The 137,976-nt window shown below is 48.3% G+C and overlaps 2 protein-coding genes across 3 annotated transcripts in view; both read left to right on the plus strand.

Moving 5' to 3' along the window:
* The window catches only part of NPM1 (nucleophosmin 1), a 12,696-nt gene extending 7,982 nt beyond the window's left edge, over positions 1-4,714 (plus strand). For both annotated transcript variants that reach the window (XM_062629239.1, XM_062629240.1), the window contains 3 exons: positions 724-825; positions 3,321-3,395; positions 4,356-4,714. In XM_062629239.1, the coding sequence (XP_062485223.1) occupies positions 724-825; positions 3,321-3,395; positions 4,356-4,394 (216 nt within the window). In that variant the 3' untranslated portion in view covers positions 4,395-4,714. The remainder of the gene's footprint in view (positions 1-723; positions 826-3,320; positions 3,396-4,355) is intronic.
* Positions 4,715-18,358: 13,644 nt separating this feature from the next.
* On the plus strand, positions 18,359-89,259 carry FGF18 (fibroblast growth factor 18). The gene is made up of 5 exons (XM_062629244.1): positions 18,359-18,835; positions 19,102-19,138; positions 45,890-46,070; positions 70,952-71,058; positions 88,189-89,259. Exons 1-5 carry the CDS (start codon positions 18,804-18,806, stop codon positions 88,453-88,455), a joined length of 624 nt encoding a protein of 207 aa, XP_062485228.1. The 5' UTR covers positions 18,359-18,803; the 3' UTR covers positions 88,456-89,259.
* Positions 89,260-137,976: the final 48,717 nt, after the last annotated feature.

Below are 137,976 nucleotides of genomic sequence, written 5' to 3' on the forward strand. Positions count from 1 at the left end.
GTGTTCCTCTGTGAAACTCTTCAGTGATCAATATAGAACTACAACAGCCAAGATTAAAAATCAGGCATGCTGTCTCTTGTTGAGTATTGGAGATCCCATAATATAAAATATTGTACCTCCTGCTTGTACAAGAGGATCACTGCCAACTGTGTTGCTGCTGCGGTGCAACACAAGCAGGCTACTGCTAATAAGGGACTTAATTGATACATTTTAGAACTAATCTTTGTAGTTGTTGAGCTTCCTTGCGCGGCTTTGTCCTGCTGCGTGTACACCGGTATGCATGCCAGGAAAGTAGATGCAGAAACTTGTGTGGGATGGATGACAGGACAGCATCTGGAAAACAGTGCAGATTTCTGCCTTTTTTTAAAGCATGACCTAGTCCAGCTGCAGTTATGGAGGAAACTCAAAGTGACTGAATGCTTGGGCTATTTTTTGTTTCATTTCTGTTGGGAGGAGCTGTGTAGGTATCAGCCCAGAAGCATAAGATGCTAGCTGTGCTAACTGTATTAACTTCACAATGAATGTTCTTGTCTCCGAGAAGTGTGATGGGAAACACAAATTTAACTTCTGTGACTTCTTGAAGCTCTCTGAAGTATCTGTGGTGGCTGGTTGTCCTATTCCATATAATTTCTACAGTAGCTTTTAACACTCTTATTGGTAAACTTGATCTTGTATACTAAGTAGCTTTACTTGCAAGTTCCTAACAAAATGAATAATTTTCAGACTCCAGATTCCAAGAAGGATAAATCTCTAACTCCAAAAACACCAAAAGTCCCTCTGTCGTTAGAGGAGATTAAAGCAAAAATGCAAGCGTCTGTAGACAAGGTGAGTTTTTGGAAACTTCAGGCTTCCCAGCCTTACTTTTGCACTCCACAGATGAGAAAAATTGGATGTTTTTAAGAAATTGTTACATGTCACTGATTGCTGTGCTTTTATATAGAGTGTTTTGATGTTGATCTCAGAGAAATGAAAACTCATGAAGGACAGAAGTCTCTGCACTCAAAACAAAACCATGTTGTTTTTGCATTCCTCCAGTAGTGGTGATGGGTAATTCGGTATTTTTTAGGGAACTGTCTTGGTTAAACTTTGGAGGGGGGGCGGGAAAGCCCAAACAATGCAAAAATCAAAGCAATAAGTCTTAGGGGGTGACATTTGTTCTAACGGTGACTTAACTAGTGTATGCATTTTATTTTAGGCAACTAGAGTAAAGCAGTTGTTCATGTGCCTGCAATAATAGCATGATGTTGAAGTAATACCCAGCTTGCCTATCCAGATGTCCAGATGCTTGTAAGGCTGTATAACTTCCAGAAGGGGGAGATAGGTGCTCATGATATGCATTAATGAATCAATGAAGAACTGAAAGCATTTGCTCTCTGATCTGGAGTTCTAGGGCTAATTGAGCCTCCTTTCAATGGCTGTTTCACCTTTTGAAGGTCACAAAGGCAGTTGCTTGGCTTCTTCTGGTTATCAGCTTGAACTAGCACTTCTTGGTTATACATACGAGTTCTCTTCTTACAAAAGTTACTGAAATATAAAATGAAAGTTGTGTTTTAGTTGCAGGCTGGTTTGGTAAAATGTGTGGCAGGCAATAGCAATTCTTTCCCCTTTAGCCAAGTCTGGAAACCTTTGTGCTAGGAGCACAGTGGAATACACATCTACTGCAGAATAGGTGGTAGTGAGGACCTGACATCCAGACTACCAGTTCTGGTTTTACTTCACCTAGCTCAGGAATGTGCTTATAGATCATAATTTCATTTGTGACTGAACCAGATTCTTTACTGGAGACTTTTGTAGCTCATGTCAGTGCTGTGAAGAATTCTGGCTTGCTGTTTGGTCTGAGATCAGCTTTTCTCCCCTACAGTGGCAATTAAGTAATCTAAAAAACTAGATTTATTTTAGATTATACTTAGATTCTTAATGTTTTGTGGCATTTTTGACCTAGGAATGCAAAATAACACAGGAAGTGTTTCAGTACAGAGTGGATGTAGAGTGAGCTATGACAGATTGTGATCTGGATCGAAATGCATATCCCTGAATTACAAACCTGACAGTGATGGATAGTACTGTTCTGTTAGGTCAGGCTAACCTCTTGGATCTAGTGGATGCTAGGGTGGATTTTTGTGACTTGGAGGAGCCACAATTAGTGTTTCTGCAGTATAAGCAGAAGTGGCTGAGCTGCTCACAGTAGACAGATGTCCCTATGGAGGGAATTGCAGTCCAGATAACTGGCAAGTAGCTTTAGATATACTTCGTGTTGTTGAAGAGTGTTTTTACAGGAAAGTGTTTTGTAAGCACAAATGTGTAGAAGCAATAGCAAGCATCTTAATTCAGTGTTTACCAAGATGGTTCTGTGGCATACCTTAGTAAGGCGAAAGGTTTGTGTGTTGCCATATACAGTAGCACTGCTAGCTGCCAGCCAGCAAGTTAGCAGCAGTAGAGTGAAACTGCTGTATTATGTACTAAGCAGATATCAACAAGCTAATATAAAAGCATAAGTACATAAGATTCCAGAGGTAAGACATTGTCCAAATCCAAGCTTTTTGGTTGCAGCTTCAAGTATTTCCAGTATAGCTTTGTTTACATTTGAATATAAAAAAGCTGTTTTCTTCAACGTGCCAAGTAGTAGCTAAGTGTTGTATCATAGTTGGCTAGGTGTATTTCAACTGATGCACCTGGAAAATGGGAAAAAATACTTCTCATGGGCCATGTGAAAACAAAACAGTGCCTCTTAAAAGAGAGTGCTGTCATTTTGCCTCGGTACATGAGATCTGAAGGTAAGCTTAGTAGGTCCATGAATCATTACTGAACCATACTTCTTGAGTATGTACAAAGACAGTTTCAGAGGTGGAGGCAAATGTCTCTAGAACAGTTCTTTTAATTCATAGGACTTATTATTAGTCTTAAAAGGTAGGTGGGAAATTGCTTCATGTTCTACTTTAAAGAGCTGAAGTCAAAAACCAACCTGTGAAGGGTAGTGGTGTCTTAAGTTGCTGTGGTAGGAATCCATAAATATGGAATTTGTTCTAGTTTATCTGAATAGCATATGCATGTTGACTATACAAACAAGGTTAATTTAAGTGGTGAATGCTGGAGCATAAGCAAAGAGGCTTGTTACAGCCATTTTAGTGTGTAGGCACTCACTACATCTTACTCTGAGAGGTAACGGTACTGTAAAGAATCAAATTTCTTAAAGTGTATTACAGGCAGGTTGATTGGAAACGTTGCAAGGTGAATTCAGTAAAATCCCATGTGCATTGCAGTGGGTTTAAGCTTCAGGGTGACCTGCATATGCTAAAGCTTCTGTGTATTTTTCAAAATAGGGTACTACCCTTCCCAAGCTGGAACCCAAATTTGCCAACTATGTGAAGAATTGCTTCAGGACAGAGGACCAGAAGGTAACTGCATTTATTGGAACTTGATAAAGTCCAAAAACTTTATAACCTTAGGGATTCTTTTCCACTTCTTAATCTTTACAAGCTTTGGACTGCTTCAAAGGGTTACAAACCACGAACAATACTTCAGATTAAATAAATGGGAATGGTTTTAAGGGTTTAGTTGGCCAAGATGGGAAAGCTAATATTTTATTACATTTTTCCAGCTTTTATATGGTTGGTAAATTATCTCTTGCTTACTAAACCCACAGAATTTTCCTTCTGGCACCCAATTGGCTAAGGAAATGAGCTGTGGTTTTCCTTGCTGCTGAATTTGGCCACCTAGGCCAGTCTGCTGTTCAGTCTTTTGTTAGGCAGGGTGTCTGGGAGGGGGAACTGTTTTGCGATTGAGATTATGGCTTTCTTGCTTCTTTTCCTCCCAAAGTCAACTCTTGTAAGAGGGCAAGCCAAAAGGTGGTATCAGGAAGCAAGTTTCTGAATTAGTTATTACTCAACATATACTAGGCTAAAATGTGTCTTGGATTTCCCCTATCAAAATTCCTGTAAGTTAAAACTTTCTTCCAGTGACAGAATTCCTTATGCTTTCCTGCTTCCCTCAGTGGTTCAGAGTAAACTTGTCTGTTAGACAAATTGATAGGTTCTTGAAAGAATGTTTCAAAGCATTTTGCCTCAGCTACTGGAGCTGCTCTGACATTCACCAGGGTAGGCAGAGTTCAGCCAATATTTGCCTAGGTGGTCCACACCCATCCTCTCGCTTACCTTTGCTGAATTCAGACTAAGGTGACTTGCAGTGAATAACGGTCTTGTAGCAGAAGGACCTAACATCTTGCTTTCAACTTGATTTTTCTCTGAAAGGAGTGCATTTTGTTGTAATTTAATGCCAGTGTTTTGTGGAGTAAGTGGAGATAGTAAACTGAAAATAATAAGAAAAATGGATTTAAATTTCTTTCTGTGCACTTCCAGGTCATTCAAGCTCTCTGGCAGTGGAGACAGACTCTGTAAGAAAAGAAAACAGTTTTAACAGTTCATTAAAATCTGCAGTCTTACTCCTGTAACCGTTATTTGGCTGTTCTTTTTACAAATGCTCAAAGAGCTTTCCCTACTGTGTCTGATAAATGTCATCCAGATTACCTTGCCAAGAATGTGTTGTCCAAAATGCCTGTTTAGTTTTTCAAGATGGGACTCCACCCTCAGCTTCATGTTAAGTATGTATGGAATGTTTTGATAAGGCATGGTGGTGGTGGTGGTGGTCAGACAAATGGAAGTGGTGGGGAGACTAAATGTATGTGGAAAATTAAATAAAATTTTAGTATTTTAATAAAGTACTATCGTTTCTTTTTTTATGGGCTGGGGGCAGGCTGCACACTGAACCCAGAAGATAACAGGGCTTTAAAGTTCTCATAGGAACCACTGCTAAGTAGCTGAGCTACTGCTTTTTACCAGGTACACATCAGATATTCTAATTTATGTTGTCAACTTCGAAAACAGCTCCAGTTCCATGAGCTTTACAACTACAGAGCAGATGATTGGTGAGAAGACTTAAGTGGTGAGTTGGGCTTTATTCTTGTCTGGAAGTGACCACTAATTGTATAATTGCCTAAACCAGCCTTTCCTGCATCTCAGTTTCTGACCAGCATCATTGCTCTTTAGTTTATGGTTTCTCTTTTAACAAGTGAGTTTGTGGGGCTTGTGAGTCCGCTTGTAAAATGTAATACTGCTGATTTGTGAGTTGTTGGCTGTGCTGTTCCTCTGAGGGGCTGCAGTCTGAGGTTCTCGCTTAATGGCTCCTGTGAGTGTTTTGTGAAGGAGAGAATCAGCTTGAGTGGTGTAGGGTGTGCCTGAAGAGCTTGCTGAGGAAGACCTGTGCCAAGGGATAAATTCCTGGGAATGAGGAGGAACTAAACAGCAAATCCCAAAAGCATAGATGGGTAGGTAGTCCTGTCTCAGTTCCTTTGGTCTTTATTGCCTACCAGTGATAAAAAGAGTTGAAACAAGTGTTTGGATCATTTTGGTTGTTATACATAGTTTAGATCGTTTGGTTGTCATACAAAGTAGATGACTAAGGTATTAAGGGCTCATCCAGAGGAGGAGGAAGGGTGCATGTCATGCCTGGTAGTGAACCAGCCTCAAGGCTCTTTTCTAAATGCCATATCATTTCAAGTGCTTGAATGCCATGTCTGCTTAGTGACTGCAGTAATGGGCTGACAAAGAATACTTAACATGAAAAAATTTAAGCGGTTGTATGGTAAAACTACCTGTTTCTATAGTTGAGATTCTGGGCATGATGGAATCACATGCAGGTCTCCAGAAATAAATACATTTTGGAAAAATAAAGCCAAAGTGCATGGTGAAGTGAAACACAGTGCAAGTAGTCTAGTGTCAAAGATTAATTTAAGCTTGAGTATAATTGCAGCATGTGGAATGGCTGAATATCAGGGTTTGAAACGCCTATTTCTGTGGGGTTATGTCAATACATGATGTCATATGTACAAGTGAGAGCAAATTTCCCTGGTGAAATAGAGCTAACAGCACAGACAGACTTATTTAAGCAAAATTGCCCTCAATTTTGGCTGAAACAAGTGAAAATTGTACAGTAATTTCAGTAAGAGGCTCTCCAGCCAATAAAGTATTCTGAGCATTAGACTTTTAGGAAAAGCAGGGCTGTTGTCTGTCTGTGGGTCACTGACCAAAGTGGGCCTCTGGGGCACAGCTGCCCTTGGCATAAGCCTTGCAGAGGGAAGGTGGACCCTGTAAGGGGCAGTTCTAAAGAAAAAGGTTCCTGTGCTGTAGCCAAGGCATAATCATAGAATCCCAGATTGGTTTGGGTTGAAGGGACCTTAAAGCTCATCCAGCTCCAACCCCTGCCACGGGCAGGGACACCTTCCGCTGGAGCAGCTTGCTCCAACCCCTGTGTCCAACCTGGCCTTGAACACTGCCAGGGATGGGGCAGCCACAGCTTCTCTGGGCACCCTGTGCCAGCGCCTCAGCACCCTCACAGGGAAGAGCTTCTGCCTAAGAGCTCATCTCAGTCTCCCCTCTGGCAGGTTAAAGCCATTCCCCTTGTCCTGTCCCTACAGGCCCTTGTCCAAAGCTCCTCTCCAGGTTTCCTGTAGCCCTTTTAGGCACTGGAGCTGCTCTAAGGTCTCCCTGGAGCCTTGTTCAGGCTAAACAACCCTAGCTCTCAGCCTGTCAAGTGCAAGTCAAAATTGTCAGGGTGCTGTAAAGCATGAGGCATCTTTGAGGTGTCTGCATCATGGCATTAGAATAACTCTTGGTCCTGGCTAGCTTGCTGTGTTTTCTGGTTTTCATTCGTGGAGCTGTGAGAAGCGATCTGTGTGTTGATCCGCTGCCCTGCTCTCAGCACTGTGGTGGTCTGCCCGTCCCTCCTGGAGTCAACCTCGCTGCCTCTGCCAGTCATGTCACCAAACACTTTGCTCCTGTTGGTACTGATGACTTCATGGGGCTGCTGGGCTATGCAGCCACATCCTTAGGCTACATCTGCCAATTCTTCTGCTTCTTTGAATAGAGTGTAAAAGGTTGAATTAAAAAAGTTCTGTTAAAGCTCAGATGTGAAAATACCTGTTGAGGATCCCAAATACTGGTATTCATCGTTGAAGGACTGTTCTTGACATTCTAGAGAGCTGAAATATGTTTCTATGCCAGTAATGGCATGATTGCAATAAAGCTGTAATGTTTGATAGGTATATTAGGGGTTAGAAGCCTCTGTTGTCCTGGTCTTTGAGGATGGCTTAGAGATCATGGAGGTACGTAATCACATGCATTGATGCAAATACAGGCTTTCTCAATCTACCTTCACTTTGCAGGAGGGTAAAACCTCTCCATGTTTCTGTCCATTGACTTGCCATTTCCCCATGAATTTCCCCTGCTGCCTGTCTTGTTGCAGGACCCTTCTGTTCCTTCCTTTTCCATGCTTTGTTTCCTCCATGCTTTGTTTCCTTCAGTGTTTTGTGGTGCCCACAACAGAGAGAAGGCTGCAGCTGAGCAGGGCTGCACAGGGTGTGCAGCAGCACTGTCCTCTGCTGCGCTGCACTGACTGCTTCCATATGGATCTACTTAGTTTCCAGGTTTTTGGGTTCAGAGGAGGTGATAAACAGGAGGATACTGTCCTGCAGGAAAAGAAGCTTTTCCAGCTTCAGGTCTTGGTGTGGGGCTTATTCCTTGAGTGTTAAAGAAAAGTGCTTCTGGTCACCTTGGGCCTGTCTCAGGGTTCTGTTCGCTCCTGCGAATCAAACCAGCTTGCTAAAATGGTGCCTCTGAGCCCAAGCAAGCACTATGATGAGTATGGCGCTGCGTTGTTTTGCCTGTGCTCAGCAATTGTTGCAGCCTTTGGAGGGGAACCACTGGAGCACAGCTGGCAGGAGAGCGAAAGGGAGTGTGTGTGGGCTGAGGTAATGGAAAACAGGGCCAGGATGGGTGGTGGTTCTGGGCTTCTTGCCACCCAGACAGTCCCTCAGGGTCTAAGTTCATGCTGGAACATGCTCTCTGTCCTCTCCTTCTCTAGTAACCTTGCCCAGATACCCAAAGCTATGTCCTGTCTCCTTCCCGTGTGCCGTTACTAATGGCCAAACTCTTCCAACCTTTCCTTCCCTCTTTCTATGTGGAGCAAGCACATAGATCCTTATTCCTCTTGCCATTTACCCAAAGGGGAATTAAAGACTGGATCCTACTTACAAAATGTCATAGAAAAGGCTGCAAATGAATTGGGTAGTTTGGAGGAAAGTGTTGGATGGGGCACCTTTATTCCCTGGCCTTGTCTCATGGGCAGTAGGTCCCGGCAAGCAGCAGCAAGTGCAATGGGTTGTGTTGGGTGAGGCTTGGAGGTTTTGTGATTTGGCATTTGTTAAGGGTTGCTTTCTCTGCGTCCTGGCTCTCGTAAACTGGATGAGGAGAGCAGAGCTTGGGCCCAGGAGAAGCAGTGCAGGACTTTGAGCTGTGTCCTTCCCTTTGCAGACAGTGGAGGAGATCCCCCTGCTCTTGGCTTCCTGGTGGTTTCTTTTGTATACGTTCACAAGTCCGGGAGCAATTCCGTGTTGTGTCGGATCAGCTCTTCAGTGACTGTTGGGTTGTCTATGCAAGTGGAATTTAAGTCACGCCTAATTGAGACCAAATAAATTGATGGAGTATATCAAATGTTAAGATGATAGAAGTGCAGTGGAGATCACTGGGCTATTCTAATTATATGGCTGCATGGCCTGTGGTCAGTTGTATGGAGATGACTTTTGCTCTGCTCTTCAATTTCTACAGAAACCTTTTCTTCTTCCCTCCCACCACTTCTGTCAGCTCTCCCTAACCAAGCTACAAGAGCCTTTATAGGAAAAGGATCTTGGGAGAAAACAACACGAATGAATAAAAGGAAGATATAAAGGTGTTTGAGGGTCAAAAGTGAGAATGAGAAAAATGGTGATGCTCAGCAGGGGACCTCTAAGAGTACCCAGCACTTCCAGAGGAGCCCATGAGGGCAGTGATGTGCTGCTGCCCGGAGGCTTGGCCAGCCAAGGGGATGGAGACGGGCATACTTAGAACAGCAAATGGCAAAAGGAGGGGACATAATTAGGCCACTCAGAGTTGATGTGCCTTGTTCATCTTAGACTGTTTGGTTCGTGCTGGTAGTAGAAACAGTCTTTTTCTTAAGGCAATTTAGTTAAAAGGCCCTGCAGTTGTACTCACCTAATTGCTGGGGCCCGAAGCCTGCCGAGCCCCATCCAGTTCTATTGAATTCTCTGGTATTTAAGAGAAAATACGTTCCTCTTGGATGAGGATAGACATTTTCAAATGGAGCCCTAGGGCTTTTAACTGATGTTTTTTTTTTAATGAGAAATAACTGCAGAGAGCTGAAGGTGTATTGTAACTTGTCGAGGTACTTGGCATTACACTGCTGTAGCCACCTTTATCCCTGCCTGGTTTGTGTAACTTCTCCCATTACTCCTTACATTTGTCCCGAAGCTTGTAATTGTGGTATTTTCCCAAGAACATCCTTGATGAGATGTTTCTGGTGACACAGATCGTGCTATACTGAGGCAGTACATATTATCCCAGCATTGCTTTGAGTGTTGCTTTCCAAAGTACCTGCTGCTTTAGCTGTTCCCTGTGTGTTAATCCGTGTGTGGATGCTGAGAACAGTAGACAGCTACAGCTAGTAGGTGAAGCTCTTAATGCAGTTGTAAGGCCTCCTCTGCCTTTTAGGCCATTCTTCCCTGTCCCTTAACTCTTTTTCCCATAGTTCTAAGCATTTCCTTCAAATTTTCCACATGGAAATAGGTTTTAACTAAATGACCTCCCCATAGCTGAGGGCAATAGTGTGTTATGGGATCACCATACTGAAGGGCCATGGCCCTGGTGATCTCCAGAGACCAAAGGACAGGGAGATTTGGGATCTTGGTTTCTTTTTCAGGGTCTCAAACTAGGAAAGATGCTTCTGCTTGTTCCCATGAGCTTTATAGTTCTGGATGGTCCCTTCCAATCCCTTCCTAGTTTTGTATCTTGCCACAGCCTTCTCCTTGTTAATTTGGTCCTTTACTACTTCTCTGTGTTCTGACCCTTAGTTCCTCTTCCAGGCTTTTCTCCCCAGTGCTGTGGTGAGCAGTCTGTACTCTTGGTCTCTAGAAAAGGTTTGGATACCATGGTGCTCCTGCATGAATCCTTTTGTGTTGCTTGGCAAAGTGTCCCTGGGAGCCCATCAGAGGCTGGTGCCCTCACTTGGATCACAGTGGAGAATGCTGCTGATAAAAAACCCAGCCCTGCTGCTGTACAACCCTGCTGCCAGAGTACCCAGAGCAAGGCAGGAGCCCACAGCAGTGCTGTGGGAAGGGATCAGACATCTCAGAGAGGAGGAGGCTCCACAGACAGGGGTTGAGAATGGTGGCTTACAGGAGACCTCAGTCAAAGAGGTTTATGTTTAAGAGCTGTTGAGCTGAAAAGCCCCAAGTTAAGGAAATACTGACTTCTGAAGATTAACAGCTCGGATTTTTATTTTATTTTATTTTTTTTAGGTAAAGATGAAACCATGGAGGAATGCAAATCCAAGAAGCCAAGCCCTAGGATTTAATGCAGTGCAAAGGCTGGAAAGTGGAATGTCCCACTGGTCTGTGTAGGGTTGACTGCAGAGGTCTGCCTCTTGCCTTGATTGAGGAGCATTCAAGCAGCTGCCATGTGATTTCCGAGGGGAGCTGCTGGGTGGTAGGACCAAGGAAAGCCTGTGGGCATCCTCCCTGTGCAGGACACCAGGGCAGGGGTGGCCAGGCCAGGGGACGTGGGGTGGCAGCATACGCTGGCTGAGGGGCCTTGGGCTACCCAGCAGAACGGCATGTTGAACTAGGCCCATCGATTTCTTCTTTAGCTTAAGATGTCCATCATTTTCAGGGATTTCATTTTCCTTGTTCCTCTGCTGATAAAGTGCTGAGATTTGTTCAGTGAGCATGCTGTCAGAGGAATCAGAGGTTTCAGTTCCTGAACCCCACTGAAATTCAGGCAGTGTTTCAGTGGAGAAAAACCTTTGCAAACCCTGAAATCCTGGCTGCTGGATAGGAGGCTTTGTTAGCTGTTGGGGTTTTCCCCTTACAAGTAATGATTCACATCAGAGTATGGGCTGTGTGCTGAGTTCTCCCTTTGTATGGGGCTGTGAGATGTTCCTCTGCTCTGGAGCTGGAAGAGACACTGCTCTTGCCTCTGTTCCTGGGAGCTGGGGAAGGGCTGTTGGCTGCAGAAGCTCTTGGGAGCATCCCTGCTCTCTGGAGCTGGGACAGTCTCTTGCAGTGCTGTGCTGGCTGGAGGGGGTTTTGGGGTTTCCCAGCTCCCTCTGTCTTCCCAAGGCATGGTGCTCTTCCTTGCCCCAGCTCCCTCCCAGTCAGCAGAAGGCTGTCCCAGTTTGTTACCCCTGTAAATGCTACAGCATGCAAGCTGCAGTGCTTGATAGCCTATTATCTGTATTTCTTACTTTATAGCATTCCATTATTCTGACAGTTTATGTTTGGTTGTATTTGACATGCATTATGTGGTGCTTTGCTCTTCATTCTCCAAGGCAGGAGTTCCTGGTGGCCAAAAGAAGCCTCCCCTGGGTCATGGCAGGGAAAACTCCAGCAGAGCTGGACTGATAATGCATCCAGATGTATGCTGTCACCATTGAGGGGCTTCAGTTTATTCCTCACAGCTATCCTCTCCTTAATGCTGACAGCAGATGTATTGTCTTTATCCAGGCTCCAGAGACCTTCACCTCTTTCCACTTTGGGTTTCTTAGCAGATATTAAATAGCAAATACTTCTTGCTGAAAAGAAGTCACCGCAGGAACTGGTGCTTCTCTATTTGCAGGATTAACATCTCTAATTCTTTGTGCCATCCCCACTGGCTGGCATGACGTGGTGTGCCAGTCATGTTCCAGGTTGGCATCTGATTTGTAGGGCTTATAAAGCCAGCTCAACAGTCACAAGTGAAAAACTCGGTGAGCATAGGGCACCTAGCAGCAAAAGCACTGGTTTGGGTTTTCCTTTTGGTTTGTTGGAGGAAGGCTGTTATGCATGTTCTGATTCAATGTTCCAAATGCTTGGTGTGGGAATTTGGCATTTCAGCTTTCACTGTATTTTTGCCTTTGTTAAGGATTTCAGTTCATTTCTTCTGCCTCCATGTGTTGTCAAAGTCCAGGCAACCAGCAGGGCAATTGCAGACACATCTTGGGGCTCTGCTGATCTCCCTGGCTTTTCATCTGTCTCAGGCTTGGTGAAATCCCCGTGTAAAAGCTTACAATGTATGGTTTGGGTTGCTTTTGTTCCTCCTCATATGGTTTGGTTATGTCCAGGGGGAAATTTCAGCCAGCTAAAACCTGAATTCCATCTGAAGGTAACCGATAAGTGAGCCTTCCCTGTGCTTTTGGTATGCAGTGACATCTGTGAGCTTCAGGGGCTGAGCACCAGCACCCAGCACCTTTCCAGCCTTGCAGCTGCTGTGTGATGCCCTGTAGTGAAGCAGTGTGCTGGGGACCAACCATGGCTGCAAAGCACCAAATGGCTAAAGACTAAGTCATTGCATGCTGCTCTTGCTTTCAGACCACGCTGATGGAGGAGGATGGAGCTGCTGCCTTCTGCTGCTGCCTGGGCAAGGCAGGGCGAGCACTGCAGGGTGGTTTGCACTGTGGGGGGCTGCAGAGGGCTTGCAAAGTGCTTGCAGGATTTTAATTCGATTTAAATATACAAATATCTAAATATGTATGCTTTGTGATTCCAGCACTTCAAACCAGGCCTTTAGCCTGGAGTTTTGTGGCTGGCTGATTCCGAATCCTGATTGTGCTCCTCATGTTCCTTCTGCAAGGTTGTGGCTGAATGTCATAGTGCTAAGGCTTAACTGCTCTCCTCCCAGGTATCAGTTCAGGGTGGTTTTAAGGTGGCTCTTCGGGCAAACAGCAGTAACTGCAAAGCATCCCCTCCCTCCCTGCTGGTCCAGGCTAATGGCAAAGTCTTTCTAAAATCCCTTCTGACCTTGGGATGGAGTTGCCTTTTTGTGTGTAATCTGGATAAGGTCAAAATACATCACAGCCCTTCTGAAAGCTGAAATGTAGAAATCTTCTTACATTAATTTTCAGTAAGAGCTGCCTATTAAAACAACCCAAGGATGGAGATTCAGAAGATGACAAGAGCAAACAGCACACCGGTTTGGCTGAGATGTAGAGCTGAACTTTGTAAAATGTCAGCCCAGGTTTTTTCTTGTTCTTTAAATCTGAGTTCCAAAGCAGAAGGGGCCCTGGTGGCATGGTGTGCTAGATGCAGTGGGGTTGGATGCTGTGCTGGCCTTTGCTGCCAGCTTCTCATTCACATCCCAAAGCGACATCCACTGGGTGGAAAGGTTTCCTGCTTAAGCATGCTGCTAAGTCCTTGGGCCCTGTGAATGTGTTTCATGCTCTGTGAAATAGCCTTTCATTGAGTGCTATGGACTGCTGGAGAAGGGCAAGGGAAACCCATTGCACCACGGCCACCTTCACAGCCCCACAAGTGAAATCTGGTGCTGCTCAGGCTTTGATTTGAGCTGCTGAAGAGCAGTCACTAATCCAACAAGCCACCAAGGCACTGTCTTAATAACATGATCTTAATTCAGGCATTTGCATGGGTGAGTGAATGGTAGTAGTAACCTTGGGACAGCCCAAGGAGCACCCAGCACTGCAGAGACATTACCTGTCCTGTGTATTGCTTAATAAAATGTCATGAACATCAGGCTTTGGGGCCCACGCTGTCCTGGTCTTTGTGCCCAGAGCATGCTGTGTGAAAAATAAACAGCTTAAAATCAGGTGCTCATTTTCCAGTGGGAGTTAGCTGTGCTGGCTGGGTTTATGTACCTGCTGCCCAGTTTCTATACTGGCCATGATGTGCTGTGGTATGGAATACCCCTTTGGCTAGTTTGGGTCAGGTGTCGTGGCTCTGCTTCCTCCTGGCTTCTTGTGCCCCTCCTCACTGGCAGAGCATGAGATGGGAAAGTCCTTGATCAGAGTAAGCATTACTTAGCAATAACTAAAAACATGAGTGTGTTATCAGGGCATACTGTGTATCAGTATCCACTATAGCCTTATACTCCTGTGGGACTGATGGGCCAGGCCATCTGATCCACACAGTCCAGTAAACCCGATTGTCCCTCTCCTCCATCTGGCTGGAGGCAGGGCCCCTCTAGTAGTGGTCATAAGATCACTGGGAATCTGGTCAAATAGCAGAGTTCAGCAGAGAAGCAATAGGCATGGATGAACAGTTGTTAATGCTATGTATACACATATATTCATAACACTATGCAGCTAAGTGTTATTTCTATTTTCCCACAGGCATGTGTGAGCTGCTGCACCTATTTTCTGTGCTCAGCTGTGTTCTTCAAGGCTGATAGCCTGAGAGTCACTTAATATTGGTATTATTCTCTGGGTAACTCTTGTGTCTTTAAAGATCAAAGGGCTTTGTCAGGCTATCGAGGCACAAACCGTGGATCTAGTTTAACAAAAGAGCTCGTGTGCGATTGCAAGTGAAATGTTTTCAGCACTGGGAAAAGGAAAACCCAACCTGCCCTCTTTAAGCCCCTCCCTGGCAATTCTCCCCATCTGGGTGCCTTTTCCTGAGTGCAGATCCAGTCCCTTTGGAGCTGGAGGACGTGCTGCCGGCACATGGCACAGCCAGGGCCAGCATTGCCTGTGGGGAGTTTGTCCATGTGTAGCTCACAGCTCTGCTGTAGCTGCTGTAATTGTCCCTGCTGTTGGGGAACTGAAGTGACAAGTGTTCGCAGCAGCTTCACAAATCACTTCTCTCCCAGGCCCTGCAGTCCTGGGCCAGCTCAGGTGTTGGACGATGCCATCAGTTGCTATCTAGGAGCCTTTACTTGGAGGTGGGTGACGGGGCTTCCATGATGCAAAGACCTGAAGTGGTGGGACAGGTGCTTGTGGACACTGAAGGGTTTCCATCCCTTCCCCAGTGCATCGCCAAGGGCACTTTTTATAAGAGCAAGTAATGACAGGCCAAGGGGAATGGCTTTAACCTGCCAAGGGGAGACTGAGATGAGCTCTTAGGCAGAAGCTCTTCCCTGTGAGGGTGCTGAGGCGCTGGCACAGGGTGCCCAGAGAAGCAGTGTTCAAGGCCAGGTTGGACCCTGGGGCTTGGAGCAAGCTGCTCTAGTGGAAGGTGTCCCTGCCCGTGGCAGGGGTTGAAACTAGATCAGCTTTGAGGTCCCTTCCAGCCCAAACTGTTCTAGAGTTCTGTGATGATTCTATGATTCCTACATCAGACTGGTCCTATGAAGGACCACAGTAGAAAAGCATGAACTCCCCTTCAGATATTGTTTGCATCACTGGGGTGCATGGGTATAAAACATGGTCATACTTAAAGACTCTAAGGTCCCTGGGGCCAGACCAAATGTTGGTAACATAAGGCAGCTGGTGAGCTCAGGGTGTTGAAGGCTCTGCTCATGTGGAAGAGAGGGGCACGTTGTCTGTGGGATGCTTTGGATTTGAAAACTTCACCAGAACATCCTGACTTCCGTATTATGGTTGCTGAGTGTTGTCTGTTCTTGTGGAAAGGGAAAAATTGATGCTTTAAACTGGCAGTGTCACGGGTATGAGAGGCTGAGCTTCGTGGCTTGGCAGGATGAACCTAACGGTAACAGAGCAGCAGGTTGGCATCATCGCAGCCAGTTCCAGGTACCCGCTTTTTGCATGGATCCTGCTTCCTCAAGGAGCAGGGATGGGGATGGGAAGAGAGAAAGGTGACATGGGCTGTTGGTGGAGCAGGAGAAATCTGCTTTCAGCTGAGGACATTCTTGGTCTGGTGTGGTCCAGCATGCACTGCCTGCCTGTGGGAGGCTTGATGGCCTTTTCAGGAGCTCACGCGACCTTCCCACAGCCAACCTCTGCCACCCCAGTCAGCACATGGCTTACGGCAGTTTGATTTTACAGCCCTGCATCTGCATCTAAAGAAGAGGTAAAGTGAGAAAAAAAAGTACCTGAGGAAGGCCAGAAAAACCCATCAGGGCCCTGCTCCTGCGCTGGGGACGTTCCTGAGGCAGCTCAGGTGAATTGTCTGATTGCTCTGAGTTTCAGTGGTCAGGAGAGGTGAGAAGGAGCAATCAAAGCCCATGCTTGCAGATGGCTTCGAGCAGCCGTGAGTGTTAGGGAGGAATTATTGCATTCTGGCTTTGCAGAGGTTCTGTGTGCATTGTGCAGGGTCTCCTCAGCTGGCAGACACTGGGCTATATTGGACTACTGGTGCTTTTCCTGTGGGTGACTGAGCAGCGTGCAACAGCATGAGCTGTTCCTGGCGTAGGCTGGGTTCCTCCCCACCCACCCTGCTTTGAGGAAGAGAGCCATTGGTGGTGAGTAGGAATATATTGAATGTTTTCACATCTAAGCTAAACGCTCTCATCCTCCAAGTTCCCAAATTCTGTTGGTACTGATTTTATGCAGGTGTCTGGGTGAGCTCAACTTGTAGGGCTCAGGGTGGTGGCTCTTGGCCATCCTTGGAAGCCACTTTCAGCTGTGGCATGGTGCCATGGGACCGCTGTGACAACAGAGATATGTGGTGCCAGTGGTGGCAGTGGCCTCGGCAATGGACAGCGGCTTAGAGTTCTTTTTTCACAGAATCATAGAATCAGCTAGGTTGGAAAAGACCTTTAAGGTCATCAAATCCAATCTTTACCAAGGCTTTTGATTTGTGGATCCATAAGCCCTGAATAGAATCATAGAATAGTTAGGGTTGGAAAGGACCTTAAGATCATCAAGTTCCAACCTCCCCCCCATGGGCAGGGACACCTCACACTAAACCATCTCACCCAAGGCCTCATCCAACCTGGTCTTGAACACTGCCAGGGATGGAGCATTCACAACCTCCCTGGGCAACCCATTCCAGTGCCTCACCACCCTCACAGTAAAGAACTTCTTCCTTATATCCAATCTAAACTTCCCCTGTTTAAGTTTGAACCCATTACCCCTTGTCCTGTCACTACAGTCCCTGGCGAAGAGTCCCTCCCCAGCATCCCTGTAGGCCCCCTTCAGATACTGGAAGGCCGCTATGAGGTCTCCACACAGCCTTCTCTTCTCCAGGCTGAACAGCCCCAACTTTTTCAGTGTGTCTTCATACAGGAGGTGCTCCAGTCCCTGATCATCCTCGTGGCCTCCTCTGGACTTGTTCCAGCAGTTCCATGTCCTTTTTATGTTGAGGACACCAGAACTGCACACAATGCTCCAGGTGAGATCTCACAAGAGCAGAGTAGAGGGGCAGGATCACCTCCTTCGACCTGCTGGTCACGCTCCTTTTGATGCAGCCCAGGATACGGTTGGTTTCTGGGCTGCAAGCGCACACTGAAGCCAGCTCATGTTCATTTTCTCATCGACCAACACCCCCAAGTCCTTCTCTGCAGGGCTGCTCTGAATCTCTTCTGTTGTATATCAGTATCTTTTTTGTGTATATCAGTATATTGAGGTTTTATGAGAACTTGCCTTGGTCACTTGTTTTTCAAACTTCTTAATGTTTCTGTGCCTCTTGGGCCTGAAACTGAGGCCTGAAACCCACTGTGATTTGGTGCCTGAAGGGTCCCCAGTGCTGAACTCGAGGGATTAAAGATTGCTGTGCGATTTGTGCCTGGGAGCGAGTGTGGAGCAGCAGGGCCCAAACCCTCCATTATTCGAGTGGAGAATTGGGAAAGCTTGGAGTTATGAGCTGTGGTTATGCTCTCACTTAATAAGGTGTTAACTGACGTTAGGCTCTCTTCGGAGTTAGGCTATGCGTGGAGGTTAGCAGTGCCTGGCGTTTTGTCTGCTCTAGACCAGCTCTCGGAGACGGGGCAGGAGTTACGGCGCGCTCCCAGCGTGTGAATGTTTGCCTTTGCCTGAAAAATGAACCGAGACCTGGGCAGGGGAACCCGCTCGGCTTCCGCGGGCTGCCCGAGCGCCCGGCCCCGCAGAGCCCAGCCCAGCCCAGCCCAGCCGGGGTGCGCGGCGGCGGCGCGGCCGCTGGAGGGCAGGCGAGCAGTGCCGGAGCGGGCAGCGCCGCCGGGGAAGCAGCGGGTACCTGACCCCGGTGTCAATATCCCGCCGTGGGAGCGCTCATGGACCCGGACGGGCGCGGCCCGGCCCTGCCCGAGGGTGCCCCGACCCGGAGGGGGGCACAGCCGGGGCTGGCGGGACCCCGCTGCCGCCCGCCTGGAACGCGCTGGGGACTGGACGTGCTCCTGCCCCTCGGAGGTAAGAGAGCAGCGGAGCGGTGGCTGTCACGGAGCGGGCAGGGGCAGAGCGGCAGCGGCCGGTGTGTTGTGTGGGGGCTATGTGTGTGTGTGTGTGTGTTTCCCTTGGCGCTTCGGGCGGCAGCGGCACTGCCCGCTCCGTCGCGGCTCCCCCCCCCCGCGCCCCCCTCCTTATTCTTTATTCTCTCGCTGTTTCACAAGCCCCGCTGCCGCTCGCCCTGCGCTCCCGCCCATCCCTCCGCGCAGCCGGTGCCCGCCCCGTCCCGCCTCCCGCTCCGCGCCCCGCGCATCGCCATGCCGCCCGCGCCGAGCGGCGGGGCGCGGAGCGGGCGCGGGGCCGCCGAGACGCTTCATCCGCCTCGCAGGGCCGGGCCGGGGGGGCGGCGGGGTGGGGGGGGGCACTTGCTGATGGTCGGAAGTTACTGACAATAAGCACCTTCATCCCCCCCAAAGGCGGAGAGAGAGAGAGAGGGAGAGGAGGAGGAGGAGGAGAGACAGGGGGAGAGGAGAGCTGATGCCTAAGCGAGTCACTCGGAGGAGGCAAAGCGGGCGGTACCACAACTTCTCGGCGGCGCGGAGCTGCGCGGAACGGCGAGGAGCAGCGCGGAGCGGAGCTCGCCGGCCGGATCGCTCCCATGTCAGGGCGGCGGTGGGGGACTGCACTCCGCTAGCGTGAAGCCACTGACCTCCCCCTCTCCTCGCCCAGCGATGTATTCACTGCTCTCCGCCTGCACTTGCCTGTAAGGATTATGGCATATTTTGAAATATTTTTTTATTATTTTTTATTGCTTTTATTTTTTATTAAACTCTCATTTTGGAGGCTCCGGTTGCGTTTTCCTTGCAATCAGGTGGTAATGGGGACTCGAGCCTTTCTATAAGCAGAGCATCGCTTTGCACCCTTTAAAACATTACAAACAAAAACAAAGCTTAAAAAAAAAATCAACTTTAACCATTTTACCGCATCATTTGATCTTTTGTTGCCTTTTTTGTTTTTTCTCCTCTCCAGATGTTTACATTTCCTGCTGCTGTGCTTTCAGGTACAGGTACGTGTCCTTTCTGTCCTCTTTCGCTTTTGGTTATAAAATAGAAACAAAGGCGGCGTGCTGACCTCGGAGTGCCAGCCAGGTTTTTGCGAGGGCTTTCACTTGTTTCCCTCTCTAGTTTTTATAGCCGTATTAAACCGATCCCCGCGGCAGATGCTGGAGCGTCGAGCGGGGCTGCCCGTCTCGCCTTGCTGCCGCTGGGTGCCCGCTTGTGCCGAGGCACCGCTGCGGGCCGCGGGCTGGGGCGCAGCCGGGTGCGACCGGTAGTGGGATCCTCTGGAGTGCATTAGCCTGGCTAATGATGTGAGAGGGAGTGCTGGACTCTCCTCCTTGCACAATGTTGATTGATGCACTTGCCTTGGAAGAGCAGGCGCTCTCCTGCTTGCCCTCTTTTTTTCCCCTTTGCTTTCTTTTTCTCATTTTTTCCCCCCTTTCCTAGGGAACTTACTCCCAAAAACTGATACTTTGAAAAACACGAGTTTCCTAAGCCAGGAGAAGCAGGCTGCATGCTTCCCTCCCTATTATTCAGTAGAAAGCCGTCCAAGTCAGCTCCTGCCTTTGATCCTGCCTCGGCAGGAATGAAGCCGTTGGAGGAACACCCTGAGCGGTGAGGCTCTGCAGCCCCGGCGCCTGCCGGACGGGGACGGTGTCTGGTGGTGCAGGGTGGACGCTGTCTCCTGACACCTCCTGCGATGCGGGTTTTAGCCGGGTCTCCTGGAGCAGACCCACCTGCAGGGCCGGGCAGAGCAGGTGCTGCTGCTCCAGGGGCTCCTGCCCATCATCCATCCCATGGGGCTGGGGACCTCTCATGCACCCCTCAGCCCCATGCTGTGCTTTGGCTGCGATTGCACCTGCTCGTCCCTGCAGAAACCCAACAGAAGTGAGGGATGGTGCTGGGTGAGCATCAGCAGCACAGCCTGGGCAAGTGCAGCCGCAGCCTCCAAGGGGGCTCCCGTTGCTCTGGCCAGGGTAAATCCCAAACCAGCCCCATCCCCAGCTCTTCCACCCCTTAAAAAGAATAAATCCCTGGTCACAGCCTTTTTTTCATCCCCTCTGAAAACTGTAGCTGGAACCTAGCACCAGCAGAGCCTCCTCACGAGGAGAGGATCCACAGCTGTAAATTACCCTGCGGTTGGAAGGTGTTTGCTCTGTTTCTCCGGTGCGTTTTCAGTTGGGTGTTTTGGGGTTTTCTGTGGGTTTTTTCCAAGCCCAAGGAATCCCAGGCTGCGCCGGGCTCGCAGCGACGGCACCTTTGCAGCAGGGAGACATTTTTGTGCGCTTGTGCGGTAACTGAAGTTAATCAGCCTCCAGCCCCCTCCCTCTCCCCCTCCCTTTGGTGCTTTTAGTGAATCAGAAAAAGTTTGGCTGGCTGCCTGGAAAGCACTTGCTAAAATCTGATCTCTTACTTCAGCAGCCTTAAAACAAAGTTATTGGCATTTATACAGTTGGAGCTTGCAGGCTTCCAAAGCAATAAAATAATAAGAAAGGGGGGGAAGAAAAGCTCTGCTCTCTGGTGCTATTAGAACCATACTTGCTCCATTCCGTGCTGATCTTGCAGCGTTTGGCGGAGTGTGAGGCAGGGATTCACTGCAGGATTGTGTCCTGGGCCGTGGTGGATCTCGCTGGGTGTCACACCGAGAGGCGAGCTCTGTCGGCGATTAGAGTTGGGAGCCAAAACATAAGATTAGTCATACTCAAGGGCCTTCGAGTGAGTGTTTACAGTATTAATGGTAGATGAAAAGATGTGAATGCTGTAAGTTTTTATTGCCCGTTTTGTTACACTTTCTTTCTGGATTTATTCACAGGATTACATGTTTTGAGCCTGAATGGGAGCGAGGGATTATAGGATTTCTTTTATAATGATCAGTTTGGGTAGGAGTTAGCCTTTGGTGAACTGGAGTAAATTAATGCATCACTTAGGTTTAATATTTATTTAGGCTAAAGGAAGTTGTTTAGTTTTGCTTAAAGGGCTCTGTGTTGTATTGGGGAGATTTAAGAGTGCCTGTAATGGATTATATTCTAAGGCTGCCTTTCGCCCTCCCGTGCAAGCCATGATCAGCGGTCGTCCCACATGTAGCCTTAGAATTGCACTCCTCTGCAGCTGACTGTTACCCTGTGGCTCTGCATGCAAAGGTAGAAACCCCTCCAGCCTGCACTGGGCTGGAGATATTCTGGGGCAAAATACCATAGCTTGGGCGTTTTGGGTAACTTCTGTGAGTTACTCATGGTTGAAGGCTGCGCTGCGTTGATGTGGAGCTGCCTGCAGTTAGGTGGTGCAGAGGCTCTGCTGCTGGCTAGAAGCTTTCTTGTAGACCCTGAGCCCCCCTCTGCAGGTGACCCAGTTGGGTGCAGCATCACCTGTAGAGAAGGCTGTGGATGAGGTGATCTCCTCCAGGGACTTGCCATGGGGTGAGATTTCCACTGAGGGATACCAGCAGGAACAGCGTGTGGCAGGTCGGAGGGGAGCGCTGCTGGAGCACTGGCAGCTGCGTGCTGGCATGGCCATGAGAGCAGCCCTGAGGAGGACAGCTCCTTCTCTGGTCCCTTCCCCTGTGTCCCCAAATCGTTTTCTTCTCTTGTATCTTGGGAAGTTCTGCTGCTGCCTGGGGCTGCTGCAGTCCCGAAGGCAGCAGGGGCGCTGGATATCTTTGGGGACACTAGAGGGATTGTTTGCACAGGTTGTTCTTAGCAATGCTTTTTGCTGGCTAGTAATCTCTCCTCTATCGCTGATCTTGAACATCCTTCAGTTTAATTCTCCCGCTGCCTTTTCACACTTCTGGAAGGAATCTGCCCTCTTGCTTTTTCCCTCTTGGTGTCCCAGAGCGGTTTCAGGTTTGGCTTTGGAGTCAGTCTTCACATGGGCAAGAAACCCCATGGGCAAGCACCTTTTGTGGATTTCCAGCCCTGTGCCATCTCTGGCAGCCCCCATGGCCCTTAGGACATTGGGGTCAGGGGCATGGGACCTCAGGAGCTCAGAGGTCCCTCTTTGCTGGGGCTGGAGGCAGCTTTGGTGTAGGCTGAGCAGTAGGATGCACGGGTTGGGGTGCTGCCATGGTTGGCAGGAGCTTCCAGCTCTTCTGCCGAGGGCTACCTCCAGCGCATCATGAGCTGGGCTATGGGGTGATGCTGACATGGGCTGCCCCAGCCACACTGTAGAGTGGAGGTTGATGCTGCCTCAGCCTCTTCTCTGCCCTGATAAACTTCAACGTTTTCTTCTACATGAAGTGCATCTGTCTTAGATTATGAGGAGGTCCCTGACAGGGCCAAATCCTTTGCTTTTATGGCTCTTGTAGGTTAAGATCCAGCTTTGGAATCTGATCTAGAAGCAAACAGGAGGTCAGAAGAGCGCACAAAGCAGCACGGGGCTATTTTCACATCTGCCGGTGTTGTGTAAGAGGCAGGCTGCTGCGCGCCGTGCCAATAGCAACTTGTGTTTCTCCTAAGCTCCTGTGCAGCGACAGACAGTTATTGTTTGGGGCTTTGTAAAGTGAGACACAGAGCAGCGTTGCTTCCACGCGCTCAGTGAGCCAGAGCCCACGGTCTGGCGAGGCAGCGCGCAGCACACGTCGGAGGCGTGAGCCTGCTGAGCGCTCCCTCCCACTCCCCATCTGCTCCTCTGCAGCCTCCCCGGGGCCACTGGACGGGGGCACCGTGGTGGAGAAGCCGGAGCATGGCCCTCACCACAGCTGGCTCCTGGCTGCCTGTAGTGTGGGTGCGAGGCGGTGCTGGAGCCCAGGGCTCCCTGCTCGCCCTGCCCTCGCCCTCCTGGCAGTGGTGCTGGTGGCTGGTACCCAAGGCAGGGTGGGTCGCATGGCCCCAGCAGGGTTATTCTCATGCTTACCCTCCCTGCAGATGGGCATCCTCCTGCCTTCGCCCTCCTTGGGTGTCACATCTGACCTGAGGTGGTGGCCAAAGCTGCGTCTGCTGCCAGGGATGGAGGTTCTGAGGCTTAAGCATTGCTGCATCACTTCTAAAGCCTGTGCTGTGGGATGTGGCAGGGCTACTTCGATGTGATGTGCTGCTCCTCATGGCAAAGCCCTGCATGCTGAGGCTCAGTGGGGTCCCTGTGACCTGCAGCTCCCAGGCTGGGAGATCCTATGTTTGGCATCTCCACTCAGCCTGGACTGGGACCACCCTCTGGCTCCACGAAGGTGTCTGAGCCCCATCCTCCATGACAACATCCCAAGTGAGTTCCACTTTCCAGCCTTGTCTCGCTGTGGTTCCTGCAGTGCTGCCATGCCTACCTGAGCTTACCCACCCTGCGCTTGTGTGGGGCTGTGAGTGCACAAGGTGTGGGAGTGATGCTGTGAAGGACAAAATGTGGCAAAGGTGACCTGGGAAAGGCTTGAGGAGTTTTCTGCTGATTTTTCCCATCACAGCCAACTCTTTACTATTAGGCAGTGAGAAGATAAGAGAACCTGCATAAGCAAAGCCTGATTTAATTAGAGGAGGAGGAGCTCAGTGGTGTTGATGAAGTGCATAACCCTATCACGGGCTGGAGTTGATGAGCTGGTCCCTGGCTCTGGGTCTGTGCTGCTGCCGGATTTGCTGTGGTGGAGGCAGTGCCTGCTTGCATGGCTCCACAGGGGCTTGGTTGAGCTTAAAGTCACTTGTTCCTGTTTCAACCCCTCTTGCTCTCCAGAGCAATCATGCTGCTTGCCATGAGGGAGTTTTATTCCCCCCCCGATAACTCACTGCTCCAGTGTGTGAAGTGTTGTGTCCTGAATCTGCCTTGCTCCCTGCTTCTGTCTCCTGGTCTTTGGAGAGCTCAGGCTCATGGAGGAAGAGGAGGCACGTTGGAGCGGTTGTCTGGATGGGGAAGTGGCACCGGCCTGGCGCTCGTGCTGATGCACAGTCTGGTTCTCCTATGGGAGAAGTGAGACTGAGGTTAGCACAGGGTGAGTGCAGGTGTGGGTCTGCCTGCCAGGGATGGGGTGCACAGCCCGTGCCCCCCGCAGCGTCTGTCCCTGCCTGTCCTGGGCACATGCTGCCTGTGCTTCCCACGGTCCCCAGCTCTTGAACACGCCGTGCCAGGCCCGCTGCCAGGAAACCCCTCCAACACGTGTTTAGCAGGAAGATTTGCAGGGACAAAGCTGGTTTCCAGATTCCCATCCCAGCGAGGCAGAAACAAACATGAACACCTTTGGCATTTGGGGGCTTGGCGTTTTCGGGGTGTGCTGTGGCAATGGGCAGCAGAGCAGAGCTGCTGCTTGGAGGCTTCGATCCACATGTATTGCAGTTTGCCTTTTCAAAGCTCCGGAGATGTGCAAGATGCTTCAGAGAAGCAGAGAAGGACTTGGGTGTTGTTGAGGAGAGCATGCAGAAGGGCACAGTAGGTGCAGGGCTCAGATTTTCCCTGTTTTAGATAGCTGGATGCATCGTGGGGTTTACATGTAATTACTGTTTTGCTTTCCTTCTTGCCCATGGCACGTCCAAGCCTGGATGGAGGCGGGTGATGCTGGGTTTGGAGCAATGCTGCCAGCTCAAACCCTATTTGTTTTTGCTTGTGGAGCAGCTTGGCTGTAGCACACTGAGGTGGGAAAGAGAAGAGCAGAAAGCATGAAGGGTTGATGCTTCCATAGCCCTGCGGGTGCGTTTAGGACATGGTGATGCAGCTGATGGTGGGCCCTTTGTTGAGGGGCCACTTGGGGCTCAGGGAAGAGGAACGGTGTTGGGGGGATTTGAGTGGCCACTCAGAGAATCTGATTTTGCTGTAAGCTGATAGCGCGGAGCTGGGCAGCCTCCAGTGGATCCCTCCCTCTGCTGCGGGGGCCTGAGCTCGAGAGAAAGACTCCCCTGGGGCTGCAAATCATGTTTTTGGATCTGTGAGGCTGCTTCCTGGATCCTTGGGAGGACTTTTAGGGGTCTCTTCCTTTCCTTAAGCGCTGGGAAAACCCCTGTCACGCTTTCCCTCCCTCCTTGCTGAGATTTCACTTTGTTTTTTCCCGGATGTGGACACTTTAGGTACCAGTTGTGATAAGAGCAGGTGAAAAATGGGTTCAGTGTGATATAAACAGGGAAAAAAATAAAGGAGTGGCTGCTGCTGGTGCCCGGCAGAGCTGTGTGAGGATGGATACCTGCTGCCAGGGCCTTTGCTTAGAGCAAACTGCTCCTGTCCTTGAAGGCTGGGGTTGGTCACAACATGGGTGCTGGGGGGGGTGGAAGCCTTGGGCACAGGGAAACACCTAAATACCTTCCTGCCTGTGGGCGGGTGGGCATGAGCCCCAAATGCTTTTGAGAGAGATGCTCTGCTGCAAAGCGTGATCTTCCTGTGCTCTGCTACTGCGACCAGGGGGGGCTTCCACGTGGGGATCCATGGCCAGAGAAGGTCTGAACCCATTTTTTGTGTTTCCTTCCCTGAGGTTTTTTGTTTTGTTCCCTGCGGTGCCATAGTAGCAGGTACAAGCAGAATTATGCAGAGCTGTGCATTACGCTGCCTACCTGGTATGTCTCTTCTGTGTGCTGGTACCTCTCCAGATGTCCATGGAGGATTAAGCATCCAGCGAAGCAGCTGGAGGGAGAGGAAGAAAAAAAAGAAACCTCGAAATAGAAAAGACTGTCTGGCTCTGCCAAAGTATTTTCCTATTGGCATTCAGCAGCCTCGCCATAGCATGAAGAGAAAGAAAGGGGAACAGAGAGAGGAAGGAGGAGGCTTAGCCTGTCATGGTCTGCGTGTTTCCCTTTGTGCTTGCTCCTCGCCGCGCTGGGGGCTGCGGTGGGTGGGAGCCGATGTGCCAATCTTCCCAGCTTGGCCAGGGCAGGCAGGGGGCTTGTGCCCCTGCGCTGGGCTCTCCCGCTTGCTGGGACACGGGGCCGGGCTCCTCGGGCAGTGCTTCCGCACCTCCCTGCCTCTTTGCCCGCACAAACAGCTGGATTTCAGGCTAAACCACAGGGCAATGCTTTCCACGTAGCAGCGGCACATCCTCCCCAGGCACAGCACCGCGCCCTTTGCCAAGCTCCACTTACACCCCGCTCGCAGCACGCAGTTGGTTTTTCATGAGGTTATCAGCTCTATTCCGCTGCAGCCAGTGGAAAAGGGGTCGTGCTGCTGGGAAATCCGAAATGCCTTCAGCATATTGACCTTAGGGTGCAGTACCGGCGGCTGACGGCACCCTCCGGCGTGCAGCTCCTGTCTCAGTGCGGTGCTCCTGCTTCATGGCCGGGTTTGAGTGCGTGCCCGCTGGCCACGCTGGCTGCTTTGGAGGCAAGCTGGGAAGAAAGGGGGAGGATCTGAGGTGGTGGCGTTGGGAGATCACAGCTCCTGCCTTGGGGAGGCAGAAGAAATGGGATAAAACCTGGGCGGTGAGGAACAGGTCCTGCTCACCTGTGGTGGTGGGAGGTGAGGCAGAGCCCAGCCCTTGGGGTGGAAGTGCTCTCCCAGTTCAGCAGGGCAGACATGGGGTGGTGGGCCACAGTCATGACCAGGCTGCAGGGCTGGATCCTGCATTCAGTGGTGGGGCAGCACCAAGGGGAAGCAGAGTGGTGAGGGGTTGGGTGTGCCCTGTGATTCCTCTGTTAACGTTCCATCATCCGAATCACACTGGGACTTATGAATCCTAAACCTCACTGAAGGTCCCAGGGAATTGCGTATTGCATGGATACACAGCAATTAGTAACGGGTTGCTCTTCCTACAAGGTATTTCCAGTATTCCTTATTCCTCCCAGTTCCTTCTTCTCCTGCTGCGTATTTCATATCCCTTTCTTTCCTGCTAAAATACTATCTTTGGCAACAGTTTTAAGGACAGCTTGTTAAAAAGCTGTTGTATCTTTTGGAATACCCTGAGCTACTCTTCTGCAGCAATCCAGAATGAACAGAAAGCGCAGAGCAGTGGCAAGCCTGGTACATAACTGGCCTTGCAGCGTGTGTGCTGGGGGCCCATGGGCATGGCTGGAGGGATATGAAGCCCCAGGAGTGTACCTTAGAAAATGGGATGAAGGATAATATTGATAGAAGGGCATTTTGCTGCTGCTTTGTTAATGCATTTGAAGAGAGGGATGGTCTGGAAAGCTGGCACAGCAGTGCTGCGATGGCATGGGTTCCCTCATTGCAGGTGGGACTGGGGTCACCAACCCTAATGCGCTGCTCCTTGGGCTTCTCCTGTCACATCTGAACTGACAGCAGTATTTCTTCTCCCAAGCTCGATTCAACCCATAGGCAGAATTTGATCCAGTTATCCAAAGGCACAAGCTAACAGCAAGCGCGATGCGTACTCTACTTCCAGCCATGATTTCCAACTATAAACTAAAAGCTGATTTTGACCCCCTTAAGCTGCCAAGCCCTAAGGTTGCAACCCTGTCTGAGTAGCGTCAGTCCCTCGGTGTGGGGCTGTACTGTAAGATTGCATGGTGCAGCACAGTATTGATTATCTGTGAAATAAATTGTGATGTATGTAGTGCAGGTTTCTGACCCCATGGTCGCGACCTTGCTGTGATTGGGGAGACTTCCGACCAGCTGAGATCAGAATAGCAAACAGCCCCCCAGCAATCAATAGAGAAACCAGCAGGTCTGGTGGCTGGGGCCTTTTACAGGAGTAATGTTTGATCCCACATACCCACAGCGTTTTTATCCTGGAGAACAGGCAGTTCTACAAACTCCACATGAAATTAGATATGAGACTGTGTTGGGTGCTCAGCTGTGCAGCAAGCCAGCCTGAGCATGGGGCAGCCAGGGACAAATAACTTTGCAGTGCAAAAGGGGGTGAGCACATTGTCGTGTTGGGGTTTTCAATGGTCAGCAGAGCTGGTACACCTCGAGTGGAAGGGAGGAGTGAGGGGAGCATGGCCAGCCCAGCACTGTCTGCAGGGCAGGCACTGAGGGTCCACCCTGGTTATGTTGTGTATATATTATGAGTTCAAAATAACATTATCTCAGCCCCCACAAGAGAACTCTTGCACCTGTAAGCCAAACTGACTCATCTGTGGCAAAACTGATAGCTAGGTCGGAGGGCTGAGTGGTCGGAGGTGTGCAGATGCCTGCAGATGTGGATCTGGTGAGCCCCAGTGCTTTACTGCAGTTATCCCCCTAAACCTGCCACCAAAGCACTGCCAAAGTGGGGGTTGATGGGACTGGGCTTCTCTGAGGCACCCAGAGAGCATCATCCTCACCCTGACCCTGCTGGTGTGGGCATCGTGGGGGTGCCTCCAGCTCCTGGGTCGGCTGCGCTGCATTTGCCAGTTTGGAGAGGGTGCAAATAAATGGGAATAGCATGCCAGGGAGGCAGAGGGCTTGCTCTTGTGCTGTTTATGTTGAAGGAGTAGGTAATATGAATTTAATTGCACTTTGAATTTAGCAAACAAGAAAATGGAATTTATTTGCTCAGTTTTCATTTCTTTCTGGGAGCCTGATTTCCCCAGCATGCACCATCACCGTGCGTGCCAAGAAGCTGAAGAACACCAGGTTAAGTTGTGGGGTTTCGCTGCGGAAGAAAATCTGTGCTAACTCTGACACAGGGCCAGCAAGGCAGAGCTTTCAAAGCTGCTCTGTTAGCTAGGTGGTGGGGAGCTACAGCCATTCCCACACCAAACAGGGAACTGTTCCTACTGTTTCATGGGCACTGTTTGTGTGCTGGAGCCTCTGACTTGCTCTAACAGGTCCCTTGCGAAAGGATGCTCAGAGAGCAGGGGGTGGGGAGCCACAGTGCTTTACAGCATCCCAGTGCTGTAGGCATGAATGCCCGTGGTTCAAAGAAGGGGCTGTTGGCTGCATGTCACGAGCTCTCCTGTCCGTGTTTGCCCACAGCTGGCCTGAATTTCCCCCAGCAGCATTTTTTCCTACTGATGGTGCATGGTGATGGATGCAGCAAAGCGTGTCGGGCTCCCCCTGGTACCCACAAGCAGCACAGGGATGCAGCAGCCACACCTCGGAAGGTGCCTTTGCGATTGTAACGCCTCTTTTTCTTTTTCCTCCTCTATTTAAAAAGTTTCAAAAAGGATTCATCTTCCAACACTTGAAAATTGTTCCCTGCAAATGGAATTAAATCCAACTTTCCCCTAACTCAACAAAGCAGAAAGATAAGAAATCCTATTTGTTCTGCATTTGCAGCATAAAGATTTCCAGGCAGAAGCACAGCTAGGAGAGATCAGTACAAATGTTCTATTAGAAAGCAAACCGTGCTTGTCATTTCTGGCCCTGGGCTCACATGTTTGTTGTATCGGATCCTGAAGGCAGATTGACAGTTTGGTTTGGATTAAATTCAACACATGGTTTATGCCATACTTTTGATAAGGCTCAATATTAATCTGATTCTTTTTTTGTGTGCGGTCTTCAGTGCACGAGCAGCAGAATTGTCTGTTCCTAGGGGTGTTTTTACAGTGAAACCATCGAGGAATTTATTTCTGGAGGGAAGATGAAATTACTGATTTAAAAACCTCTCAAGGTGGCAAGTAAAGTTGAAATCGATTGACTGCCGGCAGTCAGCTTGACATGACCTGGGCAGGTTTTGAGCTATTTCATTAACTGATACAAGGTTTTCTCTAAATATCTTTGCAAAGGCAGCAGAGGAGGAGACCGGCTCGTGCAGAGGGACCAGAGCAGGTTCCTCCTTCCATCAGCATCAGCTCACAGTTCTGGTCAGCTGGGAATGGAGGTGATCACCGTTTGCACTTGTACATGCTTGGGTTTCCTCATGGGAATAGTGGGCATTGCCACTGTCTGCTGGTTCTCTCAACAACCTCTTTTGGTGTGTCCCAGAGATGAGCTTTTAGGTACATTAGCCCATGAGGTACAGACAGTTATCTGTATAGTAGATATTTATTCTGTTTATCAATGGGCTTCACTCTCCAGACTGGTGTCTTTTGTCACTGCTCTGTTCCCTAGAAAGCAAGCAGGGAAAAAAGGTGGAAGAACTGAGAACGGGGAGGACCAAAGGAGAAGAGCAAAGGAGGAATTACTTGTTGCCTTTGAACTCTGTGGCTCAGCAGTTGTGCTCCCGGAAACCTGGCTGCAAGGGTTTGCTGTAGGATGCAGTGATCTGTTGTGGCTAATGTTGGGGCTACATCCACCTCCAATGCAAATGTGGTTGTTTCATCAGGGGTGAAGTTGGTCTCAAAGCTTATCTTTGGTGCTTGAAGGTAACCAGTGCTGGCAGGACCTGTTGGGGGCTTGTATGCTGCTGGAATAGGGTGCTGGAGAAGCTCTGACTTGACGGTGATGCTGAAAGCAGATGAGATCCTTATCCCAACTACGTATTAACTTCATAGAGAATGAAGTTAATGGAGCTGGAGATAAACATTGCCTGGGTCTGCGTTCATTTGAAGCTACCTCCAGCAGGAAGTCGCACCCAGTGAGGTGCTTAAGCAAGCTCTCCTCTGAGTGATGGAGCTCCTGGGGCATGTGTCTTGGGGTGAAGCCCTTGGGTTCTCAGCAAGACGGTGGCACGTTCCCTGCATCCATCCGTGCTGGGTGAGCCTCAAACGGAAAACGTGTGTTTGCACAATTAGCGTGGCCCCTTCCTTCCCTGGCAGCAGAATGGTTTATTGATTTCTTTGGCCCGCTTGCCCCCACCCATTCAGCAATAATGACCCTTCCACCCCAACCCTAAATCATCCCAGCCTGCCTCGCCCGTAAGCCCTCTAATCTTTTTGGGTTGTTGTTGGTATTTATGCTCGTGGAGGTTTATGATCTGTCGGCGCTGGCTGCTGAAATGCTTTATTTATCCATGCGCTGGGCCACACAGGGAGCGTCCTTATTCTGGTATCATGTTCAGGATGCTGTAGTTAAGGTTTGTGTCAGCACTTCCATGCACAAACCTTGTTATTCAGGGGTTTTGCAACTCTGTGGAAAAGAAAACCAGCGACCTGGCATGGCAAGGGGAGGCTCGGAGGCACAACATGAAAGCCCAGTAACCCACTGCCCATTTAGGGATTATTAGGTGGGCAACCTCTCTCCTGGAGGAAAACAGCCAGAAACATCCGCCTCCTTTGGTTTGATTTTATAAGAAGAAAAGCCTTCTTTTGTGGGCTTGTATTGGTGTCAGATGGGGAAAGCACAGTGAGGTAGGACACAGGCTGGAATCCTCTCTGGATACTTGAAAAATAAACATCTGGAGCAAAACTGCCTTCTGCTCTGAAGAAATGGTGTGGAGGGTTTGGGGAGGGCAGTGGCTGCTCCCTGCCGCCTCACTTCACCCGGCCGGCCCAGCACCGAACAGTAGGCAATGGGGTATATAAACCTGATTTATTGCCCTGTTAGTGCAGGAGCTTGTGGGCTTATAAATTACTTGGAGATTTCTCGATAATAGAGGGAGTGTGGTATAAACAGGGGAGATAATAGGGCTTGAGAATGTATTTCAAAGAACTTTGAGGGAAGGGAAGGTTTCGTGGCTGTTGGCAGGTATGGGATGATGGCTGGCTGTGGTGGAGGACAAGCCTTTACAGACCAACCCAGCTGGGATGCTTTGTTACTGCTCCCTCTTAATGGCTGATGGGTTTTGTGGGTGCTCCGTGGAGCAGCCTGGAGCAGAGTTGATAAGTAAGTCAGTGAAAATGCCCGCAGAGCCCGTTAGCCCAACACAGCAGGGTTTGCATCCGGGCAGCTTGTTTAAGCAGGATTGATCAGCCCCTTGTGTCTGCAAGCAGGAACAGGCAGAGGTGAAGCACTCTCCAGCTCCCCTGGAAAGGGGACAGTGTGGCAGCAGGGTTTTTGCAAAGGGAAACAGGCAGTGCCACATAAATGCTCGACCCTTCTGTTAGCAGGTACCATGCCTGTGTGACTGACAGCCCTAAATCACTGCTCCAAAACCATTCTTCCCATCTCCAGGATGGAGCTGGCAGGTCTCGCAGCTTCTCTGCGGGCTTGTGAGAGTGCCAGGCTTGATGAGGAGCATCTCGACACCCTTGGAGGTGTTGCAGCTGGCAACATGTTTTCTTCAGTAAATGTGAACTTTTAAGCCATTTAACATCTTGGTCTTACTTGGGGATGTCTTTGGGGTGAAATCCTGCTTTACCGATTGCTCCTGGAAGCTCTGCAGCGTGTTACTGTGCAGCATCTCAGACCGTGGCTCTGAGGTGGGGCCACCCTGAGATAAGATAGGAAGCAGAAAAGGTTGCTTTTAATAAGACTTAAATTGAGTTTTGCTAAATTAAAGTAGGTCTTCCCAGGTAAGTAAGTAAGCGGGACGCTTTCAAATAGAAATGGGCTCTGTCCACGTCCCACATCAGCAGGGCTCCTGTGGTGATGTATGTGGGGTTCAGAGGATGTCCAGGGAACTCCATCCTGCCTTATAATTCATTAAACAGCTTTTTTCAAGGCAAGCAAAACAGAAGGCAAGATCACCAAAAAATGCCTCCCTTGCAGAGACGAAGGAAATTTTGCACCTTATCTTTCAAATAACTGATCAGATTACTGACGGAAATCATCTCTGGAAAGCCCTGTTCCAGAAATAACTTGCAAGGCTTTTGTAAACAAAGATGTTTCTCATGTACGTGGGAAGAAACTATGTGGGAGCAACTCTTAACACTGCAGGTGCTCAGTCCTGGTTGCTTGGGGAGAGGAAAAGGAAACTTGTCAGCAATGTGTTGGCGAAGTCTGCAACCGAAATGGGGAAAAGCTGCTTGAAGGACAAGTGGTGCCCATCTCCATGGCTGTGGTTTCACAGTTGCCATTTGTTTCTAGGTAGTTTGCTGGCCTACTCCGCTTCTCACCCAGGCTGCTCTTCCTCAGTGCTGTTGGGCTTTGTCTTTACCAAGTCCCAGTGGGTTCGGAGAGCTTGGTGGCTTCCTCCTGGGAGCTGGTCTCCTGCTGGGTTGTGCTGTGCTCTTGTACTGGTTCCCTGCTCTCTCCTCCTCAGGAGCCTCCAACATCATTTCCAAACCTAAGCCTTTCTTGTGACACAGCAATGCTGGGCACCTCTGAGCCCCCGAGCGAACAGGGCAGACAAATCTTACATCCCCTCTCTTCCTTTTCTGTGAATTCTGGGGTTTGATGCAGCTCTGTACATTGCTCTTTAAACAGTGCTTTTTTTCCTGGCTTTTCCGACAGCAACCTAAGTCAGCTTGTCTGATAGACCATTTGGATATGGTGGGTGAAGCCCAAGGACAGAGAACATGTCGTTGCATATTACCAGCATCACGGACAAGAGGGAAATGGAAGGAGAAAATTGATGCCTTGTGGTGGTTGGTATTTTATTGGGGGTTTAGACCTGAGGAGAAGTCCCTGTCTCTGGACCATAGGCTGAAGTTTGCAGAGGTCTTCATATGCAGCTCCTTTTCCTGTTCAGACACTAAAAGCTTTGGATCAGCCTGGCTGTTGGGGCAGGTCTGCAGTGACCCCTCGCAGTGCTGCCATGTGCCAGCCACATTCAGCACCACCAGCCCTGCTGCCTTTATTTCACTGGGTGAGGATGAAGGGCCCAGGAAGGCCATCCCCAGGCATCCCCATCGAGTGTTGTAATTAGGCTCTGACAAAGAGATCAGTCCAGGGAGACAGGAGTTCTCCCTCTCAGTAACTGATACTCGCAGGCTGGCATTCAGGAGACAGGAAACCATTGAGGCTGCTGTGTATTTACCAGTTTCCAGTGATACTTTGGTAGTTTCTGTAACATGGATTTGATACTTGCCCTGAACCTGCAAACGTCTCCCTTCAGAGAGGTGCTACTGGAGATGGTGGGAGTAAAGAAGATGCTCAGCTGAATGATGGAGAAGACAAACTTTAAATGTAGGAGGAGAAGGTGCAAGGCATGGGAGGTATTTTGGGTGTCAATCTGCTAATGTCAGGCAGTCCTAAAAGCAAGCATGAAAAAACTGGAGGCAGACTAGAGGGAATGAACACCAAGCAGAAGTGAGGTACCGGCAGTGCAAACATTCCCAGTGGAATGACTCCTGCAATTTCAGTAAATCCCCTGATTGGCCTCCGGTTACTGTTAGATGGACTAACTTCCCTGTCCTGGGTCACAACCATTTTCTTATATCCCAGCACTGTGCAGAGGCTGCCAAACCAAGGGATGAGCGAGCAGTGACACCTGATGAGGGCCCTGTCTCCTTGGCACCATTCCTGGGTAGGGTCACCAGGTGTTATCTTGCCAGAATAAGGAGTGGGACCATTTGGAACTTAGTAAAAGGTTTCCAGAGAGGAAACTATGGAGGAAAAGTGCACAGCATAATTCAATAGCGTCTCCAGGCAGCTCTGCTGAGCCAGCTGTGTGCTTCTGGAGAAGCCACCTTTCACATCAGATCAGTGCTTGGGAGCTGCTGTCCAGGGAGGCAGTTGTTGAGCCACATCTGTGTCTTCAATGCCGATGCAATGGAAAAAGGTGTTTTGGAAATCGTGTCCTGAACTCGTGTGTGCTGCTCGGCAGTTGCCATGTTTTACCCTAGAGGGAGTTGCTTTTCTGCAGTGGGAGCAGGGATCTGTGTGTTCCTTGGATGAAGTCAGGGGACCAGGATGAAAGGAGCTACCAGGGTAAACATCGGATCACTGCTGCGGTGCTGCCGGTGCAGATGTTTATTTCTCTTATGGGGAGATTGGTCTCTGATCTTCTGTCTCCTCCTGACAGCGGTGTTTTTGTGGGTATCACTTGGGTTTCCCATGTCTTGTGCTTTTGCTTCTGTTTTTACGGAGGTCCCAGCTGGGCTGGTATCAAGAAGAGGAGCCGGAGATGTCACCTGGGAGATGATGGGCCCGTGCTTTAAAACCAGCACTGTAAATCCTAGGGCTGAATGACTGCCTTTTCCCAGGGTTTGGAAAACGCCTGACTGGTTTCAGTGGAGTGGGCTTGGGGTTTCTGCTCTGCCCCGGTGCCGTGGCCAAACGGGTCTGCAGCTGGAGCATCTGCCCTGGGAGGAAGCTGCTGCTGTGGAGGGAAGGAGAGAAACGCTCCGGAGTGCTCTGAACCTGGCAGGTTTTCCAGTGATCGGGCTCAGGTCTCATTTGAAGAGACCAACAAATTGCTGGGAAGTATTTTTAGTGGGGTGCTGCAGCTTTCTTCCCAAGAGCACCCCGCTGGGACAACTGCCCTGGTCTCTGCTGCGACCCAGCTGGGGTGGCCAGGCTGGGCTCCTCCACCACTGTGTGTGAAACAGGGTAATGGGGACGAGCCATGGGCTCAGCCGTACCCCACAACGAGTGGGGCAGGGGAGGGGGAGCCCCTCACCCTTGTTTGTCACCCTTGCAGGTCTCCCTGTGCTTTGTGCAAAGGCTTTTACATTGTTCTAGGAGCATGTTGGAGGATGCTGCTGGGTCTGCTTTGAAAGGGGTGTACTCTGCAGCTCACTGTGCAGAGGATGTGAGTTCACACACAGGTTACTGTGCTGCTGCCTGGTCCAGGACCAGGCTTGCTCTTCATATGTTTTGGGTTGGAGAGACTTTACAGTTTCCTCTGGAGGTTTTGTTTCTTGAATGCCTGTTTCAGCTGCTCAAAAACTAATCAACAACTACTTACAGCCATTTCAATTGCTGAATGGTTTTAATTCCTGTGCATCAGGGCAGTTTGTTTCAGAAGGAGCATTTTCCCCATTGAGAAAAGCTATTTGGTTAAGGAGGCAGAGACAATTGCAGCATGCTGAACTCCCTGAATCCGACTGCTGGCTTTGTGATCCATGGTCCCAGAGAGGTTGGTTGGGGCTGTTCTCTTTGAAGCAATACCTGTGCTGCGAGGAGGGACGCAGGCATGGAACTACTTCTGAAAACTGCTTATGTCCTGGTGCTGGCAGAGGGAGTCGTGCCGGGGGCACGAAGCCATGCAGGGATCCTGGGCCACGCATGGCCCCAGTGAAGCCTGAAGGATGTTGCCACTGGTCAGCAGAGCACATGGGGAATTAATGAATATTGAAACCTCCCCCTGAGCAGGGAGTGCACCCCTCGGGAATGGGGCAGTTATTTTAGGCTTTTTACCCTCGTTGAACTCGATGGTGTCAGAAATAACTATGGTGAAGCGGTAACTATGGGAGCGTAGCTCTTCCCCAGCAAAACCACTTGGGGAGAAGCCATGGCAGGAGATTTCAGCCATAACGGGGAGTATTTTGGAAAGCTTAGGCTTATGGAAGCAGTGATTTTTGTAGCTCAGGACTGTTGTGAAAGCAATTGTAGTGTAACATATCCTCCAGAGCCGACCCTGTCTTCTCCCCGTGGGTTACGTGTCTCGGGATGGGTTTGATCTGTGTGGTAGGACGTGTCCAGAGCAATGTACAGTTCGGTCTCAGTCCTGGGGAGATACGAGGGTTTCTGCTGGCACCAAGGTTTGGGTTGCTGTGATCACAAGCTGTCCGTGTGGTTACGAGGCGATGCTGTTCAGGCAGTATCTGGCACCAAAGAGGATGAGACCTGAGCCAGGGTTGGGAAGTGGCAGATGGGGCAGTGCCTGGAGGGGATGTGGGGGCTTCATCCTGTCCCTGGATGTCCATGATCTCAGGTGAGTGGCAGAGCTAAATGAGCTGTTGGGTGACACATGATCAGCTTATTCCTACATTTCTTCCAGTAAAATTAGTGCAGAAGTAAACGGAACATTGTACATTTTGGAGAAGCAGGTGCTGAACATGGGAACAAATTTGGAGCCCTGAAACCCAGACTGTCCTGCTTCTGTCTGGGAGTTTATTTACAGCTATGGCATTAACCCTTGCAAATTCCTGCAGCCCAGGCTGCACAAAGATGCCCCATGGAAGCCTAAGGTGACCTCATGAACACCATGGAACTGTATTTCAGTAAGCAAGGGAGGAATCTGTTTGTTGAGCTGTTTGGTTTTAGTTAAATATCCTCTTTTTTTTTTTTCCTCTAACTTCTCTTTTTGAAACTCTCTTTATTCTGGAATCATTATGCTATTTCCTAAAAATATGGTTTCACTAAGATAGAGTTGAATATTCTGAAATGGATAAGCAGTGGATCTTGTGGGACAGAGGTGTAGCACTCAAACAAAGCTAACTGCTTTGCATGAGCGTGGGCTCCAAGTCTCCCTGCATCCGTATCTCTTCCTGAGACACAGTCAGATAGATAAACAGCAACTTTGAGTCAGGATTGCTGAGGTCAGCTTGAACTGGTGTCATGGATGTCCCATGAGACGTTTTAAAGCTCTGCCCAGATGTTGTGTCCCAGTTTGGGAACAGCAGAAAGTCCAACCACAGTTAAGGGACACGTGCATTTCAGCGCGTCCATCTGCTACATGGAGGATCTCAGTTTTCCCCCTGAGATCTCAGTCAACGGATGGTGGTCAGCCAATGGCTGGAGCTGCAGAACCAAGCACCCGCAGACCCCTTTGAGTGCGTGAGGACATGCAGCGACCCTTCAAAATGATCCTGGGGGAAATGAGGTGCCAACGCTGGAGTGGTCACATCTGCGTGGTGTCGGGTCGGACCTTCCTTCCAGCTCTGACCTCCCTCACAAGCCCTGGCAGCAGCTTTGGAAGGCAGCGTTTTGCCAGTCACAGTGGAAGTCAGAAGGACCACCCAGTTCTGATAAGGGCAATTGAGAAAGGAAGGGGAAGATTGTGAAAAGAGGGGCAAAGGGGCACAAAGGGAAGAAAAAAACCCCACTGCTGAACAAAAATGAAGATCAAGACCGCTGTTAAACACGCTGCCTGCGAGGGAGGTCTCCACCGTGCCTTTTCTAATCTAGAGCCAGCAAGGATTGTATTAACAGCTTCAACGCAATGGAACAAATTAATCCCTGATGTAATTGAAATCGGTGAGGTCTCACAATAGGTGAGTTTGACCCAGTGGGATAGAAATAGAACAAGTATTGGAATGAAGGAGTGAAATGAAGTCACACTGTTCAGCCATTGGTATTTCATTCCTAGAAACAAAGGCCAGACAAATGCAGAGAATACATGGCTCTGCTGGGCATGGTTGAAAGCTGCTCAATAATATCAAGCTTTGAAGGGGTATTTCTGTGTGGAGAGGAAGTATATAGCAGAGATATAACAAGCATTAAGAAGAAAGACAAAGAAAGAAAGGAAGAAAGAAAAAGCCCTGCTTGCTTGTTGCCTGATTGATAGCTGTGGTAACAAATGCCAGCCCTGAGTTTAAAAATAACAACATATCACAACTGGAGAAAAATACGAAAAATAGTTAAAGTCTGAACTGTATTTCTGGAGAATCAAAACTGTCAAGAGCTCATGGCAAGAGGGAGCATCCTGCAGATACCCCTGCATTGGAGATGCATGGGGCTGGTTTGCTTTGGTTAGTACAGGTAGCAGGAGCTCATCCCATGGGGAGATGGTGCCTTATGGCACTGGGAGGTGGCTCGTCTTGGCTGCTACATCCCTGCTGCACCAGGGCACAACGCAGGCTCCTGTGGGAGGAAGGTGATGGCACAGGGGTGGGCTCCCCTTGCTGCTCTCACTCGTGGTAATTGTATTAATAACGTGACCTGGGGGCTGCAGCCAGTGACCTTGCTCTGAATCAGTGAGAAGGGGCAGATGCAGGTGGAGATGTGGTGGACAGGGTGTTGGAGCTGCTCAGGAGAGCTGCACTGCAGCACCTCAGCATCATGCTCGTGCTGGGCTCTGCACCGGCTGGAGCACTCACTGCATGCGCCTGCATGTGAGCATGGCTGGGCCTTTAAAAGTCATTAATGAAGGCTGAAACCCTGCTCTTCCCCAGACTGAGCCGTTTCCCAGGGTGGAACAAGTTTAAAATGTCACCATCTCACAAACGGTGTGTTTTCACAGTCCTGGCTATGGCTCACTCCATCATCAAAAGGAGAAATTGGGTTTTCTCGAAGGCGGCATCATCTTTCTCTAGAAAATGGCCAAATACTGACTGATGGGCCATAAAACATTCGTTTCCTCAAGCTCTCAGGTTCCAGGTTTTTGGCACTTGCTCCCGTCTTCCTTGTGGTTTCATACCAGGCTCAGTAACGCTGCTGTCTGCCATCCGAGGGTTGATGGACTTGTTGCGTTAGGGGAGCTGGATAGCAGTGGTACCTGGCTTGGAAAGCTGGTGGGATCTCGAGGAGGTGCTGGGCAGTTTAACTGAGCACTAGCTGTATTCCACAGGGGTTTCAGAGGGAATAGAGGTCTAGGGCTGCCCAAGGAGGTTTAATGTATGGCCTCTCTGAATGCAGCAGGCAGCTCTCTGGACAAGAGGAGGCTTCGCTTGCAGAGCAGCTTTTGGATCCAAGTATGTGTCACCTCGCTGAGCTGTATGTCCCCTTTTCCAAGCCCTGGAAATGGTCTTCTCTTTGGGTCTTGTTTAACATTTCTGAAATCCAAAGGGATGGGCAGGCTCGACCCCCTCATCACCCCGTTTCCTTCTTTCCAGCTCCATCCCTACACGCACTTCACTTAGAGTGCATTAAACAAAGAGCAAACATCCTTGAATTTCACATACTGCAGCAACTTGAAAGAGCTCAAGCCAAAGAAGTGAGTGGTTCAGTTTCAGAGCATATCTGTGCAGGAGTGTGGGGAGCTCTGGGTTTCTCTCCAGGATGGGCTGATGTCTCCATGCCAAGGCACAGCTTGGCACCCATCCTTGGTGTGGGCAGGAGCAACTCTGCGATGAGGGCAGATGCAAGAGGGGAGGTGGAGGTGGTCTGGTGCTTGGCTTTCTTTCTTTCCCAGCATGGTGAAACGGATGTTGGGAAGAGAGCAGAGAAAGGAAATAGCCTGAATGCATTGCAAGGAAAAGCACACAGAGGAAAAGTATTCAAGCTGAAAGACATTGTTGGTACATGAACAAATGAAGGTAAACTAGATGTAAATATATGAGGTAGAAAATTAGGGAAGTGTTTCTGAAACAGTCTTTTTCTAAGGAAGCAAAGACAAAAGGTGGTTCATGACTCAATTTATGAATGGGCTATAAAGTGCTACAGCTCTCATGGAGCAAGATCTTTTGGCATCTGGGTTTTAAATAGGACATTTGTGCTTCTCTGATGAAATATTTTTTCCCACTGAAAAAAAAAACCAACCCAAACGCCCCAAACCCCAAAAAGCATTTAAAGTGAAACACTTCATAAATGCTGTTTATGGAGTCTCAGGCCTACATCGTTTTGAAGAACTGCTTCCATGGAGCACCCACTGCATTGCCCTTTCTCACAGTGCATCCTGGAGGATACAGAGTCATCATCCAAGGTGTTGCTTCCCAAGGACTGAGAGTGCAACTTAGCTTTTTGGATATTTATTTTTTAAGAAAAGAAAAAACAGTTTCTGTTGATTGCAAGAAGAAACAAACCCCAAAGAAAAGGTCTAAGTTCTGTTATTTCAAAAGGCTTAGTTACACTTGTGCAGTTCTGGCACTGCCATGCCATAGACTCTCTCCAGTTGGATGCACAGAGATTCATTCCAAAGTGCCCTCTCCCTTCTCTCCAGGTTCCTGCTGTGCATCTGAATATGGAGGCACTTTGTGTTAGGTACATTTCCAAATGTGCTTCTGAGCCCAAAGAAGTGAATACGTCAGAGCAGTGTGCATACACTTTAATCTGGCTTCGAACTCGGCTCTGTAACCTGAACGTAACAGTATCCTGGCAATGGATTGACTTTGCAGTTAAGAGGAGGAAAAAGCAGCAAGTAAGGAATGCATTGTGTTTCACAGTATGTCGAGGATGGCTGTCATGGTGAGCTAGCAAATCCTGCTGTAATTGGCATAGAGGAATTTTGCCAAAGTCATGGAAGCAAAGTGGTTTGTTACTTGCCTTTGCGGACTTGAGAGAGATCTGTCTTGGATATCCTCTTGTTGACCTTATTGAGTTAACTTTCATGTGTTTAGAAGGTCATGGAGAAAATCATTAATATTAGGTTGATTTGATGGCTGAAAGGTAATAAGTATTTCCTGCTTATCAGATGGGGTTTGAAAGGACTTTGAATAGCTTGATTTGTTTATCTTATGCAATTGTTACGGCCCTCAGCGAGAGGGATTTTGTATTCCGAGTTCAGTTTGGGGAATGACATATGGTTTGCTCTCTGATGAGGCTTGGAGGCTCTGTAGGATAAATAGCAAAAAAATCAGGAAATTCTGAAGTCCAGCTCCCAGCTAACTTGGCCATGCTGTGGGCCTTGGACATCTCATGCTGTAACGCTTTATGACATGAACAATAACAGATTAACATCCCCTTTTACTGGAAAACTTAAAATAGAAGAGTTGAAGTGCTTAGAGGCGGGTTGGATGGAAAGCCAAATCCCATAAACGTGGCTTGGCACCATGAGGGTTTCATTGACCTTGGCGAGGTGTGATTGCTTTCCGTTCACAACAAGGCATCGGTGTTTGCAGAGATGTGGCACAAGCTTGGGTAGGACTAACATCGCAGTGCTGCTGTCAGAGGCTTTGCTGTTCTTGAGCGTTTCTTGGATTACTTAATGGTGAAGCCTTAGGCTGCATCAGCAAAATGGTCTTTCCCTTGCTCTCCACCTGGGATTGCACAAATAGCAGAGTTGTTCTTTAAGATGAAGGGTTGCTGTAAAGACGTTTAGAATGAAATCCACTCATTGTTTCAGAATCATTCAGCAAAAAAAAGCACTTGAAAATCTTCCAGTATGGACTGTGTCTGAAGACAGATGTCATTTCTGGTTTCTGTGGCTGTTTGGAAAGGAGGTAGGACTAAATGCTCCTACTTTGGATGATTGGGCAAGTACAACAGGGGGATGGGAGAGCTGTTTCTTCTCAGGAGTGAGGCATTTCTGATGCTTTAGCTGCTTGAGGTGCTGGTTGTTTTTAAAAGGGGTTTTGTTTGCTCCCTTGCCTAGATCTGTATTGACACCTGTATATGTATGATGTCTGTGCAGCTGTATGTTATCACTGAAGGACATAGTGACAAATAAGTAAAAGGATGAGGAACTGATTGGAAATGAAAAAAGCGCAAAAATAAAAATGAAACCAAATTTGATGCTCTGTTTTAACAATTGGGATTTTGCAAACCATAAACTGCTGGCAAAGAATGAGATGGAGTTACATGAGACCTACTATCCTGAGATGCGGAAGTTGTCCTGCATAGAGGGTGACCCATACCAGTTGGATATATTTGCAAAATAGTCCACAGTATAACCCCAAATCCCACCAAAATGCTGGAGGAGATAGGGTGATGCAGGAAATCCTTTTCCTATCCCTGGGGAGCATCCCACAGGGTGTGTTGCTGGTTCGGAGCTAGAAGGTGCAAGCTGCTGTTCATGTCAGGGACCTGTTGTGCTGAACTCTGGATCCAGGATCTTTAGGTTTTGCTATGTCCAGTATGGACGTGTGGATGATCAGAATGAAAGGAAAAAAAACCCCAGGTTGTCATTTTGTGTATCATGTTTTTGTATGCAGTAATAATATATTAATAGTGAGAAAAAAGAGATTTCCTATTACTTTGGTGAACAGAAGTGGAAGCCTTGAAGTTTTCACGTGGGAATGGGACTAAAGACATCTCTGCATTCGTTTTTGTGTGGTTGTGATTGTTATGGAAATGCATTTGGGGGTGGAACGACTTGGTTTTAGGTGACCTTCTTCAGTGAGTGTTACCAAAGGAGGCATATGTTACCAATTTTTCTTGAGATTTATGAAAGAGAGTCTCTCTTATGGTATATACAACTGGACTTTCTTATCTCAGCAAAGTTAACTGCTTGAGGGAATATACTCCTTAGGGTAGGGATACTGTGAGAATGGATTTCAACGATGATCAAATAGGTTTTATCTCATGAAATCGACACTGCATGAAATTTTATTTTAGAGTATTGATGCTCTGCTGTGGGCCAGATGCAGCCCAGGCTGCACCACCTTGGCCACACTCCAGCAGAGCATCCTGTTTCAGCAGAGTGGTTAAGTCTGAGCTTATCTTTAAGCAGCAGCTAAATCCTGGTGGTTTCACTGCTGCTCTGGACCAAGGGACGGGTCAGCTGCAAGAGCCTGTAGCACGCTGCCCTTCAGGATTTCTTTCCCTGGGTTAGAGCTGGGCCTGTTGCTGGGGAAGTGATGGAGCGGTACACGCTTGGGCTGACTTTATTTGTGGGGTTTGTGCTCCCTCTGATCCCTGCATATCCAATTACTGCTGGGCTTGGACAAGGTGCTGGGGTTGTATGCGATGCTGCCTGGGCAGGAGGAGATGTCATTCCTCTGGGCTGCAGTGTGCCCTGCTTGAGCAGGTAGGACATGTTTAATTAGCTGATTTGGGGCAGGAGACCTGTGCCAAATGCGTGCAGGCATGTTTGTGCCATGCTGGGAGCAGATCACAGTACAGGATGGCTCCATGGGTGCTGCAAGGTCCACCCGAGCACTGCGGCTGGGGCCTCTGTGGTGTGAGTGCTCAAGAGACAACTAAAATAGAGAATTAAAACATGTTTTGGAAAACAGATTGCCTGTTCTGTTTGAAGTTTCCAGGAAAGCAAAGCAACCTGCCCTTCCCCCCGCTTCAGATCCCACCTGTTTTGTCTTTTTTTTTCCCTTTCCTAGAAAAATGTGAAATTCATTAACATGTGGTGAAAGCAATGTAGCGACGTCATCTTGATTTAAAATCTGTTTTAAATCTTAAAATGATGGAGCCAGAATCTTAACTGCAAATAGCCTTGCTTTTGTGGGTACGAGGCAGGCTGTCAACGTTTTACTTGAACATCTCTGCTTTTAGTAGTTTAGCATCCTTTGCAATAATATAGTTTGAAAAGAAAGCGAGAAAATCTGTAGAAAGAAGAAATTAATATTATTCATGTCTAAAGCTGAGTCCTTGCTGTGCTCAGACACAGCCGCGGTGCCTGGGGAGAGGAAGGCAAGCAGAGCTTGGCTTAGGGACAGGGATGAGCTTGGTGGGCATCCCACGGTGCCCTCCTGCAGGTACCAAGGCTGCTTTTCCACATGCATCCTCAGTGTTGGGCCGCAGCTTCTGGGTGCCCTGAGAGGGGCACCCCGTGGTTTTCTGAGAGGGGAAGTATCACTCCCATTAATTGTGCAGTTCTTGTCTGTCACCTCTGTCATCACCTCCAATGTCTGGTTAGACCCTGAATTTCCTTTTCTCAGCCCATGCGTTTAGCTCCTGCAGTCTCCTCCTGACTTCTGACCATAAAATGGGAGAGTTAAATCTCTTTCCCTTCTAGGACTTGGGATTCAAATAGCATAATCCCAGCATTTCATAAAGGCAGCAACATCCCTGTGAACCTCATTGCTGTTGCCGCTGTGTTGAATATAATGTTTTTGTTTGGGTTGCTTAGTGAAGGTCGGGTGCTAAGCAGCACTGCCTGCCCAGAGTTTTCCTCCTGCTGCTGATCTGTGTGTCTACTCGATAACTGGAAACGCTAAAAAGTTCTGTTTGAGGTTTTGACTTTCAGGGAGTATTTGGCTTCAGGATATTTGCCGGTATGGTATGAGATGACATATGCAGGAGACTGAAGTGGGGTTGTTTTGTGTGCTGTGGCCACTTGCTCTTATGTGTTTTAGCCTGGAACAGACCTGAATGAGGATTTATTGACCGTTTCTCATTTGTATTGCCGGCTCCATCCTCGCACCAATATATCAGAATACTAGGTTGGGAGGACAAGTGTGCTGTAATGGGAATACGTTAGGAGGAGAAGTAGTAACCCTGCTAGGAGTAAATGCTGGTACTCTGCCAGTCCCAAAGCTAGGCGTCATTAAATTCCCATGTGATTCTTATTTTATGGTGGGTTTTGTCTCTTACATGCAAGTGGTACCCCGCTTTATAGCTTACCAACAATGGATAGACTTTGACTGGTCTTTGTCTTGGTCAAATTAAATATTGCCTATCGTGTGGTGTGTGTGCCACTCAATAATCTTTTGCTTTTGGTTTCCAATTGATTTATTGTCCTGTGAAGGGGGTCTGCCACCAAAATATTGTCCATCTGGGAGTTTGGAGTTGGCAGCATGGATGTTGTGGTGCAGATGCCTGTGGGGACAGATCATGAAACCATTTCTGGGCTTTCATGTTGTTTGGGTGTTAAGTGCTTCTGGGGGTGTGTGCTGCCCAGCGTCCCCTGAGAAGGTCTGGGTTGTCTGGTCCTCTAACCTTGGACAAGGCAGGATGAGTCTCTGGAAGCAAAAGCAGGACTCCTGTTTTGCTGTTTCTTGGGAGCAGTTAAGATAAGAAACAAGATCTCCAGAGAAAGTTTCTGGTAATACTTTAAGGCTGTGTTGAACTAAGGTTAATTTAATCCATTGGCAGAAAAAGGAGATGCAATGGCTCAAGCGAGCAGACCCCTGCTGATACTGGCCTCATGTCTGGACGTGCTGGTTTGGCTCTCACTGGTCCTTGTGGTCTCACCCCAGGCTATGGCCCTGTTGAGGTGGACAGAGGCGTATCCATGGATGGTCACCAGTGAGTTGGCTTCACTGAAAAGCAGAGCTGGCAAAAAGTTATGCAGGAGAGTGCCCATGTACGGATGACACTTTGATTGTAGTAGATTTTATGCCTGTGCAAAGCTAGAGTCCAGTCTGCTAATGTCAGCATAAATAGTTTTTTTTTCCCTTGACTTTGTACCTGCAGTTAATCGGGGAATTAATGCAGCTGGTGAAGGTGAAGCACAAAATCTCTGAAATGGAGTTGTCCATCCCCTTTCTCCCATACGTGACCGTGTATCCTGGTAGAACCTATGCCTATGCAATGGAGAGCCTAATTTACGGCCAGCGTGACTGACCAGGATTAAATCAAAGCAGGACGGAGCAGAAGTTTTTACTCAAGAAAAGCCCTACAATTTGATTGTAAAACCCCAGGTATGGCTTTCTGTAGAGAGCCAGATCTGGTTAGAGTTACATGTTGAGTGCCTCACACTGTAGCTGTCAAGGGAAGGGCAGCCAAATTAGAGTCCTCTTGTGCCATGTGCCTGTCGGCAGGTTGATATGTGATCTTTCTGTCCAAGATGCTTGTTTTGTCTCATGGTCTGTTCTGTTTTCTCCTCTCTCCCCATTCGCTCCCAGATGTTTGCTGCCGAGGAGAATGTAGATTTTCGGATACATGTGGAGAACCAGACGCGAGCGAGGGACGACGTGAGCAGGAAGCAGCTTCGGCTCTATCAGCTCTACAGCAGGACAAGTGGGAAACACATCCAAGTGCTCGGCAGGAGGATCAGTGCCAAAGGAGAAGATGGAGATAAATATGGTAAGAATATTTATTGGGATCCCCCAGCCTGCAGGTCAAAGGCTTTAGTCCTGGATGTTGGGCTGAGAACCTCTTGGGAGAAAAATAAGAAGAGCAATAAAAGAACAGGATAAAAGGGGAAAAAACCTTTCCAGGTTAAGAACATTTGTTGTGTCGGAGCAGGCTGTCAGCCCAGCTCCCAGCTGCAGGCAGTTCCCACAGTCATGTCATGCTCCAATTTATTAGTGTATGATGGTGCTTGAAGGGAAAAATCTTTTTCTGCCCAATGGATGAGCTCGGTGTTGTCAACTGTAATCCATGCATGGTACCCCGGCTGGTGATGGGGGATGTTCTTGCCCCATCAACTCTGAGTTGGGTGAATCTAGTGCTTCAGTAAAGCACTCTCATCTTTCTGGATGGAGGGATATTGGGTTTGAACTGGAATTAAGCAGACGTCGGAACTTTGAGAGTACCCCAGAGCGTAAGTTGAATCTCAGGGCATGTGGATCCTGAAGGAACTTGAATAATTGAACCATTGCCTGGTTCAAGCACCCTGTTCCACTACTCTCAATGGGATTTGCACACAAGCAACATGCTACAAATGCTGCTAGCAGGCTGAATTATGAAAGACCTCTGTAATTCTGGTACGTTTCAGGATGGTTGTGGCAGGGATGCTTTTGCTCAGGTTGGTTGCTGGAAGGATTTTAGGTTTGTTCAGAAAACTGGTTCTTTTTCTCTTATGGCTGTACAGCCTGTGTGTTCACACGTTGCTGCAGAGATGTGTGTGTGTGTGTGCATTAGCTGGCATCATGTTCATGTGAGGCAGTGGTGAGGTGGAGGTGGGCTACGATAATGGCAGGTCAAACTGTGGGAATGGTTGTTCCCTCGGGGAGCTCCAGGCAGGATGAGGTACACAACTGTGCTTGGCATGGGGGCAGCTGCTGCCAGCGTGATGCCACGGGAGGTGACAGCAGAGACAGCACCTGGCTGGTGTGAAATGAACCCCCACGGCTGTTGTGGAGGGTTGTTGTTGTGTGCGGTTACCCCATCTCTCAGAGAAAGCCCTGCCCTGAGGTCTCATCAACTTTGTCTTTTGTCATGCCCAAATTTCCAGATAAAACAGGAGTGGAAAGTGCCACTTGGCTGCTAATTATTGTGTCATTTTATTGCATTCATCCTCTTAAGGTTTGATATGTAAACCAGTCTCTGTGTGCTGGCTGCTGGCTTCCCAGGAAACGCTCCTGCCCACAGTGACTGTCAGGTAACGAGATGTCGTTTTTCCTCTCCATAAAAGAAGGCAGCATTTACAGTGGGGTGCAGCAGGGAAGTGTGCCCGTGAGCAGCTGACAAGTGCTAATTTATGTGTCAAAGCCCATCTTGTCCCCTTCATACATATGCAATCGTGTCTGAACAACAAATCCTCACACAGGAGCGTGCTTGCTCGTGACCGCTGGTGATGCTGCACAATTGCAGAGCCTCAGATTGCCCGTCTCTGGAGCTCCCCGATGCCCGTGTCTCTTCTTGCCACCAAATCCTCTCCGCTCCTGGTTGCTGGCATCCTCGGAACAACCTGGAGTGCTCTGCTCATTTGCTGACACCCCTCCTGCTCCCTCCCCTGCGCCTCCTAATAAAACTCCTTGAGGCGTCAAGCTGCAAAGCCTTCCCATCCCTATCCGTGCTGCAAGGTTATGGAAATCTGTCGTGCATCGTCTTGCTTGGCACGGGAACACGTAGAGCATGATAATCGGGGAGACAGTGAGGTGGGACACGGAGGTCCAGGATGTGACCACGCAGAGCTCCTAGCTGTGATAATGAAGGGGGGAGAGATGTCGGAGTTACTGAAGTGAGAACCATCTGTGTTACAGCCAAAACTGGATACAAAGGCAATGACACAGGATTCATTATGTGCTGGGAACCCCTCCCCCCGTGGCATTATTATGGAGTAACCTTTGATCAAGATCAGAGAGAGGCTTAAACCAGGTCTGGGGATCTCAACAGTTGCAAACTTTTGATCCACATCTCTGTCTTGCTGGTCGGATTCTCCTCCGGCGCAGGACACCTCTCCTCTCAGGCGGCAGATGGCTGCCTTTCCTCCTGCCCTTTCTCTCTTCTCCCCTCTTCTAGTGCCTATGCTGGCACGGTGGGTCAGAGCCATGCTCAGCACTGGGCAGTGCCACATAGCCCCACTGCTTCTCCACTGTTTTAACCCTGTCCCCACCGGCAGAGATGATGCTGGAGGTGATGTGGATTGATGTCCTAAGGATTGCAGCCTGGGGGGATGAGCAAGAGCCAATGTCGGAGAAAAGAGATGCGGGGAAAGGTGCCCATGAGCTGGCTCCAGCCCCGAATTCTCCCAACAACTCAGTCCCATTAAGAGAAGGTAACATTAGGCAAGGGTGACACAAAGTCACTCTTAATGGGGGACGCTTTGTGTGGCTGGAGTCCACAGCGCTCATCACCAGCAATTAGCACCAGCGAGTTGTAAGGATGAGGGAGCTAATAACATTTTAGCACCTCTTTCCCCTCTCCTCCCGTACATTCACAACTGGTTAAAGAACAGTGTCCGAGTGAAGAGGTGCTTTTTTCTCTCTTTCTTTTCTTTTCTTTTTCTTTTTTTGCACATATACAGCTTCCAAATGGCTGGCGTGGGAGGGTTGCCCTGCCTTTGAAGGGAGGTTAGTTTTATTGCAAGGTTTTATTGACTTCTGTAAAACTTCTCACCTCTTGGTAGAAGAGAATGTCCAGAAAAGAGGGGAGGTGGCAGCTCTCAGGCAGTGAATTGCTCATTTCCAGGCAGCCACCCTGAGTGCAGCACAATGACCTGCCAGCCCTGGTTTGTGGGGAGAAGGCTGCGGGAATCTGCTCTAAGGAAACCCCTGGAATGTTTTACCCGGGTTTGCAAATGCCATGTGCAAGGAAAAACGCGTGTGCCGCAATGCATAGGTCTGTTGGCATAATAATTCCTGCATGTAATTTTTGGTTTATGCGCTCTTCAGGGCCAAGATCTGGCCCCATGTGTCGAATTATTAAATAGCAAATTAAGTCAGTTAATAGAATTAATTGAATCGATGTAATTCTTTTAATCAGATGGGTTTGAGCCCTTCTCAGATGAATTAGAATCCCTTAATAGATAAGTCAATTATTGGACTAAATTAAATCTAATAATAATGCTCACAACAATGCTAATTAATCTAAATACACTTACCTATCTCCCAAGGTTGGGGCTTTTTTTTAGGCGTAATTGATGTTCCTAAAATGCTGAGATCTTCAGATAACAGATGATCTATGTGAGCAAAATATTATCTCTTAACACACTATAAACTAATTAAAGGACTGATCTATTTACAGATTGCATTTTTACTTTAATCTCTTCAAGCTATTCAGAAAGAGTTTGCACTGGCCCAGAGAAACAATATTCCTGGTGTAAGCTTATTATTACTTTACAGGTTCCTAAGTGGTCCTTTCATTCAGAAAATGAAAGGGGGAAGGAGAAAAAACAACCATTAAAGTGCGGACAAAAAAAAAAAAGAAAAGGACCTGGAACCTTTATATTCTACCTCTGATAAATGGTACAGATAGGGAAGAGAGGGATCAGTGACCTGAAACCTTAGATCCTTTCATTTATTTTCATTTCACAAAAGGCAGAAGACATCCTATCCTGTTTGCTCACCATCTTTGAATGCGGCGCAGTTGGGGAGACAGAGCTCTCTTGGTTGGGTGAAGGCATTTCTTGCCTCATTTGTATTTCACAGCCACGTAATTTTTGTTTTAGTTTATCCCCAGCTACTGCTGTCCTGTGGGGCAATGAGAAGTGATAGCCATCAGGAGAGGTGAGGGGGGCCTGAGGGGGCTTTGGGCTTGCCCTCTCTGCGGAGGTAACTTATCGTGGCAAGTGCTTGGGTGTCCTGAAGGCTGGGGCACGGTACACGTAGGTATATTGTTAGCCTGTATGTTCCAGGTGGCTATCCGGTGGTATTTTGCCCATAGACCTACTCTATCACAGTTTAAACAAAACCTCTGGATCCCCTAGAAGGTTGTAAACCCTCAGTTTTATAGAGCTTCTTGTCTGCAGCATGGCAGGCTTTGTTTGCAGCCACCCTGGGTGAGGGGCAGCACACAGGTATGACATTGCTCCTTCTCATTGTCTTCAGTCTCCCAGGGGATGGACCCTGAGCCAGGCAAGTCCACTTGAAGACTCCCCCTTGAGACCAGTAGGGTTTAGCTCAGGACTGAAGATGTGCTCCTGATCCGGGAGGTTAACAAAGCATGGGTTTGCTAGCGGGGTGTCAACAAATATGGGATCAGGCACACTGAGGAGGAAAGCAAATTCAAGAGGTGGTGTGCATGCAGCATCCAGGCATTACCTCTGCGTCCTATGGGTGTTCCTGGTGCAGGATATCACACCCTGAACAGATGGGCAAGGAACCTGGGGAGACGGATGGCTTCTTCCTGGGGCCACCCCAGCCTGGGTGATGCACTCCACAGCTTGCAGTCCCGCCTGCTGTTCTAGCAGGAGCTTTCCAGAGATGCCAGTGCACAAGCCCATGGAGAGCCCATTACGGCTGTCTAGACATCAGCCACACTGCAGCCCGCCAGAGATTTCATTTGTGGTAGAAGTGGGCTCTGTTCCATGAAGAGGTGTAATATGTGTGGAAAATATTATAGTGAAATAGCCTCCTTTAATTGACTCTAAAGTTTACAGGATTCCTTCCTAGGTTTGGGTAATCCTGTGCTCTCCAGAGTTAATGGCTGACATAGCACTTCTTGGGGCTTGGCAGCCTGACAGCTAATTTAGAACTCCCTAAACTCATTTCACTAATGACTCCCATTTGTTCTATCTCAAAGTGTGGAAACAAATGCAAAATACCAGTGCCATTGTCCCATCTTTAGCAAGTCATTCTTTCCCCTTGGTATTTCTGGCACCTTAACAGCAAGCAGCCTCGGGAAACCTGATTAACCCTTTCCTTTCCTAGAATAGTTAAAAAACAATTTTGATCCCCCTCTTGGGAAGAGTGGGAATTAAAAACTAAACTCATTGTGGCTAGAAGGTGCAGAATTAACCTGTAAGAAAGGCAGGAGATGTGGCCTAAGTGTGATTTGGTTAAATATAGCTGTATTTCCACAGGCTGGATGTTCAGAAAACTACTTTTCTTCCCAGGAACCAGGTACGTCCAAAGGGGCTGTCCTGCTCAGCCCTATACCAGGCACGAACTGTGATTTGCTTTGTAATTTATTCCGCTGAACCATCAGGATGGCTGTTTCCTATTTAAAGGACCTATCGCTGCCTCCAGTCTCTTCCCATTACAGTTTTGACATGACAACATGACAAATAATTTTTTTAAAAGACCTTTTATCTTCTCAACCATTTATTTTCACTTACTTAGCCCGGGGGCAGAGCTGACCTCAGCGCAAGGGATGATCATTCACCATGGCAGCTGTACAGTCATATGGGTCCTGGGGACTGGCCTGAGCCGGAGAAGCCTGCGCCGTCCAGCTGCTGTGTTGTGGCTCTGTTTTTTCCCTTCTTGCCCAACATTCCCTGCTTGCTTTATTTTATTTTGATTTCATTTTTATTCCTTAAAATGTCTCCTGTTCTCGTCTGCAGCAGGGCATTGGTGCGGGCGTGGGGATAAACTGATGTGCTGCGCAGGCTCCTGCTTTGTTGAACCAGAGCTGGAGCTCTGGGGCTGTACTGGGCAGCGAGGAGCCTGGGCTGCCCTCACCTTCCAGGCCACTGTGAAAGGCGCAGCAGCTGTTTGAATTGGCATTTAAGACACTTTTGGTTTTGATTCTGCCGTACTGTGTGCCTGTGCTGGGGCAGGGGAAAACTCTGCTTAGGTGGGATGAAAAGCTTGGGAGGAAAAATCCGTGCCTTTTGCTTTTTGATTTGCGACAAACCTATTTCAAACAATGCATTTGTTGCCAATTTCCTTTACTTTTGGTTTTGATAACTGCTAATCCAAACTCCCACTGTGGCCAGCTTCACATCTGAAGTTCAGCTCTTTCTGCAGCAGTCCCTGTTTTGTACCTGTAGCAGCAGCAGAAGCTGTTTATTTTCCCTCTGACGCTATAGTGACTTTTTTATATCCCTATTTCTGGACCTTGAGATAGCTTAAAGAGCCTTGACTTTCATAGGGGAAAAACCATCATCACCTTTTAGCTCCGTGTCCAAACTTCAAGTCTCCGCAATCACTAATGGGGGTTTGGAAAACATAGGCCTGTCTGTCAGTAAATATTAGGGGCCCAGAAATAATGAGGAGAAGTAATTTTGAGGTCTGCTGATAATTTGTCATTTTTGATTTCTGTGCGGAGTGGGAAGTGAGCTACAAAGTGAAAAATCTTTATTTTCATGCAAGTCATAAAAAGGTTTTTGTTAACAGTTTGTGCGTGTACATAATTCTGGGCTGTGATTTAAGTGTTCCCATTAGAAATGCAGAATAGGAAATAGGATCCCATCTGTGAGCAATTTAAGAGGAAGTGAGACAATGGAGTCGATTGCTGCTTCAGTTTAGATAATCAATACAAATATTATTAGTATAGTGATTTATCTTCCAAGACACTTTATGAAAATGTGAATGCCAGACCCTGAAGACAGGTCAATATGATATTATCTGTTCCTGCCTTGCTGTGATAAAGCTTTTTTCCCATGTAGCTCAAGCAGCTGCTTCACTAAATGCTCTTCCTTGGCTGTGATGAAATAACACAGAAACAAAGTTAAGGCTTCTCTTCCTCTTCCATAGCTCTGAAAATGCATCGTGCATATTGGTGCAAAGATTGCTTCTATCTGAAATTTGTACCTGGGGTGGATACTAGGAGATGATCCTTAAGGTCCCTTCCAACCCAAACCATTCTGTGATTCTATAGTGAAGCTCTGGAAGAAGTTTGCATCATGTTAAATGTATTTCCGGGCCATGAGTGATTCTGTGCACAAATGCTGGGAAAGCTGCTTTGAGTTTCTTGCACTTGTTTTATGTTAGTGTCTATTATCAAGCCTTGCATTGTGGTGTTTGAGGTTTTCCCATATCTAAGCATTAGGCCAGTCATGAATTCAAGTCTGGATGCAATTAAAAGTACCCTGTGAATGGGATAGTCTTAATTTCTGACAGGTTTTTAAAATTGCTTTTATTTTGAAAAGGGAAAAGTAAAATTTCATCAACTGTCCTGTAAATTTTGGCTTTGGTGTACATTGCCATGCATGTTTGTCAAGTGGCCACTGAGATCTGGCCTTCATAAGAATGTCAATAACACTGTTAAGAACATGCTTAATTAAAGACAGGATGAGAAATTCAGAACTTGGTGTGCAAAGAGCACCCTTTTGCTTTAAGATAACATGGGATCGCACAAGGTTGCATTTGAGACCTGAAGTCAGTAGCTTGCTTTGCAGGACACTTAATGCTGGTGGTGTTGGCCAAGTCACTCAGCTGGAGCATCCCAGTTTAGGTGGCGGGACACTGAGGCTGGGCTCTCTAGGCAGTGGAGAGAAGGACCTTTGCTCTTCACATACAACAAAGTGGTATGAATTTCATCTTCTCAATGTCCTGATGTGTCCTTCCTTCAGCTCCAAACCAAGGGTTTGCACCATTTCCTCACCTCTTAGGTTTGCTGTCAGGATAAAAGCATTGCGAATGGAAAGATGCTGAAGAGACGGTGGTAATGGAGACCACATCGGTACCTTGGTTAGAAGTAATTACTTGGTGATTTTAGATGCTGTGAGACCATTCCCGTTTCCAGGTTGGGCTTTCCTCAAGAAAGGTGTTAGACTTTCTAAAACACTAAGGCACTTCAATCGCTCAGATTTCACCTTGGCTCTTGTAAAAACCAGATAGTCAGGAATTTCCGCAGCTGCGAGGTGGAGCACAGCAAACATTAACAACACCAGGAGCATTGCGTGGCCGTCTGGAAGAGGAGGGAACAGCCTGGTCCCCTACAAAACTACACTGAGCCTCAGGCTCGGCAAAAAGGTGAAAAATAATGAAGCCCCTAACAGGAGAAACTGCGGATGCATGACGCTTGGAAATGTGGAAGAGTCCAAAAAGGGAGCTGAAAATACCCCCCAAAAATGACTATCATCTGTGGCTTGAATGAAATAGTGTCCGATCAGCATTCAGAAACCGCTGAATTCAGGCCGTTCCAATACTGGCATTTTCCAGACTGCCTGCCAGTCGGATGCAGAGGAGAACACGTGTAGAGCGTCTGCGGTCTCAGCGCTCGCTACAGGGGGAAGGCAAGCTGGAAGTGAAGGGAGGCAGAAGGCCCAGTGAAAAATAAACCCTTATTTTTCCTTACTGTCAGGAAGAGAGGGGCTATTGGGGTTGGAGGGAGATGGTCCCGTGGCTGCACTCTGTGAGCATCCCTTTTAATGAGCTGTGCCACCAGTAAGTAGTGCATGCATCGGTCCCTGATGGATTTTAAGTTTCTTCTGAATGCCCATAGCAGATTCATGCTTTTATGGTGACACAGGAGCTGCGGCCTTCTAAATGTCCCCTGAGCTTTGTGTCCCTGACTTGTGCTGTAGCCACGGTGGGGGTATGCCTGTCCTTTGCTGGTGCTGCTTGGAGTGGTTGAGCTTAAGGAATCACTGGGTAGTGCTCAGATTTAGTTTGCTCTCATATCCGAGAGCTGAAATGAATGCCTAAAAGGCCTTCTCCTCCTCTACATTCACAACTGGCAAAAAGGGCACCTTTCTTCCCAAAGCAAGAAGAAAAACATCCAGCCATCTGCCACGACCCTGCCTTCTTCTAGCTGCAAAGCGTTTTGGGTCTTCTCCAACAAGCAGTTTCCCTGCCATCGTGACTGGATGGCAGCAGTGCTGGCTGGAGGAAGCCAGCCCCAGGTAGGGCTGTGGAGAGGAGTCCTCCTTCTCTGATGCTGCTGGGTGGCTTCTGATCCTCATCCAAGAGCTGGGCTGCTGGGATGGAGAAGGAGCAGATGTTACGCCTAAGCAGCGCGATGGTGACGCAAGTCACTGATATTTGGTAGGTGATGTAGGCTTGGGGTCCTGGCTTCTAGTTGGCAGGGCTGGTATGGTTTGGTTTATACCTGATGTTCTTGGAGCGACAAGCAGGAGAGGAAAGGGGTGGTGGGATGTGCAAGGGGAGCTTCAGCAGCAGGGGACATCACCCACAGCTGCTGGCAATGGTGAAGACCTCAGCGTGTAGGGAAGGGCTAAGAATAGGATTGCATGTAAACACCAGATAAATATAAAAATATAATGTTCAAATGGCCCCAGTGCTTGGCCAGGGACAGTCATGAGGCTCACGGTGTGTCCATGGGTATGGGTTTGAGTGGTATCCTGATCACAAAACCCCTGTTACTGCTCTGGCAGTGTTTTGCAGGGGTGAGTGCTGAAGCAGCATGATGGGTGCTTTGGGTTCCTAGTTTCAAATCACACAATGTGGAGATGCAGAGGGTGAACCTCACAGCTGCTGAAAGCTGGTCTTGTCCTGTTGGGATCAGCGACGTCCCATGCTCCAGCAGCAAAGGTGCTTGCCTAAAGGCAACTTCAGTATAAATCCCAAATAACATTTCTGCTGGTTGCATGGAGGGATCACAGGGCTAGGTCTCTGTTAGAACTGAGGCCTGATTATCCTCTTCCATACACTCATGAAACTCCACCGCCTTCAGCAGAGCCATTCCTGGAGCTCCTGTGTGAGACTGAAAGGAGATTAAGTGCCCAGCAGTGCTTCCCATTCCTCCTGTGTCTTGCACCTTTGTTAAGACCTTGCATTTCAAACCATTTTAGCCAGTGGGAGGCAAATCAAAGCTGTTAGGTTTTAGCTGGTGACAATGGTCCTGTGCTGCGTGGTGTGCCCAGCCCCTTGCCTTTGTGCAGCGTTTGCTCAGCAGTGATTCTGGCCTTTATTTCATTTGCTTCTGCATCTGCATTTGTAACCGTTCTTTTTTCAAGTTAAGTTTCTGACTGGTGACTCATTAGGAGCAAATAGGCAAAAGGATATTGACTTTACACCTACTAATTTGGGGGTGCTAACAAGCAAATGTAAGAGCTCTATAGTTACCGGGTGAATTGTTCCACCTGGGAAGACTGGAGGAGGGGAGGTAAAAAGCATTGCAAAGAAACCGTGCTTTTGTTCCCAGCTATCAGCCTTGGCTGTTCTTGCAACCGCGAGTTCAGGTGAACGTTTGGCGATCACTGTTGCTGTAACCTGTTCTGAGCTTTGCCAGGACTTTCTCATGCTGGAACTATCAAGCCTGTGTGGGCACAAGAAGAAGCTAAGATCCTAATAAGAAGATGCTAAATATGTTCACTCAGAAATGAGGTGCCCTTTACACAGCTGGTGGAACAAACCCTGCAGCATCTGTGAGTGCAGGCTGGTGGGTGAGTCAGGATGCACGTTGCTGCTGGTGCTGGTGTGCTGTGTACTGCACTCAGAATGGAAGTAAGAGATATACATTAGCTTTAATAACTAGTATAGGTACTAACAGCAGCACACATCAGCAGAGTGGGATGCCCACTGAGTCAGTGTGAGTCAGTGTGGCTCTGTGGACCACGGCTGCAGGGACAACAGAGGCTCATGGTCATGGCCATGGGCAGCTCAATCCTGCTGACGTCTGCTCTCTGTTTCACTGGTGCTGGGGCCCAAGTCAGCTGCAGATGTGTCTGTCCCTCTCCAGCCCCATGTCTGACAGTGAAGTGCACCCTTAGGTGCAAGACAAAGATATTGTTTGTCTTAGGAAGAGCACCCTGTTGCAGGGGAGCTGGAGCACAGCTAAGGAGCCCTGATGGTCCTGCCTGGGGTAGAGGGTTGAACTGTATGAATTCTGGAGAGCCTCCCCAGCCTACATAATTTTGTGAGCATCTTTCAACGCAGGTTGTCAGAACAGAACTGGCAGATAAAGCCATCAGTGGTGCGTTGCTTTGAAGGCAGTGGTTCTCCTTCGGGATGTGTTCAGAGGGACCCTTAGGAAGTGGCTTTTTGTGGTTTGTCCCTCCTTTTTCACCTTGTGATTGCTGTATTGAAATTTAAAGAATTTGTATTATTTAAAAAATCAGATGTAGGCAAAGTTTTCTGTTCTACCACTTTGGTCCTTTTGCTCTTTCCCTCAGCTTGGGATGACTAACTTACATATGTAAAGACAATACCATCTGCAGAGGGGTATATAAACTAGTTTATCTTAAAAGGTGCATGCTGTGGAGAGGAGAGGCACACTTTGTACTGGTGCAATAGCCAGTTACCATCTCAACTCCTTTCTGGACACAAATCTGGCTTACTGTGTACTTTGAGTGGAAGGAAGGAGTCCCGGTCCTGCTGAATCCCATGTCAGGCTCCCTTTCACAGGCTCTCACTCTGCGCCGTGACTGCCAGCCTCACTCCTCCTCCTCCTCAGTGCCTGACCTGTCTGCAGCCAATATCTGTCTCTCAGCAGGAGGAATCTGAGGAAACGCAGCAAACTTCAGCTCCTGGGGCTAAATTGTTGTGCTTTGTAACAGCAAACTGTGTTGAACTAATTGACAACCAGCTTTAAACGTACCACGATCAAGCAAATACATTGATTTATTTTTTCCTCTCTAACTGAGTGTTAAGCGGCTTCCAGCTTGGTTTCCTCCCCAAGAAGTGGATAACTCATCTATTGTGTAGTAAAACTGATGGGCAGTTTTGACCTCTAAACAGTCCTTTCAGTGTGTTGCAGGAGGAAGGAGTTTCTTATACTCGTATGAATGTTTGACCACTTAAAAAAGGCGAAACAACAAAAGCCCAACCCAAACCACACACAACAACAAAAGATGATCCATTTTCTCTGGATGTCTTTGAAAGAAGCTTAGTTTAGAGACAGACTGGAGAGAAAGGCTATTGATTTTGTTTGACCTCCAAACAGACTGCGGTCAGTATATTTTCCCTGTTGGAAGCGGTTCAGGGCTCTGAATTTCCGTGTCAGCGTTTGTATTCTGGAAAGCATCGGAGCTTTTGCTGCTTCTTCAATAAATAGCAAGCTGTAGGGGAAGGTAGTGCTGGTATAGATGTGTATTTCTCTCTGGATCTGCCCTTCCTTTTTTCTTCTCTGTTTAACTTGGTCATACTGCTGATCAAGCATTTACAAGTTGTTTCCACAGGAGTCATGCAGGTTAATGGCTTAAACTGAGACTACAAGCAACAGTTTTGTAATCCCTGTCTTGCTTTTTCCAGTGCTGAGCCCAGGTCTTTTCACAGCCTCTTGCCTGCACCCATTGCTGTACCTGGTGTGAGGAGAGAAATGCCTTTGTGTACGCACTAATAAACCCTCTAAAAGATACCATCCCCTCTTCTACCCTTATTATTCTCAAGCTTCACGTTGAAAGCTTTCCTGATTCTCACTTGGTCTTTTGCAATGAAACAGAATGTTCTGTTTGGTGACCCCTGTAGTACTGGAATGCTCTGCTCAGTACTGGTTTGCATAGTTTTGTAGATGTTCTTCTGAAATGGCTCATGACAACTGACGTGCCCTTTCTCTAGCAGTTGTCTGTCAAAGAGTGGCTTCAAGGGATAGAAGTACCTGTAGGATATATTGATTGTCAGGTTTCTAAATGAACATGTCAGAGCTCCTTTGAGATGAGCAGTACCACTCGACATCTCTCCATGCTGAGGTGTTGATTGTGTTATCTCCTCTGAATTTCATAATAATGCTCCACAATGGTTTGTACGCTTCTGCTGCTTTATGGTGAATTCAACACAGCAACTTTGCTGTTGTTGGCACATCAAGGGGCAGCCTGATGCTGTAGGCAGAGGGTTGCTGATGTTGGATACTGATTGCTGAGCTCCCCTTTTGGCTTTGGCAGCATGAGCTTTATCTTTAACCCACACGGACAGGTGCTTCTCTTGGTCCTAATGGTAACTTCCTCTTCAGAGAAAGGGTTGCTCTTATTGCCACTGCCAGCCTCACGTCTGCTTCTAGCTGCATTATGGGTCAGGGTGGAGGCTGCTGGTACAGATGCATGAGAGCCTGCGGTGTATGAGGTCTGCTGACAATTATACAGCATCAGTTTCTAACTGAAGCGCTTAATTTCCCAGACAGTAATAGCCCACTGCATCCCTAAAAAGTAATGAATGGTGGAAGATGTATTTGCACAGCCCGTGCCAAGTCAAGCTGAGGTTGCAGCCTGAGTTGTGTGTGTAACTCTAGTGACTCCCTGGAGCAGGACTTTAAGGGTTCCCTCGAACCTCTTCTTGCTCTCTTTAGCCCAAACCCCCCTCTCCCTACATCTGAATGTTCAATTACATTAACCCTTTGCAAATGGCTCAGCAAACACCTCAGAGTGGTGAGAGAGACCAGTAACTGTTAAACATCTGCACAAACAGGAAAGCAAGGAGCCGATGGGGGGAGATGGTGGGAGGTGATGGATGTATCCCCATGGCTGGAGCTGCTGCCCTATGGATGCTGCCTCCCTGGCTGCCCAGCCACGCTGGCTGCTCACCTCTACCCTGGGTTCTGGTGCTGCCAATTATTCCTTGGCTCCAGTTCCCAGGGCTGGTGTGCCAAGTGGTGATCCCAGTTTGTACTGGGCCATTGGGCAGAATAGGGCAGTGCAGAGGTGCTGCCATGCCGTCTGGGATGACACATCTCTGGCAGCGTTCAAGGCCAGGCTGGACGGGGCTTGGAGCAACCTGCTCTTGTGGAAGGTGTCCCTGCCCATGGCAGGGGATTAGAAATGGATGAGCTTTAAGGTCTCTTCCCACTCAAACCATTCTGTGACACAGCTATAGTGTTCATCAGCCTTCTGCTTGTCTCAGGAGTAAGTAGTCACAGGATTGCAGCCTGAGCATAGACTGGTTTGTTTAGGTGCTACCCCCCCAAGGTCATCATGAAGCTTTGTTAATTAATAAGCAGAAGTTTTGCCAGAGCCCTGAGTGGCAGGTGATGTATCAGTAAAACATGTAATTGGAAACATAGGGAAAACAGCAAAGCTGTATGCTATCCTATTGCAATAGCTCCTATAGGTGGTCTCCAGTCCACTGTGGTGGTGGATCAGGAATATGACAGTTTCTTGTTAATGATCTAAATCAAAAACTAAGCACTCGTAGAGAAGCAAAGGTGTCCTTGTGTTTTAAGTGCCTGTAATCTGTTTCTAAGAGCTGGGTACCAAAATATCCCTTTGATTCTCAAAGGTAATTGTACCTCTTAATTAGCTGGAGGAAAAAAAAACCCCACCAGCCTGAGATTTTGCTATATAAATTATAATTAACCCCTTGGCACTGGAAGTTGAGATTTCCTGCCCCCGAGCACAAATGCAAAACGCATTAGCAGCACTTAACGTCAGGCACTCTCGCCCACCGCAGCCGAGGGGTCAGCTTGCTACCCCATAAATACTGCCGCGTTCCGAGCCCGGGAGGAGCATGGCAGGGAAGCGGAGGGGAAGCGCTAAACGCACCATTCGGGGATGTTTGACCTGCTTTTTTGTCAGAGCTGCGAATGCCCCAGCGGGAAGGACAACGCAGAAGAATAAAACCCCAGCCCTCGGTGAGGAGATGGGAGCAAGGAGAGGGACGCTTCCCGGCGAGCGGCTTTGTTGCCGGCATGGCTGGTTGCCTCGCCGGGAGAATGGCTCTCAGCGCTGCCGCCTCACACACCTCCAGCGAGAATAATTGTCTGGTGCCAGACACACTTGGCTGTGCCTGTTGTGTGCGGAGCGCCGGCCACCCACTGCTGGCATTCACCAACATCCTGCTTTTTTGTCTCCTTTTCATCCGGGCCTGCTGGGGGATGAGCTTTAACTCTTCACACCGGAGGTGGACCTGCGGTGGGACACCGGGGAGCTGGAGGCTGGCCCGAGCCTGCCTGTGCACAGGATCTCTGCTCACTTCACCTCCTCAGTGGAGGGCCAGGTCTGGTGGGCACCAGGATTTAGGGAAAACCAACTGCATCCCCCACCAGGAGCTTGCACAGAAGCTCCTTAGCTCAAGTCAGCAGGTTCCTTTGCTCCTTTGGTGCCTGGGTGAAGAAGTGAGCCTCTTACGTGATGGGTCAGTGTCTGAGTGGCTGCAGCTCTGTGCTGGGCTCTTGCAGATGAGGTGGTGTTTGCCAAAGGCCGTTTCTTGCCCCATGGGTTCTGTGGTGTGTCCTCAGGCTCCTTCATGTGATGATGGGTGTCATGGGCATTGGCAGCAGTGGCTCTCAGCTGGGGTGGTGGCAGCAGGTGTGGGGTAACTTGGCCACAGGCAGGGACACCTTCCACTAGAGCAGGATGCTCCAAGTCCCTGTGTCCAACCTGGCCTTGAACACTGCCAGGGTTGGGGCAGCCACAGCTTCTCTGGGCACCCTGTGCCAGTGTCCTGGCGGGAGGAAGGATGTGCTCACTGGTGTGGGGTAGCGAGTGCTGGAAAGAGGGCTTGTGCCTTGGGTCTTATCCTTTGTCTGTGTGCCTGGAGGTTTCTATAGTGAATGACACGCTGATTACAGAGCTGTCCGAAGAGCCCTCCAAGATGAACATCATCTGTTCACATTGGGACAGGTATAGGCTGGACACCAGCAGCAGCAGTGTCACCTGCAAGCATGGCACTCACTGCCGCAAGGGACTGTTCCCTCTGCAGGTCCCCAGGGCCACCCCCTCTGGTGTGGGGAGAGGAGAGGAGGATGCTCCAGTGCAGGGAGGAGAGAAAAGGGCTGAAAAAACTGGGTTGAAAACAGGGCTGAGTCTGAGCTTTATAGGTGACCTGGGTCTCTACATAAACTAAAACTGGGATAAGTAACAATAATACAGCTCAGATTTTACATTGCTAATGCTGATTCTTTAAACCCAGAATACCCCCAAATAAGGCCAAATAATACCCCAAAATTAGAGATACTGCCTTTTTTCTTTGCTGCTCTTGGTTATAACACCACAGATGAGGACTGGCTTAGCACTGTACTTGATTTACTTTTTATATAAAAATCTAACATGGGATCTCCTTTTCTTAATCCAAACACTTATGGTTTGAATGCAGGATTGTATTTGAGATTTTTAAAGTGCCTTTATTAAAACATAAAACTAATTTTACAGTTCTGAGAGGTCTTATTGAAGTACCCAGTGCCAGATGCTTTTTGTCCCAAATGACTCTAGGAAAAAAAAAAAAGCCCCAAACATTTAAAACTTCTCATGCAATTAAAATGCAGTAAAAAGCAAGTAAATAATCTTACCAATGGGGGGGTAATAGTTTAAGAAAAGCCCTGTGATTAATGTGTTTCCAAAAATAACTATATAGAACCAAAGGTGCTAAGGGAAAGTTAATGGGATATCTGACTTTTTGTTGTTATTTCTGTTGCTGCTGCTCTGAGAATAGTTGGAAGAATTGTGCTGTGTCTGCTAGGGAGAGACCTCTTCGAAGGGGCACTGCAACAAGGTGCTTCACCCAAGGGATTTGCTTTGCAGTTTGCTCCAGAGGATGTTTGTCCCCAAACAAGCTCAGTTCTTGTCCATCTCTTTCAAGCCATGCCCCAAAATAGTCGTGCTCTTACCTAACAATGACAATTTTCTCTATTTCATTTAAGAATATGTCAGATATCTTTGAGATTCTGTTGCATACATTGTAAGAGCAAAGCCTGTTTAGAATCTTAAAATACAGAGGAATTTTCCCCTTGTGCCAGCATGCTTTTTTCTGGTAGGTTGTGCTGCTGCCTCTGCTCCTCTGGGTTCCAGAGCCACAAGCATCCCACTGAAAATACTGGAGCATCCTGCAACTTTATTGTCAGCATATTATGTTAGTTACTGGAAGAAGGGAAAGTTCCAATGAGCCCCTCGCTTATATTCCTGTCCATAAAATTAATTTCCACAATTTCAACTCTTAATGGCACAGAATAAGAAACCTTGGTGGAACTTAACATCTTTGTATATAAGGAATGGCTGATAATCTAAATTCAAGTAGCACTGCAAATGCTTCACACATTTCTCCTGATTAGCCCCGTTTTGGAGCACTCACAAATACAACAATGGAACCTGGATGGGACTAACTTTTGGAGCATATGAAACCATCATGGTGTTGGCATACAGGAGGGATTTATGTGTTTGGGACTCCTTGATAAGAGGATATGGTGGTGGTAACATCACACCTACTCCATTGCTCAGGATGAGTAGCCAACCACTGCGTTGCCCAAGAGAGGTGGGTGAGTGCTTCAGAGGAAGTGTGGTCTGTCCCGTGCTTCTGGCCTCAAATGAAGTGGCTTTGGAGAAGCGAGAGTACGTGGGGCTCCCATAGTTGTCATTCTCTGCTTATTGTTATTTTTGTGTGCATCACTATTTTCATTGGGTTCAGCTGAGACTGGGAACACGAGAGTCAAAATAACTTGAGCAGGGTTTGTTCTTGTGGTAATCCTAACCCTCCGCGGGACACGGGAAGGTTCACGTTATTTCCAGACCCAAGAGACTCCAGTGCTTTGGATGCGTTTCAGCTGGGCGCTCAGGGCCAGGTCCTGAAGTCCTTGTCTGTTGGGCTTGACTGTGTCAGTAGCAGTTTATTCAAATGAGAATGATCAAAGACATGAGGGTTTGGCCCTTTATTTTTCATTTTAGGTGCTTTTTCAAGCATAACAGAGCTTCTGAACTTTTTCTGAGGCTCATCCTTCACTAATTCCAGACTCAGAGCCTGGCAGCTTGTCAAGCAGTTTTCCTGCCTCTGTAGAAATGCTGTCCACTTGAGCTGTGTTTGGAGGCTGCAAGACACCCTGGTGAGATAGAGGAATTTCTGTGCTAACATTTTAAACGTCTCTCTTTCCAGGCCTACTTAGTCATTGAGAGTTTGCAGGTGGCAAAGTTCAGGGCAGAAGTTGTTCACTTCTGCTCCCCGCCCAGGGGTTTTTAAAGCACACAACCTCCAATTTTACTGAATCTTGTCTAAATAAGCTTATTCACCATCATGGAAGCAACTGCCAAAATATTTTTCGTGTCTCTCATGGTGAATTATGTATAAAACATCTGCAAGAGGCCAAGTCTGATTCCCCACTGCTTAATCCTGTTTTCTTAGATCTACAAATGGGTGCGAATGGCTCCGTGTCAGAATGACAGTATTTTACACTCATTTTTCACGTGGGTAAATGATGACTGGCCACTGGGTAGTGCTGGCTTGGGCTGGTAATATGGTACTGATAACGTCCACTTTGTCCTCAGATGTTTTATTTTTCATAGAATCACAGATGCAGGGATTTATTAAGCTTGTTTTTAGGTTGGGCAAAATCTCTAGGGCCTGCCTTGGTATTTATTCTGGTCTTAGGTCAGCTAAACTGTCAAACAATTTTTATATGCATGGACTGATAAAAGACCTCAAATTAGCAAATTTTCATAAGAGCTTCTCCCAGGATGTGGTGAGTAGAGTTAGTTTATAGGGACTGTGTCTGGAAGCTTTGTCATCCTTTAGGAACCTGGCAGTCCTCTCCAGGTTTCCTGTAGCCCCTTCAGGCACTGGAGCTGCTCTGAGGTCTCCCCTTCAGGAGCCTTCTCTTCTCCAGGCTGACCCAGCCCAGCTCTCTCAGCCTGGCTCCAGAGCAGAGCTGCTCCAGCCCTCACAGCATCTCTGTGGCCTCCTCTGCACTCACTCCAACAGCTCCACATCCCTCTTGTGCTGTTGCCCCAGAGCTGGATCAGGACTGCAGGGGAGGTCTCCCCAGAACACAGTACAGGGGGAGAATCCCCTCCCTTGACTGCTGCTCATGCTCTGGGGGTGCAGCCCAGCATGTGGAGGGGTTCTGGGCTCAAGCACACACTGAAGCTGGGTCATGGGGAGCTCTTCATCAACCAGCACCTGAAGTCCTTCTCCTCAGGGTGTAACGGTGTAACACGTTTAAATAGCAGAGGCTTCACTAGAGTGCATGTGGTATTTTATTACTGTAATATCCTGGCCTGTGCACCCTACGGGGTTAACTGCTGCAGCAGTGTGTCATGCCTGCACATCTGTCCTGGGCTGGGTGCTCAGGCTGGTGTGGTTGGCACCACTGTGGAGATTTCTGCATGTCTTGGCCTCGTGTCGTGCAGACGTGCCCAGTGAGCGCTGAGGGGATAGCTCAGCATCCTGGCAATGGGACAGGATGGTGGTTTGCAGATGGGAGAGCCTGAAAGCATCTCCCAGAGACTGAAGCTCTTATCGGTAGTGCAGAGGTGAAACCCAGAGAGGGGTGCTCCTCAGAGGGGAACGGTAGCCCTTGTTTCTCTGTTAAAAGTGCTGTGATCCTGCACTTGTCTCCATCACATCGATGGATGTGCTCCATGGAGAGATTGCAGGTAGTCAGGGCAAGAAGATAGCCCTGCACAGGGCTGGGGAGGAGGGGAGCTTAGGACTGTGTCCAAAGCTGTGTTCCCAGCATGTCCAACCATGCAGCTGGTGGCAGGGGCGGGAAGCTGAAGCAAAGTAGGGGTCTTTATCAGCACTCGAGACTTCCGATGTGTGTGAAGTCCTTTGTGTGAAAGTATTTGCAGGATCAGGTTGCTGCAGTGTGAGTGCCTTTGAGGTCTTTGCTGCATTATAGATTTTCTTCTGATGTCTCCCATGCAAATATTTAACCTGTCTGGTTCCTGAGAGCTACTAAGACTGTTACATGGGTGGCAGGTTGTCTTTGCAGTCATTCCTTTGTTCACACAGAGCCCTTGGTCCTGTTTCCCTTCCCAACCCAAAATCTGGCAAGAATTACAGTGAGACTTGGCACTTGGTGTATATTGAAGTGTTGATGCTCTGAGGGACTCATGCACTCTAAATGATGCCTTTTCCCTCACTGCATCATCTGACTGAGCAAAAGATATGATGTTTAATGGAAAATCTCATTTAGGGAAACAGCACTCTGGGGTACGACTGGGTGTGCTGCTCCCGGTGCTGTCCCCCTGCTCCAACACCTGGTTGTTCCCTTGCTTGTGCAAAGTGGTGCCTTAAAAAAGTAAATATCTGGAGCCTGGATCTTGGAGCTGCTCTCAGTCCTCCTCCCCTCAACCATCCCTTTTAATAATTTGACATACATATCCTATGCTCGCTGAAGACAGACTGGATGAGCTAATTGCAGTGGTATGTGGGTCAGAGCTCTGCCCTCCTGAGCACCAGCCTTATTGATTTTGGTGGTTACTCCTGATTGGCACCTGAATAATTGAGAAGGCAATCGGGTTGTATGAGTTATAACTGTCTAAAATGGTACAGTTTGGAGGAATATACAAGTATGCAAACAGAACTGGAGGATGCAGCCTGCCTTCCCTCACTCGTTCATAGCCTGTGGGCTTTATGAGACCCTCCAGACTTTACCTAATTTTGAAGTTATTGCCTTGTCATTACGTCAGGAATGGGAAGTGGAGACAGGGTCATTCTCTCCTATGTTGTGGTCACGTAAGGGACTCACATGGTTTTGGTAGGGGGTAGGCTGTGTTTGAACAGGTTTCAACTATTTTAAGAACCCTTGGCCATGCTGGGGTTCAGTCTTACCAGAGAGTAAACTTTACTCTCCCATCAGGTACAGTGTATGCTGTGAGCTATGGAAATGTGCTTGTCTGGGTTCATAGCACCACAGTCACTAAACTGGAAAGCCTTCCTCCATCACAGGTCCCAGCCTTGGGGTATCTGTACATCCTCTTTCTTCATTAATTGGAAATGGTTTTAAGGGCTGAGAGTGGCTTCCACAACTTCATAATTGCATCAAAGGCAACAAAATCTTGTTCTTCTCTAAGCACCCTTGACCCAGGAAATCTGTGATCTCTGACCTGCTGCAAGATGCCAGTGGGCAGCGTAAGCGGAGGCACTTTATTTCTGTAAAAAATGTTTATTTTGTAAAAAAATGAATGGTGAATAGACTGAAAGTACCCAGTCCTTCTGCACCTTCCTTGTTTTCCCCTTTATCTCTTTATTTATCTGAAACTGGCTGGTGCTAAGGATTTTGTGATAGGTACATGTAAACCTTGCTCTTCTTAGGTGCCCTCTTTCTCTTTTCTTTGCCCGTGCTTTTCTGGCTCCCGTCCTCCCACTCCCAGGATATATTTGAAAGATAATTTGGCATATTTTCTGCCACCTTCACATATCTCCCTGACTTCATGTTTTCTTAGCTGGAAGATAGCTTTTCAGCATATATATGTAATCCTTTTCACCTAGACTTGTGAGGAATTCCAGTCTCTTCCAGTGGGAGTTTTCAGGAAGGTTTAGGTTAAATGGGCCAATAAGGCAAAAGCATGTAGCAGAAGATCTCACCCTCTAAAGACATCTTTTCTCTTTTGCTCTTTCTTTCCCCCTTTGGAAAATATATCAGAATATCTAGCTGTCAAAGAATTTAAACAATAATACCTGATCTGAAGGCTGGAGTGCAGGGCTGTTGAAAATAAAGATTGTAATCTCTCTGATGTATCCAGGGACTAATGGAGCTGGGAGTCAGGTGTCTGGAGCAGCAGACTGCTGTGGGGACACTGGCCTGGCTTGGTGGGACCTATTTTACCTGAGTCTCAATGGAAATTCCCTTTGATTTTCCCTAATGCTTTAGTTGTGGCTGTAGAATACCATAGAGACCAGACATCAAGCCAAGTTTATGTGAACTTAACTCCTGTTGGTGGTGACTGAGCTTTTCCCTTACCATGTGTGAGTGCGGTGGGAGACCTCAGCGGCCCCTTCTGCTGGGCCAGCTTCCATTCCCCAGGACCTCCTGCAGCAGTGTTCAGGGCTGGGGTTCACCTGACTAGATGTGCTGCCCGAGGTCTGGCTCCTGAGGGCATTTAGGGAGATGCCTGTTGTAAAAAGGAGAAATCAGCTGTAAGCGATGACTTAGGCTGGAAGCCAACTGGGTTCTGAACCTCACCCTAAAGCCACACTGATCTATCTTGTAGGAAAGAAGGTCAAGGATCCCTAGAAATAAGAACACATTGCCAGCATCTTTAGACTCAGATTTTTCAGAAGCAGGTCCCTACGGGTGCCCTTAGCCTGTATTTTGGCAACCAGGGTCACAGCGGGGAGCAGACAGTGTCAGCTGAACCTCCTTCCTCTGCTTCCCACTCCTAGGCGTTGGGTGCAGGATGACTCCCAGGGCTCGCAAAGCCCCCTCAGGGTACTGGGGAATGTGTTTACAGGGGTGGATGTCACCCTGGATGCTGGCCCATCCGCTCCTGCTTGGTCCATGCTGTTCATTAGCGCAGGAGGGATCTCAGCGCTGGTGTAACCTCTGCAGCTCGCAGGAAAGGTGACTTCCATTTAGTTTTAAATTATGACATTATTTTTATTAGCTCTTTAAACTTTATTTAAATTCTTTATTTAAAAACAAGGGGGAGGAAGGTATCATATTTTAATTAGTAGCGGTGCCAAAGGAGACCTAGATTAATTATTTGAAATCACTCCATCCAGATGGTTTTAATTTTCACAGCAGGGAACCGGCATCTTTTTAAGGTGATATTTTTCAAATTAAAATCAGCTTGGATATTACTCACACTGGCTACAGAGGGAGAGGGTTTGTCCGTCTGAGCGCAGGCTGCCATGGGGACCTGCCTTGGAGAGATGCAGGGTACTGACTGTCCATCACAGCTCAAGGCTCTCACTTTGGAGCGTTTGATCAATGTTAGCTCCTGCTTGGGCTGGCCACAACCCGTACCTAATGTGCAGCATTATGCTTGGCAGCTTTAGTCACAGCACTGAGACTGGAATGGACAAGGAATGCCTTGCAGCCTGCTGGGGAACTTGCTGTGTCCTCTTCTTGCTTGTGCAAGCTGTGGAGCCCTCACCAGACCCCTTTGGTGGGGGGCTCGGGGTCCATTTGCTGCCTGGCTGGATTCAACCCTGTAGATCTGTGGGTGACTCCTTGGTGCTGTGGGTGGTGGCCGTGGTTCCTGGGCCAATCTCTGGGACCTCTTCCCCTGTGTGCAGGCTGCTGCTCTTCCCCTCTGAGGCTGACCATTAGCCCTTTGCTTGCATGTGGGGAAGACCTTTCACAGTCACCTCTTTAAAGATTGTCAAGGGCAGGCTGGAGAGGGCTTGGAGCAAGCTGCTCTAGTGGAAGGTGTCCCTGCCTATGGTAGGGGTTTGGAGCTGGATGAGCTTTGAGGTCCCTTCCAACCCAAATCAATCTAGGATTCTGTACCTTTGCCTATTCCCTTGCCTATTAATGCTGTGTTGCATCTGAGCAGCCTCACAGGACTTCTTGGAGCAGTCAGCATTCACCAAGTTATATACCAATATTGGTCAGTCTCCCCTTGAAGACCTGTCTTTGGCCTTGTGCCATCCTTCCCCATCCTGGCTTGGCTTATCTTGATATCCTTAAAATATATTTCTGGTTCAGATGGCTCTTCCTCACTTAAGTGGTTGCTGGTTCAGTTCCCCCTTGGCAGGTGTGGAGAGAAAAGCCTGCAGCACCCAGTTGTCACCTGCAAGCTGCTTTCTGTCACAGACACCCCAAAACCATGGTACAATTCTGAAAGACTTAGATAAATTTCCATATTTATGCTTGATTGCAAGTAATGTTCTGCTGTAATAAAGGCGTTATCCCATCTGCTGTCAGAAACAAGCTTTAAATATATCCCCCTCGATTACGGGTTTAACAAATACATCTAAGTAAATGTAAGTAGCTAGTAACTGGAAAACCCTGAACTTGCCTATATGACTGAGCTGCAAAGGGAAAACTCTGTTTAGGGCCCTTGTGAGTTAAAGGTTTGTGATATTTGCACTGCTGCAGAAGCCAGAAGCTGACTTTACAAGTGGGAAAAATATTAATGTGTTTAAATGAAACAAACTCCTATTTCTATCCCCATGGTAAATCCTTACAGTGAACGTATTTGCTCTTAGAGAGTTTTGAAGTTTGAAATATGAATGCCGAAAAGAATGTGACTTTTTGCAGCACAGATCAAACATTCTCCAGAGTTTGGCAAAGGCTCTGTTTCTATGGTACAGCTCAGGTCTTACAAGCGTGAGTATTTCCAGAGCAGGACCGTGGATTTGTGCTTGCTGACACTTACACATTCTTGCATTGTGTTTCGACCATGTCTCCTTTCTCTCCCTCCATATCGGAGGTGGATCTGAACCAAAATGTCCAGTCTGCCTATTCCTTCCTCTCCAGGGAAATTCCTGGAATCCGAACCTTGAGCATGACTGGAATGTGTGTTTAGATCAGAGGTGGAATAAAACACTGAATTTGGCCGTGTCCAGATTTTTGAGATGATGATGGCATGGTGCATACACATCTGGGTGGCAGCTTGGCACCTCTGCAAATACAGTTGTGTCAGGGCAGGTGGTTTATGAAGATGCAGCAGAGATCTGTCCTCTACCATGGCTCCTGGCAGTGCTGCAAACCAGCTCTGGCCTCAATAACCATGTGAGGCACTGTGAGATTGTCCATATTTCTCCTAGCTAGAGAAGGAGTCATGGACCTGGACTGCCAGAAGGCAGTTGGTGACCTCTGGGGAACGTGGCTAGACACACAGAGGATGTCTGCAGGGCAGGTGTTCATCAGACAGAACAAGCAGCACTGAATTTCTCCCCTGCTAGCTGTAGTGGTGACCTTCAGGAGATCACTGTGATGTTTTGTGCCACGAGTGTGTGGCTGGACCACTTCTGTGCAGTGTTTGAGGGCTGCTGGCTGTGGGGAAAGGGTTTTTATTCTTGTCATGCTAACCTCTTTTCTTCATGAGGATAAAATCTGTGTTCTTACCCTCTGAAAACCCTCCTGTAGTATGAAGGAGAACGCTAGCACTGAGCTTTGTGTTGCTGATGGGGAAGTGGGGTTGGTGTAGATAGATGGAGCACACATGTGTATGTGCACACTCTGTGCTAACTGGCATTTAACCCAGAGCATCCATACAGGGGTCAGTGAAGATATGCTGTGTCTGCACCTCTGCCTGAGCCTGGAGCTCAGCCCTGGGTGGTTCCTTGGGTTGGTCACTTGCAGAGCATCCCAGTGTAGTGTGGTTCAAGTGGAGGTAATGGGACAATGTGCTGATGGGCTTTGCATGCTCTGACTTAATTGGACCACATTGGTAAATGCTTTTCTTTCTCTTCTTCCTTTACAAGCCCAGCTTCTAGTGGAAACAGACACTTTTGGCAGTCAAGTCCGGATCAAAGGGAAGGAGACAGACTTCTACCTTTGCATGAACAGGAAAGGCAAGCTAGTGGGGAAGGTAAGTGTTTCCTATTAATTCATTTGTAACATGAGTGTTACCTTTAGCAGCCTCCTCAAGGCTGTAATGATGTGTCCGAGCTTTGCCTGTCAGCCTCAAATGAGAAGCAGGACGGAGGGGATGTGGGGTTTGAGAGGCAGCCCATGCTCTTCTGTAGCCCCCCCCCCCCATAATATTTTGCTCTGCAGCCAGCCCTGGGATTCCCCTTTGGATACGGATGCGTTTGTGCTTTGCCATTGTGTTGACGTGAGATGTCATCTTGGCATCCCACTGTTGTGGCTGCCTCCACGGTAACTTCATTACTTGAACCTTCTTTGGAGGGGAATTCAAAAGAAAAGGACAAGCAGAGGGCTGTGCAGGGAGGTCAGCACCAGGGAGGTAGGCACATAAGGCTCCTTCCAGTGGTGAGCCAAGGGATGCTGTGGCAGGGCTCTTACTGGAATCCAAACATCACACTGGGGCTGGGCCTCACGGTTCTAGCATTACAGGAACATTTTATTACTTTGGATCCCTGCACTGTGGAAGCATGCAACAAATTACAGCTATTCACCCATCTAGCTTAACTCCTTTGCTGAAGTCATTCTTTTTTGTCTATTAACTTGGTTTTGTAACTTAGGCAGCTCTTCTGTATTGGTGAACCTAGGAGCTTGCTAACCAGGCAGGAGCTTGCTCAAAGCTAAACTATCACCAGAAAGTACATGTAAAATAGAAGATCTCAAAGGCCCCTCTCCTCCACTGCCTGCACTTTACACCCCAGGAATTAAAATCTGGCATCTCTGTGGCTGTTAAAAGGGGAAGCTGAGTTTTGTTTTGAGTCAATGCAGTGAAAGCCGCGCTCCCTAACAGAAACCAGAAACCAGGTTGCTCTGATGAAGCAGTATTTACTTCTGTGGTCCTGAGAGTGACACCTGCGGGACAAGTGCCTTCCTCTCCTGTCCCTGTGTGTGGTGTGGATGCTCCTAAGCCTGGATCTCTCACAGCAGCCACTGGCTGAGGCAGCCAGCTCCTGCCTGCTGCAGAGCTGCTTGGCAAAGTAGGCAGCATCCAGGATGCTGCTTCAGATTGGTAGGGACTTAGGAATTGATGCTGCGGGAGGGCTGGGCTGAAGCAGTCGGTTCTCTCTGCTTCCTGCTCTTCTGTGGTGCAATTAGGCTCTGGATGAGACACTGTTGTTTGACCTTGGACAGGGAAACTTCATTTTTAACCGGATTTAGCCCTCTCAGGACACACGTGGGTGCTTTTAAAGATTGCACTGAACACAAACCTTGCCTTTTGATTTTGATTTCTTTTTGTGCTTTAGTTTTCCACCCTTTAAATGTGCTAATAGAGTTTTGCCCTGAAACATTATAAGGACAATTTTGTTAACGTTTATGAGGTGCTGATACCACAGTAATGGAGACCTTAGAAGCATTCAAACTAGGCATGGTAAAATGAGAATGAAATCTTACCTTTTTTTTCAATTGACCTTAGCCCAGGATGGATCAGCAGTGGTGCACCGTGCAACCCACATCCTTTTCTGGTCTAATCCGAGCGTCCAGGAGCATCTTGGCAAAGTCAGAGGCTGTTTTCCAAAACGTATGGTATATTTTGGCAAGATTCATCCCTTGATTGGGCCCACTGGGCGCCAAGGCAGGACAGTTCTTTAGCTTGTCACCTTTCGTGCAGCATCGAGGTGCTGTGGTTTGTCTTCTTGATGTGCTTTTCATAAGGTTAAGCTGGCAAATGGGTTGTTGTTAAAAGCATAACTAAACCTGTGCTTGTCAGTACGAGCCTTCCCACCCCAGACTGCTGACAAGTTCACAAACCAGCCGACCTGAGCAGGAGGGGGTACGGAGCATGGCGTTTGAAAGGAAAATGTTCCAGACGCGTTGCCCGTATTAACAGCTTCTCATGAGCAAAAGGAGAAAATAATAGCATGGCTTCTTGATACCAAGGAGTGTGGTTTTAATTAGTATCATAGTTTCAGCTCTTTTTGTGGCAAGAGTCTGAGGGAATGCTTTTTAGCTCGAATGCTCGAAACATCCAGTAAACCCCAAGGAAAACGTTAGATAAAAGTTATGCCTGGGCTTATACAAATATTTAAGTTCAGTCTTGGGGTGGAGGGGAATGAGACCCATAAACTGATTGCTTCATGGTCACCCTGGTATGTTCATTTGGCAAGAGAGGAGCCATGGGACCAACCCGGGTCTTTTTCTCTGCTCATTTCCTATTGCCTTACACTGCACAATCCCTAACAATACCAGCATATGCCATCTGGCTTTGTCCTCCTCCTCAGTCAGCAGTTTTGGACAGCCCCCCCCCCCCCCCCCCTTGAAAACCTGCTTTGAATTTAGTCCTTTTTGTTTCCCATAATCACCTACAAAGGGTACTGCAGGCCGGAGCAGGTTGTTGTTCTCAGCTGGAGTGGGTGATGAATACAAGAGCTGCAGAGATGGGGCTTGCTCCCCACTTCAGAGCCGGTTGTGCTGCGGGCAAACAGACTAACCCACAGGCTGAGAAGAGCAGCCTTGTGTCTTTTCATTCATTTATCAGAAATTGCACCATGACAGTGTTTCTGAGTGGGAGCCATCTGATGGAGCTTTCTCAGGAGCCCCAAACCTGGTGTTTTCTCCCTTGCTTAGTTGCTACTGCATGTGTGTTTGTGACCAATGGGGACCAAAGGAGTTGTTGTGGGTTTCTAACCCAAATAACGTTTCTAACTTTATTTATTGTCATAGCATGCAACTGCGAGGTCACTGATGCTCTATGTGCTGCTTATGAAAACTGGAGACAGGGCAAGTGTACAAGTGTTTTCTGTTAAACATGACCAGCACCAGGAGAAAACAAATGTGATTGTGTTTTTCCATTGATCCTTGGTGTTATGTTGAGGAAGGCCCAAGAAATGTTTCATTTCATGTTTTTTTTTCTTTTTGACCATATATATATATATATATATATATATTTTGCCTGTGGGTTTCTGGTGCCTCTATGTAGAAATCGCAGGTCCTAAGTTTTATGATTTTGCTGAAGTTTTTTGTGGACCACTGAACTTTATCATAGTGTCATAGAATAGTTTGGGTTGGAAGAGACCTTTAAATATGATGTAGTTCAACCCCTCTGCAGTGAGCAGGGACACCTTCCACTAGATCAGGTTGCTCAAAGCCCCTTTCAAGTTGGGCTTGAGTGTTTCCAGGGATGGGGCATCTACGACTGTTCTGGGCAACCTGTGCCAGTGTTTCACCACCCTCATTGTAAAAAATTTCTTCCTTATGTCTAGTCTAAATCTCTTTCAGTTTGAAACCATCCCCCTTTGTCCTATCACAGTGGGCTCTGCTAAAAGGTTTACTTCCATCTTTCTTGGAAGCCCCCTTTTGGTGCTGAAAGGCTGATCTAAGGTCTCCCCAGAGACTTCTCTTCTCCGGGCTTTATGGTGGAGTTATATTACAAGGAGAGAGATTAAAATATGAAAACTCAGAACAGAAATGTTAGGTGCTTTACTTGAAAACCTTTACAATTATTATTCCTGTGTATTTATCTCAGGCTCCTTACAGCCATGGGGGAGAAGGGGACTGAGAGGTTCAGCTCCTCTTCCACAGAGAGGAGCAATGTGACTTGTCCACTTGTGACAAGGCACAACATGCCTGGCCACCTGGAACTCAAGAACTCAAGAACAGGGATGCTGTAGAGATTCCCTTCCCTACCCTGTCCCAGCCCCCTGGTCAGGAGAGCATTTGCAAGTGGTCAGAGATATCTCTGAGGCTTAAATGGATCTGTTGGCTCCATTACAGGGTGATCAAAGCTCCTCCCTTTCCCAGTGCTGGGGCTGGTGGCTGAGACATGGTGGTCAGAGCATCTAATCCCAGGCACTGTCACCAGGGAATTCTGATGGTTCTGTACCAGCCACCCGTGGGATCACGAAGTCTGGTTGACACTAGGAGACTATAAAGGGAGAGAGTAGGCCTGTTTTTCTGGACTGGCCAAGGGGCAGAGGAGAATGGACCTTGGCTTCCTCCAGAGCTACAAAGTGGGAGGAAAGGGTGCTTATTGCAGACTGTGGCAAGGGAGACATCGGGTTTGAGAGCAAGGTATAGAAGTAGGGAATGCCAGTAATGACTGGAAGGAATCCAGGAGATTGGAGAAGAATGGGGAAAAAAACTAAGCACATCTTTGATCCAGAAGTTTCTTCCAAAGATGCTCTGAGTAATCCCACTAATGTTCTTCCATGGCATTAAGTAGATTAAGTCTTTTCCAGATTCAGCAGCAATATTGTTCCCTATTGGTTTCATTTTGAGAATAGTTCTGTTAGTGCATTAAATCACTCCTTGAAGTCTTCTAAGGAAGGAGATGCAGGTGGCGGATGCTGGAGCCGTTGTCTCGGGGTGGGATGGGACTCAGCATGCAGGTGGGGTTGGTAGAGCATGGTGGCTGTCAGTTGTGTGCTGTGCCCCTATGTGATGCTGCTCCATGTATTATGGCTGTAATCTTGATGCTGTGAGCCTGTAGGAAGCTCCCACACCACTGTAAATGGGGTGAATCCTCCTGAGATAGGATGTGGCTAAGGAGATTGCAGAAATAGGGGCAGAGTTAGAAAAGTGATAGACAGGATGGGGTCTATGACAGGTATCATCCCTGCCAGCTCTACAGAAGGTGAGAGCAGTAAAGTCGTATCCCAAGAAGTCCCAGTTCATTACCTCAGTTCAGCTCTTTCTATGAATTCAGGCCTGAGAGTGCACAATACTATAAAATGGGTGATTTCCCACCAAATCCACATGCTGGCTTTCATCATCTCTCTGGGTTTTCTTTCATAAATCCTCAGTGACCTGGCATATACACATTCAGAAAATCATTATATACACGTTATTCTTGAACAAGCATCATATAGGTGCATTATTTTTGGAAAAAGCAATTTAATGAGTTTGGGTTTATTCCTCCATTCTCCATGCTTAATGTGAACAGTGCGGAAAAGCTGTTTGGTGAAAGGTAGGAACCCCCCCGGCCAGTCAGGGTGGCTGCACACTGCTTCAGATCGATGCCAGGTATGTGGGGTGCTTTCTGGGGACAGCTTTGCTGATGTAGCACAAAGCACAGACAAGCAGTGCTGAGCTTCTGCCCTCAAGCACAGTCCAGCCTATGAAGAAAAGCTGTGCCAGCCAAAGCGTGGCTGTGCCAAGGGCTGCAGTGGCATGGCTCTGCTGACCAGCGCTGCCTCCGCCCAGCACCAGCACCAGCACCATGCTGACACCGCTTACAGCAGAGACCTGCCCCTCAGATGTAAGATTTTTGTCTGCTGTGATAACTGTTTTCCAAGCCAATATATTTCTGAATGTTACCAGAAAGTTGCTAATACCATATGGCAAGGCTCTCTGTATTTTTGCAGGACAACAAACAAATTGTTGCTAGATGCCAGACTGCTCTGGCAGAGCTTTATCACTGATGCCTGCCAGCAGGACCCTTTAGGGGATAGTAATAATTTGGGGTTGTTTACATTACAGCTTTAAAATAGGGGTTTTCTTGAAGCATGTGTGTGTTTAGTCAGGAAAGTTGGCTAAAAAACCTCTGACAGCATCAAAAAGTGAAGGCACTCACTATGGCCAATGCATAGGATACCTCTGGCTCTACAGAAGGTTGTTATGTCACAGGAGCTCCATGTGGTTCAGTGGGAGCCATGCTTTGTAAGACAAGGAGATTTACCTGAGTAGGAGACACAAGGTTGGTTCCCCAAAGCCTTATCCGTGCACCTGGACCAGCTTTTTCATCAGTTGACCTTCGCTCAAGGCTGAGGTTGAGCTTCCTTGAGAAGCTACCTTTGAAACACTGGTGGAGGGAAACCAGTGCCTTGCTGTAAGGTCAATGGTCTGTGTTAGCCTGAGACAAGGAGACTCAGGGATGAGCTCCAAGCCTCAGGTCTGCTGCGTACCCCAGTCCTGTCCCAGTTCCTGCTGGGGTCTGTCCTGACAGCCAAATGCGCTGCGGAGATGCTGGGAGGTGAGGGGCAAGCACAAGGGGCACTCAGAGGTTTGCAGCTTGAAACTGATGCAGCAAATGAGGTGTTTGCCCTCTTCAGCTTGTATATTGAAACCCACACCTAACTGCAGCCTGGATTTGGGGCAGAACTCTGCGTTTCCCAGGGTTTTGATGCTTATCCAGGATTTTTCCCGGAGTTACGCAGTATTTGGGCTGCTTGAAAGGGGCATGTAAAACCTAACATTTTCTGTGACTGAATGCTGAATTTGCAACAAAAACATGACCAGAATTAGTGGGGTTTCGGGTTTAATAACGTGCATTTTGTGGGAGTCTCTGTGACATGTTCAGCTGTAAACTGTTCTGACTTGGCATCTCACGTGGAAGCAAAACTTGACATGGCTGTTGCTGGATCTTGCTCAGATCTCATTGTAACTGCAGTCTGGTTCTTCATATAGGGTGGGATTGGTCCTTTTGTGAAGTGAATTCTTCCCAGGCTTTTGCTCCTCTGTGAGTCTGTTTTACTTTAGGTCATCTGAATAAATGGCTTCAGTGGAAGATGGAGCCAAGCAGCCTTGGACGCTGTCATACTTTGAACAGGGACCTGGTCTGAAACCAGCCTCAAATGTCAAAGAATCTTGAATCTGAGCCTGCAGGATTGCAAATGTCTTAAAGCAATGAGATGACAAAACCAGTTTTCTTTCAGTTGAGCTGTTAGGATCTTCTGTATTCACCTCATCAGGCTTTTTCCTGCATCCAGTGCAACAAAAAAAACACCTGAATTATTGGCCTGAAAACTTAGAAGCTGAGATTCTCAATGACGTAAAAGCAGAAGTGGATGCTAAAATCAGCAATCATGCTCCTCCATTCTCCAAATATTAAGAGGCTTTTGGTAACACTGCAACCTCTCATAGCTGCTCCTTTCCTATTACTGGGTGATCTGAAGCATCCCATCCAAACTTTGGTGGATGCTGGTGGAATTTCCATTGTCTGGTTCCTTTACTTCAGTTTCAAATCTCTACAGTGCTGGAAATGTCAGAAGAATTCCCAAGGAGGGGTTGGTAGATGTTATAGCAGGGGTGCTGTTACCCTGCAGGCTCAGGGTGTGTGGACACAATAATCGTTGTGTTACCTCTTAGTAGGTGTAATGTGCTAAAACCTGGCCAGAGCCCACTGTGCACCTTCCCTGAGGGGCTGCAGTGGCTCTGCACACCGTGATGAGGCTGTAGGTGGCACAGGGATGGGGTGTCACTACCTGAGGTGAGTACTGTTGTGCTGGGTTCCAGCCCCACTGGAACAGCTCCTGCCCTTGAGCAGATGCAGCCATCAGAACTCGAGTGTTACCTGCCTTTTCCAGGAATCCTTGCTCTGGATGGCACACCAAGTAATGATTCCCAAGAAGCCATTTATGGTTGAGCCCAGTGAAACTACTTTCCAGTGTTTATTGCATTGAGGCTGCCTTGGCACAAGAGTGGATGGGTTCCGGTGATGCCGTGGTTCCTTCAAAGTGGTAGCAGTTTGTGTGAGCTCACTGGACCTTTGCAGCATTAATGTTTGCTATGAGCAATGGGCCTTGTCCTGGTGCTGTAGCTGTGGTGATCTGTTTACAGCAGTGTTTTGCTCTGAAGTTTCTCTGGAGGTTGTGGGAAGGAGAGGGGAAATGATGTGAATGTGGGTAATGGTTTTTTGTGGAAGAAGCTGAGCTGTTCTGTAGTGGTGTGGGATAGCAGGGAGAGGAGAGGGGTCCTTTGGAAGCTCTGTGTGCAGAAGAGGGAGAGCAGTTTGGTGCATACTGCTAAATACTGAGCAGCTCCAAGGCTTGGGAAGGAGACATGGGGGAGTTTGCAGAGGGAATGGGGTAGCTGGGGAACGCTGGCAGTGCTTGGGCTCACGTGGCACAAGAAGTTGAGGAGGTGGAAGAAACATACTGGTATGGGGAAGACCCCTTTGTTTCATAAATGGTTAAAACTGCATCAATTCTTACCAGAGTCTGTGTGAGCACATAAGCTTGGATGCCAAAGCCCTGAAAGCTGTCTGAGCCAGAAGACTGTGGTATTCATGGCACTGAATGAAGAGAGCGGCTTATGCCACCACACAGGCATTTGTCTTCCCTTTGCTGACCAGTTGTTAGTGCTGCGTGTTCATTTTACCTGCACGGTCTGATGGATTTAGGTCATGGGTTTCAGAAATGGAGAACATCATTAGGCACATTTATGTCCACAGTGTGCTGCTGGGGTTGGATTTAGCTGCTTTGCCAGGCAGAACATGGACAGTGTTGGCTGGACATCACCTAAGAACTTGTAAGAGTAATGTGAATATTTAAGATCTATGTGAAGTCCTTCTGTACTACCTTCATTTCTTGCAGTTTCCTGAGCAGCCCGGATGGATGCTGCTCCTCTCAGGCTGAGCAAGGACAGGAGGTTTTGCTTTAACCAAACTGTGGGTAGAGGAGCTGTGCATAGCTTGAACTGTGAATCTTATGAGTCAGGCTTCCTTGGATGGTAGTGGGAACATCCAAGATGGGACCAGTACTTAATACATTCACTTCCTGGGCCAGTCCGTGTGGTCAAGAGGCTGTTGCAATAATGTTTTAGCTGTATATGAGCATCTTCAGTTAACTTAGGCTTCTTGGCACAGCCACAATGCTCTAAGGTCAGCTCTAAAATAAAGCTAAAGGTCCTTGTATTTTAAAACCAGATTTCTTCATTATATTGGTTTTATGCTAGAGAGTCACAGTTGCTCAGCCGAGGATGTGAGTGCTGGTCCAGGCTGTCACACTGCAGACCAGACTTGCAAGCTTGACCTTACATCTTTTTCCTATTCCATGGCTGGTAGCTGTATATCCCCTGCCAGGTTAAAAATACCACTTTCTTGAAAGCTCCGTGATAATTTAATTTAATCCTTTCTGTGTTCAGGGAGCAAGTGTCGCCATAAAGCTGCTAACGTCCTGTCCCCTGTGGTTCTTGGTGGCTGCAGCTGTGTGTCATGTTGGAATATTTCAGTTCCCTAAGGTTAAATGTTAATTAAAATTATTGAGAGGGGATCCCTGAGCCCTGGTCATGCCTCAGCCTCTTTTGGTGGGGAGGGTATGCTGTATGCATCTTGTGCTGGTAAGTATCAAGCTGAATTTAATTGCTTCCCTCAGAGCATCTTATCTGCCAATTGCAATTTTTCTTGGTCTTGAGCATCTCTAGGATGAGGGTGATGTTTCTTCTAAACTTTACTTTACAAATATGCTGATGTATTTAACTTGCAACAAGGAACAAAGCAATGCAGCCTTGTCCTCAAGTGGGTGCAGCTGAGATGCACATTCAGGTGGATCCTGCTCTTCAAGGACTGTTCTACTTGACTCTCAATTTGCTTTTGGAGATGAAGTGAGAACAGAGGCTGATTTTGAGATAGAGAATAAAACCTATGCTCCAAGAGTAGCAAAAGAGTCCATTTGATACGGTCATTACAATGCTAATGAAGGTCAAAGAAAAGTAGGTCTTGCTTAAACACATTTTTGTTCTTGACATTTTCTGTCATTGTCTTTTGGTTACTTAAAGATAGTAAGTTTTCCTAAGGGAGGCTAAATATGGAAAGCCTTGCATTTGTTTTATACGGATAGAAGCTGGTCATTCACAGGCTGGAACAATTCTGCGTGATCATTTTTATGGATGCCACTTGATTTGATCATGGATTTCTCTTATTTCTTAGTAATGTAATTTGGCATGAAGAGAACTAATGCCATCCTGCAGACAATCAGTGACCTTTCTTGGACCTGAATTCCACTGATTTAAACTTGCCCCAGGGAAACTGGTGTCACTCCCAGAATGTCATCTGAATGAGATTGCACTCATTTTTGATGATAACTTAGAAAGTCGGTGTGTATGCTTGTTTTAATGTGGATAAATTTGGGATTTACCAGACCTGCTATGGGGTCAGCAATTGTTCTAGTCCCGTGTTCTTGCTCCATTCATCTTCTAGACCTGGTGTTTTAAACAAATTTAAAAATCCCCAAACCCTATGGTGGCATAGGTCCCTATATAATGAATTTATGCTTACCCAAAATATGCTGCTTCTCTTAGCCGGCTTCTAGAGAAAGTTCAGGACTAGCCTGTGGAGCTAAAATGTCTGCTCAAAAAGGAAACACAGCAAACGCCACCAGTGCATTTAACCCACAGGTTGTACTTGGCATGGATGGGTAAAAATGCTTTCCCAGCTCTTACCATACTTAGCACCTAGAAGCACCTAAAAGCATATGTGTAACTGAATCAGTAGGCACGGGTAACAGTAGATGCCATAGATCTGCTCAGATGTCATGCCTGAAACTTGCCCCTGGTTTCATATCTCCTGAAGCAGTAGCTTCCTATTGCAGGAAACTCACTGCTTTGACTCAGGTTAGGTTTTCCTGCATTTTTCTATTGGTTTCATAAAGTTCCTTTTAAAAGTGGGGGATGTTTCTCATCACTAATAGTAAGTACATGTAGCTATGTACTGGGAATTTCTATTAAGCCAATGTGCATCTTTCCAGATGATGCCAGCCTCGTTTGCTCTAATAGTGGTGTGTGCTGTCCTGATGTACTGTTGGCAATAAATGTGCCTGTGATGGAAGGAGCAGGTTAGAAGGCATGTCCTGGAGTAACCTCAGCCTTGCTTGCTTCTTCCTTCCAAACACTCCTTTCAACTCTGTATCCTCCTCTTATCCTGTGACAAAATGCTGTTCCAGGGCTGTGTGGGGGTTACTGAACAAGTATTAGTTAGAAATATTGGAAATAGTGGAAATAGAAAAAGTGGAATTTCTGAATGAAAGGTAGAAGGAAAAAAATAAATTAAGCCAGTATCTTCCTTCCTTGGTGCTTGCAGCTTGTGTCTGGCACAAAGAGGGCCAGGGCTCTGCAAAGCCTGCAGGTGCTGCCCCATGCATGCACAGCTATGCCCATGTTGGTGTGCTTTCAGGAGAGGGGGATGTACCCCCAGTGCACTTGGTTGCAAACCTGGGCGATGCCACTTTGCAACTGGGCCTCTGGCTGGAGATGTGCCCTCTTTGGAGAGTCTCCTCTGCGTGGGTTTTGTGTTACTTCCCCTGCTCCATGAATGCACTTAGATGTCCTGTACACATAATTAACCTCTCCACTGCTCTGGCAGACTCTTTTATTGAACTGCCCATCACGACTCCTAAGTATTTTCCTCAGAGGATTGTGCAGGTTCAGAGGCCAGAGAGCTGGAGGAAGCGCGCATGAAGCTGAGTAACTCTTGGCAGTTATAGATGCAGCTTCCCTGATTTACAGCCCCGTCTAGGAGCAAGAATGTGCATTTGGGTCAAGAGGTGTCTCTGTGGTCAGGATGCCTTGTAAATCCAGGATGCTGAGCATCAGGATGCATATGATGGATCTGTTCTGATAATGCCTACAAAGTGCATGAGGATGGTTGGGTCCAGCTTACCAGCAGCCAGAGCACTCAGATTTGCTGGTTGTATCTCCCACAGCATTGCTGGATCTGGCAGCCACTGTACTCACCTCTCTGTCATGCTTTCTGACCTACCTTTAAAAGGTGCTCGTGTGAAGGGGGAGAGGTGGCAGTGCTAAGATCTGCAACATTAACACAGCTCCTGCTTTACCTTCTTCCACTCGGGATTTTCCAAGCCACATGGAGTGGGTCTGGCGGAGGCTCTGAGCGTTGCCTGTCTGACTGTGTGCATAACCAGAGAAATAATATGTTTCCTGAAAATCATATATCACTAGGAGCATGCTGTGGAAACAACTCTGGGGCTTCAGAGGGTTTACCAGTGTTGCCGGGTGTACTGTCCCTTGGCCTTTAGCTGGGGATGCTTCAGGAGTGGTTTACTGGGACTGCTGAGCTGCACGTCTCCCTAAAAACCCTACTGTCACCACACTGAAATTTAGGGAATAGAGGGCAGGATTTCTTCCGGATACCACAGCATGTGAATGTAACAGTGCCAGCGTGTGAGGGGAATTTTAGCAGCCCTTTGGAGTAATTGCAAAGCTCAGTGGGTGAACCTTGCGCCTGAGGGTGGTGTGAGATCCAGCATGGCAGGGTACCGCTCCTCGGGAACCCCCCTGTCTGTCTGTATGGTGGTGGAGGGGTAGGAGGGGATGCAGAGAGGGTCTGTTTTCAAGGGTTTTCCTTGGAAAAAACCCTAGGTGCTCTTGGAAACCTTTTGCTCAAGCATGCTCCAGGGGTTTTAGGAAGAAGGGGTTTGCTTTGCTTGCTGAGGGAAGTGGTCCCTCTTGTATGGAGGGCTGGTATCGCCACAATTTGATTTCCAGCCTGGGGGGCTGAACTTGCAGTAAGGTGATAATTAGAGAGGAGAGCCCCCCTCCTCTCACTTGAAAGGTGGAGTCTCGCTGTGCCCTGTGCCCAGCCGGCATTCCCGGGTCGTCACAGCCACGTTCCACGCGGTTTGGTGTTTGTTATTATTTGCAGCACATCATCAGCACATTCAGTTGCCTTTACCCAGAGAGCTTCTAATTGCGGCACCGTTTGAGGAGGGGGGAAGTGTTTTAACATCAGCTTAGCTAACAACAGCTTAACACAGCCTAGCTCATAGGGCTTAATTCATGCCCTGATCTTTGCAAACAGAGAAACCTTTCAGTCTTGGAGGCATCTCTCCCGCACCGCGGTGTTACCGGAGCCGCTTGCGTGAGCTTATTGTTGCCGTAAAAGCCGAGTGAAGTTTGGATTTGCCGGTGCCCACTGAGCCAGATTTGTGAAGCACAAATGAGAAAACCTGCCCTGGCCTCCCTTTCCCATAAAAAGCTGCTCAGGTGGCTTAGTGTGGCAGGCTAATGGGGAGGAGGCGGCTGCTGCACCTGCTAATGCTTTGGCTCAGGCTGGTGGCACAGAGGCAGCCGTGAATTCCCCCTGAGCAGCAAGCTGTTAGTGGCAGGAATGCCTCGCTCCGAGGAGCGCTCCTGCTACGACAACAAAGAGCCCTTTGATCCTTTCCATTTGGAGAACTTAAAACGAGAAAGCCAAACTACAATAAGACCAAGTTGGGTCATAAAAAGGAGAGCAGGAGCACCAAAGCGCTCCAGAGTGTAATTGTAGAAGCAGCAAATGCTTTGGCACTTAATTCTGCTTTAGTGTCAGTTCAATGTGTTTCATGTTTAATACCGGAGAGCCTGTCGCCAAATGCTCTGCACAAACAATCCGGTGCTGCTCCTTGGTAAGCTCAGGGCACTTGGAGCTGGTTCCCAGCTATTATTTAGAGGAGATGCTCTGCTGGAGCCCGTGCTTCATGCTGCCTGGGCTGTGCGAGTTCCTGGTGTCCCTTCCCTCTGCCTGGACCTGGGTGATGCCCTAGGGGTTTCTGTGGAAGGCGTCATTTAGAGCAGGCACTTTATAAGGCATTTATCCTGAGCCTGGCTAACGGGTACCACACCTTCCCATGGCTGCCCGGGGTGTGCTTAAACAAAAAGTGCTCTGAATTACCTCTGCAAAGAGCTCAGCTGCAAGGTGTCACCTCCGCGGTGGCATGGCCTTGTCGCAGGGTCAGGCAGCTGCTCCTGGGGGCAAAACTGGTGATTTGGGGGTGGCTTGTGACAGGTATAAGGAGGATCTCACCCCGCTCTGAGCAGAGAGCTCGGCTGGAGATGCTGCCCGTGGGGTGGTGGTGAGTGAAATGCAGGAGCAGCTCATCTGCCACGCACGTGTGGAACACCGTGATGTGGGGCTGGTGGGGATGCGGGGCTGGGTGTGGGTCCTTCTCACTGTGTGGCTGTGGCATCACACCAGGCCAGGCGATTCCTGCACAGCTCCCAGGCTTTCAAGAGCTCTTCTTTATTTTAAAGCATCAGTTCAAACCAAGCCTCCATGTTTTGAAGGGTGAGCGCTCTGCAAGGTGCATCCTGACAGCTATGTATGAAATGTGGCTTGGCAGCACCTCCCGGCTGATGCTGCAGTGGAGGGTGCAGCCCCATATCAGCAGCATTTGCACTGGGAGCTCTTGGGAAAGGGTAAGCACGGGGAGATGCTCACCCAGAGCTGTCTCCGTTTTCCATCCTCCCCTTTTTGGAGGGGCAAGGGAATGTGTGACAGACCCAGTGAGTGTTTTACTGCCGTTTAAACAGGGACATGATAAGACCTGATGTGATGGTCACTGATGAAAACAAAGTGACACTTAAAAGTCATTGAAAACCCTTAGAAACCCTTTCCTCCTAATGGAGCTCCAGCTCTCCATGGTGTAGGTAACATGTGCGAGAGATTTATTCTATTGGGAATTACACCAGATGCTGTAAAATCGTCTTGTGAGTATCTGAAAATCATTTGTCTGCCTCTGACGTGTCTTAGCATGTACAGGAATGCTCTGTTTGGGGAAGTCAGGTCCTTATCCTGATTTATCTCAAGGTACTTGTAAATGTTACTGTAATTCCGTGTTATCAAATCATTTAGCTCTTCCTCTTCCAGAAGCAAGTTATTTTATCTCATGCACCTTGTTTACTTCAAATTAGCCCTGAGGTTGGCCTGAAGTTGCACCTTGTTATTCCTCCACCTCCTGTCTCCGTCTTAGGCTCTGTCGGCAGATTTGGAGGTATAAGTAAATACTTTTTTGTTATTAATAGAATAACTCCCCCCTCCCACACACACGTTTTCTTTTCATTCCAGCCTTGGTTTTCCATGAGAAACTGACATTGCAGTACAAGCGGAAACCTCCCAAATGGCACAAAATAAAAAGCCTTAATTCTCCTAGCAACAAGGTCAGGGCTCAAATCCAGGACCTTTCCACGAGTGTGCGGGAAACAGCCCTTCCAATTACCTGCTCCCCCTGCGGTACGGATCCGGTCGGCTCATCAGCACCTGGGTTTGGGTGGATTTGAAACTCAGCCATGGTATTGTTTAAGAATTCGCCATTCACCGGGGAAGGGTTTGTAGTGGGCTGAGCCCTGAGAAACCTGGGGCTGGTTTTATGGCTTCCCATTGAAACCTGGTGGAACCCCGTGGTGTCGACTGATTTCCCCCTTCCCCACTCATGTGGCTTTGATCAAACCAGGGCTCAGAGAACAACCCCCCCCCCCCCCCCCCAGGGACTGGAACCACTGAGCTTTACCCGGTTCTGCCATTCATTAAAGCATCTGTGAGCTTCCAGTTGTAGATGATAAAATGAGGACCTTTGTGCCTAGCCAGGGATGAAGAATGCTGGTCCTGTGGCAGAGCTGGTTTTGCCCTGTACAGGGGGCATGTATAGGGAACACAGACCTTGGATTAGTATGTGTGATGCAGAAGTTGCTGTGATCCTCCCATGCCCTCTTAATGAGACCTGCCCGTGGTAATGAGACCCTTTGGGCAGGATGGTGCATTCATGATTTTAGGGGAAACATCGCATATTGTTGCATGGATTGAATAGAAGCTCTGCTGAAGGTATTAAGGGATGGCGGGTCCTGGAGGCTGGTGATGGCAAAGCTTTCCCTCTCTTGCTGCCTGTGTGACTCCAGCTTGGGTTGTTGTGCGTGATGGTTCCCATCTCACAGATCCTTTTGTAGCTTGTACATGGCTGTCTGGGAATCAGAGGTGCAAGCATAGACCTGAGGTACTGAAAAACTCATTATTTTACTTTGGTGGAGAGCTGGTTTGGGCTAGTACTATGATGAAAATCTTTCATTTGGCTTTCTTGAGCATTAGATTAGGTTCTGTATGATGCTCCATGCTGTGCTTATCCTTGTCTGGGTTCCATAAAACACCCAGGGCTAAAGTGAGCCTGTATCTACTCTGTAATATCTTTTGATACATAAAACAAAGTGTACACAACATATGACATTCTAGGTGCAGCACCAGTATCTCAGCAGTTAAAGGGCAAAACATATTTTTTGGCAGAAGATTATGTGTGAAAAGAATTTTCTTTGTGCTGAAGGACTTAAAGATGCTGTTGAGTGTTGCTGCAACTCTCTCCAGTGCCGTGTAAAGCCAGAGGTCCATGTGCTGCTGCATTCAAAGTCCAGTTCTGGGTCTGTTGGTCTAGATCACCAAGCTGAGCTGAGCCCTGTTTGCCAACATCTCAGTCCAGTGGCTGCACTGGGAAAGGAGTCCCAGCAGTATGGGTGGTTGGGGAGCCTCACTCGTGCTCAGGAGCTTTTGGCCTCCAGTTCTGTGCTAATCCTAGCTCCTCTGCAAGGAGGAAAGTAATTTAGGGGCATGCCTTGCTAAGCCAGGTCCCTGAGCTTTGTGTGGCTGCTTTTAGGCTGAGATTGAAAGGTTGGGAAAGGGGAAGGACCGTGTCCCCTTTGCCACCAGAAACGAAACTCCCTTCCAAACCAAAGCCTACTCTAAGACACAGTGTAAAACCAGGAGCTTGGGTCACCCACTCTGGCAGTGAAGCTGTGGTGGGACTGGTGGCTGAGAAAACTGCTGCACGCCGTCCTGTAGCTGCAATCCGATCAGGGTGCTGGTGGGATGCTGTTTCATCCGGGCAGTCGCTCTGCCATGGGAACAGCCCTTTCCACTACTGTTGTAACAACACCAGCATCAGGGATGCGAGTTGGAGCTGAGCCTGGGGTGTGCAGTGTGGCTGGGAAATAACTGCTGGCTTCGGTGCTCTGCAGGGTCCCAAGGAGTGGAGTGGGGTCAGGGGTTTCAACACCTCCTGCACCCCGCTGGCTCATGCCTGGAGTTCCACATGAGGTTCATTTGCCAGGTATCATGTCCAGGATGCTGCCAAGGGATTGTTTTCAAAGCACTGGGAAGACTTAGACTAAGGCTTGTAATGATTTTAGTGGGATTTGGGTAGTACCGATGCGAGTCCATAAGATTTTTCATAAAACATAGCAAAATGGTAGAAGGGGAAACACTGTTGTTTGGCCTATATAAAATTCTGATTTGTTTTATTTTTTCTGACGAAGGATGATGTTTTCCTGGCACAAGCTCAATTCATCCTCCTTTCCTAGTGGAAAAAGCAAAGCTAAATATCTTGCTTTCCTTGGAATTGAAGGAGCTGGGCTGGATAAACTCAACTGTCTTTGAAACATCTTTCTGTCCTTGGATAGCAGTGTTTAAGAAATGAAATGATGATCTCATGCTTTTATACTTTTTATTCATTTTTATTTCAGCTGATGCTCGTTACGGCTCCTATTAACAATGTTTGAACCCAAAACAAGGTCCAGATGTGATGATTTTATTTATGCCAAATCGGGTTTTGGTCACTGGGCTTGCATTTGGATAATGAATGTTTTCCTCCTTTTTTCCCTTTTTCAGCCCGATGGCACCAGCAAGGAGTGTGTCTTCATCGAGAAAGTCCTAGAAAACAACTACACGGCACTGATGTCAGCAAAATATTCAGGCTGGTATGTTGGATTCACCAAAAAAGGGAGGCCACGGAAAGGGCCCAAGACCCGGGAAAACCAGCAAGATGTACATTTCATGAAGAGGTACCCAAAGGGGCAAGTGGAGATACAGAAACCTTTCAAGTACACAACAGTCACCAAGAGGACTAAGAGAATACGACCCACCAACCCCAGTTAAAAATAGACAAAAAACAAACAGTGTCACAGTAATAAACCACGAAAAAGAAAAAAAAAAAAAAACTGCACCAGAGGAATATTTTTACATTAAAAATAAGGAAGAAGCTCTATTTTTGTACATTGTGTTTAAAAAAAAATAAAAATAAAAAAAAGGAATAAAGACTAGATGGCAAACGCTGGGGAAAAGCTGTTAGGGATTTATTGTGACTTGAAAAACAAACCGAACTGCTCTATTTAAACTGACTTCTTGTTGTTGATGACACACAGGTGCTTATTTTGCTTTTTTTTTTTTTTGGAAAGGACAACTTTTCAAGCAGATCCCCAGAGGAGGAAAAGAAAAACAAACCAACCAACAAAGTGATTATTAAAGATAAGGAAATAAAAAACCAAAGAAAACCAAAGTTCTTTCCCAAAGTTACTGAGACCCTGCCCCGAAAAGTGCCGGTTTTTGCAGTAATCTATTTATTGTCTGCTGCCCGCCGGCCCAAGACAAGATGGTGTGTGCTGCAGTGAGTGAGTTTCCGTGGAGTTCTCGACGCATCGATCTTCTGTAACCTTTCTGACGACATAAGGTGTCACGGCTCCGTGATCCTGCATTATGCTCAGTTCTGGAGAATGCTGCTAACTACATTCAAGTGACTACAAGATGACCTAGTACACCAATGATAAGGGAATATTTTAAAACCAGCTATATTATATATATTATATATATATAAGCTATTTATTTCACCTCTCTGTATATTGCAGTTCCATGAACCAAGTATTACTGCCTCAACAATTAAAAAAATTATTTAAAACACGTGTACATACTTTTGCTGTTCACACTTCTTTCCCCTCCCTGAGTAGTGGGGTTTTTAATGCATATTTATCTTTCATGTGAGGTCAGCAGGATATGTTTGGGGTAGCTTCCCCACTATAATCTTCATTGTTAATTCTGCAATTCCTCCTTTTCCTCAGTGCTGTCTTCTTCCCTTGGTGTTCCCACAAGGGAGAAATCCCGCATGGGTGATGATGGGCTGAGAGTGGGAGAATCCTCAACTCCACACTGGTATTTTTCAAGAGCCAGAGTTGTATTTGATCCCTTTCAGCCCAACAAGTATTTCCTGAAGCTTTGGCCAAGCAGAAGGAAAACTGGAAAATCAGCGCCTGACTCAATTCACACGTACTGACGTATGGCTTGTGCTTCCTTCACCAGAGGTTTTGAGAGGGGCTGTTTGTTTCAGCTATTTAATCCAATACTGTATCTTTCAAACCTTGCCCTCGGTGGGACAAATCCCTCTCCCTTCCCTGTGTAGTTCTCCCAGCCTGTCAGTAACTTGCTTTCTGGGTTGGTCCAGCCAGCTTTGCCTGGTGTTTTGCAGATGATGTGGATGATGTAAAGCCACATATAAATGCAAGGTGTGAACCTGTATCCACAGACTGACCCATGCAGTCGGTGTGGAACAGCAAGGGGGCAAAAGAAGTAAGATGAACTAACTGACCTCAGATTTTAGTGAAAATGAGAACTGAGCCCAAGTGAAGCTTCAAGGAGAAGCTCGTTTGACTTCTTCCTTCTCTCTGTGTGCAGACACGGCTACACTCGCTGATGCCAGCCAGGCCTGAAAATGCTCAAAGCCACTAAGAAAGCTTTTTCTTGTTAATCAGAAGAACGACTCTCCCCGGAACAAGCTTTCTCAAGATAACTTTGAGAGCTGCAGCCAACTCCTGCAGATCAAAGCTGTTTGGGAGATGGTGCAGATAAGCGTGCAAGCTTGAGGATGCTTATCTGAAACAATCTCCAAACCTTGCAAGCCTAGAGAAAAATGAACAGTGCTAAGCAGGGTCACTCCAATGCTGCTCCACGAAAAGCTGGGCAGCCTTACAGGTGATACCTTCACCCCAGGTACGCATGGGTGGTCACTTGAGTAGCTCCTCTCCCAGTGAATATACTGGCAGCTGCTTTCCTGGTGCACCTGGAGACCAGCACGGAAGCGGGACCTGATGGCACAGTGGTGGAATTGGTTGGTGGCGGCTGGAAGGCTTGGCCAGCTTTGCCTTCAGATTGATTCATGTGGGAGAGATTTGGGGGAAGTTCAGAGGAGCACTGGGGGTGGAGGATTGGGAGCGGCTGGAGATGTGCTGTGTTAGTACCTCCAAGAGGAGAAACCCAGTTAATTTCCAGAGCAAGAAAGGATTTATGGGTGCCTTTTTTCTCCTTGAAATATCGCCATGGCCCATGGCACTGATGGTTTCACAGTCGGAACGACAGGGTTGGTTTGCCATTGGGGAAATTGAAGGGGTGGAGGCAGTAAATGCTGGAGGAGGCTGGGTAGAAGGGATCTCTGTGAGCAACCAGGGAGGATCTGCTCCCTCTTCCACAGCACCCACCGGTTTTGGAGACCAGCACATTGGAAATAGGGGTCATGCAACTGGCAGCAGGGGCTTCTGGCACTTGTGTTGATGAGTTATAAGAGTATTTCCTGGACAGCAGTAAGGTGAAAAAGTGAAAAGTCAGTGTGGTGAGGAGATAGGATGCTCACCTGGGTTAGGTGCCATTGGAGAGATGTTGGCTGAGGATGGTGTGCATCAAGTATTTGTGTTTGAACCTCTGCTTTTCAGGCTTTCTTAACAGCAACAAAACCAGGGGCAAAGACAAGAAGAATTTGTACCCCTCAGAGTACCTTCACACTGGGCAAAAGTGTGCTCTGGGGACGAGGGGCTCAAGAAATGAACCGGAACGTGGGAAATCCACCACGTGCCAAGTGATGGGCGTTGTGTTTGTTGCCACCAGGCACATGGTGTTTCTGTGCTTGGGTCGTGCTTGGTGGTTAGGATGGAGGTTGCAAGTGGCTGTTGACAGGTCGCTCTGCTGAACTCCAGACTCTGGAGAAGCAGCTTGTCTGTGGTGTTTACCATGCCTTCCTTTAAAGTGTTCAGGCTCCCTGAATACGAGCTGAGATTCCCCGTGTAGGCTATTACATTTGATTTACTTTATAATTGAAAATTGTTAACGAGGATTTAATTACTATGGTGGAAACAACCTCAAGAGCGAGGGGTGTAACATTCGCTGATTGCTTGAAGCAACTGGTGGAATGAATGTGTGTGGAGCTCTGGGTGGGCACACTTTAAAACAAATACATTACTTAATTGGATTTAATAAGAGTATATTGTAGCTTCTGTTTCAGAAATGCTGCTAGATTTGTAGCAGTGTTTTCATAGCTGAGATCAGATAGTGGCACGCTCTGATAACGCTGTGGTGGGGTTTGTCATGAAGCCGCTGGGCATGCCGCAATGGGAGTCCATCCCAGGAGGGAAGCTTTGTAGGTCCAGGGAGGTTTTTGTCAATACGTTGAGCATGTTGCCCAAACCAGACTGCTGTTCATTGAGACCTTCCGGGTGGTGGGTCTCCTGTGCTGTTCCTTGGTGGTGAAGGATGGGTGGTCAAAGCTCAGCTATGCTCTGTGTCTAGTTCAGGTTAGGCAAACCCTTCACCACAGCATCGTCTTGCCCTGCCTGAGGCTCACCACTGGCCGAAAAGACAAAGTGTCCTGGTCCCTGTGCAAGGTTTCTTCCAGCTCCCTGCAACTTCTCCTGGACCACAGAGCTGTTGGCGGGTGGGAGCGGTTGATCACGTTTGACATCCCTGCAGCTGGTGCCCCGAAGGTGGTGTGGTCTTTCCTGCTTGACAGCCAAGTAGTTTTGCTCTGCCTCTGCCTTGTTGATGAAGATGTAGGTGCCATTGCAGGCTCTGGGCTGCAAAGCCAAGTGGTTGCTGCGCCTCATTTGCCCTGTTTGAGCCTGATCTGTCCCTCTTGCCAGCAGCTGGCTTTTGGCAATGTATCCTTTGGGAGCATGTGAAACTTGGTACTGCTTTTTCTCCTCTGTCCTTGCAGTTGTCTTTAGCTCAGGATCATCCCCATAGCTCTGCTTCACAGACTCCCAGAGATGAGCTTTTGCAGATGTGAAGCAGCAGAGAAGCCTCTTCCAGGAGCACAGCTGCAGTTTTAGCTGTGCCCTTCTGCAGGTGGGAGGTTATGGCACCTGCACAAAGGTGTAGCCTACCTTTGAAAGGGAGCTGATCACTTCAACTACATCACTTACACAGCAGTATGTACGATATCTACACAATTAATACTAGCTTCTGGGAGTGTAGCTGATAGACTCCAATAAATGTCTCTGGGTGGGACAAAGTAAGAAAGAAGCAACTGGGGCAAAAATAATGAAGTCTGGGGAAGGAATGTTGCCCTAATGCTTGATAAGAAGACCCAGTTTTTAGGTCCATGACTTGTGGAGTTTATGCCATAGCTTAAATGAGCTGGGTGCTGTAGTGCCCGTGAACCCGTTGTGTCTACAGGGAGATGCGTGTGGCAGTGGAGCAGAGCTTGGGAAGGATCCTGGAAAGCACCATGAGGCCTGAGCTCAGCAAACCCCTGCCGTCTGCACTGCCTCAAACTGTCTTGGTCTTTGCAATAGCTTATTTACCCTGGCTCATGGAAACACAACAAGGTAGAAGTTAGGTTTGGTTTAAACAACCCTTTGAGCCCAGCCTGCTCCAGCTCTTGGTGCAAGGCTTCACTAGTGCGTAGTGCTAGGAACAGTGTTTTGCCCCATGGACGTCCATCATCTTTCCTGGATTCACTGAGAGTTTTGGTGCCTCCATGGTTTTGCAAAAGCAGTGGGATGAGATTACAGCCAGGACCTCAGGCTCTGGATGGAGAATATGGTCTAGCAGTTTGTCTTGTCTAGGTGAGTTTGTCCACCAAGCATGATCTGATTGAGCAAACGGAGTTGTGTCTTGGTGGGATAGGTTGGGTAACGGAAAACATGTGACTTTGACTAAAAGAGCATGCTATGTTACCATACCTGCCTTTGAGGTTGTCATATGTGGAAAGGTGTGTGTGTGTAGCGGTGATTGTACTTTGTAGGGCATTTCAGTGCCCCAGAAAATGCAGGTATATGCCAATGAAGGAGGAGAAGGTGTGTGTATATTCATCTATCTGCAAGGGTTGCCCTCAGAGCCCTTTGCCTGATATGGCACAGCCCGGAGTCCCGTTTGGTCCCACTCATCCCACCTAGCTGAAAAAAATCAGACAAAGCCTGGTTGTCCTCTAGGGAAAAAACTTTTGTCTCCTGTCCACTCCCAACGTTAAACCCATATTGTGTTAAACATCGTGATTTTGGTCTGCTGCAAGGAAAAGCAGGTAAATTCCTATGCATAATTTCCTGGTGTAGTGCCAAAGGGTGGAAGTTTATACTTAAGATTCACAACAGCTGTTTCAAGTGCCTATGTCTCGTGCCAGCCATACCACCTGAATGGCCAAGGGATATATATAAAACTTCAATTATTTTTTGACTGTTCGTTGTTATTCATTTGGAGATGGATGAGAGGAGATTCCTCACGGATGATGTAACCTACACAGACTCTGTTATTTCCAACGGTGTGAGCTGAAAAATTGGGGAGGAAAAATCAGGTCAAACTGAAACTTCTTTTTAAGTGAGACAAAGTACAGGGTGGAGAGGTTTGGGTTTACCAAAGACATTTAATTCACTGCATTTAACAATCTATTTCATTTATTTATATATAGGGGACTTTAAAGGGGGGAAAGAGAAATCAGAAGCTTCACTTTGGATTCAAAAGCAGTATTTGATGTGTAAAAAAATCTCCTCTGCTTGTTCTCAGTGGAGTCTGTTTTCAATGTCCCTGAATAGATTTGAGCACTCTCTAAAACTCCATTTCTGTGGCAGTTTACTGCTTCTTTAGCAAATCCCACCTTGCTCCACTGGATGAGACCATGGCTGGTAACTCCCACCACCATTCCACAGAGCCTGCTGAGGGGTCCATACACCAAACCTTCCCTGGTTTGGCCCTGTCTTACTTATTTCTGCTGAACCCCCCCCGGCTGCCACCCCCTTTTCTCCAGAGGCTGACTTCTGGCTGATGGGAAAAAAGCTCATAACCCATTTCCTTCCTCCCACGGCATTTTAAGCTTGCAACACCTGTGTTAGGATGCCAACCCAAGGAGACCTAGTCCACGAGCATCCCCTCTGGTGCATCACCTGCAGCATCCCTGTCCCATGGCAAGGTTTGTCAGTCAAGACCTGTGGATTTAGTGATTACCCTCAGATACTGGTGGCAACCACTGCCGTACCTGACCCTGTTTGTTTTGGGTGGGACTTGTTTCTATTCAGTTATGGAAAGTTATAGTCCAAAGGTGGCTGACACCTGCCCGGGCAAGAGCCTGTTTCCAGTTTTGTGGCAGACAACAGGGTAACTGTCTGCACATCCCCAGTCTGCCAGGCTGGGGGACCCTTGGCTGAGCCACAGGAAGTGTAACTGGGTTATGCCAGGCTTGGGAAACGACCGCTTGAGTTTCCCAAGCCACATCAAACCCATCTGAAGAGAGATGAATTGGTCTGCTCGGGCCTAAAGGATAGAAAACACTGCCTTTGTTATGAAAAAAACAACCACGGCGGCCAGGAATAACAGAAGATGTAACCGCATTGGAGCCTCTAATGGGAGTTTCTTCCTTGGTTAAGCAGCACAAGTGTCATGAGATTCCTGGTGTGTTTTGAGGGGTGTCCTGGATGAAGGGCAGTATGGCCTGGCCAGGGGAAGCACCGTAGGTGATGCTGCAGTTCCCTCTTTCCAGACAGGCACTGAGGACCGACTCCTCCTCTGGGTTGTGGTTTCACCAGCTTGTGCAGTCCAGGCTTGTAAGGGCCATTTTTTTTTCCCAAAAGAGGCAATTCCAAACCTGCTTCCACTCTGAGTAAATGAAAAGAGCTATGGAAGCGTTGGGAGAAATCTGTAATTGGGCAATTCCACCCCAAAACCTCAGAGCCAGGGGATCTGGAGACACGTGCCCATTGTGGGGTACATCACCTCTCCATCGGTAGCTGGGAGAGATGGGCCACAAGAAACCCTGGCACGCGGAGCAGAAAGGGCACAAGGGAAGGCTCTGTGAGGGTGAGTGAGGCTGTGTGCAGAGGTGGCTGGAAGCAGACCCCATCCTAGCTCAGAGCCAGCTGTCTGCTTGAGGGATGTTGTGCGCAGGGACAGGAGGAAGCAGCGTCAGGAACAAGGAGGGAAAGCGATGGTGTGAGATAGGCCATGGCCAGCGGCACGCCAACGATTAGTGCATTAGTTCCTGGGAGGTAGCACATGTTACTTTGATCAGATGATCGTATTTGCATGAATCAGAATGTAAAAATCTTGGCTGGGGTTTACAAAGGAGCCTAGAGGAGAGAGCTGCCTATCTATCTATGTATCTGACACGAGCACAGAGTGAAAACCCTTCCACTCCTTCCTGGGACTATTTTCCAAGGAGAGACAGCTATGTGGAGCTTAAATGTCGTTTACAGCCATGGCAGGCTTTAGGGCTGTGATCATCTCTGCCCGAGAGCTTTCAAAAGGATAAAACGAGCCTCCTATTATAAGGACTGAAAATGATCCTAAATGAATAACACACATGCAGCCTTCACAGGCACACATTTCTGAGCCATTGGAAATGTTGGCACATGCAAACAAACAAAAACACATGTCTGGGGTCTCTGGTTTTCATAGATTTCTGCATGCCATGACATTTTGAGGGTTGGCATTGCCAAGAGCTAATGAACCAGATTCCCAAGCTTGGCTCACAGAGCTGGCTCGGGGTTGCAGGGGCTAAGAGAGGAGGCCTTTGGGCTGTGGACAGGTTCTGGGGATCACAGCACCCTGGGCAGAGCCTTCTAGGGGTGCCTGCCTGCAGGAGGATAGGGCAATGGGGAAGGTTGCTGCTTCTAGAGCAAGGTTTGCAGTCAGGAGGATCTGGAGCAAGGTTTGCAATCGGGAGGCTCTCTGCAGGCAGTGAGAGACCCAATATCTGCACCCATCTCTGTTTGAAGGCAAAGAGGTGGTGGAGAGCAATTGCTCTTCAACTTACAGCCAGTGGCTGTGCTCAAAACACTCCCGGGAGAGAAAGTCTGAGCTAGCTGCGTATGTACAGCTCCATCTGATCCTAGGGTCACAATGACAGCAACATCGGTGATCGTCACCGGACCCCACATCACCCTTGGGGACCCCAGGGCTGAGTGTGGGGGACAGGGACCCTCCATCTGCCTGGGGCCCCTGGAAAGCAGGGCTTGTCCAGGCTGTGCCCTGCAGAGCAGCTGGTGGGACCCAGGCTCTTGTGTGAGCTCCATCGTCTGCCTGTCTGCCTGTCTGGGTTGCTTGGGAAAGGTAAAACGCCGCGTCCTGCGGGGTCAGATATTTTGGAGGGGGAAGAAAGCAATTTGTGGCTGTGTTGTCTGCCTGATCAAAAGTGTTACCGGACTCGGCTACACAATGTGTGCTTTAAACCAGTCCCAATTAGCCCTTCTTGCTAATGCTGCGTTTCATTCCTGGGAGACTGCACTCGGAGAGCTGTTATGACTTTGTGATTGTGCACATACCTTTATGTGCTTTCATTCTTAATCCCCTTTTTGCAGAAGCCAAAAGGTCTTCCAGCCAAAAAGGAAATCAAAACCTTTTGTTGGCTGCTTCATAAGAATTAAGGGTGGGATGAAGGTTGTAGCAGGATCTTAATTAGCCATTGTAAATAACAAGAGCGGCAGTGCCTGCAACCATATACCACCTTGGGTTGAGATATTGTCAGACCACACAAAGCTAGGTGAATGGGCAGCACAATGGCAGATAAAATTCACCCCTGACAACTGCAAGGCAAGGCACGGTGAGGAATAATTCGAGCTACACATGCATGTTGTCGGGCTCCAAGTTAATTGTAATCATTTATGCTTTTATTGAGCTATCCACAGAGACTCTGGGGTCTTTTTTTCCTTTTTGCTGTTGGGAAAGTAAAAGAAAATATGAGGATGGCTGAAGAGAGGGATGTAAAATGTTCCCGAAAGCCTGCCTGTTCACAGCAGAGATCCGGAGGAGACCCTGGCTAACATGCCGAGCTCCTCTCTGGATATCTGATCTCAAAAGGGGATATAGGGGAAATAATAAGTGTTCAGAGGCTGACAATGAAAATGATTAGAGGCCTGGTGAGGGAATGCTTTATGGAGGTATTGAAAGGACTGTGCCTGCTTCATTTAGAGACAGGAAAGTAATGAATAGTCTAGACTGCAGAGAAAGTAAATTGGGATCTCCCGCTCACCTGCTCTCCTAACGCAGGCGGGGAAGTTCAATGAAAAGCAGCAAACTTCAAAACTGGTGAAAAAGAGAGGTTCTTGACTTGGGGGAAATTAACATGTGGCCTGGTGATTAGCCTTGGGTTCAGACTATGGGAGCCTGGAGATCGGCCTCGGGAGGGCAGGGCGGTGGGCAGCATATTCCCTTATGGACAGGTGCTTCTTCCATCCCACGCAGTGAAAGCCGGGGTGGTTCAACCTTGTTTTGTCCATGTTAAACAGCTTTAAACAGAGCACAAGATACCTCCAGGTGTGCTTTGGGCCTTTGTCTGTCCTGTCACATAGGCCTGGCATTTCTCACAGTCCTTTGCTGCCTGAAGGAGCAGCAAAGACACTCCATGGTGGCCTTGAAGTACCCTTTTAGGGGTCCATCCTATCTCTGGTATTTCCATCCCCACAGGAAGCTCCACAGGAGACCATTGCCCAGGTGGCAGCCACCCTGCTTGCAAACCTTAGTTTGCATTCTGTCTTGGTGCTTTTTGGATCCAGAAGTTCTTCCCATGTCACTCAGGTAGCATCCCATTTGCGCACCATTAAGACAGTGCCCACACTGGCACGAGGCAGCGCTGTATGGCCACCCTCACCAGCTGGTTGGCATTGCAGAGAAGAAGTATCAGCCTCTGCCTGCCTAGGGTCACCCAGGTATTCTTCAGCCCTTGCTGCCTTTCACACCAGCCACACAAAGCAGCTAAAAGTGCAAATGGTCCCAGTCTGGGGGTGGAGAGGTTGAGATTACTCGTTTCATCTTGAACATGGCAAGTTTTGAGCTTAGCGTTTCACAGCCTGATTGTACAAGCTCCTCGCATACATTTGGGCTGAGATCTTTCGTCGCCCGGAGGATTTGGGTGTTCAAGTCCCATCCATCTGGCAAGTTGCAGCCAGATTTCTCCTGTGATTTCAGGAGAAGATCCATGCACAGGGCAGGATGCTAAACTGCAGGAACCCAAAGAGGTACATGATCTGCTGGGAAGCATCAAATATAGCTGCTGGGCAGGAGGTGAGTCTGGCTCCAAAAGCTCCAGGGTACTGCAGAGGAACTGGGTGTCCTCTCCATCGTCTGCACAGGGAGCAGGTTTGGCCTGGCCAGCTCAGCAGTGGGGTGCTGCTGTCAGACGTCGCAGTAGGTGGTCTGAACCAGACCCAAAGTGTTCTAATCTATGATCTGCTGCAGCCGCCAAGTGATTCAGGGCTGGATGTTTGCTTCTTCAAGGTGTGAACTGAGATCATGTGCTCAAGAAGACAATGAAAACAGACCCTCATCCTCTGCAGCTGGCTTCTCCAGGCAGACAGCAGCTCCACTCGGGTGGTGGGACTGACCCAACTGTTGCCAGCTCAGCCACAAGTCCTGGAGAAGCCTTTTCCCTCCCCAAGGCATTGTTTTCCATATGCATGGGACAAGGCAGATACCAGCTCACAGCCACCTCGGGAGGCAAGGGGATCACCTTCAGAAAGTGACTGACTTGGGGAATAAACCAAGTCAGTCCGCATTAATTCCTGCCCTTAGGTGGAATTAATGACACCAACATTTATTAGGTGGCTTCTGTATAGTGCCACATTGCAAGGGAGCTGGGAGTGGGACTTTGCGATGGGGTGCATATCCTTACACTATGTGCTCCATTAAACACCTTTCCACCCAAGCCAAGTGCTTCGTACCCCAGAACAGCAATCAAAGCCTTTCCTGGCTTTTCACAGCCAGAGCAAAAAGAGCCACACTGTCCCTTGGGATGTGGAGAAAGAGCTCCAGGGAAGCAGAGGGGAGCATTGGCACCCAGAGAAGCCCTGCTGCAAGAGCCTGTCCTGTGCACAGGGTCACCTGTGCAGGCAAATGGCAAAGCACATCGGTCCAGGAGAAACTATCCCAAAGTTCTTGAAAATGGCAGCGGTGGAGGAAAGGAAAACGGATCAAAGGCGCACGCAGAGATGAAAGATTAGCAAAAGTTATTTGGTCTGGAAGCTTCCAGAGGAGCGGTGGTGGGTGCAAGTGAAAATGTGGCTGGAGGTGGAGAACCAAGAGAGGGCTGTGCCTGTGTCTGCTGGCAAGTACCTGACCTGGAGGGTTTCATTCCATTATCTGCTTTCTGGGGTTTTATTTTTGGCTTCACAGCTGTCCTGCAAGTTCTCCTCTGCTGTTTGAAGGGTGTTACTAGTTCCAGACCAGGAATAGCTGCGTCTTCCCGCAGGGCACAGGGATACCTGTTAGGGATGTTGAGCCTAATGTGCTGGGAAGATGGAAAGGAAAATGAGCACCCACCTGCATGGGGAGAAGGCTGCGTCTCCAGCAGGGTCCCTTGCTCTGGCTCTGCTGTATTTTATCTCACACATGTGCGGGTGCCCTGCACCTATGTCAGGGGTAAATTGAGTCAGTTATCTCAAACCATCTCTGTTGAAAGTGGTACTTAATCCTTTCCTCTAAACCTTTTATCTGACATTAAATGGTCATTAGTTTAAAAGAAAAAGTTAAGCTGACTCACTTTCCAGCTGGAAAAACCTTTATAATTGCAGTAAAAATGCACTGAGGGCATGTACTGATAACATTGGTTTACAGAACAAACAAAAGCCACATCAGTTTTGCATCAATTATTTTGTGGGCAAATGAATTAAACCAACAGGACCCCTGATTTGTGACTCGTGGGCACATTACTGTGTTTGCTGTTTGACCTTCCTGGAAATTTCCTGAGTTAGAAAAAACATTTAAATTATGACCAGCTACACGTTTCTGGTGGGAATCGTTCCCAACCAGAAATAATAAAGAACTGTTTGGGCTGATGAGAAGGAATTCAGATTCATCTCCCCAGTGTTTCCAGTCAAAATCAGGAATCCAAGACCCTGCTGCTCTCAGGTGGGGAGGGATGCCAGTGGGGAGCGCTGGGGTTGATAATGGGATGAGTTGGCACCCATTCCGCTGGTGACCATGGCATGACCCTGGACTAGGATAGGAGTCCATGCCCCGGAGCAGCCCCTGGCACCATGTGCACCCAGTGACCAGCCCAAGGTCACATAGTGACACCCTGGTGCTGGCACCCAACTCAGCCACAGCTGAACATGGGATTGGACTGGGACAATTAAACAAAGACTAAACATTAAATCAGGAATCAGCTAGGGGTTCAGGGAAATATGACTAGGAATTCTGTCCTTTTTGCCTTGAAAAGTACAGCTGAAGGATTAAGTTCTGATTTTTTTTTAACCAGAGGTTGGTTTTCTTTTCCCTTGGAATCTTCTTTGCATTTTTCCAGCCTAGAAACAAAGTCTAGAAATACTGAAATGTGAAAAGAATGCATTTCAGCTCCCAGTTTTTCTACTTTTGACAAAAAATGCAGATTTTCTTTAGTGCAAGGATTTTGCTTATCTGTACATATGTGGAAATTTCCAGCTAGTTCTAGCATAGGTTGTTCAGTTTGTAAGTTTTGAAATGGAAATGCTGAATTTTCCCATGGTTAGCAGCGTGGTGCCAGGACCTCTCCTCCTGCCCCCAACATTGCATCATGCCTGGCAAGGCAGCACGCATCCAGAGCGGGGCACAAGTGAGGAGTTCAGCTTTGGAATGAACCAGAGCTGTGTTGACATGGCCAATCCAGCTGATGCCATCAGACCAGCCTGTGTCTGAAGCCCCAGAGCAGGGTGTGCTGTGACCCCCTTCCCAGGACCCTCCACACCACGTGCTCAGCACTGCAGACATCACTGCCAGAAAGCAATACTGATTGTATTTAATTTACTTGTAAATTATAGATCATGTGGGCCATCAGCTGCTGCACCAGAGCTGTTCAATTTACATGAAAGGGATAAAGTTTCTGCAGTGAAACCCCTTCTGTAGGCGTGGGAGGTCAACCATGTCATACAAGGTCCCACTGATGCCCAGGGAAGGTTTGCCACCAGGTAAAGGAGTGGGAACTGATCCTATTAGGCTGCACCCTGTGTCCTGGCCTGGGTCTGTTATCACTTGAGGATGTTTTATTAATGGGGCATGTGACAGCTGTGGCTGCCCCATTAATGCCAGGGTTATTTGCAATTATTTGACTGGTTTGCTTATGCTGGCAGCAAGCCCTCCATTGCTACCTGCTCTGTGAGCAGAGGCCAGCAGCTGCGCGCATTGTCTGCTATAGCCGGGGAGCTGGCAGGACCAAAGGCTCATGTACCATGGGGTATCTCATAGGGGCTCAGTCCTGAAACACTTTGCAGAGTTACGTGACAAGAACAGCAATAACACAGACAGACACAAGGACAGGGGGCAGAACGGCCCCCGTTCAGGTGCCATTGCTGCTTGTGCACGGCTGCAAAGCTTTGGGGAGTTTATTGAGACTAAGCTTTTTGGGGCTTAGCATTTAGCACACCGGGGTCCTTGCATGAGAAAAGTCATCGTGACTAAAGGGTAGGACAAAGCAGGAAAGAAATGATGCGGCGTGAGAGCCCCTTCTCTGTGCAGCAAGAGCTGCTGCGAGAGGCTCCTGTTTGCATAACGAAGTAGCTCGGCTTTTGCTGTCTGCCCGCCCCATTTCTGCTTTTCCCCAGCTCCCAGCCCCAATCCAGCCAGACTTGACATTAGCAGATGCCAAATGAATATTTGCACAAATGTTCACCAGCGAGTTTTCGTGCCGCTCCCTCCCTCAAGGTGGCAAGTGTGGGTGTGGAGAGCGCTGCCCGTGTTTGAGAACATGTCCCTTTGAACTCCCCGGCGGGGAGGGTGAAAGAGAGGGGAAAAGGTTTTCCAAGCAAGAAAATAAAAATAATTAAGGGAAAAAAAAAAAAAAGAAAAGAGAAAACCATCTGAACAGGTTCCAGCCTGTGTTATTTTGTTGTTAACCCAGAAACCTGTGGATACTGGAATCTGGGGAAGGAGCGGAGGAATGGAAACGGACTCGGGAGGAGTGGGAATATGGGGAGAAATCAAGCAAACCGAAAAAGCCCCGAATCATGACTTTGGTTTTGTTGATATGAAAATTAGACACATACAAATTAGCTAGGAAATATCCTGTTTCTTCAGGGGGGCTGGGGGAGGAGAAGGTATTAACCTTATAAAGGGAACTCTCTGGCCACCCCAGGGAGGGTGTGAAGTAAGTGTTGGGTGATGTGTTGACTTTAATGCAGGAAAGGAGTCTGCTGCTGAGAGCAGCATTAATCCTGCATCTACATTTGGGCTGCAGTTGTCCGCATCCTCCCTTGTCTCCCAAACGTGAGTGCCCCCTGTAAAGCAGTGCTCAGAGGACGCTGCCCAGGGCACAGTGCCTCCCAGCCTGGCTGGGGCTGACTGGAGGGTTTCCATCTGAGGAGCCCAAATCTGCTCATCCAGCGGTGGGCACAGTGGTGGGTATTTTGCCGCAGACAGGGATTTGGTGGTGGCCCCATGGGAGCCGGATGGATCCTTCAGCAGCGCAGGCAGGAGCAGCCCCATCCCTGGGCAGGATTTGGCCACCTTCCCCAGACCTTCTTGGTTTGGAGGGTCCAGCCGTGATGCAGCAGAGCCTGCGAAGGGGGAGCAGCAGAGAAACGCCTGAGGATGGAAGAGTTAAGTGCACCCTGGCAGCGCTCCCCTGCCTCCCCTCCCCTCGCTAATCTAGCAGATGGGGGAGATACTAATTATCCCCCAAGCCGGTAGCTGTGTGGTGAGGGCGATGCTGTCCTGGAGCCGTGCCATGCAGCGCGGCAGCATGGAGCATCACTTCGGAGAGAGCTGCGTGATCCACAGGGACACGGTGTGACCAGCCTGGGAAGAGGAGGCTGCTGTGTTCAGGAGTAAAAGCAAGGCGTTAGCAGGGCTTGGGTGGAAATAGGCTTGGCTTTTCCTGTTTTGCCATATCCTTGCTTCGGGCATGCCGATATCCTTAATTCCTCCTGGGAGCTCCCAAAAGAGCAAGTAGTTTTTAACTGCTGCAGTCCATCATAGCAAGTAAATGGAAAGCTGCTCTAGCAGAGACTGTTCCCTTAAAAATCATTCAAACAAACAAACAGAAGTCCATTAATTTAGTGTGTCTGAGAGATGCCAAAGGTGCCTCGTCAGCAGGGAGCTTGTCCCTAGCATTTGCTGGACTGGAGAGCCTGGTTCCAGCTCTGCCTTTTGGGTGAGGGTCTGCGCATCACCCCCAACACCACCTTTCTCCCCTGCAAAGCCCCTGCCCCGACGCTGCTGTGGGCTTTGTGGAGGAAAGCTGCGTTACAAACAAAGCATTATTGATTATTATCCCCTCGAATTTCAGGGCAAGCTTGCATTTCATGTGCACGACACAGTCCGTGGGCTTGCCTGGAATAAATAACACATGGGAGCTTGTTCGTATGCCGAGTCAATAGGGAGCTGTCGGCTTACACGTGATTTCACACATTTTTTCAGCTAGCTCAGCAATCCAAATGCAAAAACCCGGCAAACAGGGACATCGTGTTTATATCTGACAATCCCTGGAGAGGGCTGGGTCCGTAAACCAATGAATGGATTACACTCACCATAGATGATGTTTTTTTTTCCATCTGTGACAGATATTATATGGAAAATCTCCATTTCATATCTGATCCAAGAATAATTCAATACAAGTGAGTAATAGAAGTTAAAAGTACTGTAAATTCTTCTTAACTCTTTCAGGGCAGCATGTGCGGGTGGGAGGCAGAAGCAGGTGGAAATCATTTGTGACCTGGGGAAGGGGAGTGGTGCTTTGCGTGTGGACCTAACATCCCTACAGCTGTTGAGAATACAGGCTGTGATTAATTGATCAGGTTCTGACCCTTCTGAGGGGCGTCCTAAAAGCCTGGCTCAGAAATTAGTATGGGGTCTGAAATGCAGAGGTTGTAGGTAGGTTGTAATTGGCGGTGTTACAGCAGTAGGTGGTGGAAAGCTGCTCTTCTGGGCTAGTCTGCAGCATCGTGCCTGGATGGATCACACAAGGTATGGACCAGTGGCTGCAAGGTAGAGGTAATGTGGGGACATCCGTTTGGAATAGCTGCTTGTGGGTAAATAATTGTGATGTGGGTTGTGCAATGTCAGCTGGGGCTTTGCCCCTTCCTGGCATGGCTGTCAGCTAGGTCATGCCAATGATTCCCTGCAGAACAAATGGAGTGATGAGGCTACAGGATTCCTGAGCAGCAAAGCAGGAATCAGAGGGAGGTGATGCTTGTGGCCAAAGAGTTTGAACACCGTGATCTTGGGCTCTATGCACCAGCTCTTCCCTTTTGGGTCTTCAAAGGGTGGCTTCCAGGAATTCCTAACCTCTTCTGGGCTGGATGAAAAAAGCAGTCCAGCAGGAAAAGACTCCATTCCCTCTGAGAACTCACCAATGTGCCCTGGAAGCACGTGGCTGCGACACGAGCTGGGTATCAGAAATGGAGATGGAGGGGATCAGCTTCTGCTCTGCTAGCCTGGCACTGTTAAAAATTAATGTAGTCCTGAATTTTTACCAGCATGAATGAGATCTGATCATTAATGACCACATATTAATAGGCTGTCACCGTGGGTTTAACTCATAAAGCCATTAAATGATAGCAGACTGTTCCTGACATGCTCTGGTGCTGGCCGGGGGGGGGGGGGGGGGGACAAGCCAGGCTAGTCCTAAACCCATACAGTTATTGAGGGAGTAAAAGCTACTCTGGGGTGAAAAGCCAGTGCAGGAGGGCAGAGTCAAGCCCTTGGTACATGGCCTGCCCTGGGATGGCAGGAGGTATGGGATGGCGAGCTGCTCTCTCCATACTGAAAGAGATGCTGGTAGGTACACACAGTGAAATTCAGAATATTGAGACCTCTAACCAGAGCTTAGACGAGTGCCGTTATCCTGTGCTGTGTCAGGTCGTGCTGACACTACTCAGTGTGTCCCCAGAGCTGCTGGGATAGCTGGAAACGTCTCTTGGTCCAGCATGAAATGAAACACTTTGATTTTTCTTGTGAAGAAGCATGGTCCAACAGAGCCTGCTCTGCAGACATTTGTATTTCAGTGAAGTCCTGTTTTCTGATGGGATTGTTTTGGTGTTTTTTTTTTCCCACCTAGCCAGGAGAAATAAGGTACTGCTGGGCAAAGGCTGGACCCCACTCGGTAGAAATAATAGAAGTAGGAATAGAAACGAGTAGAAAGAAGTATAAATATATGCACATGTATGCATACACATACATACCAATACACACAAACATACACACGTGTATGCACCTCTGTCTTTACTGATACCACCACAGCATCCCAAGGCTTTTGTCCTTGACCTAGGCGACATGCAGTACGAGCACTCCGAACCCGAGCAGGAGAGGAAAGGCAGCAGATGGGTGCAGACAGAGATCGAGCGCAGGGGAACGATGAGCCAATATTGCTCACTATGATAGACAGTGGTCTTAGCACACCAGCAGCCTAATGCAGTTTTTTTCTTGCTGTCATTTCTTTGGTAGATATGCTGGCAAAGGATGGATTTAAGGAGGAATGTGAAGCAGCAGAGCCTGCTGCTGTGTGCAGAGATGCTCCTGGTGTGCAGGGTGGGCTGGGTGCTCTGGGGCCCACCAGGGTCAGTAGAAATGAGCAGGTGCAGTTGGTGCTCAACACCAGCAGTATGCAGGTGAAAGTCAAGCCGAATTCAAAGTGTGTTTTACCTGCCTGCAGACTAGATCCCCATCACATGAACTGGGGGATGAGATCTGGAGCTGGCTGTGGTGAAAAACAAGGAGAGGGAAAAATAAGAAGGTGTAAGTGTAACGATGGAATTTCATATGGGATAGACTTCTTTAAATCTTAAGCAATCACTGCATCAGCACATGTATGTATTTATAAATATAGAACGTAATGGCAGAGTTTAGCAGTCAGAAACCAAGCTATGAGTGAAATTCCTCCCTGCAGAATTTCCTTCTCTCAGTTCCCATCCTCAGCCCTATGTGTCAGACAGCAAAACCCTCCATCCCTGCCAGTCACTTGCCCTCTTCTAGCCCCAGGTGTTGCACCCTGGGGAGGCTGCCTCTCATCACTGTGCATGCCAGATGCCTCATGCCTTTTACTTCATCTTGGTACCATCTTAGAACACAGCAGCATCCTTTACTTGAAATTACAGTCCTCTGGACCTTTTAGCTCCCCCCAGATGTGTTCCTTGCTCTTACTGCAGGAAATGGGCTCAGGATGTGGGATTTCTGCCTGAGCTGGAGTCTGCCATGAAAGCCTCCTCTCCCAGAGAGAAAGCCCCCTGAGCTCTCCATGCCCCCTTCCACCACCATGCAGCTCATTCCCCTTGCAACTTCTTTGAGGACATCTAACTCTTCCCTGGGCTGTGCTGACCTCTGGTATAATTTCAGCAGCTGTTTCCAGCTCTTGTCCCAGTTGTTTTAGCCTTCAAGCTTAGGTTCGACTTGCTCGGCATGGATGCTATTATGGACAGCAAATGCTGGATTCTGTTCTCATCTCCATACCCTTGGGCAATGCTTTTCATCTTTTTCTGCCTTAAGCATAGTTCTTCAAATCTGCTGATTTCAGTGGCACTCAGATACCTCCTAGGAATCTGATAGCATTTCCCCTTTCTATCCTGCCCAACTGCATTTTGATACCCTCAGTGTGTTGGACCGTATGCTACCATGTCCTCTCAGTCATGGACCCCAAATGACTATGCAGAAATCAGCAATGTTTTGGAACCCCCACCTCTCCAGGGTTGCATATTTCAGTTTGCTTCAAATATCAGGGAGGAAGTAATCAATTAATGTGTTCATTACTCATTTCTGGTACACGACAGTCTAAACATCTTGGGTATAAGCTGTGCTTTTTGCAGTGCGCGCCATATAAACTCACATTGAGATGAATGGCCATTGCAGCACAACACTTTGGTATTTGAGAAATGAATCCGATTTCGTGTTTTCCCTGTAAGCAAAAATAATACAGTCATTACTGTCATGTAGATTTGGATAAAGCCAGTGCTGCCTTGAAGATGCTTGTTTATGGTTAGAGCCCTGCTAACTCTTGCAAAGCTTGTATTGCGGTTTATAGCGCAGTATAATGTTTGTGTGTGTCCTTATGCTTTTACCCTTCTATCAGTGAGCAAAGAAAGAGGAAATAAGATTTGTTAGCAATAAAGCAGTATACAATAGCTATGAAAATGGGGTAATTACATAATTAGCACAGTAGTGGTAACTCGCTCAGCATGAACAACAGTAAAACAAGCCCCTGTTTCCCTGGGTCCAACTTGAGCCGGGACCCTAACAAAACCTCCAAAATGGCTATTTAGTTGAAACACACACGAAAAACTTAAAAGCCATCGTAAAACTGAGAAGGGAGGCCCAAAAAACCACAGGGAAGCCAAACATTTTCAAAGAAACAATAGTAAATTAGGTGTTAAAGATATAAAAGCCTGTTCCCTAACAATTTAATTAGGTAGCATGTCTGTTACAGACATTATGCTGCTAGTTTTGGAACCCATGGCAGGGCCTCACAGCTCTCAATTCACACTAGCCCCCAAGAGGGGAGTTTGTTATGAAGGACTGATGGTTTTGCTCTACAGAAAAGTGTGATGGTAATCAAGTGAAAATGGCAGGTAGCACAAGAAATTACTATTTTTCTTTCCTTTTGCAACTTTCCTTGACATATACTTACAGTAATTAAAAACCCAGTTTGAAGGATAGACCTGGTTTTAATTAGCACCTGCTTTAGTTTCATCTGAGCTCATTCCCTTGAAGAAGGAACGAAACAACAAAACCCTTGGAATGGGCTTCAGTTTGACTGGCATGAGATAAGCCTGCCTCCAGCTTCTGTCCCGCATGTTGGAAGGGGCCTCCACAGCCAGACACAGAGGCAGAACCCCAACACGCTTCAGCTGAGGTTTCCTTCAGCTCCTCCTGCAGCTACATGGCATGTCTTGTGCTTGGTAGTGAGCCTCTTCTTACCCCTTCCTAAGACTGTGTGGTGGGGTTCTGGGTCCACCAAAGAAAATGGAAGTGCTGGTGGCTTTGCTCAGGCTGGGTCCACCATTAATGACATTGGAGAGCAAACCCTAATGGGAATTAGGTGGCACTGGGGACAGGAGTGCCTGGGGAGGGAGGAGGATTGCTTGTTAAGAGGCTGTAACATTGAAAGGACAGTCCTTGGAGCCTAACTGCTCCTCAAAATGTCACCCCATGCCTAGGTACTGCAATAAACCCTCCCTGGAAAGGCTGTCTTTCACCTCTGAGGCTCTAGTGATACATTTTTTATTCTCTCTGCTAAGATGGTTGCATTTAATGGCTGTCATAGAAAGAGCAAGATCTTGTGGGAAGACTCTTCCTGACCTCTTCTCAAAGGCAGGATACTGAGCAGTATTCCTGCTGTGCTCAGGGTAATTTTCAGGGATAAAGTTTCCATTGGAGTGTTGCTTGACAGTTTGTTCTTCCATCACCTCCCAGCAATGTTTATACCCAGGAGTGGGGAGTCCATTGGGAGCCAAGAGATCACTTATTTTTAATGGGGTTTCTTTGCTAAAGAACGATGGTGCATCCATGATGGAGCTAACCAAAACAAGGGGACAGGTCCTCATATAACCTTTCTGTTGGTTTGCAGGCTTTGCATTAGCAGGCTGATTTTATATCCTCTAACAGTGAATGTGCCACAGAGCCTGTGCAGTTAGCACAGCATTTTGATGCTGCCCTGGTCCTCTTGGAGTCAATGCTTCCCTACTTCTCATCCAGCATATCCCAAAACAGTGCCCTGCAGTCATCTGCCCACACAAGATTAAGCCCCTTGGAGAACTGGCCCTGCTCCCTCCAGAAGTGTGGATCTTCTCTGGTTTGATGTTTGTCCATCTCAGGATGCCGAGATGTGCAGGTCCGCTGTAACATCACCAGCTGGAGAAGAGATCAGAGTTTTTCACCTGAGACTGCTTAGGGGTGTGCAGGAGTTGCTTTCGGCAATCTGTGCACCCCAGAGAGGAACAATGACACTTCTACGTCTCTTTTTGAGGCCTTTAATAATCTTTTATTATGCCTTTACATGCACTTCCACACCTGTACTGCTGTGCTCAGCTGGAAAAGGGAGTAACACCTTAAAACAGGATTGTGCCTGCTTCAAGGACTTACTTTTTAAGGACAAGGTGATGCGGGAAATGCAGGTCTCTTGGGAAAGAGCTGCCTGAGCGTGGTCCCCATGTGTTGAGAGCATGCACCCCCTCGCAGGGCTATGTGCCAAAAACGAGCTTGGGCTATAGTGCCTCTGCTCCGGAGAGGCACAGCACACACACCGCAAGACCTGGGGATGCTCCCACAGAGCTGCCGGGAGCTTGTGCCGGCACAACTGGGTCTCAGCCGGATCGGATGGATGGCTTCCTCTAGCCCAATGTCAGCTGCTCAGCTGAGCTGCGAGGCTGCAGATCAGGAGCAAAGATCCAGTCACTTCCCTTAGTCTGGGATCTGTGTCCAAAACTTGCTCCCGGGCCAACGCGATTCCTCTTCTCCTCCCAAAGTAGCTGGCAGCAGCTCCCCTCCCTGGGGAGCAAAGGCTCCTGCACTTCCACGCTGTTGTGTGTGCTGTCTGTGAAGGGCTTTGGAGGGAAACCTTTCTCACAAGGCTTTTTTGTTGTTGCTGTTGTTGTTTTTTATTAGCACTTCATTGTTTTTTCAGGGCTGGAAACATAAGCTCAGCCATCCCGGTGCTATTTTGGACCTCACACCTCTACTTGACCTAAGAGAACTAAGGACAGCTGCAAAAATACAAACAAACAAGTAACTTGGAGCATTGGGTACGCTTTAAGGCACTAATGAGCAAAGCCCAACAACCCCCCCAGGAGGCATATGTTAATTTCTATGTTTTCACTGAGTCTAGTCTTCAGCCTCCCAGTTGTCTGCGCAGTGTGCAGCATCGTAGGGCCCGTGGAGAGCAGGGCAGGCAAAGGTGGGACCGAAGCTTTGGCAAGAGTGGTTGAGATCAGAGCGTTTTCTCATATTGACATCTGCTTATAATGGACAGGGGCTGTGTCAGGGCAGTGTGATGGGATGTTCTGGTCACTGCATGTGCAGATACAGCAAGCCAGGCTGCGGAGAGCTGAAGTAACACACGTCATGTGGGATAGCGGGGAGGAGGATGGCACGGATCCTCAGTGAGCTGCCTCAGCTGTGCACGAGAGCCTCCACTGACCATCCCTCCGCAGGACTCTTTGCCAGAGCTGCAGACCCTGCCTGTCTCGCTCCGTCTTGTTCCAGCTGATTTCCCACACCCAGGCATTGAAATAAGGAGACAAGAAACCGTTCAAGCACACCTTGCTTTTTGGTGTTGCGAGATGTCAGGTGGCTCTGGCATAAACAGCACGTTCCCCTCCTTGTAGCTCTTTCCAGGCTGTTCCCAAGAAGCTGCAGTTATTCGTGACTTCACTCCAGATCTATTGCTCTGGGATTTGGGAAGTGCTGCCACTCCCTCAGCCCACATTGCTGCTGGAGGGGTGGGGAGAGGAAGAAATGGGGAATAAACAGGGCTGTCACCTTGCATGAAGTGGGAGATGGATCCTGCCTCCACGGACATCCCAGCTGCAGCCACAGGGGTGGGACCCGAGGGGCAGGGGCTTGAGGCTATAGGAAACCATCCCTCCATGTAGAAACAGCAACAGGAGATACTCGCATAGCAGCTGTGCTTGATAGTGAAGCACTGGACACATCCGTGCCCTGCAGCTCCTCCTCTGTAATTCCTTGAGGCTAACACTGTGTGCTGGGTGGTGCAGCAGCAGGGTCAGCAGCTGGTGAGGTGATGCAGCAGGCTCCGTCACACCTCCAGCTACCCCGTTGCTGGCTCTTGGGCTTGCCATGAGCTACTTGACCCATGGGAGATCAGTCACAACCCATCTTGCTCCTCTCACAGAGGGCAGATATGTCCACTGGGATTTTTGGTTTGAGTGGTCTGACCTGTGGAGACAAAGCTGATGGTCAGAGGGGTGTTGATGAGTGGGGACCCAGGGCACTGCTTGCCCAGCCCCACAAGAGGACACCTCGAGGCGTGACTTGGAGCAGAGCAGAGGCTCTATCCAGTACTTGTACTCACCTTGCTCCTCTAACCAGAGCCTTCTAGCGTCTGGTCAGAGGAACAAGATGGGTAAAAATAGCAGCTTACTGTTGAGGAAAACTGCTTCCTGTCTGGGCCTTATTTCATCGCCCAGGCCAGTGCCGTGCAGCTGGGGAACCGCAGCCTGGCTCCGTCTCTTTGCTCCCTGCTTGCACGTGGTCAGTGCAGTGCAATCGCAGCGCTTCAAGGGGACACCTCTGGTCCTCAGGGCTCTGCCTGAGGGTAGCCAGCCTCAAAGATCTGGGGTGTCGCTCCAGTCGCATTTGAAATGTGTTCTTCTCTGTTTGTTTGCACTGAAATCGCCCTCAGAGGCTTCCCAGCTCTGCAAGGAAGTTCCCACCCTGTTTTACTTATGATCTAACCTTGTAGTTTGTAACCCTTTGGCTGGGGGTGGGCATCTGTGGGCTGAAAAGCTTGGTGCCCCTGCTCTTGTGATGGGAATGTGGTCATTGCACAACTGCGCTCATCTCCAGTGGGATGTCAAATGGAAAAGACTGTAGAACCCTTAGGAGGGTGGACAGAAGAGCAGGTCATAGTTTAGATGTATTCTTCTTGAGTGTGATCCAAAGGTTGTAGCTTAGGTACAACTGAATACTGGCGGCTGTAGGAGCAAAAGCTGAGGAAAGAGGAACAACCTTGGATTTACCTGATCTACATTCCCTTGCCAATGGTGGGCAAGGTTCTTCAGCTCCTAGAACTACACCACCACACTTTGTTTGCCTTGTGGAGGTGAAGTCATCCTAGAGGTGGTCTTAGAAACAGCCCTAACCTTTAGGACAGGTGCAAAGATTCTTTTAAGGCAAGCGCTTCCCTGAGTACTGCTGGATTTCTGGGATGGCTCTTCCAGCAAAGTGTGGAACTGCAAGGACAGCAGAGGAAAGCAAAGGAGAAAACTGTGGTTGATTGGCCAGCATTGGTTTGAATGTTGGCAGGATTAGATCCTGCCAACTCGTGCTTCCTCTGCCTTTCTGCAGATGACTTCCACTCCGTGTTGCTCCAGCCTACATGACCACCAACCCTCTTTTACTGCGCCACCAGGTGCTCATCACACAGGAAGCAGCTACATCATCCAAAACCAGCAACCTTGAGCAAATGGTAGATGAGTTCCAGCAGTCAAGAAGGCACCTTCAGGAGGGAAGGAGCATCTCTGTCTAAAGGAAGAGGAGGGACTGGCTGAATCTCACCCAGATATGCCTCTCTGCACTCAGCGGTCTTGCGTTTCACAGGCACTTGTGATGTGACTCATTCCAGGAAGGGTTTCTTCTGCTTGTGGTGGGATTTGGTCTGGGTTCTAGCTCCTCAGCCAAAGCCTGTGGGAGGCTGTCTATCCACTATCACACGGTATTATTACTTTGGAGGCCTGAATTTCTTCGCATTCCTGTATCTATCTCCCTCATTTTTGGTCAAACTATATTCAGATATTTATGTTTCTTTTTCCCCTCCCATCTTAGGAGTAAAATAACTCTGAGGATTTATTCCACTACAGTTCATCTTCCCAGAAGAACAGTAGGTAGATATTTCAAGCTGCATCTGATTTGATTTAAGGTATTATTTCTGTTGCTGAGGTACATTTTCCTTGCAAGGAGGGCAGGCTGTATCAAAGCCATGATGATTCACTGAGTTTCACAAAGGACACGTTTGCCAGTTGTGTTCTCCAGCTGTTGCTAGGCTTGTGAATCAAGTCTACCTTGGACCTTCCCACAGAGCCAAGGGTTTCAGCTGGCTGAGGCCTGAGTGGTAACAAGATCTGGTCTTGAAGGTGGAATTTCCACTTCAGGGGAAGCTCTGACACTCCCCGTGTCTTTCTGTTATGAATCAAGATGAAAAGGTGAAATCTGGAAGTTTCCTGTGAGATGTTAACTTAGGAGCTATTCAGAAAAGAAAGCCTCATTTCAATGGCACTGGTTTTGTTTCTATTTTCCTATTGCACAAAAATGGAAAAACTAAGGCATTAGGCAGTGCAAAATATAAAATCTGTATGAGGTTTGAGTCAATGTTCACTTATGTGCGGCAATGGAAGCAAAAGGGACCATAATGCAATGAAGCACGTCAATGCCGTTGAAAAGAACCACTGCAGCAGTGACGAAACACCATGTTTTGACATTCTCCTGTTGTAAAATCTCATTGAAATTGACAAACTGCCGAGAAATATTTTGATTTTTTGAATAGACTTCACTGGATGAGGAATTGCTCTGTTGAAAGATTTTCAGCTGGCTCCACTGCAAAACTGAGTCACCAGCTGATGAGCAGACCATCGTCACTGCTGGAGAGGGCCTGAGGCAGCGAGGCAAACACGCGCGGGTCAAACCCTGAGCGTTTTAGCAGTCACTCATCAAAATACCATTTGACTTGAGCAGGAAGCAGGACTAAATGAGAACGACAGTGTTTGGCACTTTGTGGGTGTCCAGATGGCCTAGCATTAGGCGCTGGCTTCTAAGAGTGGATGCGACCCAAGTTGTTATCAAGGCTTCTCGCAGCAGCCATTGCAGAGACTGACAAGTCGGAATGCTTCGGAGGAGCCAAAATCAGGCCTGCTCAATCAGCCTCTAAATTTCAAGCAGATGCAAGATGCAAAAGTAGGAGGAAGATGGCAAGAAGAGTCGCTCACTGGAACAGACGTACTGGAGCGTGCTCTCGTGTCTTCGCTGGAGGGGCCTCTGCCAAAGGAGAACATCAGTTCTGAGGAGCTGCCGGTCCAACCCGATATTTAATCTCCTCAAAAGGGATCTCATGTGGCACACGGATCTTAACTGAAAGTGCACATTGTTCTGTGGTCAGTTCCAGGACAAGATGAAACAAAAATGCTGAAGTCCACAACTGCCTCACTTCCAGTAATTCCTATTAAACTAATGAAAGTATATACTGGAAGAGCTAAAAAGAAAAATAATCATTGTGCACTTAAGGCTGTCAGTCAGAAAAATCCATGCTCTGGTTTTGGGTACATCACGATGTGCAGCTTTGTCTGAAGTGCAAACAGCCCAGGCTGAACTCAACGTGAGGAGCTGCCACGTACATCCACACAGTGTGTACAGCCTGACTGGGGCTGCCTGGAAAGATGTAGCAAGACAAAAGAGGTAGAATAGCACCTGACTTTGTGATTTCCTCAACTGTCATGCATTCAGACTATTACATGACATCATGATTTGTCTTGGGAGCTTCACATTTGGAAGATGTGTGATAGGTTTATGGTAGTAGATAAGACTTTTTTTGGACGCATGAACAATCGTACAATCCTAGAATGGTTTGGGTTGGAAAGGACCACAAAGATCATCCAGTTCAAGCCCATCTTGCCTCCCGGACTTACTGGTTTTATGAATGTTGCCTTCTGACAGCAGATCACACTCTGATACGCAAACACCCATTTCTGAGAGCACAGGGGTGCTGAGACTGCTCTCATCCAGCCTGAGCTGGCCAGGACCTTGTTATGACAAGGACAGCAGGAGATTCCTGATTTCCAGACTGATACCTTCTTAGAGCATGGAAATACTGAATGAGAACAAGTGTGTTCAAAGCTGCTTCTCGAAAGCGTGTAAGCACTGTAAAAACAAACTGATCTCTGAGCGAGGACCTCTTGTACCCCAAGAAGGTTCAATGGCTTGTTCAATGGGTTGTGCAAGTCCCTCCTGGTTCCCGGTCTTTCCATCACCCCTGAGGTTGATTGTGGGTTGGGTCCCCACCACAAGCAGGCTTCGGGCTTCTTGCAGGAGTCTCCCAGTTTGCTCTCATGCTGCCCTTGCTGCTGCACCCACCCTTGTCAGGGCAGCCTTCTCCAGCAGAGTCTGCCCCTTGCTCTCCAGAAAGCTACACCGTCTCCACAGAGTGGCTCCACCTGGCCTGGAGCACAGGAGCCAGGACAAGGAATGTTGCCCAGTAACAGCCTTTTCCACATCAGACCGCAGATATAATACAGATTCTGACACAACGGACATGTTCCAGCCTTCACCTCGGCATTCAGACGGTTTACCCCCCTCCCACAGCACATCTTGGGAGTCCAGACCCAAAACCATCCATGCTGCGTCACTGTCAAACGCTTCCAGAGTCCAGCTGTTATTCCCTTCCAGGCTTGTCTGGAAAGAACCAGGGTGAAGGGAAGGCAGAATGGGCGATCGCTCTAAAAACAAGAGGGTATTTTCTTGCCTGAGTTAATGCCTGCATACCCAAGGAGGGACTGAAAAATAGGAAAGAGCCCAGCCTACATAGCTGTGCGGATAGCCATGCGTTAGCCAGCACGGAGCAAGAGCACTACGCCATGACAGAAGGCTGGCATAGTATCATCTCGGATTATTAGTGCCTCTTGTTTTATAAGCTAAGTTCTGGGGGAGGAAATATGTAGTGAAGTGAAACTGGTGATTGTACAGGCACGCCGGCGATTAAGGTTGAAGTGGGTGGGCAGTCTGTGGGGGCTGCTGTGTTAACTCCAGCCAAGGAGAGGCACATGCTTTCCAATCTATGCTATCTCAGTTTCAGTGCTGCAGACAACCCATCAGGGTGTCATTAACAAGCAGTTACTCCGCTCTCGTTGCTGTGCTTTAAGGAAATATGTCAAAGGCATTTCTGGTGAGCGAGGGCTCGGTGCGATCAGATTGCTCCAGCCTTCTCACAGCATTCCATTCAGATTATAATACACAATAGTTCAGACCCTGCTGTGTCCCATTACTCAATTATGAAATTGCTTTAGAAGTTGGGAGCTTACTGATTGGCTCCGAATGATTTCATACCCATCATATTTCTGTGTGTTTGTGCTCTTGGGCTGATTGCTCCGTCTAGTTGGTTCAAGCAATTTCACCCTTCTGCTTCATGCACTAGAATACATTTTATACATTCCTGTATCACCAACAAAATCTCACTCAATGTGCTTTGCATCTTCAACTCAGGCACTGGAAGTCCAAATGACCCTTGAGGTCAGTTGTTGTGGGTATGGAGCCTTCATGTTACTGCCTAAAAGCTGGAAGTGGGAAGGTGTGGTGAACTGAAGTGCAATCCCCCAGTGCAGAGCTCTTCTGCTTTCCCTGTGTGGCAGATGTGCGGCTCCCTGTGAGGGAGCAAAACGAGGAAAGAAGGCTGGGATGGCAACTGGGTTTATTTGTGCAGTTTCTACCACTCAGACATAATTCTAAAGCATTTATCATCTAAGAATCACAACCGTGTAATCCATAAAGCATCACAACCGGCCTGTGTAAAACCTAACTTTGCTCTCAAATTACATGCAAGAGGCAAGGAAAAAGTTCTATTGATAGTTTGTGGAGATATGACCCACTTTTGTGTATCAGATCTTTATACACATCTGTTTGCCTTTCTGCTTTGTTTGTTACAGGGTGGAAGACTTAAAAGAGAGAGGCATTACTGCTTTGTGTGTAAAACAGGGATTTTACACCTGTTTGAAAGACAGCCCATGAAACCTGCATGCATGTGGTTTGATTCTATCAATGACCCAATTTATCATATCCTTCATAAAAGGGGAGTGAGCAAGGATGAAGCCAGGAGGACTCAGCTTACACATCTTCAAGGTGTTCAGTCCTGTTTGTATCCATCTGTGCAAGAACTGAAGCGAGGTCCTGATCTAATTTAAAGCAGTGTTGTGTGCTCTAGCTCGGAGAGCCAAACCAAACTCAGGCTTTGCTAGAACTTACTGCAAGCGATCACTTTGAGCACCTATTGTTAGTAGCAGTGTCCATATTCAGGAACATTTTGTACCACCCAAGCCAGAAAAGCTGAGGCCGATAAAACAGAGTATGACACATTGCCAGAGCCTGTTAGAATCAAGTTGTTGACAACTTCTAGGGAGATGCTGAGCTTACAAAAAATTCTGGGTAAAAATGTCCTTGGTATGCAATTAGTGATTTTCTCCCTTCTCTGTCAATAAAGGAATGTGATTTAGAGTCAGAGGGAACTGCTCAGGGGGTTGGATGCATTCAGAAGCCTGTGGATATGGCCAAGCAACTGGATGCCATTGACCTTGTGCTCGAGCCCTCGATCTGCTCTTCAAAGGGGAGAGATTTCTTAATAAAAAGCCTGAACTCTGGTGGTCCCTCAAAAGTTTCTCTTGGGCCAAATCCTGAAATCCTCTCTAGGTTAAGTCCTCGCTGGAGACGTTTTGGTACGTGCACAAATGAAACTGAAATGAGGACACTGGATCTGTCTGGCTTGTTTTTAAGGAATAATTTCTTTCCCAAATCAACATTTAGCATTTCCCCCCCCTCCTGTTCAGATTAGACCACCAGCAGGTTTGTTTCACCCTCTAGGTGTTATCAGGGAGTTACTGGAAAGCAGCATGACTTTCTATACCTTTGATGCTGTTAAAATGATAGTCCCTTTTGCCTACATAGGGATGTAGCTAGAAGGTCTTTGAAAGGTTTCAGCTTATGTTTCCAAGATGAGTTAAGGCTTTGGCAGTGGCAACAGGATTCTCTCACCTGCCAACAGATAAGGATCACTGTAAATGTTCACCATTCTGGGCTATGCTATTCAGTGAATTGAATACTCAGCACTCCCCCTCTCAGAATCATGCCATCTGAATTTACCCCTTTTCAGGCTTTCCACTGGATGTGATTGTTCTGACAATCTGCCATGCCACTAGCACAGCGAGGTGCTTATCTTGCAAAGTTATTTCATGTATTTATTAACTCATTGTGTTTACTTATTTAAATATTCCCTGCAGATGAGACATATGGCAAATGCTGGCCAGCTTAGGCTCAGCTGCTTTTCAGATCCAGATGCTAATATCATTTCATAACTTGGCTTGTGCAGTTCAGATCTGTACCAAAAGACTCTGTTTTGAATTACCATTATATTTGATATTAATACTAAGCATACTCACAGCTGTCCTACATTGCTATTTCCACCCTCCCTGGGATTCAGCTCTCAGACAGAGGACATAACACTCTTGTATGACTGCCTGTCAGGCTTTTAGATCTGTCCTGGATCTGCAGCGTATTGTCTACAGCAGAGAAGATGTGCTAATTGCCACCACATCATTCTCAGCTTAATGAGCTTGATGGCTTTTGCAAGGTCAAGCTTAATCTGAAAGGTTTTTCCAGCATCATGATAGTGACCTTCAACTGGGCAGCACAGGAAAGACTTATATGCAGATCATCCAAAGTCTCTGAGGGTATTTGGGATGGGATTTTGGAAGTATTTAGTCACCTAAAGATGAGGAATGGTATCTAGTGGGACTTTCCAAACCACACTAGGCCCAGATCCTCTATGGTATTATATGTCTTTGCCTCAGTGAAGTCAATGGGGGTTAAGTACTGAAGCATGCTGAGGGTGTAGGTCTCCATGCCCCCTTGGACACATCTGTAGGTATCTGCATTTTTAGGAGCACAAACACCTTTGCAAGCTGGAGGTGATGAGCACCAACCAGGCAGCTGAGCACATGGCTTGATCCTGCTCCTGGGCAATGGGCTCCCCTCTGGACCTCAGCATTGCAGAGGTGCCTGGACAAAGCACCCCAGTGTGTGTGTGTGTTCAGCTGGTGTCGAGGGACACTGTACCCACCCCTGGCTCAGGGTGTGAAGCATGCCCAGGATGGCATTTGCAGCTTGCTAAGGGCAGTGCTCCACCAGCTGAGGCTGCACAAACATCCCTCCTCAGCGGGAACGATGCTTCCATCAGTTGTATGGCTCAAGTATTTTCTTTTGCCCACAGAGGGAGAGTTGTCAGGGAGAGGAAAACATCAAACGGTTCAATTCCTTGCGCTCTCCCCATCCGGGATGAGCAACACCCACAGTCACCTTTTTGCCCATGGCTTCTGATGTGCCCTGGGCACTGCTCCTTTAGCACAAGAACAGAATGTGGTCTTCTGCTGGTGAGCACTCAAAAGAGTGAGAGAGAAAGGGTCTTCTGCTTGTACTCACTAAAAGCTAAATATTTCTGTTGGTGGCAAACTAGTTTATCACCTTCTATGGATGTAAACGGGAGAAAAGCTGTCAACCCAATGTAAACCCTGTCCTCAGCAAGCCCTTGGGATTCTGGAATCAGCCCAGAGATGTCAGGCCACAGGCTAGAAAACATCCCGGGTGCCTCAGATTTGAGCAGGTTGGCAGCCTTGGCACAACCCCGTTAAAGTCCACAGCGCTGCAGCAGGCACAGATCCGGCCCCAGCAGCGGAACGTCCTGGCCAGATGCGGGTTTGAGGTGCACCTCTCCTGGGTGTTTTCCAAGGTACACCGAGATGCATGCTGTGCAGTGCAGAGCCAGCTCCTCTCCCTCCATCTTCTGCTTTCTCCTCAGAGAGAACTCAAGTTTATTTAATCTCAGATTTCTCGCTGAAAAATGCTCAGTGAGCATGAAATGCCTTTGAACTCTGGGAGTATTGCTACTGCCTGTAATAAGGCCGGGTAGCAGGAGACAGCCGCTTCCGTAGCTATTCCAAACACATCTGTACAATGTGATGCACGAAGCATCTGACTTCCCCACAGCCTTTGCAAGCACATCAGGAGACACAAAGGACACGGTCTGTGACCCGCACACGCCACGCTACGGGGGCAAACTCTTGGGCATCATATAAAAGTGGTTCCAGCCCAGACAACAATCAGCTGTGAGGGACTTGGAATGCATTAGAAAGTGGATAGCCAGGAAACCCTTTCCATGAAGTGAGGAGAGGATTTAGTTGCTGAGTGCTGCAGAGATGCATACATTTTCCTAAAAAAACATTTGTGGTGCCAGCAGGAAGATTCAGTGCATTGTCTAAACAAGCCAAGATTCTTATTAAAACCAATTGCTTTGGTTTTTTAGGCTACTTTACTCGGGTGCCTCTAAGCCAGCATATGTATTTGGGTTTAGAAGAGCTGTTTCAGCCAAACCTTAGGTGGCTAGAAATGAATGTGAGCTGAACAGACGCAGGGTATCATTTGCCCACTACTGTCCTTTGGAGGCTGTTTCATGGTGCATGGTACTTGGTGTGTCAGATGTTGGCTTGCCCTATGGGAGCAGATGGCCTCGTGATGGAGCTGTATATTATAACCACCTAAGAGGTACAGGCAATGTGGTGGGAACCCTGGGTTCTCTTCACTTTCTACACAGCAGTGTAACAGAAGAAAATAAGACAAAATACACACACTATTTCTTGTAATCTGTATTTCATTTGACTGAATGTCATGAATAGCAAAAACCACTTTGAAGAGAGAGGTAAATATCTTTTATTAGGCTGTGATAATATCAGAAAAGCAGAAGCCTTTGTACCCTTGAAAGCTCGTGTGTTTTTTCCAGCTACATTGGTCCTGCAAAAGCCCATTGTGGCTACAGTGATGCTACTGCTAGCATAACAGGTTAATGGTGTGTGCTTCTGACCTGCAGTTCTGCTCTTCATGGTATCAGGGTTGTTCCACTCATGTAAATGAGGACAGGTGGGGCAGATGAAATTGGGCCTGGGCTTGGTGTGTCCCTGTGGATGTGCCACTTCAAATATTAATTTGCTACCTAAGCAAATAAAACAAAATCCCCTCGAAAAAAATCTCTTGAATGTATATTTGAAGCTGGAATTATTGATTTTTGCTTGGTTCAGACTCTGGCATTGGAAGATTGGCTCTGTCTTAATGGTGCAAGCCAAAAAAAGGCTGAGGCTTTAAGGGGGATGGATAGGTAGAGATGACAATTACGAGAGTAAAATGCATCAAAGGTCATGAAGCTTAGAAACAGGAATTCCTCTTTTCCTGTTTCTTCATTGAGCCTTTTTTAGTTCCTCTTCAGCTCCCATCTATATTGCGTTGGTGCTAATATGTTCCCCCAGACACTATTATTGCTGTGTCATGGCAGCCACTGAAGGAAACCTGGAAGACCCTGTTTGCAGCAGAGATGCTGAAAGCAGAAGGGTCTTTGGTTTTTCAGTAACGACAAGATGAGGCTCAGAAAGAGCAGTTAGAGATACTCATCCTCCACGGAGCTCCATCTCTGCAGCAGCTACGCATGAGCTGGGCTCCTGACTCTGCCTTTAGCCCACTCTGTGACCCTGATCCCACCACTCTGTGACCCTGATCCCATCACTTTGTGACCCTGATCCCACCACTCTGTGACCCTGATCCCATCACTCTGTGACCCTGATCCCACCACTCTGTGCTCATTATCTGCTTCCTAAAAAAATTTACCAGACCAGTGATGCTGTCATGAGCTGGCTGGTGATGCACTCATCCGCACCGGGTCCAGCTGCCCCGGTTAACAGTTTGGGAGCACTTCATTTTCAGGTGTACTGAAGAAGACCCAAGGGCAAGATGTGTTCTGGGAGGTTGTTTGTAGGCTTCAAAACAGCGACTCAGTGTCCTTGATGTGCCCACCTGTGCTGAGAGATGTGGAGACCCGACACTGGACTCGTGGGTGCTGTCCTCCATCTCTGAAGAGGGATGGAGCATTAGCACCTGCCATTCCCCTGGGCTGCTGAGGGGCACTTGGCACAGACAGTGCTTTAAAAGCAAAGGCACACAGCAAGTCCTAGATTCCCATGATCAGAACAAAACCTCAAACCCAGCCTGCCTTCCGCGAGCGGTATTCTCACATCTGAGCCTCAAGGCAAGCTCCCAGCCTAACTATCAGACTCTTGGCAGTAATTCCCACACCGGTTTGTTGTATTTGGACTCGAGATTCCCCCTTGACCCCAGAAGTCACACTAAAATGCTAAAAGTATTTTCTTTACTTGCTAACGAAAACACAGAGGACTTTATTTAGTTATTCAGAACTCCTCAGCCATCCTTCAGTCACTTCATGATTTCCAGAGATTGTATCTGCGCTGTTGTCTCCCGGCTCGGGTCGCTCACATGGCTTGGAGGGGAAGGAAAGCTGTTACATTTCATTGTCCTCAAAAGAGGGGAGAAAAATCCGACCCGTGCTCCCAACCCAAACAACTCCGCTGCCTCGCGCATTCTTGACAGCCAGCAAGGCTCCATTGAAAACCGTCTGCAGCCTTTAACTCCCTTCTAACAAGCTGGCCATTTCCAAAGAGAGGATTTTTTCTCGGCTGATTTATGAGCTCTAATTCATATGCAAGCCTGGAATACTTGCTTTGGGAAGAGTGCTACCTCGAGCCAAGCGAGCGCTGAGATGCACAGCACTTCGCATGGTATGTGCGGTATTTTCACGGCCCAAAACCTCCCAGGTTAGCAGCAAGCCTGGTGGCAGGTGGTGCTCGGAGCTCCTGCTCCCAGCCTGGCTGCGATGAAAGCTGTGCTCCTGCCCTGGGTGGATTTAGCAGGGCTGAGAAGGCTCCGTGCAACCCAGCGGGCATAGTGCAGAGCGTGGCAGCGCTGCTGCAGCCCGGGCTCCCCTGCAGCCCATACGTGGTCTGGGAAACTGTTTAATGGTGTCTCAATGGGTGGTAATGGGATTTTCCAATCCGGAGCTGACTTGCTGGAGCCTGGGTGTAGGCAGGATTGCGCTGACTCTGCCGTTTCCTTTGGAAGGGATCGAGAGCATTTGGCACTGGTTTGTATCAGGTCAGGAGCTCCTGACTTCGGGCTTTGCGGCGGAGATATGGGGATGTGCACCCTGCGCGGCGGTAGCATCCCATCTCGCTTCGTGTTTGTACCTGCTGGGAGGATCCAGACTGCTGCTATGGCATCTCAGCTGAAGGTGGGTACATTCTAGCTGAGCGGCGGTGAGTTTGATGTGTGCTTTACTCAGTCATCTTGTAGGAGCAACATGCTTTTCATCCATTGGTTTCTTACCACCATCTGATGCACTGTGCTCTACACACAGGTGAAGGGATTGGCTTCCCTATGGTTAAAATGTGAGAAGCTGTGGAATGGCTGAGGAACGGGGGGGGCTCAGTCTGGAGAAGAGAAGGCTTGGGGGGACCTGATGGCTCCCTACAACTGCCTGACAGGAGGATGGAGCCAGGAGGGGCTGGGCTCTGCTCCCAGGGAACAAGGGATGGGACAAGAGGAAACGGCCTCAAGCTGCACCAGGGCAGGTTTAGATGGAGCTGAGGAACAATTCCTGCCCCAGAGGGTGCTCAGGCATTGGAACAGGCTGCCCAGGGCAGGGCTGCAGTCACCGTCCCTGCAAGGGTTCACACAGCGTGGAGATGAGGCCTCAGTGCCATGGGTTAGTGGTGGCCTTGGCAGTGCTGGGGCATGGTTGGACTGGGTGAGCTTAAAGGGCTTTTCAACCTGACTGATTGTGTGATTCTAAAATTACTGGAGTTTGGCGGAGCAAGGAAGCACATTTGTTACACTGAGCCCTTCCTGCCCTCTCAAATGTAAGCTGTAATGCCCAAGAAAAGTGCCCCACGGGCCCCCTTGTTGCTTCCACAAGAGGAAGGGCATTTCCTGCTGTGTCAGGAGAAGGTTTAGCCTGGAGGATGCTGAGGGGGCTGAGTCCCCCAGGGTAGCACTTGTTTCAGGGAAGGCACTGGCAGAAGTTGCCAGGCAGCAACATCTTTCCTTCAGCTGGGTGAGCAGGGTGAGCGTGGTTGCAGCCCCAGGACTGCTCAGCTGTGTACCCGTGCCCTGCAAGCACTTGTAACTGTCCCACAGAGCCCAGGGCTGCCCCGCAGGGAGCTCCTGGTTCCCCTTGCGATGGCCAGGAGTGAGCACACAGGGAGCAGGTACATGAGCACCCCTCGAGGCAGAGACGTGTGGGGTTACTGTGGTTCAGCAGGTTACAGCAGGTCAGCCCAGGAAGGTGACCAGACCCTGATGTGTTTGGCTTTGCCCTCAAGGACACACAGGGCTCTTGGTTAACTTGTGAGCTGTGGTAAGGGGCTAGAGCTGAGCCCTCGGGGGCTTGGTCCAACAGCACAGCCAGAAGCCATGCAGACAAGCAATTAACTGCCTGGCTAAGTCCCTCTATGGAGGCGAACACCAACATGCTGACAGTGAGCAACATGTTTAAATGCTTTGCTAAACACTGTGGCCTCGGGCCAGGCTCCTCAAGGATATCCTCCCTGATTCCCATTGATTGCACCTTGAAAAGCTTGAAACTTGATTGCTGGCTTTGGAGGATGGTGATGCAGGTTGGAGTCACTAGCAGCACTGGATGGTGATGCTCACACATCCTGGAGGTAGTGGGACCCGTAGGCCTGATGGGTCACCTGTGCAGAGCTGTGTGCTGGCAGCAGCAGCGTGCTTACACATTGGGGTTGTCTAATCTTGACTGTTATCATTCATTTACATCAACTCCTTCACAAGCCTCAAAATGCTTTATCCAGCACATTGAGACTGGGGTCTTGCTAGCAAGCATTACACACCTTCACGTTCATACAGGAATAGAGACGCTGCTCTAACATATGCTGTGCTTGCAGTAAAACTGAGAAGTGCCTGGGTGGGTGAGGAGAGGCGTTGTCTTCACAGATGAAGTGGTGCGGAGTTCCCACAACAGTGTTGGATGCTTTGTGGCAGGTTTGCTCTGCTCTATGCCCTACAAGCCAGTCAACGGCTGGGTCACCTCTGCCTCTTGATGATGGAATTAATAACTGATCCCTAATGGGATCTGAAGCTTCGAAAGACCCTGATACCCCTGAGAACCTCCTTTCATCCTATAAATGCCTTCTCTGACAAGCTCACGGAGCCCCTCAGGTTAACATCAACTGTGGGAGGACTCCCTGAAATACACCTAAGAAGGTCCCCCATGGGAAGTGGTGTGGGGTTTATGGACAGCCCATACCCCACAGGTGGGTGTGTGTTCAAGTCCTGAGGATGCATGTAGGTCTGAGTGCGATAGCGTGAGGGACATCCCAGGAGGCTGGGAGTGTGGATTTGGATCCAGGCACCAAGGCTTACTCACACCCTGATGATAAAAAGGCCTGAGGGAGAGGCACAGGGTTATTTATCCTTTTGTTTGGCTGTAGAGGAGGCAATAAAAGGTGATCTTTGAGCAAGCTCAGAAAAGGAAACCCGAGTCAGAGGCAGCCTGAGCCTCCTTCGCCGTTATCTGTGTTGTGCTAAACCCAGCAATCCATGGCTCGCCCTGGCTTGTGTAAATCCCCACTCTGGGATGTGACCTCCCTCCCGGGACCCACTCCACCCACTGGTACCTCCCTGACCCCATCTCCCCTCTCCCTTCTCCACCCTCGCAGCGGGGCCGGGAGCTCTCAAGGTGGACTCCCTGTGGTTCTTCATCTCCACCCGTGAGTCCCCTCACGCCTACCTCCAGCTTCCCAGCGCTTCCCGATCCTCCCCCTGACAATCCCAGCTCCGTGGGCTGGGAGTTTCCAAACAAACACCCAGGATCCAGCTGTGGTTTCCGCTGCTTCCCCTTCTCTTCCCTGCGGTGAGAAACCACCTTCCGCACAAAGACACTGCCGGGCATCGCGCAGAGCCGAGCCAGCGGAGCACACGGCAGGCACGGCACAGGGGCACAGCCATGGGTGCGCGTCCTCTGAGATGGTCCTAGCAGAAGAGGGAGCCCGGTCCTTGTAATGCCTCTCCCATCCCCACCCTTCTGAGCTACAGCGGTACGTGAGCTCTGTGCTAAAGCACAACTCGGAGGTGGTCACCAGAGCAGCTTGTTCCTCGCGTGAGGAATGTTGTTCTCCACTTGGCCGAGCAACATGGGATGAACTGAGCACTCTGGGTTGTATTTGCTGTTGGGAAGCAGATAAAATGCTCACTTGAGGTGCGACACCTCCACCGTCTGAGCAGCTCAGGAGCAACAACCACGGAAAAACCCAAACCTGTCAGTATGTGTACATATATATATGCACACATGTGATGTCTCAGGAGTAAAACTTGCCTGAAATTAAAATCCCCTATTGTCAGGGTCTCTCCTGGCAGCTTCCTGGCTCTCTGCTTCCAGGGGTGGACAAATGTGGGAGTCTCAAGGACTCTCCTGGCATGACAAAGTGCCACTGTGACTATGATGGGTGTCTGGAGGCTTTCAAGCAGTGACAGCCCCAGTGAACAGACCAAATCCTCCTCATCTTATTGACACCAGCTCAAGAGTGAAGAAAGATTTGGCTGAATTTGCTTTGAAGTTGCTGTCTGGCTGCCCCAGCTACTGGGTTGTTTCTGCCACCTCCTGCTTTATTTTACAAGTTCCACAACACTTTAATTTCCTCCTTCCTTTAGCCTCTTGCTATAGGCCAGTGTCTGGCAGGGATGGATTCAGCTACATAATGGATGTGCTGGTGCTCCCATCATCAAACCCCTGCAGACGTTGCTGCCTGAAGTGGGGACACGTCCAACGCTGTCCCGTGGGTACCTGCAGCACACAGTGTGCTGGAAGGTTTGACCTGGTGTGGACAGGGCCGTGCCAAGCGTGTGTCTGTGTGCAGAAATAACCACCCTGGTGCAATGGCCAGGCTGGTGCTGCGGTGCCCTGCCCAGTGCTGACGGACCCTGTGCACCTCTGCATCAATGAACCCGAAGAGCAGCACAGAGTGTTTTGTGGTGTGAGTTTTCCACATGGATCACAACGATCTCAAACACAAACCGGACTGCACATCCTCAGAGAGAACGTGTTCTTTGGGCTGCTTCTGTCGCGGGTTGTCCTCTGCTCCTTCTGCTGATGCTCACTTAAAGGAAGAAGTGTTTGAACTGGAAGGACCTGTTTGCTTTTCATGTAAGGGAAAAGGGTAAGAAATCCCCCTGTCCAAAAGCATTAGCAATTGTGTTGTCACCACGACTGGCTGGGGCAAAAAACCCCCAAACTTTTCAGACAGAAGCAGTATCAAGTGTCTGTCCTGTAGGCTTGGCAGGATGTTTTCATCTACATCTGTCTGATAACATATCCTACCTTTATCTCTGCAAAACTTCCTTTCCAGAAAGACACACCGCACGATTCCTACGGATTATGAGATTAATGGAGCAATCCCTGACCTTTGATGTGTGGGAAACCAGCAAGGTATTGCAACACACTGTTACTTTCTTGGCATTCCAGGATGAAGGCTGTCCCATCACCCGTGCATCATCCTCCTTGTATGTATTCCTTTGCAACTCCTGAAGTCACAGAGTGCATGACAGCGATTTCACTGCATTCTGCAGCTTGAAGAAGAAACCCCAAAGCCTCAATTCAGGAATCCCTCATCAGTCCCTTCCTTCACTTCACCTCAGGGGCCTGTTTTCACACACTTCCATGGGAGCTGAGTCGTGTCAGCAACCGGAGCAGCTCCCTGCACCAGCAGTGATGAGTATTGATGGTGCGCTTCACTGTGGGATGCCAGAAGAAAAGAATGAGGAGGAAGAGCAGTGAATGGGAGCCAGCTCAGGATATTTAGTTCCTGACAGGCAGCACAAGCCTCTGGTTAGCTAGGATTTAATTTTTCTTACAGAGTCACATTCATTGAGATGAGGCAAATACAAGCCAGGCTTGTCCCTGGGTTAAATTTTGCCCCCTGAACTCAAGTAACAGGAATAATCTCAAATGCATTCAAAACCTTACTGAGTTCTGAACTATGGTGGCTTTACATTCTGCCTGGGGTGAGGACACTCTACTGAAGCTAGAAACCAGTGAATTTTCCAGCAAACAGGAACATACCTGAGCCCCCACGCCATGCCCTCCAAGCCATGCTGTACTGCAATGTCCTGACTGTTTTGTGGCTTTGAGGAGCAAAGATGCACAGCGTGGCTAAAACAAAGTTCCTTTATTTTCCATGGTACATTATGGTGTTTTTAGCCACTGGGTTTGGTGCTCTGTTGGAGAGCAGGCAGCAGTGACAGTTGTATGGCCACAACTGTGGAGGTACAGTACACGGTGAACATTAAATGGAGCTTTTCATGTGTCAGAGAGCTGAAACATCAAATGAAAAAGCGAGGGGAACCGGGACAGAAAAGGGTTAACCATTGACAGGATTGGGTTAAACAAAATAGATCTGTGCAAGAGCCTCCCCAAGGAAGTGGCTGAGACCACATCGCTTGGATCATTTAGAATTGGACTGTACAAAGCAATAGAGGAAATTCTGCAGGGAACAATCCTTCACTGGCAGGTGGGATGGACTCAATGACCTAATAAGTCTTTTCCATGTCTATGAGATGAGTCTCTTAACTAGTGCAATATGGTTTTGCCCAGAGATCCCATGTGTTGGCTGTGCACAGAGCCAAGCTGCACCAAACTGTGTCTTGTTTAAGTTAACTATTTACACGGCTCTTTTTGCCCCACCTTGGCTCCTTTTTTAGCAGACCCTCTCCCCAGACAGATGATTCTTTAATACTCACTCCAGTTTTGGTATGTCAAGCATGTTCAATCACAGACTGTGTCATATATTTTCCTTAAAATAGAACAAGAAAGCAGGAAAAAAGCCTCTTTCTCTTCCATTTCTGCAAGTGGCCTCCTGACCCTAATCTTGGGAAGGATTTGGACCACCCAGATCCTTGATCCTGTTGTCCATCAAGCAGTTCCCAGCACCCATCTACCCCGTGGCAGAGAAATGCCCCTCATTTCTACACACGTGATGTAGCACTGGCCATAGCCCTACATGTCCAGTGTGGCACATGGTCACCCTGCCCCAGTGTCACAGTTTGGGGTCCCAGAGCTCAAAGTGCCTTTGCGTTTACTCTCAAGTGACTGAGTGTGAGCTCGATGAACTCGCAGTCTGTGTTGTCTGTTCTGTGCACCCAAACCCCTGAAATTCATGAAGGGAAAGGCACTGGGGGTGTGCAAATGGCAAATCTGTAGCTTGCCAACATCCCTGCAGGCAGGGGATTCAGCCTGCATCTCCAAGGGTGCCCTGTGGCTCTTCAGGGAAGGAGGAAGTACCCCTGGATGCAGCAAACATGTGAGGACTGCGCTTGGCACCCAGCACAGTACAGAGATGCTGTTGATCACTGGCCCTTTGCAGTGGCCAGGAGAACCGAAAAGCTTGCTTGCATGGAGAGGTGCAGCCCAGTGGGACTGGTGATAAAGGGTTTGAGCTGTTTGGAGTAAGGGCTAGAAAACTGCTCTGGCATCACTAATGCATCTCTTTGGATGTTCTGGGACACTGACTCACATCACCTGATCCCCACAGGCTGCAAGGATCCCTGTCCACCAGGGGTACTTTCCTACCGTGATGTTTTTAAGGGATATTGAGGCTCCTGTCTGCTGTGCCCATCCCTAGGAGAAATCCATCATCTTTACTCTTTCAGGGTCTAGTAAACACACACAGGCACACACACAGTGGAAACCTGGGAAGAATAAAGGTGTTGGTGTAACCCAATTGGATAAACACCTTTGGTTTCTACCTGATCAGATATAGGTACTGGAGAGAGGGCTGCAGAAAGCTGCTCCATCCCACCTCATCCAGGGCCCAGCTCTGGAACACAAACAGCTCAGCTGTCCTGCCATTCCCTGGTGTCTCCCTTGGGGCTGCTGTGCTGCTTGTGGGGCTTAAGCAGGAAAACCTCTTCCCTCTCCCTGCTGCTGGTTGTTTTCAGGTTTTATCTTGTTGGAGAGAATCTTTCCTCCCAGCTCGAGGCGAAGTGAAGGGAAAGACCGCAGCGATGGGGTACAGAGAGCACAGACAGACCCTGGGTCTAGAGACAGCCCAGGGCTCGGAACGGGCACGGCAACAGGATGAGGGAACCCTCATCGGTACCAAGCTCCCCTCCACTGCCCCGTGCTCCCGCCGCGGTGTGAGGTGTCTCCAAGGTGAGTCATGCGTGCTGCACGGGGCGTGCGGCTCTCTCCGAGGAAAGCAAATTTCCCTTCACAGCTTTTTAGACCTTTAAATATTTGTTGTGCTTGTGGCACTAATTAAATTCAGCTGCTGCAGGTAATATAACTCCCAACAGCTTTTTTTTTCTTATTATTCTAAGTTATTTTCTCCCTTTTAGAGGGCAAGTGAGCAGCACTTAAAGGTATACGGGCTGTCCACTGGGATGGCTGCTGGCAGAAGTGCAGAGCTTTGATTGAACTCTGAAATCATCGCTTTAAACCCTGCCAGTTCGCCTGCATGGGGGGGGGGAAGATGGAGACTCAGTGCTCTGATGGGAAGGCACAGACCACTGCCTGCATCTTCCCTGCCCACACTTTGAATCCTGACAGGCTGAACAGCCAGTGTGCAAGATGGGAGGAGACGGTGTCCACTGAGCTCTTCCCTAGGCTGACCTTCACACCCAAACTGTTCTATGATTTGGGTCTTTCTGGACCTCAGCACCATCACTTCTTCAGCTGGCTGAGGCAGGCTGTGCAAAACAGAGGCTCCCCTGCCATCTCTGCTCGCTCAGAAGGGTTATCCAGCATCTAAGCCTTTGGCAACATGGTTCAGATTTGTGGGCAAATTGCACAGATGAAAAGTCAGTGTCTTAGGAGAAAACAGCATTTTTGTGGTCTTGTTCTGATGCTGTTCTGCGCCATGTGTGGGGTTCAGGCTTCCCGGTGCTCACCTTTCAGGTTGTCAAGGAGAATTTCTGCTTGTCAAAAATGATTCCAAACGCCCTCTCTGTGTGTCCTCCAATGTTTTGAATTTTAAAGAGTAGCCCCAGGGCAGTATATTTAAAACATGATCTCAGGGAAACTGGTTCATTGCATTTGTAAGCCTAAAAAGCGAGCTCAGAATGACAACGATAAATAGACATTAGGGTTTGTGGAGTCACACTGGGGTCAGGCACCCCCCGGCCCCATCCCCCATGATTTGGGCTGGTATTGCATTTCCTAATTCAAAAGCAAGCCTCTTTCTTTGTGCTTTACAACTCATCCCACCAGCTCTTCGAACACGGGCACTGTGGCTGCTCCTGATGCAGAAGGTTAGTGCCAGGGCGTTGAAACCTGGGTACGGAGCGCAGGGCTGTATTTGGCCATCTGTACAGACCTACTTGATGATCAGAAGGCTGGAGCACCTGCAAGCCCCATCGCTGCCTGTGGGACCTGCAAGCACTCCCCAGCCTCTGAAAAAATCAAACCACTGCGTTAGAGAATAGAGATTGGGCTGATAGCGGGTGATTGAGTTATTGCAGCTTAATGAGCTGCCGCTCATCTGCCAAGCCACAGCCACTCTGTGTGTGCATGCACGCACGCTCCCATTCATCCCAGCCTAGGATCTGAACTAAAATAGTTCCTGTGGATTTGCACTGGTTTGGCAGCAAGCCTGAGGTCAGTTACCAGCGCTGCTGCTGTGTCTTAACCAGTGGCGTTTAAAGCACTTGAGTTTGAGCATCCCCGCACGAAGCACAGCAGGGGTTTTGTGCTCCCAAGAGCTAGAGCTGGGCCAGGGATGGGGAGTGGGTGCTGCTTGTACATGTGTATTAGATGACCTGGATCCTGGCTTATTCTGAGTTCTGGAGTAAACAGTGAGCTCAGAGAGTGTTAGAGTTGCTCTGGAAATGTGAGTGGAGCCACATTTGCATCTAGCAAAGTGCCAAACTGCCCCAGCAAATGCCAGCACGTGGCTAAGACTGAGAACTGAGACCCTGAGGCTTCCCTTCAGGTGCTCCTGACCCTTAGGTTTGCCCTCAGGGTTTCAATTACACTAATGAAGAGCGAGAGGCCCTCTGGAGAGTGAGTCCTGGCTCCTTATTCCAATTTTCATTCAATGTGACCCTCAGTTTTGATAAAAGCCCGTCCACTATGGAACAGAAAGAAAAAGAGCCGTCTAGGCTCGCTTTCAGGTCCGCACAGCGCTTGTCTTTCTAGCACGAGTCTCCTTACTGAACATCACAGAGTCAGGGAAAGGAGGACCTGTCTGGACAACAAGCCATCATTTTGTCCCATGCTTAAAATCAGCTTTTCTGTGCTCTGAGGAGGCCAAATGATATTTTCCCCCCATAATCCTTTGACTTTGGGCATCTTTGCAAATGACTGTGCTGGCTGGGACGGAGGCGCAGGGTGCCAGAACACCATGGGAAGAGGCTGCTCTGTGATACTGCCAGCCTGAGGAGGAGGAAACGCTGGAAATCCCCTAAGCACGCCTGCTTGCTCGAGATTCCCAGCTCAGCTCTGCAAACTCAGTAACTTGGTTTAGTCAGTGCAGGGGTTTCAAGCACTTGGCTGCGCATCTGGATCGCATCTTGGGGGTGGGTGATCCAGGAAAGAACTTGGAGCACTTGGAAATTCAGCCATGGCTAGCAAAGCTGCAGGAAAACAAGAGCATGGGAAGGGAGCTTTTGCTTTGCTGCTTGGGGTGCTGGATCCTGGATTTAAATCATCATCTGTCTCTGTACTTGTCTGAGCCATCGGGTAGTAGAGGGTGCATCAGCCAGCTCAGTGTGCCACACACCACCAGCCTCTGGTCCAATACCTTCTTTAGCGCCAGTGAAGGAAACTTAAACCCCTCTGTAATCTGCCTGTGCCACCTGAAGGTGTTCAGAGCAAGAGAACAACATCAACAACAGACAGAGAAACAACTTCTGAACGTACACATGGATCTCCCATCCAACGTGGAAGTGGAACTAGCACAGCTCCCTGACATGGTACTTCATGCTCAAGCACCCAAGGGCCTTATTCAGGCTTCCCAGTCTGCAAGTGTTGGCCCCAAAAAGGCCCTAAATGAAATGTTTCAAGTTGAAAAGTCCAAGCCCATTCAAAATAGAAACAAAGAAAGTTAATTTTAAAAGCCCTTTAGTTTTCAGCCTGTAAAAGCCAAGAAAGTTGTGTATTGATGAGACAGTGCCTCGAGACACATGAAACACAGCTCAGCACCCCACTGCTGGTGTTGACTATCCTTAGGTCTCGTCTTCAAGCACTGATAGAGATCAGCACCTCCTAGCTCTGAACCTTTAACCATTTGCCATGTTTTGCCTCAGAGGCAGCTGCACTTCAGCGGTGGGTGAAACGATTCCTCTTTGTCTGAAAGGGCAAATTCTTCTCTTTAGATGTTTGTGCTCACCTCCCATTAACTTTGGTATGAGCTGAGCTCATGCTTCCAAGAGCAAAATTTGGCTTATAATTTCTGCATGCTTCGGGATCCTCTGGGTACCATATAAGTGTAAGATACTGTGATTCAGTGCTAAAGAGCAGAGAAAATGCAAACCCCCAGGAGACACTGTAAGAGAAAATCAGAGAGAGTTTTGTTTAAAACACAGAAAAAAAGGAGAAAGATTAAAACAACTGAGATTCATTCCAAAGCCGACTTCATCGCAAACCAAGGACAAGAACCCACATCTCTTCCTCGTGTGCTCGCTGCTTTGACACGGGCCATCGGATGAGGCCGCAGTTTCAGAGGCGTTATTGCAAATGTCTTACCTCCTCCATTTCCTGGGTTTTAATCAAACTCACTGTGCTGCCAGAGGTGTTTCATTTACCAGCAGAGGGGTCAGCAAGGCAACCCCGAGCAGCAGGAAACAGCAAATGCAGAACAGCTCCTCCATGCCTGGAAGCTCTCCGAGGGCAAACAGCGCTTGGATGCTCATTATGATCATCTACCTTCCTTCACTGCACCCCTCACAAACGTGGGCATCCTGCTGCCTCTCCAGGGCACCAGCAGATCAGAGGCTGCTGGGTCTGGGACTCCTGGTTCTTGTCCTCTGATTCCACCCACCGGCTCTTTGCAGTGAAAGGAGCTCACAACGCATACATTTTATCATTTCGTTTTCTCTCTTCTGCTGCCATTTTATAGCTTCTTGGCTTGTTACAACTGTCATAAAATTACTTTAGTATATTTCCCCATCTGTTACATTTTTGCCTCTTTACAGGGGGACACTGCATGATGCACACAGGCTCATTTAGCTTCGGAATGATGGTATGACTGTTGTTTATGGAAAACGAAGAGCGTATTTGCGGAACAACATGTGGCTTCTCCATAGCACCAAGGAGAACGCATGAAGTTAGCAAACAAATGTCAGCAGATGGACATGGATGCCCCCTCCCCTCCTACCCCAGCTCCTTTGCTTTGATTTGTGGTCAAAGGTAGAGCTGTGATTGCTCAGTAATTCAGTCATCTGCTTTGCATTCCCACTGCCCCCTTGAAGCATCCCCGTCTCCACTGCAGAAGTGCACTGCTGGTGGGGAAGCCATTCAAGTTCTGATATAGAGGAACTGATCTCACACACGCACAAAAAGGGACAGAGGAATAACCAGGTGGATCTGCTCTCCCTACCTTGCTTTTCTTCTGTTTTCCTTGCTGCTTCTATTCAATTCAGCCAAAAACCCTTGGTTTGACTATTCTTTCTCATACTAAGCATCCGTCTACCAGTATGAGTAGATGTCCCGATCGCCTATTCCCACCATGAAACCTGGGCGGTGATGCTATGGTCTGGGGAACAGAGAGGCCTGGGGATGCTCTGAGCACACACCAGGGCTTTAACAAGGCTTTCTGAAACTCCTCCAGTATTTGATTGCACTTTTTACTGCAATTTGTATTGTCACTGATGGCACCAGCAGTCCATGATTTTTGATGTAAATGAGGTGTATTAAAGACTTGGTACTGTTCAATTATTCACATTATTAGATGAAATTGGGTGTTTAATCTGGGGCTTTGGTGACCCCAAGGGATTTCTGAATACACAAAATATTGGTTTAAGGAAAAAACGGTAGTGCAGTTTCAGAGTCTTACTTATGTAAAACCCCTCCCTTCACCTCTCCTCCCTGCCTCTATTGTAAAACATACTTTGCTCACAGTTTTATCTCCAGGAGAGGGAACAATGCTTTTTAACAATGACAGAGCCTCTTACCAACAGAAAAGCCTACTTAATACATAGGACATGAACAAAGAAATTCTGTGTTCCTGCAGTTGCCAGTGGCTTCAATGGAAGCAAAAAGAGCACTTACGGAATCACAGAATCCCAGACTGGTTTGGGTTGGATGGGAACTTAAAGCTCATCCAGTTCCAACCCCTGCCACGGGCAGGGACACCTTCCACTAGAGCAGGGTGCTCCAAGCCTCATCCAGCCTGGCCCTGAACACTGCCAGGGATGGGGCAGCCACATGGAAGGCATCAATGGCACTGGAAGACTCCAAGCAATGATGTCTGTGTCATCTCTATTATTTGCAAATCACATGGAATAGATTTTGTGTGTGATTTCAATACATAACTGTGTACTGTATGGATGCAGACAATGAGCTGTGCTTTCATTACAGCTGTCTAACTGGAAAGTCTGGGTGAGTTTTCAGCCTTTGCAGTTGCCCAACTCTTTAATGGCAGCAGTTTTGGAAAAGGAACTCCGTGTTTTCCATTTAAAATGATTTTCATAATGAAAAAGGTTAACAAAAATCAGCAAGGGTATGTCAGTATTACATCAAATGACAGCAATGCAAGATCCCTTCTGTGTCTCCTCTCTTGGGGCTTCATTGATCTAGCACTAGGTACTTCTCTGGTGGATGCTCAGGCTTAGGAAAGGGAACAAACAGAATTACACATAAAATGGTGGCTCATACAGGAATTCAGCTTGATGAAGACCTCAGACTGAACTGGCAAGGAGGTTCTCTTTGAACTCTGCAGCCCCTTTGCTCAATACCTTATTAACTTGTTCAGTATGTCCTATTACAGTCAGGCAACAATATGGGAGCTATCTTGCAGCTAATTTAACACCTGTAAATTCCCATGGCTGCTAATGAAATGTTGTATAGGGGCATGGATGAAGCATTTGCTTCATGTATCAAAGGTCATTAGTTCAGTACTTGTTAATGCTGTTGCTTTTATTCAACTTTTTTCAGCTCTTTTTGCATCAGTGTACTGCTTCCCAGTGCTAAGTACAAAAATCAGTGTCACCTGACCCGCAACACTGGGGCTAAATTCCTTGTTGAACTCGTGAATTAACCTGATTGAAATGATACTTCCAAAGCTCCTCTCCCCGTCAGTCACGTGCAGAGGGGGAGGCAGCGTGAGAACAGGGGCAACAGGGAGGTGAGCATCACCCTCACATGCCTGGCTCCCACAGGGGAAGGTTCGGAGACAGCTGTGCCCAGCTTAACATCTGCACCAGCTCCAGACCAGGCAACCCTGTGGTTTTCTGTATCTGAATCAGGAGATTCCACTTAGTTGATACAATTCCTTACGTGCTCAAATCTAAGTGCTTATGTGGGCTGAGGTCAGAGCTGGTACCATCTCAGTGGTAAGGAGCAATGGCTTTAGGCCACATGTGTGCCTCCCAGTATTTAACTAAATTCCTTTTGTGGCACGTCTCCTATGGAGCCAGGCTGAGAGAGCTGGGCTGGGTCAGCCTGGAGAAGAGAAGGCTCCTGAAGGGGAGACCTCAGAGCAGCTCCAGTGCCTGAAGGGGCTGCAGGAAACCTGGAGAGGGGCTTTGGCCAAGGGCCTGTAGGGACAGGACAAGGGGGAACTAGACGCGCTTAGGGTCCTTTTCAACCCAAAATGTCTAGGATTCTGTGTTCAACAATTAAGGCATCTCTAGCACCATGTATCTATTATGACCTGTGGCTTTCCCATTTTTTCTTGGTTTTTGTTTTTATATTACAGTAGTTTACAGTTTTTGACTATTTGGAGGCAATCACTGGAAGAGAGAAGATGGTGAAGAGGAGACAACCCATCACAACTAAACCAAACCACCTGCCAGTAAGTGACATCCTCCCTCAATGCCCTTGGCTGTACTGCCTGCTTCCCGTGTAGTGGTGCTGGATGAATACCCCTGGTTTAGGGAGGGCCTCCACCAGTGACTTCCTTTGGCCAGGCTGATTGGTTGTGGTTTCACAAGTAACACCATCCCCTGACCCTGTACTGCTGGTGAAAGCACTATCTCCCTCTGCGAAGACCGTGCTGTGTCATCACTGCTGTGCTAAAGAGCTGACACAGTGAGCTCCGAGCCCCGCAGCTTGCTTTTCTGGATGTTGTGCCTCTAAACTGACCCCTTCTCAGCCCTGTCATGGGTTGGGTCCATCACAGTAGCCAACTTCTCAAAACACAGCAAGCACAAAGCAACATTATAATGAAACCAAGCGGCTTCTGAAGATGAAATCACACAAACTCTGCATCCAAATGCAATGCTGCAGCTTCTGGGAAATGCTGAGTGTGCGCTTCTTCATCTGGAAAGGTCTTGGCATCTGTGCTGTTTATCAAAATAACAACTCACTGAAATACAGCTGAATGTATTGCCAGAAATGTTGAATGAACCACTGTTGTTTCCAGTCCACCATGGGCTCTACTGGCTTTTCCGGAGAAGGGAAACCAGTGGGCTAGAAGAATGAACCCTGTATATGGCTCTCACCTGGTTGTAGCCGCGTATCGTGTCCCCCTGCAGCAAGTGCTGCCCCACCATCAGCAGCCCTGCCTCAGAGCTCAGGTGCATGCAAATTGCTGCAGGAGAGGAACCTTCTTCATCTATCTTGAGAATGGTTCTGGACATTGCTTTTAACAGTAGGTGCCACTTGTGAAGGGCATCCCCCGGCACCTGCCATTGAATGATTCTGGTTATCAACAGAGAAGAATTTCTGGATGTATTCCCGAGACTCACTATTAATTTAATCTGAAGTAAGCTGTGCTTTTTATTAACATCTTTACGCTGCAGCATTTTATAGAGTATCGGGTTCTTTGTAAGACACACATGCTGTTTTATATTCATATCTGCGCCTGCCTCAGAGCTGGCTTTGTGATGCAACTCATTAATTCAAGATTGAAATATCTTTCTCATCCTACGACACAGAGATGCCAGATATTTTCTACAAAGCTGATTAAAACACAGTTTTATACTTCATCTTTT

The sequence above is a fragment of the Pezoporus occidentalis genome, unplaced genomic scaffold (assembly GCF_034315485.1).
Source record: "Pezoporus occidentalis ecotype Australia unplaced genomic scaffold, CSIRO_AGI_Poc_V1 ctg33, whole genome shotgun sequence".
NCBI lineage: Eukaryota > Metazoa > Chordata > Aves > Psittaciformes > Psittacidae > Pezoporus > Pezoporus occidentalis.

Excerpts from the sequence above, each read along its gene's own strand:
- FGF18 (XM_062629244.1), top strand. The coding sequence starts at position 18,804 with ATGTATTCACTGCTCTCCGCCTGCACTTGCCT. Across the intron at positions 19,139-45,889 it reads TGCTGTGCTTTCAGGTACAG|ATGTTTGCTGCCGAGGAGAA; the intron begins GTACGTGTCCTT and ends ATTCGCTCCCAG. Across the intron at positions 46,071-70,951 it reads AGAAGATGGAGATAAATATG|CCCAGCTTCTAGTGGAAACA; the intron begins GTAAGAATATTT and ends TTCCTTTACAAG.